A 107,710-nucleotide genomic window follows, 5' to 3' on the forward strand; every position below is an offset into this window, starting at 1 on the left:
TTAATTAAACTCTATCACTTAACATTGAAAATATTTACTAAGTAAGTGCTGTTCTGTATGTTATGCATAATCGTCTGTTCTGATTTTAGTCAATAAAAATACCAGTTCATGACAGTGGATTCACACATGACTTGGACTTGACTGCATGATGTATGCTTAGAAAATTTTAGAGACTTAAAAAAGACCACTGAAAAACTGAACAATAGGAACATTTATTTCAGGAAAGAAATTACAAAGTCTCCAAGTAGCAATAAACCATCAGATCACAGTAAATACGTCAGTAATCTGATTAATGCTCAAGTACAGTTTAGATACAGGGCTATGTTTTATTAAACTGGATTTGTTTATTCAGATTATTTTGCTGAGGGATATACGTGACAAGGATAAATCTAAATCGGATAGACCTGTGCATTTTATACCTTAAGCTGCACAACAGAAACCCTTTCAGGCTGTAGTTTGGTGTCTATATGTACATGACATTGACAGCTGGTTGTGGAAAAAGAAAACGTGAACCACAAGACAGAGACACGAGGGAATAAGTTAGTATTTGAGGAAGTTCAAACCAGTACCATATATAATATCAGTACAAAGCCAGTGACTCCCAGGGGAAAAGACATGAGGTAGGCATGTACTGATATTAAAAAAATAATTTAGTTTTACAAAAGTCTATAATGTATAGAACTATACATTAACATTACCATTATGGGATTTGTCTTCAAGGACAAATGCAAATATGAAGCCTTAGAAATAAGCTGCCTTCTTAGTTGGACAGAGCTTAACTTAAAGCCACGAGCAGTGCCAAAAGATGTCACCTATCCAGACAGCCCCCACCTTTGAGGTGTTGAAAATCATAATGAATCGTATAATCAATGATAGGCATGCACCAATCATAAAGCATAATACAAAAGAAGCGAGTGTTACTACGTGAAATTCAACCAACTAGGCAAAACAATCTCAGGAATAATGTGTAGCTGGACAAAAAGAGAGATTTGATAAGTAAAAATTGTGCAATACCTTATATAGGTAATGACATGTTTCACCAATCTGCCTTTCTTCTGATCTGGCTTTTAAGGCTAAATATCATTAAGCCATTTCATCTGGAAACTTCCCCTGGGTACAATTTGACTGCTTTCATGTATTTCGCCAAACAATGATTAAACATTCATAATTACTGACTGTTCCTCATTGACGAAGGCTCTGCATGTGTGTGCAGACTGTAGACTTGTGTGTGCCCTCAAAGACACATTTCCAGTGTATTTAAAAGGGCACCTGGTGCTCAAAAAAAAAAAAAAAAAAAGGTTTTAGATTATGTGAGTCAGCTAGAATTAATATTAATTACAAACATTACCAACATGACAAAATTTCTCCCAGGTTAGTATATTATATATGCAAAAGTTTGTGCACACATGCAGACATGAGCGTCTCCCCTATACCTGAGCCTTTCCCAATTTGTTGCCAGTACACAAGGACAGAATTATATAGGATGTCTTTGTATGCTGTAGCATTACAGTTTCCTGTTGCTGACAATAAGAGGCCCTAACATGTTCCAGCAGGACATTAAGAAATGGCAAGTCTGGCAAGTGTGGAGTGGAAGAACTCCAGTGACCTGCACAGAGCCCTGAACTCTACTCTACTCTCACTGAACACATTTGGAATAAACTGGAATGCTGATATGCCCCAAGCGTCCTCATCCAGTATCAGTGTCTGACCCTTATAAATGCTCTTGTGGATAAATAGATAGATAGATAGATACACCAAAGGAACCAAATGGAAAGGGATGTTCAAAAAAGTCAGGTGTCCAGAAACTTTTGACCGTATAGTGCATAGGAAGGCCAGCTAGTGTCTGCATTAAAAAAAAGATTCATGAAGATACTTTTAGAAATCATGACCTTGCACATTTCCATCTTTGGCCTGTCATTATTTGTACATTCGAATCCTGTCATTGCCACACCCATCTATGGCCAGGAGCTAAGCAAGTGAAACTAACCAGTAATACCAGTGAAATCAGTGATGTCATGTCTTGGAGAAGAGCGCAGATAGCAATTTCTTGTGTGTGTGCGATGCCGCTGTGTGCAGCAGGTCAAAAATAATAATATTGGGTGTTCTACATGCACATTACTATTTTAAGTATTATAGTAATTTCAGCTCGATTTGTCCAGCCACTCATTCTAACCTGAGAAATTCATCCCAAATGATCTCTCTGTGACTATGAAACTAACATATAAAACAATACTGAATAAATGCAAATGGTCATTAAATATGAACTATTTTTTTTGGCATGACCCCAATCTACCCCCCCCTGAAATAATGGAAAAACAAGCATATGTGCTTTAGCCCTTTGCTCATGAAACAAAACAGAAATGTGACAGAAAACAGCAGCTGGTTTATCTTAGTGGGATCAAGACAAGGCTCCAGCAAGTTAATAAATTAAACAAGGTTAATAGTGTTAACATATCTGGCAGAGGTTAGAAGGAGTTGGACATGTATGTAATCGCCTTGACTCTCATCTTGTTTTTCCTCTTTCATCAGTAGTGGAGGACCAGTGTTATTGCCTAGCAGTAATAAAAACACCCTTTTACAGTGCAACATTTAATCCACATCACAGATTAGTGTCACTACCTTTATAATCATCATAATCCAAAACCTTCTAAATCTCATAGTGTGTGACATCAAGACAAATGAATATCAAAGCCAAAAGAAATGAAACTTTTTGTTCGTTAATGACATTTACATTGTCTATTTGTGTCCAGTTGTTCATTAGTGCAGCAAATTGCATCAGAGTTGAAAGTGGTGGAAGAAGCTCATGTGTGCGGGAGTGTGTTTACACATACAAAACTTCCTCAAACACAGAACAAGAGGGGAATAGGTCGATTTCACGATGAACAGTGTGGTGGAAATGCAGAATGCTGTTATTGTACAGGACATTACGATTACAGAACGGACCGACGTATTATCGTATTATGCACCAAAAAAAAAAAAGTCCACAGAAATGTTTGCCATCTAAGTCCTCTTTAAATTGGAAAGCTGATTTTGGGAGGAAAAATGCTTAAACAGCTTAACCAGCAGTATTAACCAATCCCCCCCCACACACACACGCACGCACGCACGCCTGACAGCCCCCACCCCTGCCAACTTCTACCTAAAAAGTATGGAGCTTTTTGTTCTTAAATAAGCACTGGCCTACGGTTTAAAAGTGTAATCAGTATATGAAGACTACTTTCACATTTGTAAACGTTTGTTTTGTGGGTTTTTTTTTTTCCATCCTTCCCAGAGACCCTCAGCTGCAGCGCTTCATGTGTTCCAGGACATACTCAGGGAAGTGCAAGCTGCACACCTGCAAGCCATCCAGTTTGCAAGGCATTCTGGGATACTCGTCCTCCTTCCACTTGTTCTCCTCAGGATCAAAGGTGAGTATAGAGTCGCTGTAATGGCCGTTGTAGCACAATCCACCCAGCACCATGATCTGTTTGTCTAGCACTGCCACGCCATGCCCACTTCGCCCAATGGGCATAGAAGCGAGGATGGTCCATTCGTCCGTTTCTGGATTGTACACTTCCGTTGAAGGGCAGCCTTGGGATTCGAAAGACGCCCTCAGGATTACACAAACCCCTCCGAACACGTAAAGTTTCCCATTGTGGGAGATCATCTTGTGGAAACAGCGTGCATAGTTCATCTTAGATTTGTTCTCCCAGCAGTTGGTAAGAATGGGATTGCGGCGTGTGCGGTGTTCAGATGCTCCCTCGCGCTCGGGATCAAACACACACACCTGTTTGGAGGTGGAGGATGACGTGATACCACCGGTGATATAGAGTTTTCCATTCAACACCGTGCCCTCATGGCCATATTTGTTCACTGGATATGGATCCACAAACTCCCACTTATCCTCTGCAATGTCATAGCGCTCTGTGGAGTAAAACGTCTCGTCCCGTGTCCGTCCTGCCACAGCGTAGATGAACTTTCCGATCACACCGACAGCAAATTCCGACCGAGGGACCGACATGTCTGCCATCCTGAGCCAGGAATTCTGCCTTGGATCATAGCGGTAAACCTTGGATGATGCGTGAAACTCTCCATCTGGCCCTAGCTCTTCACCACCCAACAGGAAAGCAAAATTGTTAACAATTGCCAAGCAATCAGGCCGAAGTGGAACCTGCGGACCTTCCAGCTCCCACCAAACCTTGGGCCGATGAAGCAGGAGGATCTTGCTGTTCACCATGCTGTGGCCGATCATCCCTCTGAAGACAGCCGTTTGAGGCCGAACAGACCGGATCCGGTTGGACTTTGTTTCGGCTAGCGGCTGCTCGTTCACCGAGTGAAAGTAGTTGAGTGCCTGGTCCACTTCCTGCCTCAGCTGACGGGAGTAACGATAGAACTCGGAGGTCTTCACCTAAGGAATAGAAGCAAGTCATTAAGACACTTATGACATCCAATCAAATCCATTAACAAAGCCTTTTTTAAAAAAAATTGAATTAATTAGCCAAAACCTAGATAACACACCCTACAAATCTGCCTTCTCAGTCTGCAGAGTGTAAACCGCTGTATTTTAAAAAAAAAAAAAAAAAAAAAAAGTGTCCCCTTCATTTAGGGGTAGTACATTTTTGATAGGTCTGATAAATCTAGGCATCATACATTTAGGTTCCTTAGGTTTTAAAGTGCATAAAACTAAATCTCTGAAAATGAGAGCATTGTGTTATAGAACATTGTGGTATTTTTGCAGAACTTGGTCATTTTCTCAGGACTGCACAGTCTAATGTAATTTATATAACAACTAAAAACAATTTACAATTATGAGTTTGTTTTCAACACAATGCTGATATTAGAAGTTGTATAAGGTTCATGATACACAATATTACTCCAATAAGTAAAAAAATCAAGCCTTATGTGACATATCAGTGGTATGACTGTAGCAGATTGATATTTATCAACACTTTTATAGCATAAAACATACCAGTGGATCCCATAACAATGTAGCATTTTAGGTCAATATTTATCCGAATACTGATCTACAGCCACTTTAAAAGAAATCACTAATACCTTTTCAAATACTTGTGTTGGTGTCATGAGGCCGAAGCGCAGGTTCTGCACCACAGCATCCGTGTGTCTCCAGCGCCGGCGGTCATGTCTCAGCCAGGCCTGGACAGCCTCATACAGCTCGATCTCCGGGAACCGACACAACCTCTCACTACTCAGGCACACCACCAGCTTCTCCAAGCTTAGGTAGGACAAGAAGTCAGGCCTGGCCATCAGAGGCACAAAGTTCTCCAGCAGGAAGGCGTCCAGCCGCTCCTGCACTCCCTCCACTGCCACACTGAAATCATCCAGCAGCCTCATGACCTCGGCACAGTTTTCCAGGCAAATTTTGGCCAAAAGGAAAGAACAGCAGAACTCTACAGCCTCGGTGAGCTGCACATACATGGCCGCCTGCAGAATCTCCTGCACTGTCGGCATGCTGAGTTCCAATGAGCCATAATACATGAAGCGAAGGACGTGGCCGAAGCCAGCCGCTGTCAGCCCCTTCATGTGGATCTTGTCCTGGTCTCGCTCGCGCATGTCTGCCGTAAACATGACCCGGAAGTAGTCACTCTGTGTGGCCAACAGGGCTTTGTGGGCCTGGAAGTGATGTTCTTCTATCAGGAGGGTCACATCCAGCAAGAGGCGTTCCTCGTACAAGGCTCGGAAGCCTGAGGACACGCTCCCATCATGCACCTGTGACAGGTACACCTCAACGTCCCCAGCCATTAAGCACCTGTAAGGAGAGACAGAATACCATTTTCAGAATCCAAATTACCTGAACCGCAAATGTCTTCATAAAGAGCTCCCTTTTCACTGATGGACTGAAGGTAAAAGGGGGGATACAAGCAAGTACGCAACTACAAAGTACAAAGCAACACAGTGCAAGTCATATTATGAAAATAAGCCAATGACATGACAAGGGAAAAAAAAATACATATCTTACAGTCATCTACAGTATTTTAAAAAAATCCCAAATTTTTTGTATTAGTTTATGTGATTTTGCAAACACAAAAAAACCTGACAGATGCTAAAGAAGCTTCTGGAAGGACTTCAAGAACATTCACACCTCAGCAGTTTGGGTTGTGATGCTGAGAGCCAACTCTGCTGTTCCACACTTTCCTCTTTCCTTACACACACATACACACACACATACACATTGCACACTCACCTCTGATTGGCCACGGGCATGTCACTGGGGGGTGTCCGAGCCAATCAGAGGACAGTGGCCCTTTGTGTCCGTAGGAAAAAAAACCTCTTTTCTGAGGGATTCACCTAAATGACAAGTCAACAAATATTTATCTATATGAAAACAAACGTCCTAGTCAGTAAGTTCATGTGAGACATTCATAGTACATTTGCCAAAATATTGTTTGTCCTTTTGTATATACAGACATTCAGAGACACACAATGTGAGGACATTTCTGGAAGTAGTACTACTAATAGATAGGCCATTCAGATGCCCATTAGATAAGCATGGCCAGTAAAACTATGGTTGTGTCCCAAATGCTTGTATTTAAGGGCGAATTTCTGATTAGTATCCATCAGGAAAGCAAAACATGAAAGATCTGGAAAGTTAGAACACACAAACTTTGCATTAATGATTCAGTAGCTAGCTAATTCCAAGGTTATTCATGGGCTAGCTCCATCATCTGGGTTAAACATAATTATTCCTTGTTTAATGATGTTTGCAACACATTATGTAAGATGCTACTTCTTAAATTAAACATGCCCTGAAAGTGTATCACAAACATAAAGAATAGCATCCAATTCTACCCCAATCTTCTAACAGATAATCATTTCCATTCATAATCCAATTATTTAAAATATGAATAATATTATGATGATAATAATAATAATAATAATAATAATAATAAGAAACAAATAAGAGACAAGTAGATAAAAGTAGTTTTTTGTCATTGTGCAAGTACCTTTTGGAGGCGTCCGGGCCGGTTGGCGGCTTCGCTGTCAGTGTGCTGAGAGGACGCTCACATTTCCTTTGCTTGTGTTTCCCCTGTTCTAATGTGTGAAAAACAGGGATTTTACTGCAGTGACAACACAAACACTCCTACACATTTCACACAGATCAAAAACACTTTAGTAGTGTAAAAATAATGACATAATTATGAGGGAAAAAAACAACACCACCATGGCGCATTCACATGTCATCAGAACACTCGAGTTGGAAGCCGAGATCAGACACCTTAAAACGCTTGCTATTCAGATACCACACTGTTCCGACCCAACATAAGGTCTAGAATTTCCGTACACGGATACGATCTTGCACGGTTCCTTCTTGGAAAAGGCGATGCCAAAACAGGTAGAACTTTCCCTCTGATTAGACTACTGTCAGATCTGATGTGGTGTTGAATGCTGACTGAACTTCAACTGAGCTTTATACGGTGTTAATGCACCTGTTTTAACAGCATTATTTCTAGGATCTAACTGATTAGAAGCTAATTCACATGGACTTGCACAGCAGACAAGCGACATAATCGAAGCCTAATTAATCAACACATTAAAACACGTTTTTACGTTTCCTCACGCAGTAAAGTTGCGATTTATTAACACAATATTTTAATGAGCAGCTTAGGTCATTATCACAACATTCAAAGTTTGAAACATGTGATGGCAAATGCGCAGCAAATAGGCGAAATCTGTTTAGGAAAGTAGGGAAAAAGTGAACCCTCTGCAGAATAAAAGTACATCATGAAGTTTAATCTCTCGATCTTCGCCCTCTTTCTTTCCTCACGTAGAATCACTTTGCTACGTTGAAGACGGTCATGAAGACTACGATCTGGTGTAAAGTACGTCGAAAGTGTACTGCGGTGAGGTGAGAGCATGGAAACTAAACCGCTCCAGAGCAGAGGTCACTGTGTTGATGTGACAGGAGGGACTCTCGTGTTGTGTGTTTAATGCAGGCGAAGGATTTATAGTTCCACACTCCATTACTCTTTAAAGAACAGATCGAGTGACCTGCACTGAACAACACATCTATCCAGGTGATTTAAGAAAAGCCGCAAATACTGAGCCAATCATCAATTAATGAATCGAGAGAGAGAGAGAGAGAGATACTGAGAGAGATACAGAGAGAGACTGTCGTTGACTGTTACACTGTAACCACAGCAGGTAAATGGTATTAGCAGCGCTGTTAATCAGTGTTACAGTTACAGAGCTAAACCGCTTTAGTTGCTACGACATGCTTCGCAATGACGTCATTTTTATCCCAACTACAGAGAGCACGAGCGGTGGTAGTATTATCCTTCATTCGTTAGAGGTGTAAATACCTCGGCGATGCGACTCCACACAACCCCGCTTCGACCACGGAGCCCGGGATCCTTCTGACATGGAGGGCCGGTGATTAATTTGTTTTAGAGATCAGAAAGACCGGACGTAGAAAAACCATGATCGGTGGTGACATCTCGTCCGTACGCGACCCTGCGTGGCAACAGACCAACGTTACTTAGACGGAATTACAACATTATGATTGCCTACAGCCTTTCCAGCCATTCTAGAGGCCATATTATTGTCTGCACTGACGTCATTTCCTGTAGAGGATCCGGGCGACCGGATGTGGAGGTGTTGGAGAGCAGAATAGAATGCCTTCCTTGCAGGGAGAGATTTTAAAGATCGTGGAAAGCGCCGGCGGAGCGTCATGATTATTAATTGCGCAGTGCGAATGACCAACATGTGATTGGCTACGGAAAGACTGCGGCAACCGCTCAGGCTTTAGTTGACTGAAACAAAAGACCTATGTCACCTATAAATTAGTCCACAGCGCGAATTCTCGAATCTGATTGGTCAGAAGTTGTTGATTAATTCCCATAACAGCCGGTCTTGGCAGTAGTTCCGGCTGCAAGGCAAATCACCGATTTATATCACTGCGCTCATTCTAAGAGGTCCCTGTTTCTATTGTAAAAATGATTTACAGCCATAGACGAGTCACTGGGTGCATTTTCACTTCCTATTTTTATTATTTTATTTATTTATTTTTTTAAATAAAATTTAAGAAGAACTTTTTTTTGTCATTGTGCAAGATTATTAAACCCGAAAATGATTATTATTGTTAAGTCAAGAAGCTTTTATTGTTATTTCAACCACATATAGCTGACGCAGTACATAGTGGAATAAAAACAATGTTTCTCCAGGACCCTGGTGCTACATAAACAACATACAACATATAATTACAAACAGAACAACAACACAGAGCTAGGACAGAAGTTTGTCTTAGGTACATAAAATGCAACGTGTGCAACTAGGTGCAAACAGTGCAAAGACAAGACAGTGCTGAAACAGGAAGTACAAAAAACAACACAAGACAGAAAAACATGTGCGATGAAACAAAATGGAATGATGTGCAAACTTGAGAAACTGTAAAACCAGGTATCTAATATTTATAGCGGCATGACAATTTGGATTGTGCAAAAATGCAGTAGCAGCACTGCAGTATTTAAGTACTTGGGACATGAACCCAAAGAGTTAAAATATATAGAGAGCATGCTAATCATATGATCGTGTTATTCCTTCAGGAGAAAGACTATATTGGTGTGCTATTTCTCTCCAAAAAAATTACACCCCAGGTGCTGACATATGGCTCATTATGGCTCAGCAGTAGCTACTACTGCTCATAATGGTTTAAGCTGTTCAGAAGGTATAAAGTCAAACAGAGGGGGGGGGGACCTTTTTTTTGCATAGTGTGTACACTGCTTCCAGCTGTCTATTCTATACATACTGGCATGGGTTATTCTTGTTTCTATAGTTTTGGGTCAATCAAAGAACAGTGTTCTCTCTCTGTATGTAACTCTACAGGTAAACCACACCACAGTTTATAGAAGAAGAAAAAAAAATTATGGGGATTTAAAAAAAACAAAAAACTATTAAAAAAGCCATATGGTTTACATCAGCTACATTTTGTTTTTGTTGGGGGTCAATTAGAATAAAAAAGAAAGCAAAGTGCCATGTTGCCAAGTAAGCAAACACGTTGATGCTAAAACTGATCGACTCGCTCATGCTGTTCATTTATCGCTGATCATGCGTAAGGTTTATCAGAGAACCTAAGAAACTAACAACATGAAAATATTCCGTTCTTTTCATCAGTTTTTCACTCACTTCTGTCGCCATTTATGCATGACATTTTTTAAACTGAACTTTCAAAATCGGTTCAGGAATAAAGGGAATTTTGTTATTTTTAGACGGATGAATGAATGCTCAGTTCCCCTCACCCACTTTATTTGTATTTATTTCTATAATGCGTTTTCAACAATAATGTTTTTTTCCAACCATTGAAATGCTGTGACATAGAATTGGCTGAGTAAATAAACTACAACTTTTTTTTAATCATTATTATTATTTTTTTTTATTATTTCTTTCTTTCTTTATTATTATTATTTTTTTAATTGTACACATGTGCATTTCTATCCATGTAAATTTTGCTTGTATTTATTGTTTTATACATTCTGTATTTAGTTCAGCGTCTATGTAAAAGATTTAATGCAAACGATTGCCTAGCTTGTCTAAAAGACTACAGTTTATATTGTGACTAGCTAAAGAAGTTATGTTTATTGTTGGTCCTGTAATGTTCATATATTAATTAATCATAATAATAATAATAAAAATAAAAATAAACTACAACACCTATGACGTCTATTGCACGCGACGGACCCCACTATCTGTCGGCAACAGCTTCATCGCGTTTGAAAAAGATTATACAGGTAAATTATTGCCTCGTGGAAATCGCTCTGTATTGAATAGTCCGGGTAATAAAACAAATATTGCGTGATTTGAAACTATTTAAAGCTAGTATAAACGTTATTTCTGTCATTTTTCGGGAAACACATGTTTCCTCCGGAGATTTTCCTTCTCCATATTGCATCATTCATGCCTGTGTGCCGGTATTTTTAGTTAGTGTTCATTAGATGTTTGTCAGTATTTCTGAATTCGCTGTACGTTTAGAAAGCTCCCACTTTTTTGTCTGGTTAAAATTTGACGTCTTCGTTATTTCATAAAATGATCTTTTTTTGTTATGTAAAATAATCAGGCGGTGTGTGGACACATTTCCATTTTCTTTTCCTTCAAGATGGCGGGTGATGAGTCCGGTGTAACGCTGGGGCAGCCTCATTTGGCTAAACAAGACCTCAGTACATTAGTAAGTCCTTATATTTTATCTGTCAATGTTGTAACAAATATTTTCTGAGTTTATACTCTGTCTCTTTTGCCGAGTGAAAGTGTGTTTTGTGATGGCTGAGTGCAGTCTTGATGTTGCTAGCTTGCTTCCATAGTTCTACACCACCACATGACTGACTAGACATTAAAAACTGATTTTACGAACGAAAATGAAACGAAAAGACCAAAAGGAGAATCAAAAAGTCCGTGTAGTCAACGATTTTACCCCAGATCTGCCCTTTTCTTCAATAATGATTGCATTATAGAATGCCTGTGGTGATTGTGTATTGTAATGTGTGCCTGAATGCTCGCCCTTATTGTCTGTAGAAGAATAAAAAGACCTTAGAAGATAAAGAATTTTCAACCAGGTTTTCATACTAATCACAGACAGCGTTTATGATTTCTGTGGCATCCCAGTTTTACTTCCCATCACTCCAGATAATCCCAGTTGGATGACATATTTTATATCATTTTTCATATATTGTTACATCAACAGTTTCCTGAGATGTTATGATCATCAGTGTGGGTCTGGCTTACCAAAAGGTTTTGTATGCACAAAACAGGACAGTCCAAAATGATGTTTGATCTACCGTTTAATAATGATATTTGCATTACCATATTTATTTGGGAAACTGATGAGAAGGAATCTGCAAGGTCATGTTTTTGATATTACTGAGCACCAGACTCCATAAGTAAAATGTTCATTCTCTCTCTCTCTCCACAGGATGTGCGCACATTGACCCCACTCTCACCAGAGATCATCAGCCGGCAAGCTACAATCAACATAGGTGGGTTCACTGGGTCTGAAACATGCCAGATGCTCCCTTGATTTGATTTCTACCACTGTCTTACTTTTTAGCCCAAACCGATTTCACATCCTGTCAAAGTCTTGCTTTTACTGATATGCAACGGATCACAGCAAACAAAAACACGTATGTAGATGTGTAAAGACACTGGTGGACTTTCAGTATGGGGTTTTCAGTATCTGGTAAAGATGAGACATGTAATTGCATTGCCCAATATATTTTTCTGACCTTGTGGTTCATTATCAGCACTTAATAAGACTGATGAATTGATATTTAATTAAAGGGGTTTAGACCAGTCTTTAAGAGCCCATAAAGCAAGCAGGGTTTTTTTTTTTTTTTTTTAAATCCTTGGACATGCTTAAACACAAATGGCTTCTCTTAAGATTTTAAAGCAACCGCCAAACAAAATGTTTTCATCCCGGGTGGACAAATGAAACGTAAAAGCTCCAGTGCTGTGCTGCTTAGTCCCATGCTTTAGTTACCAGGAATCATAACTGACAAAGACTGACTAAGAAGTTGAAACTGATGAGTGTATAAATTACAGGAGGGGGTGTGACCTAGTTATAGTCTTATAAATTACTTCTAATGCACTGCATCGTGTTTTTTGCGACCAAATGTTTGACTGTTGAAATTCTGTAGGAATTACCTATTGTTTATTTTCCTTCTCTGATTCATGAGCTCTACTGGGCAGCTACAAAATAAAAGTAAAACTTATGTTCTGAATGAATTCTGCCTCTTCTGGGATCCCAAGCCACAGATTTGTTCATCTCTGATTATATTATGCTTCTTTAAAGTGTTTATAGATCATTTCCTCAGTCTACGGTCACTGTTGTCAGTTATGGTAATGCTGCCATTCTGCAAGTAAGCATTGCTGTTTTCTCTGCAGGAACTATTGGCCATGTGGCTCATGGAAAGTCAACAGTGGTGAAGGCAATTTCCGGCGTCCACACTGTCCGATTCAAGAACGAGCTGGAGAGAAACATCACTATCAAGTTGGGATATGCCAATGCTAAGGTGAGGGGGCGAAAGAACCTTTTCATATGAAGCTCCAGTCTGATTCAGAGTGATGAGATTGAACAAGATTACACCAACAGGCTTAACACGCAGGTTGCATAAAGCCACTTCAAATCTCTGTTCATAAGTGAGCTCATTGTTGCAGTGTATGGACTGATGAATAGCATCAGCTGCAAAGCACACAATACCTCGCTGACTAGTTCGGTCTACACAATATATATGGCTCGTTTAGCCCACTTGTGTATGAAAATAGGTTAGAAATGATTTACCCTCACTCTTTGACCATGTTTAGACCGGCAGTGGCTTTGCACCTGGCCTTGTTCACAGCTGAGTGTTCCTGTTTTGACCGGCGCTGTATGACTGCAAAAATGTTACCATAGAGAACATGCGTAAAACCACCCATTTGACCCGACTAAGATTCTATCTTGCATAATTTGACCACAGACGCCTACATGCATTGTAGATAAAAAACAAAAATTCCCAGCAGATGATTTGCAGCAATTTGCACCAAAAAGAGAGTTTTACCTCACTGTATTCTCACTCACATTAGTAGTTGCCACGTTGCATTACTCTCCTCTGATTTAAGTTAAACCCTCAAACATTTTTATGCTTCACATGCCCTGCCCACTTCCTCATAGCACTAAATGTAAAGTAACTGTACATACATTTTCGTTTAAAAAAAAAAAAAAATAGGTTTACCCAAATATGCATGCATTACTTGCAATGGTCACATGATGGCAGATTTCTGCTGGGATCTCCAAGAAACTATTCTCAAACTAACATTCTTCCTTACTGAAAGAACTTCCTTCCATAGGAGTTTCCTGGAAAAATCGTACAGGCATTATGATGATGCCGCTTAAAGCGACGACACTTTTATTTCAGCTTCTCAGTAGATTCTAGTGTGTCCAGTGAAATTTCTGATAATTTGATAAATTGTTAGATTTCAACTATAATCAGTGTTTCCCTGATTAGGAAAGACATGCTTGTTTTGTTTCTTCTACTTGGTCATATTTTTCCCAGAAAGTTCTACAGCATTTTTTTTGTTTGTTTGTTTGTTTTTATGAAGTGTGGTAGACCTAATTTAATAAATAATAATAATATAATTAAACACCTTCATTGTTTAGACTGTGCTTTTTTTCCATTTTAAATTTGTATATAGGTACAGATATTTGGGCCACTAAACTGATACAGATACAGTGTATAATGCTATTCCTTCTATAATATTTCCCATGAATATTTCCCCTATATTTTCGATGAGCTTTTTATCATATTTTACTTCACGTTTTCATAAATATACATCTGTTGTAGTAGGAAGCTTCTCTGAGGAGATAATAGTTTAACAGAGGTCTTTACCCATCTGTCAGGTGTATAAACTGGACGACCCAAGCTGCCCGAGACCCGAGTGTTACAGGTCGTGTGGCAGCAGCACTCCCGATGAGTTCCCTACAGACATTCCTGGCACAAAAGGCAACTTCAAACTAGTCAGGTAAATTATCTGCTGTATTAGTAACATCGATAATCATCAAGTAAATGGTAAAGACATACTTACACATATTTAAATCTCACTGCATAAGTATGTAGAAAAGGGAATTCAGGGATGTCATGCTCATTTTTTTTTTTCCCCCTATCATCCTCTAAGACATGTGTCCTTTGTCGATTGCCCGGGTCACGACATTTTGATGGCCACTATGCTGAACGGTGCCGCTGTGATGGACGCTGCGCTCCTTCTGATCGGTGGGTGTTTGCTCCTGATTTCTGCAATTCCAACGAAGTGTCTTTATATGATACTTTATTTATTAGCATAACCCGTGCAAACTAACAATCCTCTTCTGCCGTTTTAGCCGGTAACGAGTCGTGCCCTCAGCCTCAGACTTCCGAACATCTGGCCGCTATCGAGATCATGAAGCTGAAGCACATCCTGATCCTGCAGAATAAAATCGACCTGGTGAAAGAGAGTCAAGCCAAAGAGCAGTATGAGCAGATCCTGGCTTTCGTGCAGGGTGAGCTTGTTGGAAATATAAATAATGCAATCCTTAATTTGATGTTGATTCTTCTACTAGTTTTTGTATACTGAAGGTCTTAGGAAAATGGAACATTTAATAAATGTTCATTACACGGTAATATTATCTGTGTTGGAAAGGCATTTCTTCAGTAATCATGTAATTAGTTCTCTAGTCATGTAACTGTTTGTCTATGAATTCCCTGTGTGCTTCCAACACATGTAAAAAAAAAACAAACAAAAAAAACACAGAAGTAGCCAAGGTGCACACAAACTATAAAGAAACACAAAGGGGATCCACTCATTTTTAAAATTCTAATTATTATTCAAAATCAGACTTCACAGCCTTTACATATTTTGCATAGTAGCGGTAAATACAGCGACTCGCAGCGACAAAACATGCTGAGATCATCGATTTTCAAAGAGAGCTGATGAACTTTAAGCGACATGAGCAACAGCATGTTTAGGCAATTAAGAAGAAGAAGAACTGAGAGCAAGAAGCGTTTATCGCCACACCTACATTACAGCACAGTGGAATTCTTTTCTTTGCATATCCCAGCTGAGGAAGTTGGGGTCAGAGCGCAGGGGCAGCTATGATGCAGCGCCCCTGGAGCAGAGAGGGTTAAGGGCCGTGCTCAATTGCCCAACAGTGGAGCTTGGTGGTGCTGGGGCTTTAACCCTGATCCTCTGATCAGCAACCCAGACCCTTAACCACTTGAGCTACCACTGCCCCAATTAGATATAGGTGTGTCCAGCAATGCACTAATGTTGAGACATTTATGCAAATATGGGGTGACCTGGTGCAGCAACTACCAATGAGTGTGAGGACAGTAGAGCGTACAAGACGACTAACATTACACAAGGATTTCAGTTAATTATATTTCTAAGGGATGTCACACAAAATATTTGACTGAAAGTGTAAAATCAAATAAATGAATAAAGAACAAATCATTTTAAGGGTATAGATGATTAAAAAGTGATTAAAAATGCTGCTTTCTATTCACAGCTGTGCTGAAACAGTGTAGTGAAGAGTGTCTCGTGTGTGCATGCCTACCCCCAACAAAAACGTTGACGAGCATACTGCATTTTATGCACTGTTGAAATAACTACATGGAAAACGTTCGCCCAGGAATACACATTGGCTACGTCTAGAATATGAGGTTTAGAGGAGTAGTATAGCCTCAAATGGAAACTAACCATTTTCCAGCCGGTGGCAAACGACGTCTAACGCACGTAATGCCACACCGGAGTACGGTGAAAGATGTCAACAAACCTCACAGGACGTGGGCTAATTTAAGACATTTGTAAGACGTCTAAGCCGACGACACTCTGGCGGACATCTTTTGTCAGCACCTGGTAGCTCCGCCCCTTTTTCCACTACGTAAGCAAAGCTGCAACTGCTGAGTGCATCATCCAGGTACTCGACGTGTAGAATCAGCATCGTAAATCTTAAACTTTTGTAACCTTTTTTTCCTTTTACTAATCTAACAAATTTTACTCAATTCCTGTATGCATATTCAGTTGACTGTGATGTACATTGGATAGTAGTACATCAACGGTTAAGCTGTTGGCTACTGATCCTAAAATCATGAGTGTAAATCCCAGCGCTGCTAAACTACCGCTACTGAACACTTTAGTAAGACCCTTAACCCTCAACTGCTCAACACTATAAATGAGAAAAATGTAAACATACTTTTTTTTTTTTTTTTTTTTACAGGCACAGTCGCAGAAGGCGCTCCCATCATCCCGATCTCGGCTCAGCTGAAGTACAACATCGAGGTGGTGTGTGAATACATCGTAAAGAAGATCCCCGTGCCTATCCGAGACTTCACCTCTGAGCCTAGGCTTATCGGTAAACGCTGGTTCTTGGCAGCAGTTTGATTTTAAGTCACAATTTCATGAAGAGCTTTTTAAATGGAGCTGTTTTCTGTTGACCTTCCTCTTTCCTGGCAGTAATTAGATCATTCGACGTGAATAAACCTGGCTGTGAGGTGGACGATCTGAAAGGAGGTGTAGCTGGAGGCAGTATCCTGAAAGGAGTGCTAAAGGTCAGATGAAACTAATTTTAATACATTTCTAACAGCTTTTTATTACCGTTTGTGACCATATGATTATGGTTTTGTATTACCTTTATAATATAAAACCTTATTATGACCTTATAATTATGTTTTTGAGGAGTTAAGTTACTAAAACTACTGAATCCTTCTGTTCAATTGACTCCTCTCTCTGACTATCCAGTGAAAATTATTATACAATTATCTGTAGATGCATACATCAGATTTGTCCTGTAAATCCTTAGAATACCAGTCATCCTTATAACTTTCCTTTGAAGATAGCTGCGACTCCTTAAAATATTCTGACAGTATTGTACATGCCAGATTCTGTGATTGTGATAAGAACTTATTTATTAAATGTTAAGTGAATTTTTTTAAAAATAAAAAACGTCATCTGGATTTTTTTTTTGTTTGTTTGTTTAAACACGCTCCAGGTCTCCAAGAAGCACCTTTAAAACTCCGATCCTGTGCATAACTTGAGCCGTTGTAATTAAGACAGCTTTATATTTATGCTTCATATGCTTTCTCTATTCTCAGGTGGGACAGGAGATCGAAGTCAGACCCGGGATCGTTTCTAAGGACCATGAAGGGAAGCTCATGTGCAAACCAATTTTCTCCAAGATCGTCTCGCTGTTCGCGGAGCACAATGACCTCCAATATGCTGCACCTGGTGGCCTTATTGGTGTGTGTGTGTGTGTGTGTGTGTGTGTGTGTGTGTGTGAGAGAGAGCGAGAATCCATTTGGCGGCTCATATAGTAATGAATTCTAATAAGTATCTAGAAAAATCTATCGTTTATACCATAAAACTACTGTTAACTTGCCATGTCATTTCCATGAAGGTTTAAATAGCAAAATGTCATTGAAAATGTAAATTAGTAATAAATCCTTCAGTTATTTCATCATTTAAGCAAGCATTTCTTTAAGACACTGTAGTACCTTCCCTAAACAAATGGAAGAATAATTTTTTAAGAGCCTTTTATGATTTTGTATTTTACTTTTACTTTGGTTTTGCTTCATTACATCATTGAAGTAAAATAGTTTATTTTTTACTCTCCTTATAGAATATCTGAATGTATGATAAAGTACCCAGGAGAAATAAAACCCTGATAATTGTGGCCCTACTATTTTGCCTTTCCACCAACACAAATACAGCAGGTTCAGCCACCAGAAATATAACTTTTTGTTCATTCACACGTTCAAGTGATCTGATTCTTAAAACACTTTTATATAGTAGTCTTCATGTGTCAGTGTAGAGAAAATACTGAATTTGGAGTTGTCTGTGATCTCCACAATTGAGCTGGCAGCAGTGCTGTTTTTCTGTATTGGGCATTTTTTATTTCATCTTTGACTGCTTTGTAAGTGTCAGGAAACTGTGATATTTATATATTTATAAACACATGAAAGTCAGACATGTAGTACACATGCCCAGCGGGCCGTATTCTTCTTTAAATTGCTTTTGTGTTTCATTGTGTATTTGGGAAAACTCTGAACCTAGTGTGTTCCTAACGTGAGGATTAGGCATGGTTTATTTTATTTTGCAGCCATTTTCTTGGCCACTTACATTCATGCATTATGTTTGTGATGCAGGTGTCGGCACAAAAATTGACCCGACGCTATGCAGAGCGGACCGTATGGTCGGTCAGGTCCTAGGTGCTGTTGGAGCACTGCCTGAGATTTTCACCGAGCTCGAGATCTCCTACTTCTTGTTGAGGAGGCTGCTGGGTGTCCGTACTGAGGGTGACAAGAAAGCCGCAAAGGTAAATGTCTAATTTACGTAGAAATTGATTGGGAGTGTGATTACATTGAATCTAATGCAGATTATAGAGTGTTTGCATAGATGGGTATCATTTAAATAAAACCCAAAAGATCAAACAAATAAATCATTAATGAGTGTAGTGGTCACAGATGCTGATGAGCTATCGTCATAAGATCTGAAAACACTCCTGTAAAGGCGATGATACTAATTGTCGACTGTTTTGATTTGCGCCACAGGTCCAGAAGCTTTCGAAAAACGAGGTGTTGATGGTGAACATCGGCTCACTGTCAACGGGAGGCCGCGTGAGTGCAGTGAAAGCCGATTTGGCCAAAATTGTGCTCACTAACCCTGTCTGCACAGAGGTGGGCGAGAAGATCGCTCTGAGTCGCCGAGTGGAGAAACACTGGCGGTAAGCAAATCATAAACACTTCTTGTATAGAGTTGTTAAGAAGTTAAGCCTGTGTTTTGATGACTGTTTATATCTAAACTTTATTCACTCTTCTTTCTCTTTCTAAGTCTAATCGGCTGGGGTCAAATCAGGAGAGGAGTGACCATCCCGCCCACAGTGGATGATGATTGAGGATTTTACAGTTGGAATAAGAGGATAGTGTTGTCACACCATACGGCATAAATATCAAACCCTTTTCACAACAGTGCCGAGGTCGGAGCCGCACAGACGTCAGCATCTCGGCACCCGTATTTTAAAATGTTGCGCCGATCCCAACGGCAGGACTGATTTCATTTACACTGCGATATATGGGAAGAAAGCTGTATTTCCTGGGTTTGCTGAAGAAAAAAAATTGTCAACATATTTCAGTGATTACTAATAAAAAACACTTTGGATCAAAACTGTGGCAGGTTTTGTGGATCCAGTCGGGTGCTACTGTAACAGTCCCCGTACATAACATTTGCATTCATGTCATTTGTGATATGATGACTGGTGTGTGACCTCACATGTCTAGTGTTTTATATACACACAAAGTCAGACACTGAGATTTTCTTAAGTTGAGGTATGATCGAAAGATGGCAATTGATGTACTGAAGCAAAACAAAAACCTAAAATGGAGTACATCTAACTTCTATGCAGGAAATCTAATATAAAATGGGTAATGCATAAATAAGTTTACATTTAGGTGAAGTAACCACGAACTGAAAATAACTGTCCTGTATTAACTACCATCTTATATAGAATAGTTTTCTTCTCCCTTTACATGTCCACTACGTCCAGCTTAAAACAATGGCTTCTACATCCAATGTAGTGTAATCTACACCTTTACAAGAGTTTAGCGGATGCAGCCTAGCTTACCTTAACGCTTCAATATACTGAAATGGCTAACTAGCTAATGTTTGCTAGCAATTCATTTCGTAGCAGGCTATTTTATTTTATTTTTTTAAATAAAAAAAATGTTCATATATGAACGACGTGTAAAATGTATACTGCTACCTAAAGTCGGTGAAGCAAAAATAACGTGATAATATGATAATACTAGTCAACCAAGTTTACCCATTGGTTATATAAACAAGCTAGCTGTCAAGATAGCCCGCTAACCTAGTTACTGTCTACGACTATGAGCTGCCGTAGTTCAAGAATCTAAATACTTACCACTATTTATTTTCCCTTAAGTCATCGTTAGATAGCTCTAGCTCACTTTAAAGTTTTAACTTTAACCGATTGAAGAGTTTTGGCTAGCTAGCAATATATGCCTTGTATTTGTGTGTATTAGTGTGTATGTGTGTTGGGTGAGACTCCCGCTTTGCTTACGCACCCTAACTATACCCTTTTCCCCCTTGAATTCATTCTGTCCTCGTACTTTAAAATGAAACTGTTTATAAAGTGGAAATGTGTGAGAAATAATGCAGGGATATTTGACCAAAAGGCATAATATTGTTAGTTTCACTTCAATCCATTTACAGTAGTTTTTTACATCCGGATTTGGATGCAAGTCTACCTTTTGGCCTTTTGTTCAAGAAGGTTCGGCCCCTCCCTCTCAGGGCCTCGACGCCATACATTATTTCTGTATTTGATTATAAATATATTTATTATGGATATGTATTGTCTGGCATGATATTTGGGGGGAAAGTGCAACGATAATATGCGCTATGTCAATAATAAATGCTATGGCGTTAGCCCCTGACGGCGGTGTGAGTGCTGAGTTCGGCCCCGCCCTCCCAGCGCCGCACTGGCCCGCCCTGCTCACACAAACTCCCCGCCTGAGCTCTGCCCGAGTCTGGGGAAAGCGTACGGCCTGGAGGCGGTGTGTGAAAAAGGTAGGCCGCTGCACAACCATATACGCTAAACACTTCCATCAGCCGCTAAGCACTCAATAGCACGGGGATTGTATGGGTTTCTATGGGTGGAAAAACTTTCGCATTTTCTCTTGTTTTACCAGTTTATAGGATTAGGAGCGGTTATGACAGCTAGGCCTTCGTTAGCATCAAGTTAAAGGCCTCCGGAGGCCTCATCTAGGCCGCTAGTGCAAGCACACAACCTAAATTCAAAAATTATTGAAGGACTTCGTTGTAGTTTATAAACAGACCACGAATAAGCGTTGCAGCCTTGTATTATGGCTTTAAAATACGTTTTTATGCACGTTTATTGATCATTTTGATTAATCCAATATGGCGGTAGGCATAAAGGTGGGCGTGTTTATCTTCCAAACCTACGAGTTTTTTTCCCCTCACCCGTATTCCGGTAAATCCCGCCTTCTGCACCATGATTGGCTTGTAGTATTCCTGACTCTGGATTATTATTGGTTGGTAGTTTATAGCCACCAAGATGCCGCTTGTGAGATTGATTTACTAACCAATCGTTGCGCAAAATACCGGATTTGTCGGAATATGGGTATGGAAAACATTAAACTAGCGGCTGCAAGGCGCGCCATTTACTCTGTTGTCAATGCGTCACTGCCAGGCCACGCCCCATGTTTTTAATCATCGTGAGGATTCTGTATAGTCTATAAAAGGGAAATATTTCTCTTTCTTTTTCTTCCTTTTTTTTGCTCAGCTAATTTCCTACAAGTTTGAATTGAGTTGATTTTATCATTTATAATAAATTGACGGGGACTTAATTTGGTCCTGTGTGAAGTCATTTATCAATTTCTCAAAGTAATCCAATAAGCCATTAGTGTAACATGGCTATAATGAATAAGACAAATAGTGATTTCTTTGGTTACTCCTTATGTTTTTCAGAGAGTAATTGTCATGTGTAGTCACTGAAAAGACTTTAAGAAGATTCATTTATTGTAGATGAAACTTTTTGACTTTACTCTGGTGTTATGTTATGGCAGAAGTTAAAAATTATGCCGATGACCAAGAGGGTCGATGGATGAAGATGTGACGACCCTCTCTCCCCATTCCCACCAGCCCAATATCATCTTCCATGGGTCAGGTAAATGGAGAATACTGTGTATGTCTGAAGAAAAAAGCCTGTTGCACACCTTTTCTACCTCTGTGCTGTTAAAATGGTATACTGCTTTTTAGATAGCGGATATTTATATGACAGCAGCTAACTACATTCCCCTAATCCAAAAGTTAATGAGGGAACAGTAATGTTTGTGCAATAAATAGATTTTTAGCGTGCATGTATGTGTCTGTGTGTGCGTATGTTTTAGGTGGGGATGGTGAAGCCGAGGAGGTAGCAGTGGAGCTACATGAGACGGTACTGGTTTCTGGAGTGGAGGATGATGGCATAACGGTGCATGGTTTTTCCCCTGATGAGTTGGTTATCCAGGATGCCATGGGAGACGTGGTGGCTGAGTATGTACAGGACAATGATGAGGAGGAGGATGAGGAAGGCCTAAGCACCATTGCCGTGGGGACATGTGTGATGTCACCTGGGATAGCTCTGGAGGATGTGCTAAGTTCCTCTCAGGTGCAGGAGGACCCAGACGCGTGTGAAAACTACCTCATGATTTCCTGTGAGTGTTCACGTTTCATTAACTTTGGATTATTGAATGTATATGTTGCTATTTTGATGCTATAAGCCTTTATCATTTGTTATCAAACCTAAAGAAGCCAGTGATACATGTGAAGAAAGTGGTTACTGTTATCCCTCAATTACCTCTGTTCTTTATTTTTCCCAGTGGAAGAACCTGGGAAGATTGTGTCAGATGATGATGTTAAAGTTACGACCGAGGGCACTTTAGAGGAGCAGGACGACAGGGAAAAGGAGGACGATGATGGTCAAGAGGTCATCAAGGTTTATATCCTGAAGGCTGACTCAGGAGATGACGACCTGGGTGAGACAGGCTTTAGTCCACTCTAGGGATGGCTGTAATTGTGAATCCAAGCACTAGTCCTTATTACATGCCACGGTTTTCATTCAGTCACCCCAGGCACCTTTGTCATTTCTGCTGCTTATGTATTCTGCAGGTGGCACTGTGGACATTGGAGATGCTGATATTGAGGTGGACGAAAGTGTGGAGTTGATGGATCCATCTGCACTCAGTGATAAAATGGTCCTCATGCCTGTGGGAGAAGCCGGTCAGAATCAGGAAGACATTAGTGAGTCCTGCCATGCTGACTTTTGTTTTTATGTCCAGTTCCTTTTTGAAAATACTGGAACAGCAAGTCAAATTTGTTGGTTTTTGCTACATCATAAAGGTATATGGATTTTAGATAAAATGTTTTCCTGATATATACATCTAGCTGTGTTAAACAGCTTAGAATGTGGCAGCTTTAGTCTCAGACCAGTCAATTTTTATGTTGGCAAAAATATAGGAACAGGCCAAGATCAAGTCTTAAAGTAAACGTTGTTCTTTCAGCTGCTCCTTGTTGGGGGTTGCCACAGCAGACAATCTGGTCTGCATATTTTCATTTGGCACAGGTTTTACGCCGGATACACTTCCTGCATCAAACCTCCCATTGTATTCGGGCATTGAACCGGCACTGAGAGTTGACTCCTGCCTGGGAATCAAACCCAGGCCATGACAATGAGAGCTTGGGATCCTAGACAGACTTAAAGTAAATAATACTTTGTATTTGGTTGCATATCCCTGTCTTGCAATAACTGAATCGAAGCCAGTCTTCCAACCAATCCCCCCACCTTTCTGTTTTTACAGAAACATAATGCTTCTGTAGAATCCTGAATTCATTCTGCTGCATCCATTATGAGTTACTTCATGAGTTATGCAAGCTCAAGCCATGATGCTACCTCCACCGTGCTTGACTGATGAGCCTGTATGCTTTAGATCGTGGACAGATCTTTTCTACCTCCACACTTTGGCCCTTTCATCGCTTTGGTAGAGGTTAATTTTGGTTCCAGAACCTTTGTGGCTCATCTCTGTATTTCTCGGCAAATGCTTCTCTTACTGCTGATGAGTGATTTGTGTCTTGTGGTTTGGACAGTGGACTATGATACTTCAACCCCTGCCCTGTGGGTGGGAGGGTGTTGTTGATCTCATTTGTTGTTTTGGGGTTTTTCTTGACCGCTTTCACAACGTTTCGGTCATCAGCTGGTGTTTTTCTTGGCCAACCTGTTTGATGTTGTTAGTACACCTGTGGCTTCTTTCTTTCTCAGTACATTTCATATTGTTATATTGGCTGTGTCCAATGCCTGAGCTGTGTTTCTGATGGATTTTCTCTTCTTTTTTTTTTCAGCTTCAGTATGGTTTGCTTTACTCCCATAGAGAGTTCTCTGGCTTACCTTTCGGTTCATCTGATTTTCCTTTTGGTCTTCACAGGTGAAACCCAGAATACAAACCAAGAGTAGATATTCAGAGCTATTTATTGTTTACACACAACAACTGTCTGTCACATTTTAATATTTTTGATTTCTTAATTAAATGTTCAGGTGTGTCAGGGGACACGAATGCTGAAATTCTGATCTATAATCTCATAGGTCTTTTAATCTCAAAGCCAAATGTCTTCAGTGTATAGGAAAAACCAAAGAATTGGCCTTGCTGTTCCAATTTTTTCGGAGGAGACTGTAGCGCCTGTTCTGGGTTGTGGGGGAAACTGATATGTGAACACGCGTTTTTTTCTTCACAGATGTGGCTAAGATAACTGATGAAGTGTACATGGAAGTGGTGGTGGGAGGTGAGGAGCCCGCCAATCACCAGCGGCCATTTGATAACACCTCGCTTAGCAAGGACTTCATGCCTGTAGCTTGGGCAGCTGCTTATAGTAAGTTTTAGAGTATAGACAAGAGCAACACGGATACAAAAACCACACGGTGCATTTGTATAGCTCTTGTGAATTCTTGCTTTAGTTTTTGCAAACATAAAGTGCACTTGGAGATTTAGTGATTTAAGTCGCTTGTTGCTAGAAAACTGGGCTATGGACACTATGTATGATTTTTGTTTTTTACAGAAATAAAAGAATCGAAATACTACTGTTGATAAAAAACTAAGAAAAGATTCAGTGCTACTAAAATGACACTGTAAATGCAATGTAGAAACATTGTTTATTTTTAAAAGAAAACACACATTTGTTAATTTTTGCCTTATATATTCCCTTAGATCATGGCATGATGTCACTTAAATCGTTTCTGACTGAAATATTTCATGTGGAAACCTATTCTCAGGTGGGCAGGAGGCTGAGAGCTGTGAGAACAGGAATGGAGCAGCCAGCGCAGTGTTACACGTCGAAGAGTCTGACAATATGGAGAAAATCAACCACCAGCGAATCAAAAGCAAGAACAAGAAACACACAGAGACGCGTCACATCCAGACAGGTACTGCAAAATTGATTCGGACGTGTTCAGGAGTTTCTGTGCCATCCGCAGCAACATCTTCGACCTCAAATCGGCCGTATTTGGAGCAGAACTCAGTCAGACGAGGTGTATCTATGCTTATCGGAGCTAAGACCCCAACGTTATTGGGAGAGGAAGATCTAGTGTAGCTTAAATGAGATGAGAGTTATCACAATATGTTGGCAAACTAACCAAAAATGCAGCTGTGCTTTAGTATTGATTTAGGTATCTCGCAAGAATAAAATTTCAAACACTCTGCCACTGTTGTCTCTAGATGATGCACTCCAACATGACACTGGCCAGTGGCAACACGCTGAAAGTTGAAACTTCTCTTTTTCGGCTTGAATGTGCAAAAGTTTCTTTGGGCAGTCTGTTTGACTCCCGTATGAGGGACAAGTGTCATTTCCTGTGTGAAGCTATTTACTCTGGTTGTATTGTTTTGAGATTGTGAACTCCATTCCAACCCTAAACTGCTTTCTCTTTGTATTTTCCTCCTCAGCAATTATCATTGGTCCATATGGACAGCCTCTCACAGTGTATCCGTGCATGCTGTGTGGAAAGAAATTTAAATCGCGAGGTTTCCTGAAGCGTCACACCAAGAACCATCATCAGGATGTCATAAGCAAGAAGAAGTACCAGTGTACAGACTGTGAATTCACCACCAACAAGAAAGTCAGTCTCCACAACCACATGGAGAGCCACAAACTGAGCAGCAAGAGCGCACCGTTCGAGTGTGAAACGTGCGGCAATGAGTTCCACCAGCAGGCGGCACTTATCTCTCACCGGCTCCAGCACCATTACAGAGAGCCGAAGCTGCAGATTCCGCCGCCCGCTACAAAAATGCACAGCTGCAAGTTCTGCGAATATGAAACGGCCGAGCAGGGACTTCTTAACCGGCACTTACTGGCCGTACACAGCAAAAACTTCCCTCACATCTGTGTGGAGTGCGGGAAGGGCTTCCGGCACCCTTCTGAGCTCAAGAAGCACATGAGAACTCACACTGGGGAAAAGCCGTACTCGTGCCTGTACTGCAGCTACAAATCGGCCGACTCGTCCAACCTGAAGACGCACGTGAAGACGAAGCACAGCAAAGAGACGCCGCACAAGTGCGAGCGCTGCTTCCAGACCTTCGCCGATCCCGAGGAGCTCCAGCAGCACACGCTCGCGCACGAGGAGGAAGCCAAGAGCCACCAGTGCATGCACTGCGAGCATCGCAGCTCCAACTCCAGTGACCTAAAGCGCCATGTCATTTCCGTTCACACTAAAGAATATCCACATAAGTGCGACACGTGTGGAAAAGGCTTCCACCGGCCCTCTGAGCTCAAAAAGCACTCAGCCGCTCACAAGGCCAAAAAACTGCACCAGTGTCGCCACTGCAGCTTCAGGATCGCAGATCCGTTCGTGCTCAGCCGCCACATCCTGTCTAGCCACACCAAAGAAACGCAACAGCAAACGCCATTCTCGGACAAAAAAGGCCTGAAGAAGGCATTTGTTCTGAGTGCTCACGGAGGGAAAAAGGTTTTGGCCAAAGTGCACAGGGAGCGCAGGGTGTATCAGTGTCAGTATTGCGATTACAGCACAGGAGACGCCTCTGGCTTTAAGAGACACGTCATCTCCATCCACACCAAGGATTACCCACATCGCTGCGATTTCTGCTCCAAGGGCTTCCGCAGACCATCTGAGAAAAACCAGCACATCGCACGCCATCACAAAGACATGATGGCATCTGTGTGATGTTAGACATCCTGACTGGAGTGTACGGGGTGTGCGATATGGCAGGGAGAAAAGAGGCATCATAATTTTTAGTTTCACAGAAAATTTTTTTGCCTAACAGCATAACTGTAAAATTGAGTTGAACTTTTTTTAAATTTAAAATTGAAGTGTTTATGAAGTGACGCTATTTACCAAGAAGAATAAAAGGAAAAAATTAGTTATATATATAGATTTTAACATCCAATGAACGACTTGTTACTGCGAGTAACGTTGCACTTTGTTAAGTATTGCTCATGATATTGATGCCATATCGTCACATCGCACACCCCTAGCAGAGTCCTCTGTTTTAGCGGCTTCTTGTTTAGTCACGTTGATCATGCTAACACCAAGAACATGTGTAGTGTAGAGATAGTGCCCTAACATTGTCCCTGTGTTCCATTTTTTTTTTTTTTTAACGTTCCTTTTTCTAATCATTATAATTCCGCCACCTCGTTCTGTAGGAGTGGGCGGTGACACTAGGTATATGGTAATATTCACAACAGCGTATTAGAAGCAGGTAATGGAATACAGATATCTGCTAATACTGCAGTGTATGTGTGTGTGTGCTTACCACAGGAGAGAATTTCAACATTTCCCAGTACTGAAAAAAGGTCAGATTATGAGGGAAGGAAGGAAGGAAGGAATGGTGTAAAATATCTCCCCTGTCAATCATATTAATGCCAGCCAATCACAGCAGAAAAAGTCTTTTTCTAAACGTTTAGTAATGAAATTTATCAACTTTCATTGAATTCTAGGAAGCTTGCTGTTCTTTAGTCAGTACGTGGAAATGTGCAGATGATCTTTTGCGGTTTTGTTGAACACACATACACTACAGATGAGGTGGCGATTATGCCCTCAATCCAGAGGGATTCACATTTCCATCAAACGCTTATGAAGTAAACCGATTTATGGAATTGCCTTGTATAACATAATCAACCTTTGAGACGTTTAAGCGTTTGTGCTAAACGTTGCACTGTATTCAGTTCACACTGCCGACAGAAAGAGGTCCTGAAACAAACTTGATGGGGAAAGTTTGATTTGATGATTATGTTCCTGGACTAATTTTTTTTTTTTTGTTGTTCTTGTTTTAAAGGCACATTCTTGCTATTTTAAAACCCTCACAATTGAGCTTTCTGTTAAATTATAAAGAGGGGTTTCTTGCACAAAGTCAAATTAAGAGACTGACTGCTCTGATGTTAAAATCAAGCTATAGTAGCTTTGTTTATGCTATAAGTATGATAATTAAAACCAGAGTACCGTTCAATCACAAGCAGCCCTGAGCTCTTCCCGTATTAAAATGTCTCCATTTCAGGAAACGGTCTACATGTAGCAACAATTTTTAAGCTAGCAGTCAGGATGCACCAGTTTCATCTCATATTAATAAGTCAGACCTCTTCCATCTTGGCAACATATTTTGCATGACATTTCTTAAGTCAGGGAACTTTTACGTAGTCAGAATAACAGCCACAGCACTGATCAGATCAGAGTCGTCTTTCAGGACGATATTATAATGAGCCTGGCGATGGTTTTTATGCCATCCTACCTGCAGATGCACATGCAAGGCGACATTACACCCACCATGCTAGCAAAAATTCTTTGGTCATATAATGCAATAACACCGACTTCATCTCAGATACAGAAAATCTACTAAAAACGAGGAGTTATCTTAGAAGCTAGGCACCATATATTCTAATTTGTCTGTATTTATTTAGTCCATTAATATTGAAATCATGACTGTGTTTAAATTTGGCAGTTTTTAGATGCGTGTGTGTGAATGTGTGGGGGGCTGGGTGGGGCTTGGGTTTGAATGAAATATTAGTTGTTAAACCATTAATGGATGACTAAAGCCACCTACACGGAAGATCTAAAGTATTTATATCACAATAAATTTATCACAGCTCACAAGATTATCATGACATATCAGTGTGACATGTCTTAACTAAGGACCCTTAGCAGACACCTGTCCTTCTTATTCTACCAATTCTATCTAGGCTGCTTGCATCTGAAATAGATTTTAAGTACAGAATAATCATGTTAAGGGGACTGACCAGGGCCTTTTGTCTATAAACGTGTAGAGGAATGATGCACATGATTCTCACAAAATCTAATGTATAACTTTGAATAGGTATATCCCGAAAGACCTTGTGTACATATATAACTTTTGTAAATACAGAATTATTAAAAAAAAATAGACTATTTTGTGTCTGACTATTTTGTGTTTGACGTTCACGAAGTCTGAGTTCTAGTTCGAGTTAGTTTTAGTAGAAGGTAAACGCAACTGAGTCACCTCACTCACATAAACTATATGGCCAAAAGTATTCGGACATAACATTTGGATCATAACCTTGTAACGTTCAATTTTTCAGTTCAGTTTATTTGTATAGTTACTATTTTGTTTCTTTCATTTCATTGTCTGTACCGCTTATCCGATCTGTGCTCGGGTCACGGGGAGCCTGTGCGTCACACAGGATCTCGGGCGTCATTGGGCATCAAGGCAGGATACACCATGGACAGAGTGCCAACCCATCACAGGGCACACACACACACACACACATTCACTACAGGCAATTTAGAGACTCCAATCAGCCTAGTAGCATGTCTTTGGACTGTGGGAGGAAACCCACCAAGCATGGGGAGAACATGCAAACTCCACACACACAGTGAGCGGGCGTGAGACTCCAACCCAGGACACTGGAGGTGTGAGGTGAACGTGCGAACCACTAAGCCATTAAGTTACTATTTTGTCCCTATCTCTAATGAGCAAGCCTGTGGCAATGGTGCCAAGGAAAAACTCCCTGAGATGATATGAGGAAGAAACCTTGAGAGGAACCAGGCTCAGAAGGGAACCTCATCCTCATTTGGGTGACACTGGACAGCAAACGATGCAAATGCAAACAATTTCCCCTCTACAACAGCAACCAAGAGCCCCCCGAGGAACCACCAGGCCAGTGCAGCCTCCGAGCTCATCACAGACTTAACACTAATTCCTTGCTGTCACAAGCTGACAGATGCAACGGCAGTTCAGTGACGGGGTGATAGTCTCAAAGTGGTTCTATCCACAGCAGTCCCCTGGGTCACAGGCTGTCAACGCAGATATATCCAAAGCAGCAGTGAGCACCACCAAACGACGAGACTCCAACCAGGGGTAGAGCGTCTGGATGGATGAGGCATGTCCAGAGTAGTCACACTAACATTCCAACAAACTGTTGGCACAGAGGAGGAAGCACGCAGTAGTGGCTCAATTGGTTAAGGCTCTGAGTTGTTGACCGGGGTTCAAGCCCCACTGTCGGGCAGTTGAGCAATGCCCTTAACCCTCTCTGCTCCAGGGGCGCTGTATCATAGCTGCCCATGTACTCTGACCCCAACTTCCACAGCTGGGATATGCGAAGAAAAGCATTCCACTGTGCTGTAATTTATGTGTGGGAATAATAAAGACTTCCTGCCCTTCAATTTTTCTTCTTCTCATGGGCACAAGAATAAGCGCAAATTCACACTAGTTAAAAGCCTTCCCAGAAGAGCAGAGGCTGTTTTAACAACAATTGGCAGACCAACTCTGTGTTAATTCACATAGTGTTGGAATGGGATGTTCAGTGGTCAGTTGTTTTTTAGTCATATAGTGTAACAGAAATATCACATTAACTATTTTAACCTGAATTTTGCATGTCCAGAAATACAGTCATGTTTTAAACATAAAAGACATACAATTACATAGCTGATTGAAATGATCTCAGGTTACCTCTTATCAAATTTATAACCTCGGCATTGCCATTTAATCAAACTTTGAAGAAAATTGTTTTATTCATTTTATCCACAAAATCTTCCTGTGTTAAAACCCTCCCCGCAAAAAACAACAACAACAAATGACAGAAATTCTGAGTTTGACCATCTTTATTATTTCTATCATACATCTGAGCTTGTTTCTTGTGCTCAGGGTTATAATGAAGCGGTCATCCACAGACGTCTCCTGCTCAGGTCATTACTGAAAGAGAGAAAATAAGAGAATAATTATTTCCAAGTAGAACTGCTGTTTCCTAGTGGAACTATTACATACTCTCAATGACTGTTCTTCATCTCTAGTCCGTATACATAATATTCTATTCTATATTCTATATTCTAGTCATTATTACATGTATGTATATTCAGTATACTTATATATAATCTCCCAGCAAACCACGGATCTTCAATAAAAGAAAAAAAGAGAATTGGACTGTCTTTATGAGGACGTTAAATAATGTATTGTACTGTGTTGATATCCAACACACAGACAAATTCAATTCAGTTCAATTCAATTAAATTTTATTTGTATAGCGCTTTTAATAATATTAACCATTGTCTCTGTTTAAAATGTATATTTATCCCCGATGAGTAAACCTGAGGCATGGATGGCAAGAAAAAACTCCCTGAGATGAAATGAGGAAGAAACCTTGAGAGGAAACAGACTCAAAAGGGAAACCATCCTTATCTGGGTGACACCAGAGAGAGTGATAATAAATAATGTCCGTTCTACAACTGTATACAGTCAAGTGGAATCGTGTAACCAGGAGCTTTTGAGCAACTTATAAATCAGTGTATTTTCTGATTTTAACAGCAGATAAGAAGCAAGTGTTATAGTCTCCAAGTGATTTTATCCACAGCAGATTCAGCAAACAGCAAATTCAATAGAATAGAACATCTAACACCAGAACATTTTCTACACTTCATAGACTAAACAGACTTAGTGGTGGGGCATTTGTCGTGTGCCAGTGTCTACAGGGACTCTACTTCACATGCTCTGCAGCTGTCCAATTCTAAACGCTTTATTAAAATGCTATCGAAATAATCTCAAAAATTTCAGACTCATAGTGACTTTGATCCTAACATTTGGATATTGTCATCAGCTCACTTTACATGACTCATCATGAGAAGTATACTATATTGCCAAAAGTTTTGGGACATCTGCTTTCACATGCACATGAATGTAATATGGAGTTGCCTTGCCTTTTGCAGCTATAACAGCTCTTCTGGGAGAGCTTTCCACAAGGTTTATGGAAGAATTTTTGACCAGTCCTCTAGAAGCGCATTTGTGAGGTCAGGCACTGATGTTGGTCGAGAAGGCCTGGCTTGCAGTCTCTGCTATAATTCATCCCAAAGGTGTTCTATCTGGTTGAGGTCAGGAGGTGCAGTTCCTCCACACCAAACTCGCTAATCCATGTTTTTATGAACCTTGCTTTGTGCACTGGGGTGCAGTCATGTTGGAACAGGAAGGGGTCATCCCCAAACTGTTCCCACAAAGTTGGGAGCATGAAATTGTCCAAAATGTCTTGGTAGGCTGAAGCATTAAGAGTTCCTTCCACTGGAACTAAGGGGCCAAGCCCAACCCCTGAATTCAATGATCAGGAGGGGTGTCCCAAAACTTTTGGTAATAGTCGATACACTGGATCAGTGAAGATGTATCCTATAATACTCCTGAGAAAATATTGTACTATTTTAACTTTGTATCTGGTCTCCTTTTCTTGACCTCTTCACTTACCACTGTTTGACCTTAATCACTGACCGATTTATGTATTCAGTTGATTACTTCTTGATTTGAATATTCTCATCTACTTTATATCATTCATTGTATATCATGTATTTCCAACGTTAGCCATGCCAAACAATTCTGAGTGATGTGTATTATAGGAATGGTAATGACAGAAAAAGATCCCTCTTACCAAGTGTGTGCTCCTTGTCTGCAGACTGACAAAACCCTGAAAATGACAGTGAGTGAAAATAAAATTATTCAAGTCACTGAAAAGATTTCGTATTCAGACAGAAAATACACTTACCGTAAGTAGGAAACTGGAAAATAACATCCAAGCCCAGATTTTGTTTATTTGCCATATCCTCAAATTTATCCACAATGTCTTCGGCGATCACTGGAGAGCGTCCTTTAGCACACAGGACGTTTCATTAAGATCTTACATGCCACATACTGCACCATTATACACTATTGTGCTCCACTTGTAAGTTTACTTTTGTAGTGAGGTTAAAAAAAGGCTATTTATGTAAGAATGGCTTTGCGATGTACCGTAGAGTTTAAATGTGAGCTTCTTCTCCCTCTTGTAGAGTAAAATGGCATAAGATTTGTAGTCTGTGTCTACAATGAGGATCTCAGTGTTCTTCACTGGCATTTTTGCTGTAGTAAGGATGCACAGAAAACACTAAACTTCATATAAATCCATTTCTGTTACAGAGTATGATATAAAATGACACATATAGCTGTAAAATTTGGGGAAGAGTAAATTTCTTCCCTATAAAGAACTTTAGATTAGAATATATATACATATATATATATATAATATATATATATATATTGCTGAAATGTTTGGGACGCCTTTACATGCACTTGGATGAAATATGAAGTTGGCCCGCCCTTTGCAGCTATAACAGCTTCACCTCTTCTAGGAAGGCTCTCCACAAGGTTTAGGAGTGTATTTGTGGGAATTTTTGACCATTCCACTAGAAGCGCATTTGTGAGGTCAGACACTGGTGTTGGATGAGAAGGCCTGGCTCACAGTCTCTATTCTAATTCATCCCAAAGGTGTTCTATCAGGTTGTACAGTTGTACATACAGTTGTACATACAGTTGTGTACATACAGTTATGTACATACAGTATCGTAGAAGCCTAGGTAAGATGTTTGGGGGAAAGACTTTTTTGGTATATAAGGAATTGAGATTGAATCTTGAAGTTATAACAACTATGTATGCAAATACACAAGCTTCAGTAATGTTTAATCTTCTCCATTTTTGTGGCTGCTTGCATGTTTATTAAGGAGAAAAATACTTCACACACATTACCTCTCAGTAGGAAGTTGCCCGCACTCTTTGTGGTCTCATAGTGCTGTTTAATCTCCCAACACTGAAAATTGCTAACAAAGAAAGGAAAGAACTTATATTCTGCTTTTCACATTAAAATTATGTTGTACTCAGATTTGGACTTTAAAATGCAAAACACACGTCAGTCCTTAAATTACAATGAACAGATTAAGCAGTGTTAGATGAGTCGGTTCTTGCTGAAAAGACAGACGTGAGACATTTCAGAGTTCACTTCATTTCAGAGGGTTATTAAATAAAGATTCCTGACTATAAAGATTCCTGTTAATGCTAATCCAATAACATTGACAGCAGCTCTGTAGTTCCAACAATGATTAAAATCCCATTTTTTATATGAATAAACTCCTTCTACTTTGTTTCTATAGTAAGAAATCATTCACAGTGGTTTGTAAAATGTCCATGCTTCATGGAAAAATGGACATGTCTAAAAAAAAATGACTAAAGTTCATCATTAAGAAAGACTTAAGGAGACACTTGTTTAACATTTATAGAAGGAGGCTCCAGTGTCCACACTTTGTGACAGTCAATATATTTTCCATCATCAGCTTGTCTCCCGGATAGAGACAGGAAACAGGAGGGAACAACTGTTTATAGCTGCTATAGCTGATGCTTATAAATGCTTATAAATACTACAAACCGCTGAGATTTAAGAGAAATAAAACATCTGGGGACATTCCTGTAATAGGAAAATGATGAAGTGATATAGTCGCACTACCCTGGTATACCACCCCATAATTGATAGTGATATATCAACATTCCCTACAATGTTTTTCTTACATTTCTTACAAAACAATAAATAGCTTTTACAACATAATGAACACGTCAGATATTATTAGAATTGTCAGTATTAGTAGAATTTTCCACATTCTGGATCCATTCTAGACATGTTGAACTTCAGTCAGATAGTGAACTGTTGAGCATTATGAGATTGTAACGACTGAAATATTGATCAAGTCCCCCCCATGTTTGGTTACTGGTGCTAGGTCAAGCTTATGAACTCATGGTGATGCAGTCACTGGGGTAAGGAGATACTACATGTAATGCAAGGAGATCAGGCAGGTTTCAAGTAGAAGCCCACAGTAAAGCCTTTAGTATGCCTTAGAAATATAGACAATATTAATACTGTATATTTCAACACTGGGTAACTAACATGTAGCTATGGCTTGTGAAGTTTCTGCAGAGCTATTGTGGTTAAGGATTGTGAAATCGCTCCCCAAATAGCCTGTGAGCTCAGGCAACTGTCTGTGTGGTTTCCTATGGGTTCTCTGGTTTCCTCCTACCCACTAAAAACATTCCAATACGCATAGTGGCTGTTTTAAATTACACATGTGTGTGTGCATTGTGTCCTGCCATGTACAGTGTCATCCTTAGTGTATTGCATGGTGTCACACCCAGTGTTCCTGGAATTAGACCCAGACCAGGATGCAATTCTGACCAGGATAAAGCAGTTTCTAAAGAGTTATATATTCCTGCTTGGAATATATGTTCTCTCAGTTCTCAGTTTTCTCAGTCTACTTTATTTTCATTTGTCAGTCAATATTGAGGCTATATATATTGAGGACTGTCCAGCCCTTTTTTGCCTATGTTTGCCTATGTTTCTCTCTCTGTCTGTGTACCTGCTTACATGTCTCCCTAAGTGGAGAAACTGCAATGACTAGAGCGGTAAGAAAGATAAGATGAGACTTGAAATAGATCAGTTTATGTCACGCACTGGACCTTGCACACAGCCAGGAATTTAGTCGCCTACAATGTTGATAAAACTTATTAACTATCAAGTGCTACTAATTCCTATAGTAATATTGAAACTTCAGCTAACCCCTGATATTTACAGCGATTTGTTTGTTGAAATTCCACACACACCAGCATGAACACTCTTAAATGGCTTCACATATTTTATACAATTCAATAAAACTTAAAAAACAAAATGATAGTAATTTAATTTCTAACAAAATGTGTACAATTGGCATCTTCATATTTTTGAGGCTCAAAGTTAGACATGGGGAAAAAATGAGTAAAGCTAACCCATAATATCACATCAAATTTTTATCAAGCTTTTCACTGAGAAATACGAACTATACAAGAGAAAATGAATCATCTTTTCCCTACATATTGTCTTTAGGAGAGTACAGCTATGATGGTGCTATGATAGTACTATATTTGTATATTTATGTTCAGTTTCTGCAAGTTAAAAATAATTTTTGCAAGTTTAATAATCAGAAAAGAGTAAAAAAAAACTCAGATACTTCAACACTGCCTCTGGTTTTCGTAATCCAAAAAGATGAATTAACATAATATTTCACAAAATTGGGTAAATGTCATATCTACCTGTAACACTGCTTTCTAACTGCTCGAGCACAAAATATCCATTAACAGTGTATTGTATATAAGGAATAAATCAAAACGAAGCATGCTGTTATAGGAAAATAATCAATGGCGGTGGTGTAATGATTTTTTTCCCATAATATTTCAATAATGTTCTAATAATGTGTTTTACTTCTCCTATATGCCACAGCAATTAGCCAATGATAACAATTAATAATTAGTTAATCAACGAACATCAATCAGATTATTTGTTTACAGTCATGGCTAATGTAAAAAACTAACTAAGGAATTAAGTTAGTTCCTGTTTCACTTAAGTTACAGCAGATGTAGAAAAAGTCCCTCAGCCTCAATTTTGTCTCTGCTTTTCAGCCTCTTAAAGTTGAAAAAGCTTGCCATGTTGCTAAGTATAAAGGCTTTCACAAACCTTACTGCTTTAATTCTGACCTAAACACAGTGCTGATAGTGGAGACTCCTTCCAAAAATGTAAAATGAACATATCCACATAGAGAACTTATCACTTATCACAAACAAATCTGTTCACACCCCTAAACTAATACTTTTTTATTTTATTACACCACTCTGCTGGCTGAGTGCTGGCATGGCAAGTGGTATATCAACCAGATACAGACCAGGTCTGGAAGTGATGGCACTGTATATATGATGGCATGCCAGATGTGGCCCGGTTATGGTTTGGTTTATGTGGCCCAGGTCTGTCCATGCCAGATGTGGCCCAGTGCTGGCCTTGTGCCAGCCCATACATGGCCCACCTCTGGCAAACCACATATGGGCCACCAAAGGGCCATCATTCTTTGTAGTATGTGGGCCAAGTGTTAGTGCATTGTGTGGGTCAGATCTGGGCCAGACCTATTTTGCTAGCCATTTTAGGTAAGAGTCTATCAGCATAGCACATGAAAATATTACCCCACTGTTTCTAGAAACATTCTAGCTCCATCAAATTATATATAACTTCACCATATCAAAAATTACACGTTTTTAAATCTGTTTATGTGGAGAGTTCAATATAGTCAATTACTAGGGAACTAATAACATATTATAACAAGGACATTATTAGGACAATAATAATAATAATAATAATTATTATTATTATTATTATTATTAAACCCGTACTCACAGTTTGGTGAAGGTGCTCACTTTGATTGGGTCTTTGGGTGAGGCGGGTGCAGTCAGAGTCATGATGGTGCCTTCCACCTTGTAGCCATGCTCTAAAAGGTACTTACATCTTGACGCTACACTAAGCAGGTACCACTTTCCACTTATCTGGGACAGAAAATCTATTTAATGAAATCGATATTTGATATAGTGTAGACTAGATGAATGCAGTATCTACAAAAATATCATGCAGCCAAAAACATTTTAAAGCCTGCAGTCTTCACCATACCTGCACACACACACACACATATATTCACAAGTAACAGAGAAAGCAGAGGTTTCAAACTATTTGAAACAATGCTACAGGAAGTGAAATGGCAGATTTTGTAAATGGTACCTGATTGATATCAAAGTTCTGAACTGAAGCGATCTCCTCAACAGGATTTTTATCTGGTTTTGGTTTTGGTTTTGGCTTGTATCGGGTTCGTCTTCCATTCACCGGTCCCCAAACACTAAAACCCAACAGCAACAACACCAGAGACAAATACACATACACACGCACCATACCTGCACCCAAATTCACCTTTTCATTTATAGCAAAATAAAGACTGTTTTTCTCTCTATTTCTGCACTACAAGCACTGCGAGGCACTTCTGTAGTTGGTTTTCCTGTTTGCTGTTGCATGTGTGTGTTTGTGTGTTTCTCAACTTAGATGAGCAGCAGTGACACACAGCAAACAAAACAATGAGTTTATCATTAACATGGCTTTACTGGAAAAAGACAGCCCACAAACCCCTAAAACCCCTATCTCATTATACCGCTACACAGTTATAAATGAGTTACGATAGACCTGCACCCATTATTAGCATTTTTAATACATATCTTGCAATGGCGTCAAGTTCATGACCTCTAATAATGCTTGTGGAACTTTGTGACTACATTCCACTATTATTTTAAAGTATTAATACTTTAAATGACAGTTTTTAAATACATAAATCCTTACTACGTTAAGTACTCTTAATTACAAATGGCAAAGGTCGCTATACGCCAATAGAATAAGCTCTTGTACATTTTTAGTTACATGTCTGTTTAGCAGCCGATCAAGTTCAATAGAAAACACTATTTCGAAGAATCGTGACAATTCTTCTTCAGCCATTACCTTCTTATGAGTTGTTAAAGTTATAGCTATCAGTATGTCTTTGAATATGGATCCGCCCCAAGACGATGAACAGCCCGGGCTCTACCTCAGTAAAATGTTTCAGTTTGCCAGATAAAGCAAACTGAAATGCCATATAATATGAAAAAGCACTCTGGTATGTAGGAGAGATGTTTTTCAGTTGATGAGGTACTTCTCTAATTTTCTGTTGCAGCTGTCGCATGACAATACCTTGAAGAACGGATTTCATCAAGTTGCATTGTTAGGCAGCAGAAATATTCAAGCTGTCCATTTATATCGATCGAACCAGGACACAGAAGAGACAAACAGCCTGTTAATAATTTACCGAAAATAAGCATCATGTGAGCCACTTCCCCCCCACACTCCCACTATACACTAAACCTCATCCTCACATGTAACAAGCAAGTTGAGGTAAGTTAACCAAGTTTTTTGATACCCAACATCAGTTATTTGTAATTGGCGAGGCATTATCTGGGGTTAATGCTTTTGTTTTGCGCTATAGGGATTGGTTTCAAATCCACTGTGTCCATGACCACAATGAAGGGACGATTTCATCATCCTCCATGCATATTTGTGTACAGTGAGAGAGAACTGGAGAACCTCACAGAAATATACAGTGAATATTTAAAAATCTACACACCCCTGTTAAAAAGGCAGGTTTTTCTGAGGTAAAACTTTTTTTCCCACCCTGGAGGTGAAATGGCCACTTATACAAGTTAAGTGAAAAGCAATCAGAAACTTCCTTAGGTAAAAACACTTAGTTGCATAAGTGTGCACACCCCTAAACTAATACTTTTATTTTACCACTCAGTCTTTTTGCATAAGAATCTATCAGCATGGCATGTCTTGACTTAAAAGGGTCTTTCTTGCAAAAATATTCTACGACAATCAAATTATAAGAACATCCCCTGTCCACAGCCTGCTTCAGGTCACCTCACAGATTTTTAGTTGGATTTAGGTCAAGGCTCTGGCTAAGTCTATAATGAACTTTTCCTTAAGCTAATTCTTTGTTGATTTAGATGTATGCTGGGTCACTGTCTTGCTGAAAGGTTAAACTCCTTTTCTTCTTCAGCTTACTAGCAGACACCTGAAGGATTTGCAATAAAATCAACCGGTATTTATAACTATTCATGATTCCCTCCACTTTAATAAAAGCCCTAGTTCTAGATGAAGAAAATAGCCCTAATGCTGCCATCACCGTGCTGCATCATGGGTATGTTGTTTGTTTTTTCCCCACCAAACATACCTTTTGGAATTATTGAATTATTATACCTTTTGGAATTGGTCTTAGACCATAACACATTTTGCCGCATGGTTTTGGGTGATTTAATTGAACGTGAATGTTTTTTTTGAGAAAGTGCTTCAGTCTAGCGGACTTACCCCATAGCCAAACATGAGGGATTTGAGAGATTGTTGGTACATGCTGAAAGTAATGAGTACATGTCATAGGTTTCGTGGCAGCCTCCCTGGTGTGTTTTTGTCTTTTCCTTTCATAAATTTTAGAGGAATGTCCTGTTCTCTGTGACGTCACTGTGGTGCTCCATTTTCAGTTGCTGATGATGGCTCCATTTTCATTTGCTGATCTCCCCTGATTGGTATCTATCATCAAGTGATACCATACCATGCATGTGTTGTAAGCTCTTTGTAAACCATGGCTTCAGCAGTATGATGAAAGCAAGAAAATCCTACAGAAACAGCTGTAAACTATCTTTATTTGGAGTTAATCTGGATAATCTAATTGATAGCAGTTGTATGATAATTACTTGTGAACGTGATTGGTTCATTCTGAACACAGCCGTATCTCCAATTAAACCCCCATACAGAGAATAACCCGACCTTAGAACTGTACTGGGGAACTGTGGGAAACTGTGGAGCAATGCTACCCACTGTGCCACACCCAGTAATTATACTATGTTCCAAAAAACCCCACAATGTGTCATAGTGTTTCAGTGTTTGCTTTCCTAGTGGTTTATAGAGTTGAGCCAATCAGACCGCAACATTCAGCATCCTTAAGCTTGTGGACAAAAAAACCCTCAGAGACACTGTAGGCTGCACGCCGTAAAATCTACATACATTTTTCAAGGAAGATGGATAATGTGTTGCTTTCTTAAGCCAAACAATTAATTGCAACATTCAATTTTTCCTCAGAGTTTAATGTAATGTTGTTTTACAATTCGTAGGTGACTCAGGACCCTGTGGAATCGCAGCCCATTAAGTACAGTTAATGGAGCAGAACAAAAAGAGTAAAATTGTAAACATAAGTCTAACCTTGACCTCTTTCTCTGCTATATACATCATTTTCTAGTCCATCAACAGCAGCCACACTGGAAAGTTGTGACAAAATGGATGTGACATGTCTAGCAACCCCTAATGATGTCCATTTTTCCTGCATAAAGAGATGCCAGGGTCTTTTAGCCAAAAAGAAAGTGTAGGAAAGACATGTTCTGATTGATTTATGACTAAATGTAGTAGAGGAGATCTTGAACATTCCTATGAACATCCGTTCTTTAAATTACTGACAGACCCACTAAGGTTTAAAAATGCACTAAACAAGCAGAAAAGGACAAAATGAAACCAAACTAAAGCACACATTCATTCAAAGATATCAGCATAGAGGTGACACCCAGTCCTCTCCACGATTCATTCAGAGTCTGTTTGAACACTTGCAGCTGGAATATCTGGATAGGAAATGAGAAATGTGTTTGTCTATGAGATTGAATTAGTTCTCTCTGGGCTTGAAGTTCAGTGCTGCGCTGTTTATGCAGAATCTCTGGCCTGTTGGCTCCGGACCGTCACTGAACACATGGCCGAGATGAGCATCACACTGCCGAAATAAAAACGACAGCATTGTTCAGCTATTCGATGAAGAAAATTGTGAAAATATTGTTTAATGGATGACACAACAGGTAGCAATAATCATTTTGTTCAGTTCAGTCTGTGCCAAAACTCAGCAGTACTATAAGATAACCACTTGCAGTCACACTAGTCTAACTGAAGCACAACATTATCATATCATGTATCCCTGAAAAGCTTATTTCCTCTTATAGATGTCCATTTATGTGTTAATATAATATAGTATATGCAAATCAATTTCCTTTATAAACCTTATAGTATGGAAGACTTGAATTTGTCAATACTTACTTATTCTCATGAAGTCTTATTTGTATAACTAAATGCAACATTTTGAAAAATATATCTTGTTAATCAGAAAAAAGTGGGACGTTAATCAAAGGGGCAAGGTACCAAGAAACAATACCATTTTCAACTCTTTTATCAAACAATATTGCCATATAATTGTCATGCAATAATTATATAAATATCAATAAATGAATAAATAGTGGTGGTGGTGGTTACTATATAATTATATAAGTATCTGTGTGAAATTCTTACGACAGTCTTGTCTTAGTATTTTCAAATCAACTCCAAGCAATTAGTTAACTGATCAACTAATGTTAATTAGTTAATGTTTATGCCTTTCTTATTGTCATGCAAGGTGTATTAAAGTCCCTGTTTCAGTCCCTTGCCTGTTTGCAGATGACTTCTGTCCCCGGGCTTCCTAACGAGTTATCTGGTCTGCGGATAATGTTGGCCTGACTCTCATCTTTCTCCCACGTCCCATGAGCCTCAAAGAAAGACGGCCATCCTGTTCCAGAGTCGTATTTTGATTCAGAGCTGTGAGAGATGGTGGGAGGGGGGGGGGGGACTTATCATTTCAGAAAGATTTGCTCTCAGTTGTAACTGAGACATACACTAATAGTTGGTTCTTTGCCAAGCATAAAAAAAAAACCATTATCAGTATTTGTCAGTTGAAAAATGGCTTCTGTGATTAGGGAATCATCCCGTTAACTAGATATGCTGATTTAGTGTCTTACTAGTCTTTTATAGGGTCAAAGAAGTATTAGGAACAATCGCAGAGTTAACATCAGAATCTAGTATGTGCTTTTTTAAACTCTAGAGGAAATTATCAGGATGGAGCTAAGGTGGGAACAATGGGAAGGATCATGATTCATCAGGGAAACACTATTTTCTGATGCAAAGTAGAATCAGTTTTTTTCTGGACTGTTCTTATTATGTAAACAATTCTCACTTGTGTTACCTGAAGAGTGGTATATCGCAGCACACACAGTGATACATGCCCACATCACTATGGTTCAGATAGATTCCACTGAACGGCTGGGAGACAAACAAAAATAATCAGAATAATGGCTGATAACTGACTAAAGTTTAACAGGTTAATAACTGTGTGCAATGTTCATGCTGCTTGTTACACCTAAAATGGCTCCTGTATGACAGACACACACTTACCACCTCGGTGCCTTTCTCTCTAGTGACTACATACTGTTCTGGAGTTAGTTTCTTCTTCCAGTCCACACAATCATCATAACGTGTCAGAGAAAGAAGATCTGCAAAGGAAAGTAAAGCACTAATATTTGATATTTTTTTTGACTAAGTGCAGTATATGTCATGCTGAATTTGTAGAATTGCAACTAATGATTGTGCCACATAAATATCTAGATATTATTTCAAATAAACTTGTGTTTAATATTAGATTGATTATCTAGTGGTGGGAAATAAAGGTCTATGCATTTAAGGAAAAGTAATCAGCGAAATAAACTGATTAATTTATAGAAAGGTAAAATGCTTGAACCATAAAAATCAAAAATCTGAAAATGGTCACCAATACTCATCAACAAGTCCAGATTAAATATAGGAAAGATCCTATATCCCAGTCCTACATGCCCCATCCCCCTTTTCTGGTAAACCAGGGTTACATATCCTAAATTTGTGAACTAAGTATCTTTAAGTCACTTTTATATTTGAAGACACATCACTTGCCTGTTCAACACAAACTCAGATTTTCTAGGGTTAGGGTTATTCCACTTATTATTCCACTTATTTTCACATAAACAAACAGCAAAACCACAAAGGCACTTTGACTGTCTGCAGAATTATTTTTAAAGATCATATTTATCATATACATATTATTTTCCAAAAAATCACATTTTTATCAAATTTTGTATGTCTCTAACTTAATATAAACAATGTCCTGTATCCTATAAAAAGGAGGAATAATACTTGGACCTGCTTCTGGTCAATCTAGAGACCTCTAGAATAACTGCAATATAACTAACTGAAGTGGCAAGAAAGTAAAGAAGTATTTAAGTGGAGAGTCAATCTATAGTGTATTGGACTGAAAGACAGACCAACTTGCTCAGAATCAGAGCTTCTTTTAAAATCATTTTTTGGCTTCTGACACAATAATACTTTTTTTCAGGGTAAACATTAGATTATTAATTAATTATAAGTTCATTTATTATTAAATGAGAGCTAGGAATTGTTTACTGCAGCTCCTAAAGTTTATACCATGCATGACCACAGTGTTTACAGTATTTTCCCTTGTGAAAGGAACTTTGTACTTCAGATAATCATAGATATGTTCTATCATAGATCATGCATCCTGCTCTGAGGGTCAATGAGGACATTTTCAGGATATGAGGACATGGACAGTCACACCATCGCAAATTTAGAAGTAGTTCAGTTCAAATTTAGATAAAAATGATATTTTAGGCTTGCGTTGCAAAATATTACGATTAACATAAAGCTCACTTTTTTTACTTACCTGTTGCCGTGCCTAATGGTCGGGTCAACACAGACCGGCCCTTAGACAAAACTGATTGTGTGGACGCTCCATTGTAAAGCACAGAAGAAAGTCGCACCAGGAGACGTGCCATGTTTCCATGCAGAGACCCAAGCTGAATTAATGCACAGCGAATGAACGTAGTGGGACTTCTTCACTGTTATTTGACCTACATTCCCTCCCTCATTCAACAACCAATGGTCAAAACCTTGTTTATAGCTGATAATGCTTGTAGGTCAGAGTTGATGTAAACTTACAGTGGTTTGCAGCTATGCTATAACCAAACTAACTTGGCCAAGACTAGCCGCTTACATTAATAATTAACGCCATGTGACTTTGATTTTATCTTTATTCATGTTTAGTTTTATTGATGCCTGATTGTAAAACTAGATAACCTAAATCACCTGAAACTTCCCATTCATGTGAATTGACATGTTTAAACTGATCTATTGACAGTGTCACACATTATGAAATTATGATAAATACACACCGTTAGACAACATATTTTCTTGTTGTTGTTTAATAATTACTGCACACATTACAAATACTTTCTTTTTTGAATTATTTGGCTTGCCAACTTTTGGGTTAACCTGTAAGCGTTTTGTCACCAACTGTGCTACCAAGCATCACAAGTTAATCACAGTAGCTTGCTAATGTTAGTAACTGAGATGATTACGGCTCTGTAACTTTTGTTCAAGCAACACAGATAGACTTAGCCAAATACTCTAAACCACCAAGTTCTTGCAAGTGAAAACTGTAATACAAGATCAGAATATCCCAGATCGATTGGAACATTTTGTTGAAGTTAAAGCCATGTCTCGAGATCAAAAAGCTCCATGAGGCTGGCCTGGTAAAAACAACTGAACTACTTTGGGATGAATCGGAAACTCTTAAGAGATATACCCAGCTTGTAAAGATGTGGGATGTCCTTCAGGAGGCATACACTATATGGCCAAAAGTTTACGGACATAACACTGATATGTTTTAAATATCTAATTCCAGGCACCTCCCCTTGCTCCACGCTTCTGGGAAGCTTTCCACTAGATTGTGGAGCATGGCTTTGTGGATTTCACTCATTCAGACCGAAAAGCATTAGTGAGATCAGATACTGATATATTTAATTCAATTATTTCAGCATCAGAATGAAATATCAGTGAATTATTAAAATATAGCATAGGTCAGTTGGAGAATGAATTGTTGATTGAACAGGATTAGATGAATGTAGCATAGAGCAGAGATGGCTATCGTAAAAGTTGTAAACTTTGAACTAATGTGTTTTTATCAGATTGTCTGGTACTGTACAGCAGCAGGTGTGCCACACTTCATCAGGGTTCCAGGTTTGTGCATGAGATCTATGATGTAAGTCTGAAGATGAGGGTAAAATCCAGTAGCTCTTGTGGTGGTGGAAGGGAGCAGAACTTCATTCCAGGCACGATTGTAGTGTCCTCTGACCAGACTGCAGCTCAAGCCAATTCTGTCTGCTAAAACCTGTAGTCCAGAGTGTTTTAATGAACTATAAGTAGTGATACTATTGGCTATAATTAACAAGCTTTTCTTTGCCATTGTAAATTTACTTTGCTCTGTCAGATTCTGCATCTGAATGTTAAGCTAAGCAAATGAACTCTTTGGTAATTGCTCTCATTACTAATTGTCTTGTCACTGCAAACCTCATTTAAACCCATGAACTTCATTTCCTAAAATCCTCAGCACCATAGACAAACCCCAATGCCAGTCACATGACTCCTATCTCCATTCACATCTACATTGATAACTAATCTTGTTAAAAATCACACTGATCCTGGACACTCAAACATTCGTCATGAGGTCACTCCTGCTTTCAACCAGTGTTTTTTTTTTTTTTTTTTTACACCTTAGTATCTGTCACTCGTCTGGCCTTGACTCAGTTCTATGTAAGTTTGAGTTTGAGAGTCTAGTGGGTTCTGTTTGCTGTTTAGTGCCTGTTTTCAGTTTTGAGTTTGCATTGCCCTTTTGGATTGCTCGACTTTATAAAAATTGAAACCTACATTGGTGTGATCTGGGAAGAACCTCACCTAATCAATCCCTATAGCAGACAGGTCATAATTTTCTATTTTCAAAAAATTTATAATTAAATGCAGTAGTGAAATTCTTACACGGTTAGTGCTATTACTATGATGAAAGTGGGCAAAGCTAAAAAAATAATTTCTGGTGATCATAAATAAGTAAAATAAGTATTGAACACATCACCATTTTTTCAGTAAATATATTTTTAAAGGTGCTACTGACATGAAAGTTTCACCAGATGTGGGTAACAACCCCTGCAATCCAGACATGCAAAGAAATCAAACCATCGATTAAAACTGTTAAAATTATATTTACTGAAAAAAATGTCCAATACTTATTTTACCTGCTGTATATGTAAATGTTTTATATAGTTGCATTGTTATAAAATTTAAAGACATAATGAATAGATTGTTAAGGGACAGAGGACTGGATCAATACCTTAAAGAGTAAGGCTCTGTGGTAGTAGGTTCCCATTTTGATCTTGCCAATGGGAATGATGTTTGACTGCATCTCAACCTTCAGCTCACTCAGGTGAAGCTCCCAAAGAAAATCATGCTGTTTCTCGATATCTACCGGCCCACCCATTGCATCACACACCAACCTAAGAGGAACATTTACCACACGTCTTATGAATATTAACTGCATATGAATTAAATTCCAACCATGTGAAAACTTTCTATTCTTCAATTCCTAGGAATCTTTAAACTTACTTAGCCAGGGTACTGTACATTTCCACCTCATCATTTAAGGGCAGAACAGATTTGAAGGACTCTTTGATCAGATTGTTCAACTGGGCATCATATGGCAGTGTCCATGGCTTCTCTACTACAGCTTCCTGCTGGGGTTTACGCTCATCCTCGTTTTTCTCATTCTCATCCTCCTGCCACCCTTTGGCTTTTGATTTACTGATAAAAAAGAAAGAATGTGAGTAGTATGTTCGCATTTGATAACTGAATGAAACAAAGAGCCACTAGGAAGCTCCAGATTGTAAATGGCAGATTTTGTGCGTGTTAGTTACTGTGTGCAGTATGTAGCAGCAGTGATGGAGCCGTTATTTTCTTGTGAGACTGGAAGTACATTACTGACACCAATCAGGAGCAAAATGGTATTAAGGTTATGGGTTATTAAAATTCACAGCTATTTCTCTGGACCATGTTCCTGTGGACAGTGCTCAAATGATGTGAACTACTTTTTTGTGCAAGCATTTAATACGGTGTAGTTAGTTAGGTACACAGCTCATAGTACACAGTGTACTTTACTTTCTCGCTATTCAAAATATACAACAGGGTGTGTGTAAATACACTGAGAAGCTGAGGAGGAGCAAAACCTCAAGTATGCTAACGTGCGAGCTTAAACAAAGAGACAAACACTTGCAGTTACACACCTAGTTGTTCTGACACTCCCTTTGCTGCTCATTACAGACGAGATGTGAGCTTCTGTAGGACTCTCCTGCTTCACCTTCTCGTGTGGATCAGCAATTATCCTGAGAAAAAGCACAAAAACCGAGCCTATAAAGTTATAAACGTAATTCTATGTGATTGTTACTTGTAATAATTGTATTACAAAAAAGCACACGGCCACCATGGCACCTGAACAGTGGTGTAAATGTCCTGCTTATTTGGGTAATAAACCTAAAACATGGTTTTTAATTAGATCATCAACAGATGTTTAAATCTACTTCTACATGTATTGCAAACACAATACTACACATAAATTATTAAACAAATTAACTAAGCAAAAAAAAAGAGCATAGATCCATACTTTATGGTGTCTGTTATCATGAAACACAACTTTGAGGTTATAATTGTGCTAGCAGGGCTTTCAAAGATACAAAAAAAATACAATATAAGATTTCATTTTTGGCACACACACACACACAAGATTCTTTGTTTTAAAGAGTTTTATGGCATTTTCTGGATTCTTTTTGAAGTATTGCTTTTTGTTGGAGTCGATATTTCACTGAAACATCTGTAACACATTAGCAGCAGGGATGCTCTAAGGCTCCTTTTCTTCCCCCAAATGCCTTTAAAGGAAAAACTAAAAATAGATAGTGTGAGCATGTGTTGCCCAAATAAAGTAGAAATTACCCAAAATGACAGAAGACCAAACCTGAAGTTCAGATTAACATGTTTGGTATTTAGAGAAAACACAGCATGAAGCCGACCTGAAATGTCTTTATAGACTTAAAATGGCTGAAAAAAAACTTTAAATTGTGAATGCAGCTGCTTATCTATGTGTGATTGTTTGCTTCATATCAAGTTTTATTATGCTGTTGATAAGACCGTGATACATTTTATGGCCAAAGCTTTGTGGACACTGGACCATCTTTTCGACGTCCCACTCCAGATTGCATTTATAGTAACCTCTCTTCAGGGAATCTGTGGGGATTTGCTAATTCAGCATTATTGAGGTCAGGCACTGATGTCAGCAAAGAGGCCTGGGACACATTCTAGTTCATCTCACAGATGTTCAGTAGGCTTGAAATCAGGGCTCTGTGCATGCTACACAAGGTCTTCCATTTCAACCCTGGCTTTTCATTGAGCTCGCTTTGTGCACAGAGGCATTGTCAAGCTGGAGAAGGTTTGGGCCTCTTTGTTCCAGTTAAGGGAAACTGTAATGCTAGACATTGTAGACTACTGTGCGCTTCAAAATTTTCAAAATCTATCTATCTATTAAATAGTAGCCTTACATCTGTCAGAAACTATGACTATGGTATATTTATGCTTTACAGTAGTGAAACTGCTTTGGTCAGACAACCAAGATTTATTAGCCTAAAATGTCATCTACAACTTTACTGTCATTGGACGAAAATTATGGCAGCATTAAATTACTTATAGCTATAATTAATGCTTTCAGACATCTTGCATTTGTAAACTACTATATGTACTAGCAATGCAAGTAACCCACTGTATATGGAAAAATATATTGCCAAGGCATAACTTCTGGTCTTGACATACTCAGCTGGGGGGTTTCCATTAACTGCTATGGTGGCTCGATGCTGGTTGATAACCTGCTTTGCTATATCTTCAAGATCAGGAACCCTCTGACCATCTTTGGTCTATGTGGGGAAATAGAACAGACAGGCATGATGCTGATTACTGCTGCAAAGTTAACACCTGAGATCTTTACTGTAAATATCTGACTTGATTACTCAGGGAAGATTCATTGAATCTGGTTGATTCTTTATTTACCTGTCCTGGATCATAGAATCCGTCAGTAGTGATATCAGTGGGGAAGAGACGTCCTGTAAGGCTGTATTTTACCGAGAGGTTACTATCCAAGAGCCTTTGCAGGGCTAGCTCACTGAACTTATTCTTGCGGCTCATGGAGCAGTTGATCTCCTGGAGGATTTCCAAAGCCCTGCAGTATCAAGCCACGGGCAGTTAAAGGATAAAAAAAGGGAAGAAATAAGACATATTGTAGTAAAGGGTAAAGTAAAAGCTGACATAATTTGCAATAATAATTTTAAGGCAAGATAAAGAGTGCTGAGCTAGATTTTTTATGAATAGTTGAGCTTTACTGCCCTCTGCTGGCTTTTCAAAAACATTACAAATAAAACACAGCCTGCCAAACCCTCCTCTTTCCTGGCAAGTTGCTTCCCTGTGCAGTTGCCAATATTGTCTATGCCTGAGAATGTCACTGCATTTACTTGTTGAAAAATGTAATTTGAGTTGTGTCAGCAACATTAGTTATACACTGCATTGTGCATTGTGTTTTTGTGGTTAATTGTGGCCTAACAGCTGCTTTCATACAAATAGAAAACCCCTGCCACCTGCTTATATATATTTTTTATATTAATGTGATTAATGAATATTGAATATGATCTCACCCTAATCTGCACATTTCTGTGGCTGTTGGCTCATCATTAGCACACACCGACACTGCCCAGCATGCATTTCTGCGAATATCATCATCCTTTGATGTTAGCAGGTTAACCAGTTGGGGCAGACCTCCAACATTTTTTAACTATAACAAAATAAAAATAAATTATAAAAAAAATCCTGCAGTACATACAACTCTCATGTGATATCAGGTCTAATCCTGGTGACAGGAATGTGCGCAAAGGTGGAAGGGTGAATGAGTAATTAAAAAAGAAAAAAACCTTTTTTAGGTATACATGTTATCTAATGTGTATCATTATTTTATATGAATGGATGCTTGTTCATATTTGTATACTACGTTTGTTGTTCTGTGAATTTTCTGCATGGTCTTGTCCCAGATTTCCATTAGAGAGATAATAAAGGATTTGATTGCTTATCATGCTTGTCTTTTTCAATCATTTTGTTAAAAAATCTAATTTGTCATTTGGACCTGAACAGAGTGTGTGTTACAAAAGATCATGCAAGAAAAAGATTTATATTAAAAATATGCATTTCTCGTGTCTCTCTTGTAATTCATTCAGACAAAGCAAAAAACTTCATCAATAATTTCAGTAACTAACAGTATATTCAACTGTTAGAAACTGCATGTCAGCCATTAGGCTACTAAAATGTTCTGTATAGTGATAATGTGTCAATAGAGGCATACCTCAGTCCTTCCCTCTGCATCACAAGCGAGTGCAGCTACAGCCTGAGTGGCGTTGGTGAGTGTGGGTTTATCAGTGGAGTGGAGGGGTTTCAGTAGTGCCTGCATGGCTCCGTGGGAGATTATGCTACAGCGGAGCGCTTCCTGTGAAGCCATGCTGTTCAGAACAGCTGTTGCATGTACTACTGCTGGAGGAGAGCCATTCTGTAGGAGCTGGACAAGAAGCTTGTCTCCTTCTGCTTCATAAACAGCACTGAGAGCAGACAAGAAATGCAGCATTATTATACCTCAGTATTAAAACACTGCAGTCTAATCTTCCTAAAACCCTTTAGTGGGTCCAGGAAGAAAACCCACATGGAACTGTGGGTTTGTCTAATGTCTGTTAGTCACTGGAAAGTTTAGAGAGAAAAAAACTTTATGGGTCCAAAAAAAAAAAAAAACCCTAATATGTTACTGTACACATTTAAATAAAAGCTTTATATGTTAATAGTAGGATAAAAATAAATCTGCACTGAAATTTATTTTACAGTCTAAGGGATTGTGGAGTTTCTCATAAATTGAAACAATAGGTCAATAGGTAGATTTTTTACTCTTTAGCCCTTAGTTCTGTGTCATGTCTTATGTAGGTCTGGAGGAACGTTGTTTCATTTCCCCGTGTACTGCATCAGTTCTATATGGTCCCAATGAAAATGAAAGCCTCTTGACCTGACTGTAGTTGTCAGAAAGATCGTCATGCAGTGCACATCCTAGCAAGCATCAATCACAACCGAAAATGTGTCAAGAGGACTGTTTTTTTTTTTTTTACTTCTCACAGGAAGTGTGTGTATTTGACGCCTCTGTGACATGAGTCATTACTTCACAACATTACTTTCGTAATGTAAAACTAACTGTGTGTTTTGCCTGACAATCCAAGCAGAAGGCCCCATTCAATGACAGGTCTTTTCCACTTGATAATTCAACATGAGTGCAAACTCATACATTCCAGCTGCAGATGTTTATGAATTTGCAGTAGAGAGCTCTTACCGACAACATGTAGTGTTTCTGAACATTCACTCACTATGCATTCAGCCGGTTTCCGTAGGTAAGGCTTGATAAGGCTTCTGCTGCAACCTCTTTTACCTCATTACCCTCACTGTTCAGCAGCTGCACAAGAAGTCTGATCCCATCTGAAACACACACTCAAGGTTTGCTTCATGGCAGTCAACACAACTGCTGGTTACAAATATGAGAACAGACTGCCACTGATAGCTACACTACTACTAAAAGGAATTGCCTCCCAAAACAATTAGACAGCGTTTTAAGTCATAGCTCAATATTTCTTGCAAATCAGTACTTATTTTTGACGAAAACGTCTATAGAATATATCTTATAGAATATATATAGATACATATAGAATATATCTTAGCTTATCCACTACATTTGGGGAATTAGTGAAACTATAAATAAATAAAAGAAAATCTAAATGAATTATGTGAATGATAATGTGAATTATTGTGAATAATACCAAACTGTCTGAAAGTGTCACTGCTGCTCTGGTTCTTGCTCATGGCTGACACTGCCTGGCACGCAGCAGTACGTATGCTGTCATTCTCCTCTGCAAGCAATTCAGTGATGGCCCTTTCAATGTTTTGCTCATGTAGGATCTTTCGATTTTCACCTAGATGATGCAGCACAGCATTTTGATGCAACACTGATAAGGCAACAGGAAGGTAAATGTTCACCAGCAATTTACAGAGAAATCAGAAGTGTCTGCAAAGGTGTTGGGTGATGTGGCAGAAGTATTTCTGAACACATTTCCCAACTCATCTGAGGGTTCTCTTCATTGACTTTACAACTCATCTTGGATTAGCCCTCAAGTACTGTATAAAGTGCAGCTGGTTTGATATAGTAATACAAGTGTTAGTGTTTGTGCTTGCATACTACTCTGTGCTGCTCTGCTGATAGCTTTAACCGCAGTAGCCTGGATATCATGAGCAGTGGGTGTAGTGAGAAATTGCAGCAACTTCTCCAGGCCTCCATTCTCCTGAATCAGCTGCATGGACTCAGTATCCTCCATGCAGTTTGAGATGACTTTCAGAGCTTCCACGTGGAGGTCACTAAACTCCTGCCAGGATTGACAAGGTGATTTATAACATCAGCAAAATAAGAAAAAAAAACCCAACCCAGTCTTTCTTACAGGTCATAGCCATTTTTGTGGTAATATATAAGAAAAGCAATTACACTATTGACATTTGTGGTAGAATGATATGTCAAAAATACTCTATTACTGTACAGGTCAATATTATAGTTTTCAATATATCACAGAATCTGTCTACAGCTTCAGTTTTTCAATGAGAATATTAAATGCCATATTGCACAGCTGTGTGAGAGGGTTCAGTTATTTGGTGAAGGAAACTTCCAGTTTATAAATAATAAAAATAAAATAAAATAAATTTAATTTAATTTAATTACATGTATCCCATAGAAATTTCAGTTAACTTGAATGGAACAGGAAAAAAAAACTAGGAAAATAAGTTTACTTCCTAAACATATATGTACAGTGTATATATGTGTACAGTGTACAGTGTATATATGTGTACAGTATGTGCACATAATATGCTATATTGCCAAAAGTTTTGGGACATCTGCCTTTCCATGCAAAATGAATGTAATATGGAATTGGTCTGCCCTTTGCAGCTATAACAGCTTCAACTCTTCTGGGAAGGTTTTCCACAAGGTTTAGGAGTGGGTTTATCTGAATTTTTTGACCATTGATTCTAGAAGCGCATTTGTGAGGTCAGGCACTGGTGTTGGACGAGAAGGCCTGGCTCACAGTCTCCACTCTAATTCATCCTAAAAGTGTCCTAACGGGTTGTGCAGACCAATCCACACCGAACTCTCTCATCCATGTCTTTATGGACCTTGCTTGGTGCACCGGTGGAACAGGAAGGGGCCATCCCCAAACTGCTAACACAAAGTTGGGAGCATGAAACTGTCCAAAATGTCTTGGTATGCTGAAGTATTAAGAGTTCCTTTCACTAGAACTAATCAGCCAAGCCCAACCCCTGAAAAACAACACCTTTGCTACCTTTGCATTAACAGATCATAGCTATGGTTAAATATATCTGCTTTTCACTAAAGCACTGCATTCTATCCAAAATCACATCAGGACCTGTGTCACCTGATGTTGCACGTATTACAAATGATGCAACACATTCAAGACACAGTAGCTGCAAATAGGCACTCCTATTTTAAATACAGCAACACAAGCTGTGATTATTTTTAAGTACATCATGATTTATGGTTCACGAGCTCACTTTGTTTGTGAGAAACTCCAGGAGTCGAGCAAATCCATGCTGTTCTCTGAATGCTGTGCGACTGTCTCTGTCTTTGCTGGTGCTCTCCAGAGTGCGCAGAGCAAACTGCTGAATGATGGGGAATTCAGAGCTTAGCAGCTCCAGTAGCGGTGGGAGTCCGTTCAATTTATGCACTGCAACCCGACTAGAAAATTCCTAAGGATGCAGAAAACTATTAATTGTTACACATTATAAACATTAATTATACATATAGATATGGATTTTTTAAATTAACATTATATTTTATTTATTTAACATAAATGAATTTAACTCCTTACTGAGAATTTTCATCAAAAGGATGTTGGTCTATGAATGGTTGTGCAAAAACCCTCATATATGATAGAGAAAGGAGAAATATCTTGAAAAGTTCTGCCACCTGTTGTACATTTTGGCAGACGTGGCAAGCAAACTGATTTCCTGCCTTTGCTTACTATTTTTAAAGTCAACATGTGAATAAAATTGCCTATATAATAAATAGTTTCTCTCTCTCTTTCTCTCAATCACATATTAGAACAAGTGCATTAATTTAGTATTACAGCTAGAAATACTGGCCTTGCCGTGCAATTAAACAAATGTAATAACTAATGACAGAATAGAGAATTCCACAATGGTCTAACTACATAATGATGTAAGAGTATAATATGCATATTATAGAGAATAAACATCTCACATAAATTAATGTAAATTATTTCACCATAAATGGGCCATATCGCAGATAGAGCTGGATTCAGTTAGATCTCGCAAATGGGTCAGGGTTAGGGTTAGATTTAAACCAGTTTACCTGTCCATGTATTACAGCGACTGGAACATCATAATTATTTTAAAAATTGCACCGAAATGATACTAATCTCTCTGCTGTACCTGAACAAGATTGTAGATGCATTCAACAGAATTTTTCTTTACATCTGGATCAGGGCTGGACAGTAGATGAAGCAGAGGTTCCAGTCCATCATTATGGAAAATCTGAACCTTACATGTCATGTCCACAGACAGATGTGCCAAAAGCAGAGTGGCAAATTCATGGATAACAACGTCTTCTGGAGTTGATAAATAAGACAGATTTTAGACAGACAGACAGACAGACAGAAAGATAGATAGATAGATAGATAGATAGATAGATAGATAGATAGATAGATAGATAGATAGATAGATAGATAGATAGATAGATAGATAGACAGATAGGAATAAATACAGATAGATAGACATAGAGACAGACAGATAGACAACATACACAACAGAATATAACAGTACCTTCTGGTGCCAGTTTGGTGATGATAGATGGAATAATATTTTGTCTCTTGACCAATCTTTTGACATCATCTGTTTAAATGCATAAAAATCAAACAACGGCCATCGTTACATTATATTATCTTTTTTGTTGGTGTTCAGGTTATTAGTTAATATACACACACTCAGAGCCATTTCTGAACTGACTTACTGTCCGAAACCATGACTCCCAGAGCCGTGAAAGCGTTTCTGCAAACAATTTTACTGTCATGTGTTATAAGGCATGTGAGGGGTTCCACTGCCCCCAAAGCCATCAGAGAGCTCTTGTTCTCATCACCTAGAGCAAACACCAGCAACCCCACAAACAAACACACACACACATAAAGGCCAACACAGAACAGAACAATTTCAGGGAAAGATATTGTAAATGTATGACACTTGCAGACCTTTCTCTGCAAACCTATAAATGGCTTCAAGGGCTTTGACAAGCACTTCTTCCTCAGGAGACTGTAGCATGAGAATCACTGTCGCAGCATTCTTGCTCTCAATAGGCAGAGGTTCAAACTGAATTGATTACAAATAAATATGGTTAAAACATCAACTATTACAATTATTCCAGACAACAATAATAATTTGATAGATAGATAGATAGATAGATAGATAGATAGATAGATAGATAGATAGATAGATAGATAGATAGATAGATAGATAGATAGATAGATAGATAGATAGACAGTAAAATATAGCTCACTGCATGTTTGGGTTGTGGTTCAGCTTCTTTCTTTATTTTTTTCCCCATTCTGTCCTAAAGGCACTGGGTTTTAATGCACCTGGTTCAAGATAATACACAGTGTTTTAACCAGTTGGAATATTTCTTGAACCACCTGGAATTAACTGCATTGAATGACCAATGACAACTCTGTTACCAAATAAATACAGTCTTAGAAGACCAAATTCAAAATATCAAAATATGTTCATTACCTGCAGGAAGTAAGTTAGCTAACAGTTGTCCTTTAGGTCTGTTTGCTTGTATTTATTGCATGGTCGCTAGGAAACGGCGCGCGCATCAGGCTGTAGATGGCACTGTGGTGCCTTTCTGCTATAAGACTATATATGATATAGTATTATCATCTTTATTATTATTATTAACTAATAACATAATAACATTATTAACATTATACAACATTATACAACATTATTAACTACTATTAGATATTATTTTATTTGGAATGTGTTGATGTTGCACCTTTACTGATTATTGTGGGCTTGATTTAATGTGAGTGTTGATTATCCGGTTTATTTGGTTTATTATTTAAACAACCAATTAAAACAAGTGTTACAAATACTGTTTACTTACTGATGTATTAATCTGTGTAATTAAAGTACGTTGTTTGTTACACTAGGTAATGTAGGGGAAGTTGGGGAAGTTAGGTAGATAGACTACAAGTTACATATTGATAAAAAACTATCCAGACTAGACTAGTGTTTACAGATGCATATAAGCAGCATAGTCCTGCTGCGTGTATGCCATTTTATTTCTATTATATTTACATTAAGAACTATTTGGGGCTTCTATCAAAAATCTACACCGCTCAATAAAAATTCAATCCCTGCAAGCCCAAGTTTCTCCACCTGTCCACCATTGTTAACTTGGTTTTGACCTTATTGCATTACTGAGTGAAATCCCAGATTGCAGCTGTTCCTGCCACTTCAATGGGCTTTTTCCTCAGCTGTGCCTAGACCTCACATATAGGCATGTTTTGTTTTCAGGTTTTCCATTGTTTTATATCACATTCATTTAACTGCCTTTTTTCACAGAACAAACACAGTAACTTAAGAGCTCTTTAAACCACAATATATGACTTTTGTTCAACACAGGAAGTTAGAACACACAAAGGTCAGCCAAAAATTTAGCTTATGAAGTAGTTTTCCTTCTCTGAGGTTTATGTTTGTTTAACAGACACTTTTTATCCAAAGCAAGTTACAAAACATGGATACAGGCTGAGCATATTAGTGAAAAGTTGAGTGTGGCTCAGGGAGATTTTTCTCTCTTTTTGTCTCCATCAAAGGACTTTATCAGATAATCTAACTATAGATTAATTTTATCCATTAAGATATATTATTATTATTATTAAATAATGTATTACTATAATATATAATAAACAAAAATACTTATAACATGGGGGTATGTTATAAATACCCTCTAATAACCTATATGATGTGTTTTGCCTTTATAACTGCATATAACCTCGCTCATATCCTCAGAATTGCTTGGAATGTCTCACTAATACACTTGCAGTGCTGCAGAGTAGATTGGTGTCTGTGTATTAAGAACACCTACCAGGGCAGAGGGATTTGCAGCTTCTCTGTTACATAACAATCTGCTTCTTGTTAACTTCAAGAGAGAGAAAAAAAGAGAGTCTGTTGTGGGAACAACTTATAGCTGCCATAACATAAGTGATAACAGAAGCTTCTCAGAATGAGCGAAGCAGAATTTATACATATACCCATGCATACAATACAAACACAAGATCATCATTGTTTGTGGCTGTTATTACAAATGTCTGCTAATGTTATTCTGCAGCTTGAAATAGTTTTGCTTTTATTCTGTTGTTCTGATGCTGTACACCTAATAACTGATGATTCTTTGTACCTTGTTAATTGTCAAAATACGTTGAATGAACCTTGTTCTTGTACAGTGATGCCCATATATCATATCTATCAGGTGTTGTTTTTCAGGGGTTGGGCTTGGCCCCTTAGTTCCAGTGAAAGGAAACTAAGGGGCCAAACCCCTCAGTGCACAAATCAAGGTCCATAAAGGCATGGAAGAGCGAGTTGGGTGTGGCAGAACTTGACTGGTCTACACAGAGTCCTGACCTCAAACTGATCACCTTTGGGATGAGACTGCAAGCCAGGTCTTCTCATCCAACATCACTGCCTGACCTTACAAATGTGCTTCTAGTGGAATGGTCAGTAATTCTCATAAACACACTCCTAAACCTTGTGGAAAGCCTTCAGAAGAGTAGCTTCAAAGTGTAGGCCAACTCCATATTAAATTCATGTGTATGTAAAGGCAGACATCCCAGTTTTGGATTGGCTCAGATTCTCCGCTTTAATTCATCCCAAAGGTGTTCTGTCTGGTTGAGGTGCAGGCCAGTCAAGTTCCTTCACACCAAACTCGCTCATCCATGTCTTTATGGACCATGCTTTTTGTGCACTGTTGTGCAGTCATGTTGGAACAGGAAGAGGCCATCCCAAAACGGTTCCCACAAATTTAAGAGCTTGAAATTGTCCAAAATGTCTTGGTATGCTGAAGCATTAACAGTTCCTTTCACTGGAACAAAGGGGCCAAGCCCAACCCCTGAAAAACAACACCTGAATTCAATGATTTGGAGAGGTGTCCCAAAACTTTTGGCAATATAGTGTATGTTGTTTTAGTTAAATGGGTAAAATGTACGTTTCTTTAATAAAAAAAAAACACAGTTGTAATTGTCGGCATATTGCTGTTGTATACGAGGAATAAAGCTTTTCTTGACGTCCTGCTGATGGAATATAACTGTTGATTATTTTCCTGTAACTGCACGCGCCATCGTGTCTTATTCTTAACTATAGTCTGCTGACAGATGGCAGCGTTTTATAAATATATTTCTACATCGTGCAGGAAAATTAGGTTTTATGGTCACAAAAGAAAATTATCCAAGGGATCCCTAATCCGTTTTGTGTATAATTGTAATGTTATCCTCCTTACAGGATGGTGAATTGATAGAGATGTATCATATTGGAACTGAAAGTCGGGTCGGGACAATCTGGAGATCATAAGCCAACATCTTTATAAAAAAAAAAAAAACCATGAATGAATACTTAACCATAAAGATACCAGAACATCATTCAGTAATTTTTCAGAGGCCCCAATTTCATGTCTGAAACGCCTTTTGCCGCAACGTATCGTAGAAAGTGTGTCAATCTTGGGGAACCTCTTTCGGCCTCCTCCCACCACAAGCTGTGGCTAAAACCCAAATTGTGCTGTATTGGATATAATATGCACTAGATCGGCTGTAGATGTCACTATATAATACCGTTAGTAGTGCACATATACAGTGAGCACAGCGCGGTTTGGGATTCGGCCTGTCAGTGGGCAGAGCAGAGCTGTGCCGGAAACGTTAGCTAACTGTTCAGTTACACGAACAGATTTTTTTTAGCTGCATAACGTCAGATAAATTTTAGGACGCGATTTTTAGGAAATTATTTTTAACCTGCCGTTTGGACTGGATAGACAATCGCCAACGAGAACGCGTTGAGAATAATTTCAGCTGTCGGCTACTTGCTAGCCAGCTTGGCACCCAGTTAGCTTGTCAGCGCTGACTCTTCCTCGGTTATGCTAAGCTACGTGCTAAGAGGATAGCGCCGTCTCGACCGAGTTGCACCACCGTGGCTACCTAACAGCGTTTTAAATGAAAAAGTGCACGCTTCATTTTTGCGTGGCTGCACGTCCTTCTAGCGATATCCTGGGTTTAACTCGTCTTGCGTGAAATTTGCTTGGTTAAGTTTAATTTAATGTAGAAGCTTAGTAGCTAGCCAGGCAGCTAGCTAAACTGTCTCGCTAGTAAGTAGTTATTGGCCCACAGCTGGAGCACGCTTATTGGAAATATAGCTCGCGACTTGTTCGTTATAGCTACCAAGCAGAGTTGACCATAAAAGCGGAATCCAGTATATTATATCGATGAATTACAGTCTCTGCAGCTTACAATTAGGTGTGAAGAGCTGAGATTATCCGAGGTGGTGAGCTGGGTTGGACAGCTATGCCAAGTGCCAATTAACTGAGAGACAGTTAGAAACTCTGAGGCGTTGGTGAAAAAAAAGGACTGGGTGTGAGGTTTAATTTCTTGCTGCACAAAGTGACATGGCTACAGCCAGTAGCATCGCTGCATCGCTGGCAAGTAAAACGAAAACGAAGAAAAAACATTTCGTGGCTCAGAAAGTCAAGCTGTTTCGAGCCAGCGACCCTCTGCTTAGTGTGCTCATGTGGGGAGTCAACCACTCGGTAAGTACCAGAGATGTGTGCTTAATCATCAGGTATTTTCCTGTAATGGATTAATGAGTTGTGGATGTATAATAAAGTTGCTAAGTAGAAGGTGTTGTGGTTGTGATGCTTCCTGTTTTGGACAGTTGATGCTGTTGCGTCGTTCCATGCAACAGGGATACGGTATTTGTTGTGTATGCTGAATGATGCATTAGAGGTGTAACGGTTTGAAATTTCCACGGTATGATAACCTTGTCTAAAATATCGCGGTTTCACGCTGTTATCGTATTAATCACACACACAGAAGATGGTATTGGAGTGTCTTCCCACATCAAATTACAAATAATCCCCTAATTGTTCATCTTTCTGAGGAAAAAAAAAGGAACAGTGTTTTACAAGGAACAATCTCTTATCACATTTTTTTTACTCTATGCTGAGGCAAAGCTGAGCACAAAGGAAAGGAATATCAAGAAAGTGTGACTTTGTTTTTGTTTACTCCTGGTCAGCAATGCCATGTTTTTCTGTGTCTTGACTTGTGTGAGCAGAGGTTGTGATGTAACATGCTTACAACAGGAGCAGATTAAACAGGCTAAAGAGGTTTCTCAATGCAGTCCGTGTCTCCTTAGCGGAAAACGGAGGTTATAGTATGATTTAGGGAACCTGAGCGAGGAGGTTTCACGTTTAGGGAGGCACTAGAGGGATGAGAACCCCATGAAGTAATGAACTTTGATCAGGTTACAATAATGAAAGGGTAAATAATAATAGACGAATGCATTTTAATCTATATTTTGTAAATGCCGGTGCCGTGGTCTTCGGCTGTCCAACATTAGTTTCTTTAGACGGTGCAAGTATTTATTTTTTTTTTTTGCGCCCCAGCAACACGTTCTAGGTGCAGTTTTGATCTGCTGTTCTATTTTCATCCACAGATTAGTTACAAACTAATCAGTATTTTTAGCAAAGAGACCATGAGTAAGTAAGCGTTTGGTTTCCTGTTGAGCCATTTTGGTGCATCATGATAAATGTGGTTTGTAAGCATTATTTAATAAAATAGAGCTGATTAGCATAGTCTCATGCAGCGTACGCTGTTTCACATCTGTTTATCGTAAAAGAAACTTCATCAGTGCCACTGATGTTTGATTTTTTGTCGATCTGCTTTCATTACTGTGTGTGTGTGTTTAAGATCACCTGTGTGAAAGTTGATGTCTATTTCCTTGGCATAGGGGCAGCTGAATTAATGATGAAAAATAATAGTGCTGAGTTTGTAAATAGGTTTTGTTATGTATATCTAAGCTGTTTTATGATTGATCCCACAAACAGTATTCCACAGGGACTAAGAAATTGATAGTTATTTGTTTGTAAATGTAACAAATCATCATTTCCAGATTTGTAAATGCAATAAAAGGAAAATAACATGTCTATAACAAGTTTATAACGCATCACAGGGCTTTCAAAAGAGCGCTTATAATTCTCATTTGTAAATCATTATTCAGCAGTCAACACTACAGATAGATAATATTAAAGTTGCCTTGACTTCAAATGTAGAGTACTGTAAACGCTAGCCATAAAAGCCCTTATATTGTGTCACGTAAAGCGTAGTGCACTATATATATGGAGTAGCAAGGCACGTTGGATTCAGACATAGACTATATTGGCAAAAGTTTTGGGACACCCCTTCAAATCATTGAATTCCGGGCTTGGCCCCTTAGTTCCAGTGAAAGGAACTCTTAATGCTTCAGCACACCAAGACATTTTGGACAATTTCATGCTCTTTGTGGGAACAGTTTGGGGATGAGCGCTTCCTGTTCCAACATGACTGCGCACCAGTGCACAAATCAAGGTCCATAAAGACATGGATGAGCGAGTTTGGTGTGGAGGAACTTGACTGACCTGCACAACCTGATAGAACACCTTTGGGATGAATATGAGAGTGGAGACCAGGCCAAAACTGGGATGTCTCCCTTTACATGCACATGACTGTAATATGAAGTTGACCTGCCCTTTGCAGCTATAACAGCTTCAACTCTTCTGGGAAGGTTTCCACAAGGTTCAGCGGTGTGTTCATGGGAATTTTTGACCATTGCTCTAGAAGTGCATTTGTGAGGTCAGACACTGATGTTGGACAAGAAGGCCTGGCTCACAGTCTCTGTTCTAATTCATCCCAAATGTGTTCTGTCAGGTTGAGGTCAGGACTCTGTGCAGGCCAGTCAAGTTCCTCCACACCAAACTCACTCATCCATGTCTTTATGGATCTTGCTTTGTGCACTGGTGCGCAGTCATGTTGGAACAGGAAGGGGCCATCCCCAAACTGTTCCCCCTGAAATTGTCCAAGATGTCTTGGTATGCCGAAGCTTTAAGAGTTCCTTCCACTGGAACTAAGGGGCCAAGCCAACCCCTGAAAAACAACACTTAAATTCAGTGATTTGGAGGGGTGTCCCAGAACTTTTGACAATGTAGTGTAGCTTTTTTTTTTTTTTTTTTTTTTCCATTTATTGGTCTCAAAGTTAGCTATATTGTTATAGTATATGTCACTTTAAATACTTTAAAGCTGTTGATCTCATTTTACCACAATATCTAGTATAGTGTGTCCATCAGAGTGGATTTTACTATGTGAATACTACTTGCACTATTGTAACAGTATTTAATAGGTTCTTAAAGGGGATGAGGTATTTATTTTGAGGTACAATCAACACCAGAATATTCACCACCCTTGTTAGAGATGGGTTCACAAACTTTATGAATGTTTGTGTTTAATCACCTACTAAATTCAAGTTATATGTAATACTTAAAATCTTTAATCACACTGAAAATATGAGTGCACAAGTCCATATGAGTTCTGACAAGTTCACTGAGCATTCATGTCCTCTTTTGCATTGTAGTTCCAAGCATAAGTGAGTAAGCATTCGGTTTCCTGGAAGGGCATTTTGGTGCATCGTGATAAATGCAGACTGATGGCTTTATTTCTTACCAAAGTGGTGATGAGTAGGGGTTTCCTGTGAGTCATTTAGCACTGGTGATTTGTGTTAGATGGCTCAATGTATAGCCATTGTTTAAGTTTAATATTTTTAAAGTGCACTATATACCGTACGTATTTGTGTATGTGCTTTTTAAAAGGTTTTCTGCTATAAATATTTTTGAATCCTTTTGATATGAATGGGTTCTTCAAGCATCCTAAAGGGTCCTTCAAGCAAAATAAAGTACTTAATAATTAGGCAACTCTGTGAATATATACCATTGTTCATACTTATTAGCATTTACAATTTATTCAACTGCCAGATGCTTATTCCTCCTCTCCGCATCTGATTTTGTTAATAAGAGGGCACTGAATTGTTAGAGTGCTTGTTTATGGATTAAAATAAAACCCTTCATTTTTATACAGCATTTCTGTCTTTTTTGGACAGAACTGAGCTGCACTATAGTTTAGCATTGATGTTACTGGATGTCTTGCAAAGTGGGAGTTTAAGAATTTGGAGAGTTAAATGCCTTATGGAGTAAAGCACAAAGCTTTATTTATCTCTTGAAGACGGCATCGTTTAACACACATTTTTCCACGCTTTCTCGGCATGGATGCTGTAGCTGTTTTCTTGCACCCTCGATGACACTGTGGTGAAAGCATTTTAGTGATCCTGTAGTGCTCTTTCATCGCTTACCTTCTTTAACCCTGATGAATTATACATGCAGTTGTGTGCACTTAGTTGCTATGGGTAAAAACGTCAGACAAATGGGGAAATGTAAATAAATACACGAAGAGGATCAAGCCTGCTGAATTTTGATTATGATTATGCATTATGACACTCCTGTGTTAACATTTTGGTCATTTTGAACATCTTGTGGCTGCAGAGTTTCGCTTCACATCTATTCCTAGCTATTGCTGTTACTACAAGGTTTGCTGAGAAAGCTTAAGACCTTATAGTTTGCTGTGTATAAATAGATAGATGTAGACAAAAGCATAGAAACTATTCTGTGAAGTAACTGCAGACATCAGCCCCAGTAATTATTGGGTCAGAATGAATTTGATGTGAAATTGCAGTTGACTGGTGAGTGATGAGGAAAAGCGCTGAGAATTTTGAAGGTCTAGTGCAGGGGATGAGGGAATAAATAAAATAGAGTTAGTCTTAATTAAGTCATATTTGTGTCATATCCATAATGCAAAATATCTGTTAACATATACATAGATCAGGCATAACATTATGACCACTTGCCTAATATTGTGTTGGTCCCCCTTTTGCTGCCAAAACAGCCCTGACCCATCATGCACTGTGTATTCTGACACCTTTCTATCAGAACCAGCATTAACTTCTTCAGCAATTTCATCAACAGTAGCTCGTCTGTTAGATCGGCTCACATGGGCCAGCCTTCGCTCCCCACGTGTATCAGTGAGCTTTGGCCGCCCATGACCCTGTCACCGGTTCACCACTGTTCCGTCCTTGGACCACTTTTGATAGATACTGACCACTGCAGAGGGAACACCGCACAAGAGCTGCAGTTTTGGAAATGCTCTGATCCAGTCGTCTAGCCATCACAATTAGGCCCTTGTCAAACTCGCTCAAATCCTTAAGCTTGCCCATTTTTCCTGCTTCTAACACATCAACTTTGAGGACAAAATGTTCACTTGCTGCCTAATATATCCCACCCACTAACAGGTGCCATGATGAGGAGATCATCAGTGTTATTCACTTCACCTGTCACTGCTCATAATGTTATGCCTGATCGGTGTATACTATTTTCATATAGACAAAGAACGCTAAATCTTCTAGATCTTGATTTGTGGAGAAAAAAAAATTCCATAGGCTCATTATTATATAACTTTTAATTGATTAGAGAAGGTTAGCATAGGGACAGTCTTACCTGATATTGCCGATTCCCCAAGCACTGCACTTCTGTACACACACTGAAAACTTTGCTCTATGATTTCCTCACAGTTGTCCAGCACAGTTCACAAGTTTGTTTGTTTGTTTTTTTTTGTTTTTTTTACATTGCTGGGGAGACCCTAGTCTGAGTGATTTTTGTTTATCTTAGTTATAATTAAATAGAAGTTAGTGATATATATTTCTTTAATCCACTGTTAGTAAATGCTAACTTATATACAGATCTTTGTTATTGTTGTTATCATTTAAAATGAAGCTTTCTGAATTTTGTAGTTAAAATGCATCTTTGAAACTAAAAAACATTTTTTTTTGAAGGTATAGGAAGACCAGCCTAAATACAAAAGGAAGAGATGTTGTTGTTGCTCCCCCGTAATCTGTTTTTCTTCTTCGTTCCCATGATTCCCAGACAGTCTCTTCCGGCATGAGGGATGCCCCGTGTGTCTGGATTGCATAAGTAGCTTCTAGAAATAGCCAGCTTTGTGCAAAATAGTCAAGTTTGGATTAGCCTGTATTGCAAATCAGTCAGATGTTTTGGCCGACATTTCAATGTGTACTACAGAAGTATAGTGTAAGTATGGAACTTCCAAAAGTGTTTAACTTCTCTTTAAAAAAAAAAATAAAAAATAAAAAAAATTAACATATAAAAAAAAAAAAAAAATAATGAAATGTGTGTGTGTGTGTGTATATATATATATATATATATATATTAGCCATGACAAAATAGACTGCCAGTAAACAGATCCCTCAATTAAGTAGTAAATTTGGTTCCATAATAAGAGGTTGTTTAATTATTGGTTTGCTTATTGGTGGAGCTGAAGAGTAGGATATTAACTTCTTGTAGCCTGCTATTTGTGTCATTGTGCACTAGGCAGGTGAATGCTTCCAAACTGCGGCTGCCAAGAAACTCTTCATCTAATATCTATCTGAAGTTTCTGATATCAAACTCAAACGCTGATGACACAACTTATTATATGGATCACTGATCAGTAGATGTTTAGCTTACCAAAAACATGCAGTGTATAACAAAAAGCCTTGTCCTTGTTGTTCCAATACTTTTGGAAGGGAGTGGGCCAAAATATTACTTCTGCAGAAATGGCATGTTATGATATTTGCACCATGATTTATGATTACTATACACGTGCGACAGATTCTTTTTCTTCTGTTGTGTTTCCGACCATCGAATTAGCTTATTGCCCTCATATGTTTACATGTTAGTATTACTTTGATGTTGCTTTAAAAAGGAATAAGATATTGATTATATCCAGTTTGGTATCGCTAAGAAAACACAAGGCATAATTTTACTGCTTTTTATTTTAGTAACGATGATGTTTGCTAGACTTCTGGCTGCTCAGCTTATTCATTTATGCTAAAATAATGAAACAGTGGTTGTAACTTTAAGGAAACCAGACACAAGCAGGAACAGAAAGTCAGGCTGGTTTAGACTGCTGATCTCAGACAAGCCATTTCAGACCAGTGCAGGGAATTTACTGAAGCTGATCATTTAGAAAGTTATCTTATTGCATAAAACTGAAAAAAAACTGTAATTCAATTTGTTGCTTGCAAAATCTAGAGACACCTATACATCTGTTCCTTAATGCAGCCAATCATGTGGCAGAAGAGCAGTACAATAGATACCGGTCATTAACTTCAGCTAATGTTCACATCAACCAGTAGAATAGAAAAAAATATATGTATCAATGAACACACCATTTTTTTTTTTTTTGTATAAATGCATGATTTGATTTATTTATTTATTTTGAGGTGAACATTTAACTGAAGGATGATTTGTATGTACATGAGTTTATGAATTGTGCTCCTGCCACGTTATTGGCTGTTACTGATTACATAATCACACTGTTGGATTATCATTCATAATGCACAACTCCGTTCTGTCATAAATGATGCTGTACATGTGATTTATTTTTCACTCTGCAAGCTATATTGAAGTTATTCTACATATACAACACAAAAGCCTGTGGCAAGACTACATTTAGGCAAAAGACTAAACAAAAGCTGTTAAATTATTTCAGTGCAAGTATCGCATAACATCCAACATCTGAATTTACAGTAAAAATGGCTTACCTCTTGCTTTTTTTTGATGGACGATGGCAGACAAAGAATAGTCTTATACATGACCTTTGGGCTTTACTTGTTGGCCTCCTCCCAGAAAAGGAAAAGTCCATTAGGTTACACAAACACATGCTATGTTTAGCTAGGTCCCTTTGAACATTAAGCTGACTCATTATCCATTGAATGGTGAAGGTATTGATGATAAAAACAATCTGATATGTGTGGAGCAGTCATTCAGCCATTTATTTTGGGATTTAAAGTTCATTAATGACAAAGCAAATACCACTTATGAATAGACGCCATCAAACATCAGCCTGTTATTTATGTAATTATAGCCTGGGGCGAAGTGAATAGAAATCATTTATTGGGTCAAGTTTTTTATGAGGGTTTTTTGTTGAACATCAAATGCATATTTAGTCTTCTTAAGTGAACTACAATGTAAATATTTATTGTTGAGAGCAAGAGAGCGTGGGAGAGAATAAAGGCTGTTTCATCCAGACTCCATCCAGATCCACTCGTAGCCACTGATACTCAAGTAGAGGGTGTTTAAATTAATGGCTGTCTGCCTAAAATTTCTGAAGGCCAACATGGTGCTTAATTAACAGGTCATTACAAATCTTAAAATAACATTGAGATCTACAGACCTCTCTCTCTCTCTCTCTCTTTCTCTCTCTCTCTCTCGCTCTCGCTCTCTCTCTGCTTCTGCAGATGTGGTGCATAAATAAACAATAAGATAATAAGATGCAACCAAACAGAAATAGGATCTATAAAAGGAACAAAACTCCATAGACAATTTGAAGGTTTCTAAGCAAAGGTTTGAAAACCTAACCCCATTTTGACATGACAAGAAGCCCCATGCTTGGTGATGAGCCAGCCTTTCCTATCACCCAAAACCCATATCCTTTCTGTCAGGCATGGTGAAGGAACTCTCCCTCAAGCCTGATTATATATGATGGTGAAAGAACTCTCCCTCAATTTGACCTTCTAGACTGATTATATACATTCACTGCATTTTATTCATGATGACATAGATGAGTAAAAACGTGTGCCATTTTATTCTGAAGCCATGTCTTCTGAGTGAGGACATCTTGCACACCAAAAAATAAAGCTGATTGGACACAATCTTCCTGTATCTGGCACCTTGAGTAAATTTGTCCAGCAAGCTCACCGAATTTGTAAGAAGAATGTTCGGACAATCCAGGTTTGGCACAAACGGGGCATTTCATCGTGACTGTGATCCAAGTTCACTTTTGATCCCTCACTTTTTGTGTGCTTCTTTAAGCAGATTTATTTCGTCCAATATGTTGCATCAGTTCCAAGAGACATGTTGATAAATGCCCATTGTTAAAATGTAATTAGTGAAGTTAAAGTGTACATTTATTTCTGAAGATTCAAACAGGATCGCCTCTGCGATCTTTTAATAAAATCCGTCTGGGTGAAGATTTTGTAACACCGTGCAGCTTAAACAGGAATACTGTTAAAAATTTAAAGGATAAATGACCTTCCTTAGTAAACTTTTAAAGCTCTACTTTACATTTTAGCCCATATCTTGCTCCTATATATATATATATATATATATATATATATATATATATATATATATATATATATATATATATATATATATATATATATGCGCACCCTGTGTGTTTGGCTTCCTGTACAGATGAGATCAAGAGCAGGAAGACCTGACTCTGCTGCCATGGAGACATACAGGAAGTGGTCGTATGAAACTTGGCGTGTGAGATATGTGTAGAGAGATAAATGCTGAGTTTGCACTACGTTGCTGAAATGAAGTGGAACATAGCTGCAGGCCAGTTAACTCGAGATCCCCTGATAGTAAAATTCTCTATCAATACTGATATGATAATTTGAATAAGCGACTCCTCTGATGGCACACTTTCACTTTACCGAATAATTTCAGAAACTCTTACATGTTTGTTTTCTCACCAGTGGTTTAACTTGATGCGTTTGTCTCAAATTTAGATGGACTTCACTATATTTAGGGATTTTCTTAGCCACTCATTCCTAATGTGTACCTGATCGTAAGTATTATAAATCTCAATAGATGGAATTCATTTTAATGCATTTTACGTGTTGAAGGAAATTCTTACTTTGCCTCAACCCTGCATGTTGTACAAGCTGCAGTTAATATTCCTCACTCCCATACTGCTTCCTGTGATATTAATGACTTAAATCTGATTATCTGAACTGTTGTCTTGTCATAGATTCTTGACTAATTGGTAGGGTGCTCTTTACCCAAGCCTATTAAAGACCAGACTACCTAATGATAGTTACACACTTTGCCAAAGCTGTCATCCCGCATCTTTTTATTCATTTTTTGCTGTGCCCATTTCAATCCCAGCCATCTGTACCATAACCAACAGAGATCAGTGCTTTCATTTTATGATTTAATACTTCCTGCACTTTAATTGCAGTCCAATAACGATACCTAAATTGTATTATAACTAGACGTAATAATGAAACAATCTGCTGAACACAAGCTCAGCTGAAGTGAGGGAGAAAATCTCATTAAGAGCTTCACAACATGTCAAGGAAATGCTGGAGGTGGTAAAGAGCAAAACCAGGTTTAATTAGATTTTCAGAAAATAGAACTCTGACATTGGTGTTGATGCCCTACAATGCATTAAGTTCACACAGGTCTTATTCTTAGTGTCTGCTTAGCATTATGACCTACAAATAGACACTTCTTGGAAAACATTGGCCTGTTCTATGACTTGCCCACCTAAATCTAGCTTTGTAGGGCGACCAAACTGTGCATTAATACTTTCCAGTGACACATGAGAGCTGCATTGCCTTACACAGGCATACACAGGAATTAGTCATGGGTCCTGAGTCCATTGTTATTGTAAACCCTTTAAAGTATTCTCCATTCTGGAGGAGGCCACCAAAGTGGACACTGTTGAATTTTGAACAGTGTGCTTTTGAAATGCTGTATAATATGCCATCATCCTAAGTATCGCTGATTCACTATAGTATTGCCTGTGGCTTTGAGGGGAGAAAAAAGAAGAGTCCGATATATCAGGTGACCCATAAGATATCCATAACGTGTCCTGTACACACACAAAACAAAAAAAAAAGGAAGCCGATTAGGTCGGCTGTGTGAAAAGGAAATACCTTGTGCGATTTTTCATCGTAATGCTGCAGACACCCCATTTCTGACGGATCTTAAAATCCAAAGTCCAGCTTGAGTCCAGCTTCCTGATGCTGTCAGCAATCACCCCAAGTCTACTGGACAGATGGTGAGATTACTTCTGATAGGTTTATTTTTTTTCTAAACAGCAACATTTCAAATAACATCAGATTCAGGTATTTATCAAGTCAACCCTGAGCTGAGGATTCAGGTATTTAGATTAGAGGAAATAAATAATTAGAAATAATAATAATAATAATACATTTTTCTGATTTAGTAATATCTGCAACGTGATGCCTTTCTTAATGAAGGTTCTTTACTGTTTCACTAAGCCGACTAAGTAGAATGTAACAGATCCACTGAGTCATAGAATTTTTCGCACCAGTACTGAGTTTCTCTGTCAGAGTTATACACGGTTTTATAGCCCGGAGCACTGTGGTCTCATTGCGGAAGATTTATTGCGGAACGTTGGTTGTAGTTCCACAGGGAATACATTTTTTTTATAGTAAAATGGTGCATTGTTTAAACGGAGACATCGCCTTCTGTCTATGTGGAATCATCACTCACACTGCCATTGTGCCTGTCACTTCACAGACACGTGTGTGTGTGTGTGTGTGTGTGTGTGTGTGTGTGTGAGAGAGAGAGAGAGAGAGAGAGAGAGAGAGAGAGATTGATTTCAGGACTCCAGTTCTTGATTTGTAAATTGTCCTCTGATAAAGCCCGAGCTGACAGATAGAGTAATATTATGGCTCTGATAGTCATGAGCAGGCTACAGGCTTTAACAATACTGCACTTGTTGGAGGATCTAGCTCTTTTTTTAGTACCATTGTCATACATGTTAAACTTTAGATAAATGACGAAATGCCCATTTCTAGAAGCAAATGAGCCCAGAAGTGTTGTTATGTTTGATTTAGTTTTGTTTTTACTCACTTGACTCTTTAGTGTACGAGACAAAAATGGACAGGTTTTACCTCTCCAAGGTCAAGCGGTAATTTCTACACTACTTCTAAGGGGTACACTACTAAACCACAATTTATGCTACCTAAATAAAAGTATAGCTCAGTCTCAACAATGTAATGAAAGTGATTGCCTTGGTAATTGTGTTCTTTAAATGTCACTGTAAATATGAGCAAAAGTTTGTAGACACCTGACCAGCACACCCATGTCAGGGCTTTGTGCTTTTTGAATTCCAGTTTTATTCCACACTTTGCTGCTATAATAACCATAGGTCAGGTACTGATACTGAACACAGAGCCCTGGGGTGCAGTCAGTATTAACAAACCCTGTCTTCATTCCTCATTTTGTGCACTGGGACGTTGTCATGCTGGAACAGGGTATAAAGACAATGCTGTACAAGTGTCTGCTTTAAACTTTGTGGCATTGTGACCCACATATGGATGTGATGCTCATGGGTCATCAAACCTTTGGCCATATAGTGAAGGTATCAGCTTGCTAACTGGCTCACTTTCCACTTGGATAGATGGGTAGCAGATGGGTACAGAACAGGAGCTGGTATTAATGTATTATTATTTAACATTTCTCTCTGTCCACATTTTTGGTATGTGGAAAAATGTGTTTGTATATGAAAATCTAAATGGAAAAAGGTTGTTATGGCATGACGTCTATTAACATTGTGTATTACTATTCATTTATGATAAAAGCTTGGTAAAGTTGATCAATACGCTATTATTTAAAGTGTTTCTGTTGTCTTTTTGCCTTCTTAGATAAATGAGTTGAGTCACGTTCAAATCCCCATCATGCTGATGCCTGATGACTTCAAGGCCTATTCGAAGATCAAGGTGGACAACCACTTGTTTAACAAGTGAGTTAAATTGACTGCTCTTATTTTCAGCTCTGATTTAGAAAAACTATTATTATGATATTACATACACTTAATCTAATAATGTATTTTTATTGGGTTTTTTAAAATTTATTTTTCCTTTCAGGGAGAATATGCCAAGCCACTTTAAATTCAAGGAATATTGCCCTCTTGTTTTCCGTAATTTGAGAGAAAGGTTTGGCATTGATGACCAGGACTTCCAGGTATGTGCATAATCTCGTTATGAAGTTAGGCATGGGGTCTTTGATGATAAGTAATCATTACCCAGATACACCTTTCTGAGTACATCATGGTTATCATCAGTACATCTCAGCCTCAGACACTGAAGGTCAAGCCACAGAGTGAGCATCTACTCTGGCCACAAACAACAGAATATTGAAGTTATACTTCTGTGTACCAGTTTCCTGTGGAAACATGTACTTTTAAGCACCAGAGCCCCTTCAGCATTTTACTGCAACATAGTCACTGAACCGGAAAAGGTCCCAAATCCTTTCTTTAACAGTTATTAAAGTTTTCTTTTAAGCAGTTAGTAGTGAGCAACTGAGATAAACAGGCTACAGGAAAAGGACTGCAGTTGCTCTTCTGCCATGTTACTCAAATTTCCTCTGTCCATGTTAGTAGATGGTTTATGGCCATGTTTTTCATGTGTGAAATGAATTAAATCTAGACCTTTTTCTTATAGAATATTCACATATACTTCAAAAACATAAAAAATAGAGAAGGAAAAAGGTGCCTGAACTAAACAGCACAAAAGTTTAACCTTATTTTTTTTACTAAACAGTAGGAAGTAGATCAAAGTCCTTGGTAAAGTCTGACTTGGTGGCCATCTTGGCAACACTCCTCAGCAGTTATTTTTATCTGTAAGACCAGGCTCTTGTCTACTTGAATGATTAGAGACCCGAATACCAGAAATTGCTCAAAAAGATGATGTTTTGCAGACAGATTAGCAAAAAGCTTTGGACTTGATAAGTTTCAAAAAGGCCCTATTTTTATCCATGTTGTTCCAGCTATATGTGTACCTGACAAAAAAATTAAAACAAGAAAAACAAAGCTAAAGTAAAAATCTGCTCGTGTATCAGCGTAATAATCTAATAAACCAGCCATTTGCCCATTTTTAATGTGGCATGTGATATAATCCTGTGTAATATAGCTGTCATATTGGGTGTCACATTCTGCCCCATTCATATTTCAAGCTGTGGGCTGTTCATATAAATCTCGGTGGATTCAGTCCTTCTTGAGGAAAAACCCATGATTAATGAGTTGCAATTTAGTCATTAACCCCTCAATCCGTTGTCGTAAAGTGGACCATTTATTCCACATGATGACTGCGTAATTTCAGGGCGATCCTTTTACATCCCAGCCACCCACACACATCCAGTGCTCTTAATATCATTTCCTGTGTGGCTGTTACTCCCACATGAAAGAAAACATTGTTCTTATTGGTGAACAGTGTTAATTATGGTGCTTTAGACAAAGGAGGAGGGTTTTTGTTTTTCCATAAAGAAAAAAATTAAATGACGTGGTAATGTAGATAGCCTGTGCTTTGGCTACTTTAGAATATGCTTCAGATTTTTCCTTTATAAGGCTAAACTGAAAGACAGTTGCATAACCACCTCTGGTTGTTTCACATTCACTTCCTCAACTCATCACATGCTCTCACTAAAGTCTGACCCTCTGTTTTCATTCTAAGAGAAAACACGACTGATTTTAAGTCTAGTGTGAATTTTTCTGCCTTTTCCTCTTTTATTACACCTTAATTAGTTCTTTGAGGATGTAATAATTAGCCAATGAGCTGAATAAAGTGTGTTAAATATGGAAATGTGCAGTGCTTTGGGCAAGTGTTAAAGCTGACTTGTTTGTTTCCATGTGTTTGTGTGTAGAACTCTCTGACCCGGAGCGCACCCCTTGTTAGTGAGGCTCAGGGCCGTAGCGGTGCCCGCTTTCACACGTCCTATGACAAGAGATACGTCATCAAGACCATCAGCAGTGAGGACGTAGCCGAAATGCACAACATCCTTAAAAAGTATCACCAGGTATACACTCATACACACGGCACATGCACACTGAAAGTCCTTAATGCTGTATGCTTTAATGGTGTGTTACTGTAACCGAGATGATTTTTTTGATTGTTGGATACACGCACATTAGAGACCCACGTTTAGACCAGCTTGCCAAAAGACTGCAGCTTGTTCACGTTCAGAGATTTTATAAATCTACTGATGGTTCCTAAAGCCAAACTAGCCTGTGTGGGGGCGACAGATCTTTCAGCTCCATGGCCTCCAGGCTCTGTAACTCATTTCCTCAATCACACACTTTTCTTCTGTTCTCTTTCAAGAACCAAGTAAAATTAAAAAAAAAAAAACTGTTTTTCTTAGCACTATCACTTCTCATGTTCCTTGCTCTGCTTGCTCCTTATTTCTCGTTTTACATGAACTATAAAGTGTCCCTGACTATGAAAAGGTGCTGTGTAAGTAGAAATGTATTGTTAAGTGTTTCACTGTATGCATTAGTCATATCGATTATGCTTTTTCATTACCTGTCTTGTAGTTTATTGTGGAATGTCACGGTACCACCCTGCTGCCACAGTTTCTTGGCATGTACCGCATTACCGTAGATGGAGATGAAACCTATATGATTGTCACACGCAACGTCTTCAGCCATCGCCTGTCTGTCTATAAGAAATATGACTTGAAGGTATGTGAAGTGAGGTGAAGAGTGATGACTTTTGAAAGTATTATTTTCAGATGACTAAACTATGAACTGACGAGATGATTTTTTTTCTTTTTAAGGGATCTACTGTTGCTAGGGAGGCAAGTGACAAGGAGAAGGTAATGTTTCTGTTAAAGCACATGTGCAGTTCATATCCAGTACTTTTAAAGGAATATGACTTTTTATATTAATTTGCAGTTTATTACTTGTTTCTGTTTTTGTTATTCATTTAGTGTTACTCATTTTCCTTGTTGTTATACTGGGGCAGTGTTACCAGCAAAGCTTTCAGCAATAAATATGTTTTTTTATGATAAAGCAAGTAAGCAACACAGATTGTTTCTAATTTTAGGTTTGAACTGATTTGTGAAACGTTAGGTTAAGATGTATTGTCTTGACATTTAACTAATGGGAAAAGAAAAGTTTTCTATTTTGGTCACGGTTCTGTATATTTTTTTCCCCCACATCTTTGCTCATTCAGAATGATCCGGAGCTAAAATATATGTTTATTTCTAAGTTTGCTCATGAAGGTTTATGTAAAGGTGATTTTGTAATTTTTTGTTTTGCGCCATTTTTAAGCTGTATGTGGGGTTTTTTTTTCATGCTCTGTTAGTCATTATGAAATAGCAAATGAGGAAACAAATTGCCTTCTGGTGCAAGCCTTTCCATAGTATGGTCAAGGTGACTTAGCTGTTTGGCAATGAGCTACTTTTCTCAAAATGTTCAGTTTTACGTTATGAGTAAGTATGTTTCGCTAAAGACCTTGACTTCTTTGTCTTATGTAGATAGGTCTGTGATGGTCATCTGTAGATACTATATTGTGACTATTCCCAGCATTACATCGAGGTTTAGATTGTAGGCAGCATCTTGCTTTAAAAAATGTGTTTGTAATTAATCACACACTGAAAATATAGGAAATGTAACCTTTAATTGAAGTTAGACTTGTGGAGTATATTTAAGAAAATTCCAAGCTCTTATCAAGACTATTTTCAACAAAATCATCACCCTAAAAATGTAATAATATGTTACCTTTTAACTTAAATTTCATCTGAGTGTTTATGAACTCACCCAGCAGTCATGCAGAACTTCCTGTTTTACTGGGGTGTAAATATAAAGTGGCACAGACCAGATTCCCTTAGTTTGACTTGTGTATTCGCTAATTATACCCGTGTTGATGAATGACTGTGTTGACATTTATATATCAGGCAATTGCTATAAAAATAGCTACATGCTTGAAAACCCCCTTATCCACTGGTAGTGCTGTAATTAAGATGTTTAAAACAATGTGGCTGCAGTGAACCTGGCTAGAAGAAGATGCAAGTGTACTGTATATACTCCCCATATAAGGTGGATGGATAGAGATACAAATAATTTAATTAAAAGTGATCACAGATTTGGAGAAGATTGTTGCATTAAGGCTCTGAATTGTCTCTTCCAATTAGATACCACCTCCATGATAACAGAATATTTGTTGGAAGACATGCCAGAAGAAATAATTTGTCAGCTAATTGTTCTTCAGCTAAGCGTCTAGAGTTTGCTGAATGCTACTGGAGCTGGGTTCTGTGTCAGAAGAGACAGACATAAAGGAAACATAGAGTTTTTTGGCAACAAACAAGTTGGCTTTGCTATACAAGGAAGGGTGATTATATGGAAAAGAACCTAATCCCCTCTGTTAAGCATGCTGGATGATCTATTATAGTCTTGGATTTTTTTCACCTAAAGACCATGAGGCTTTTTGTCGCACACTTTAAGGATTTCATGAAGCACTGTGATTTAAAATAAATCACACAGACAGATTGCTGCCTCTGCCTCTGCCCAGAAACTACATCTGGGATGTCATCTGATTTTCTAGCAGGACATTGATGTTTGTTGGACAAGATGCGAGCGCTGTTTTGTTGGGAAAGGGAGGTTTGCACGGGAGTACTACATACAAGGGTGCCAATAATTCCAGTGCATGTCAACAGCATGTGCTTTCCGGTTTAATTTATTACAGTTTTAATTCATCACATCACTGCGATCCCTAAAAACCAGTGGGACATTCTGGGGGAAAAACCGTGGTGAAACTAAATGCGTGTAAGCCTACTGTTAGTTATTTCGCCATAAATAATTTTTAAACCTTTAAATTAAATGTTCATTCCTGTGTAATATTTGTCTGGGCTCCAGGACATTCAGTCCTAAAGACAGTTTATTTTAGAATGAACATAGAATAAGCTGTGATACTCTAGTCGTATTTTAATGTTAAGAATTTCTTCTTTTCTATTCTGGCACAGATATTTACTAGTTGGCTGCTTCTGCCATTTCACACTTACATGCACTGCCACCTTTCGAACAGATTAAATTTGTAAATGTGAATAGCAAGGGCTACTATTTTTAAATTAAACTTGTCCCATTTAGCAGCAGTCGTTGTCACAAAGCAGCATTATGGAAATCCAAGTCTAGAGTGCTCATGAGTGAGCCCAACGTGACTGGAAGAAAACTTGCGAGGAGAAGAGACTCAAAATTAAGATTTACAGCAAGGAATACAATTAACGGTTTAATCCAGTACACTGACTTATTCATAGCCTTTAAATTCTGCAGTACCATGCAGAATTATTGGCACCCTCTACGAAAATAAAGAGCTATTATACACAATTCATACAAATCTACAACATAGTGCTTTCACCCTTATTTAGTGGATAGTTTTGTGCTGCCAACCCTGCAGAGTCTCTTCTTGTAAAGGTTCGAGTAGTGGGATCATGGTCTACATATTTTATATTCTTAGAATTGTGTGTGTGGACTCTTCACTTTATATCACAAGTTTTCAGTAGGGTTCAAATACAGAGACATGAGACGGAGAGTCTACTGATTTGCGCAGACACATTTAGGCAAATGCTTTTATCCAAACCGAGTTACAGTTGAGCTGAGCAGATTTAAGTTGAAGATCTTCCTCTAGGACCCATCGGTGACAGCTTAGCAGTGCTCACAAGCTTTCAATCAAAAGCCCAGCACTTTAACCACTGAGCTATGATAGCCCTACAGGGAACTGTGTCTTGTGTTTGGTGGCAGTTCCTTTTGTTACCATAGAAACCTTTGACAGTAGGTTAAATTTAGTGCTAGAAAGGGTTCTTCAGGTTGCCCCTATGTGGAACTCTTAAAGGTTCAGAGCAACACGCACTGTAGAGCAGAAAAGTAACATAGGGACACACACAAGTCCATACAATAGACCTGATAAATACACAAGGTATGGGAATGTGTAAGCAGCAGAATATGGCTGGTGAAAAGCTCAAATAACATGGAGTACAACAAAGTATACAGATATACTTTGTTATACTTTTTAACAGTACTATAAAAGTGGTCACAGTCAACTCAAAACCACATACACACCATGGCTAAACTACAACTAGCCAAGTTTGAACCAAGGTTACTAATGTGCTAGCTTGAATTGGCTGCATCAGCAACATCTGTTTCAGGTCATGTAGACTTCCTTCATATATACTTTTCATGAAAGTAGAAGGACAAAGGGTGAGGTACACATGTAAGTCGTTAACAGTTTATTGTTACTCGTTAACCCCTACAGGTTTGTTTCTCAGAGTAAATATGTAAATCTTTCCATGGGCTCCTGTGGTTATTGAAGGTAGAGCAAAGTTTTAAACCCAGCTCTCAGTTCTAGGAGTCAGCTTGTTGTGCAATGAACAGGTTGCTAGTGGTCAGAGGTAACATAAGGAGACCAGACATCTATTTTAATCCTGTTATTCTCCCACACACACTGCATCTAATCCCTGTTGTATCCCTGGGCTGTCATAGGGTTGTGCAAGGTCTTCACTGATGCCAAACTGGCTATTCAAGACAAACACACACTCTCCCGTACAAAGTGTGTACTAATACATTACAAACTGATTACTTCACAATTCTTTAGCACTTAATTATCTTTTTAATTATCATGTTCTCTCTTAATAGCACATAGAAGGCAGTATACATGGAATACATAGTCAGTTCAGTGTTTGATAGAAATTTGGACTTTGATGTGGAATTTTTTCAGTGATAATGATGTCATGGAGCAACAACGACTTGTTTTATTAAGTATACCAGCTAATCAGGGCTTTGCTTAAACAGTAAAGTCATCACTTAGAATTTTAAGTACTTATAATTTAATTTTATATCATTTCATAAACCTGATTTCACACACAGGAGCAGACTTACAGTATACTGACCGAGGGCCCAGAGTAGAGCAACTGGCTGTTTTGCCCTTGTTAAGAGATTGCAAGTTCAAATCCCATCAATGCCACAGCTGTCCGAGAGAGCTTAAACCCACCTTATAAATGATCTCTCTCTCTCTCTCTCTCTCTCTCTCTCTCTCCCCCCTTTCTAACACACACACACACATGCTCATAGTGCCCAGTGTTTGGGTGTATTTTTTTTGTTTATTGAGATTATATATATTATATATTATAAATGTTTTATACATATGGGTGCTTTATGTGTAACCCAGAGGAATGAGTGCCATTGTCATTACACCAAGAATCTCATTGATTAAAAGGTGCCTTGTGTCTTGCCTTCCTGAGCTAGATTTAGTCATGGAATTGTCTGTTTAGCACTCTCTTAGGCTACATGTGGAGGATTAGCGTGATGGCTCGCATTGAAGTTGATGTTTCTTCTATAAGAAGCTGCACTGTGTTAAATCCAGGCACTATATAGCTGATAACACTGATTTTCTGATTGGATTATTCTGCTGTTTATACTGCTCTACCTATTGCACTGTGGTATATTATCAAAATTAAACATTCAGCTATTTTATCACTGTAATTGACATCTGACACAAGCTCATTCTTTTATATAAGAGGCAGATATTATTTCTGCATTTCCAAACCTACTTTGTCTAATTTCGTATCCTTCTGTGATCAGGAAGTAAATGGTTCACTTCTCAATACATAAACTTCCCTTAAATGTTTTTGAATAGGAAGTTCTGCAGCAGGTCTGTCTTTTATAACTCTACAGCTCCCTCTAGGGAGGTACTGTGTAACATGTATAAAGCGTGTTCTGCACATGGTACATAAAGGGTTGGTTATGTGGATGTTTTAATGATTGTAATGCTGTTTTATATGTTCTATGTAGAGATTTACAAATGGTTTTGACAAATGTACTGTTAAGGAGAATTATTAGTAATTGTTTGCTGTGATTTGAACATATTTTTGCTCACTTCATAATGCCATGTGTTTCATTCCAGTAGCGTCTTCATTGCTATTTTATACAAAAGTAGAAAAGTGAGCAGATGTGATGAACCTTTCTTCGGTTAGTGTATGTTTGCACATTAAATGTTCTGTTTTTTTTTTGGTTTAAGGCGAAGGAGCTGCCTACCTACAAGGATAACGACTTCATCAACGATGGACAGAAAATATACATTGATGAGGAAAATAAAAAGATATTTCTTGAGAAGCTGAGGAAGGATGTCGAGGTAAATGCAATATTTGTTGTTGTTTTTTTTCCTTTTGGTACCCTTTACATGCACACTTCTGTAATTGTAATTTAATGTAATTTCTCTTAGACCACATTTTCTCGACTTTATATTTGATTCTTGATTATTTATCTTGGTATGTGTAGTTCCTGGCACTGCTGAAGCTGATGGATTACAGCCTTTTGGTGGGGATCCATGATGTGGAGCGAGCGGAACAAGAGGAAGTGGAAAGTGAGGACAATGAAGGAGATGATGAAGGAGAGAGTGATGGAGGGATTGTTGGAACACCTCCAGACAGCCCAAGCAACACTCTGGACAGCACGAAACCCCTTTCACCAGGAGACTTTGACCCTACTATTGATGTCTACGCAATAAAAAGCCACGACAGTGAGTGGTGACATTCTGTTATTGTGTTAAAAGTACTTCCATCCCTCCTTTTTACACACCCTTTTTTTATGTATGTATATATATATATGTATATATATATATATATATATATATATATATATTCTTAGCTTTTTATTTGCTTTTAATGGTTATTAATCAGGTTCTGATTATTGCTTTGCTGAAAAACTGCATCCAGGAAATAGTTTCAGATTGAATTGTACCCTAAAGACATGAACTAGTTACATGTTCTATGTTATCTTATACAACAGTTAGTATCAGTAATCTAATTAGATTGATCGAATGTTGTTTCAACAGTGTCTATAGAACATTGCACTGCATGGGTCACTCCACTCATGTGTATCGTAAATACTTCACTTCCTAGTTCAAAACTGTTACTACAGTAGTGTTAACAGCATCATCGGTGGACATGGCAAACGATGCTTTTATATAAAGTTCAACTGTATGACCGTTATACTCCAAATATTGGCCAGTGACTGCAATTATGAGGTAGATATACCTAATAGGTTGGCCACTGGTGTATGTTAAGAATTATCTTTGGCACATTTGGCAGCATTGAACAGTGCATCTGTACAAAGAAACAAATGAGCAATAGCAGAACTAACAGTGCAGAGCCTGTATATTAAGGAACCGACTAAATAACTTCCTCTTGACATATTCAGCTCAGATTACTTTCCTGAAATTTTAATCGGTTCTGGTATTTTGTTGATTGTTTTTAAGACTCTCCTCGGAAAGAAGTCTACTTCATGGCTGTAATCGACATATTGCAACATTATGATGCCAAGAAGAAAGCAGCTCATGCAGCCAAAACAGTCAAGCATGGAGTGAGTGCTTATTTTATTATTCACTATTGTGTGCTCCATTGATAAGTGGTTAATATAGGAAAGCATAATAGGCACATTTCCACTGCAGGATCCCAGAAACATTTTCAGGAACACATGATCATTAGGCATGGTTCCTCTGAAGGAACTAGGGCTGATTTTAATCCCTGTGCCATAATTCCAGAGACAATAGAATGTAAAATGATTGACAGTTGTGTGGGTGTGTTGAATTTACCAACAATAACTTTTACACCCCCTGTATGCCCTGCTACCTTTTCCACATGGGGAAGTGTTGAATGTTTTTGAGTAAAATTAAATCATTCAGTGTGTTTCTTTAGTCAAGTATATCAGTTAATTATATTTATTAAGGGTGGTAGTTCATATATTTGGCCCTAAATGGTCAGAAATGGCACTTTGTCAACCGCAAACAAGAAAACATTAACAAACCATGTTAAAACGCTGTTTGCTTTCCTGTTTTTGTCACCGCAGGGTCAAGCTCATCACAGTAGAAACCAGAGTACGTGTGTATATATATAGTACATGTTGTACAGTAACCACAAAGTGCTTGGGGGAAAACGCTCATCTCTTTTAGTTAAGCTCTAGAAACAATACTGTATGTAAGAGTTTTTTTTCCCTAGAATGAGAAAGGAAGTGCGGAGAAGCTGAGAAGGTTCCATAACCTTGATGCAGTGCATCTCAAATATTCTTTATTTGTTTGTTGTTGCATGAAATTAAAATTGTTCTCTGGTTAAAATATTAAGCATCTAATCACTTCTGTAATGTTTCCGTTTCTGTTTGTCTAGGCTGGAGCAGAGATCTCTACTGTCAACCCGGAGCAGTACTCTAAGAGATTCTACGATTTCATTACCACCATTCTGCCCTAAACTGGAGCAAAACCCACAGGGGTCAAAGAGGGACGCTGATGGAGGAGTGCCCAACGTACTCACCTACCCTTACAGCAGCTACAACCACCATTCGTTTACATTTTTTATTTGTTTTTTTGCTGTTTTGTGGGACCATAAGTGTGATGAAACAGTAACAAGTATAAATCTTTGTGGGAGCTATGGAATTATTATTATTATTTTTTTTTTTTTCCTTTCCTGATGCATGTCCCTCATGGCATTTTTAATTCATATGCGTTATTTTGCCTTCATTTTAAGTGAAAAGGGGGAGACAAAGAGGGAGAGAGCGCAAATGTGATGGTGTATGTGGCTCAGTGAATGGACATATACATGTAGAATGAAGTCATTCAGAATGGAGGCTGAGAAGGAAAGGAGCTTTCAACTGCTGTAGAATTCACAAAAAAAAAAAAAAAAAGGAAATGTGAAGCTATCCCATGCAAAATTCACCCCCAGTTCATCAGATATGCTTTTACATGCTTTTTACACGCTTGACCAGAAACCACATTGCATCAGTTTGCCCCTTGCTCTTCTTCCCCGGTTAAACCTTACCTCTTTTTCCACCTTTCTGTTTCTGTCCTACTCATATACTTTCTTTAACCCGAATCTTCCCTGTTCCCGTCTACTGTTTGTGTAGTTTTCTAGTTAAAAGCTGCAGCACTTGGAGATGAACATACTTTCCTCATATTAACACGTTTCTTCATGTTAATTCTCTGAAATCATGGCTCTCCTCCTCTGAACAGACTGACTGCAAAGAAAACGCTCCTGAGCTCCATTCACATTCACGAAGGAATGCACCTTCTGACGCTTGCATGTTCCTACAGTGTTTCACACGAGTGTGTGTTGGTGTTTTATTTTCTTTTTTTTTAATTATTTTTGTGTGTGCGTGTTGTTTATATGGCCTGTAATAGAGTTGAGATGATTTGTCTATAATTTTGCATCATGAAAAGGCATCCTAATGAACTGAACAGAAGCAACAGCATTGGTGGCAATCACTTCAGTCTGTAAAATCTGTTACGGGAATGATCTTTCATTTGCCATCAGCACCTTAAACTGTTGCACTTTTTTTTTTTTTTGGTTGAAACTAGGATCTTTTGGTCTGTTACATACTGCAACAATAGCACTATGAGGCACTATTGAATGCAGCCCGTGGATTTATGTCGTCACAAGTATGCTTGTTCTAGGCAGAAAACCCATAGTTTACCTCTTGCGTCATTTTAACAAATACACACTCATTGCTGTAATGTTAGCTACAGTGTTCATTGGGGGAGTTTGAAAGAAGGAGGGTGGGGGTCCTGTGTGTAGGCTAGTGTGAAATTTCTTTTGCCAGTTTTGTAAACTTTGTTTTACACTGGCAGTCAAGTCAACAGTGTATTGTATATTTTGCACAGAAATGAACTAGAAATTGAATCCCTTTTGGCTTGGTAGAGTGGTATTTTGGGGGGGGGATGCCACGCCTGTATAAAATGGTCTCATAACTGATTCGCAGTCGAATTCGAGTCGACTCTTAAGAAAAGGTTATGAATTGTGATTTTTTTTTTTTTACTCCATTCATTACAAAGCCCTGCGAAATTGCTCATTTTCAACGAATTTTGCATGAAATTGGTATTATCGCTATCGATATGTTGAAACACCTACAAAACTTCTGACTCTTTAGAATCAGCATTTTCCTATCTGTTGGTTCAGTGTAATTAGTTTGAATTAAATGCACAGGTTTTTTAAATTTTTTTTTTTTATTATTATTATTTGCATTTTTAATTTGTACACGGAAATTGTCCGCATTTTTAAAACAGCACATCCCTATCGAGTGAAGTGTTCTGATAAATGAAGAATGTTACTGTTTTGATTTGTGCAGTACTGTAAAGTTTTGTTTTTTGTTTTTTGTTTTTTTAAATAATGCATGTCGCATTTGTTGTTGTTTTTTTCCCCACCCCCTGTTCAGCCGTGTGTAAACGCCATCCCTCTTCTAAAAGAAGAAAAAACAAACAAGCAAACAAACAACAACAACAACAAAAAAAAAGATTTCTGATGGTCTTCTACCTGCTTTATACTGTGTCAGCAATGTATACACTGTGCAAGAGTCGTGCCTTTTTACTCCAAATTACTTAATTTTGTATTATTAATCTTTTTTTCTTCTTCTTTTTTTTTTTTTTTCAAAAGTGAAAAAAATATTTTCTAATATCTGTGTGGTTGACAAAAAAAAAAAAATCCCCAGGCTTTTATTTTATTTTATTTTATTTTATTTTATTTTATTTGTTGTTACCTGTTTGGCTGTGTATGGGAATAACATTTAAACCATTAACACCTTTGAGTTCCAGCAGTGAAAAATAGCCCTGTGAAAGCTATGTGGGACTTCTGTCATAATGTTTATTATTATTATTAATTTTTTTTTTTTTTTTATCAATTTAACCTCAGTATTATCATTAATCCGAACTTTTTTTGCTTTTTTTATGTTTTCTTTTTTATTATTATTATTTGTTTTGACCAATTTGCGCAGTGGTTCTATTATATATATTTTTTCTTTTAAGTGTTCATTTTTGGGAACAGGAGAAAGAGAGGGGGGGGGAATTATGACTCTCCTTTCAGCCGTCGTGGTCTTCGCATTTGCAAAGAAGAAGAAGAAGAAGAAAAATACATTTGCTTGAATACTTGTGGTTTTGACACGCTGCAGCGCTCACCGGAAACCCGCTTCATCTCTCGCGCCTTTGGCCTTCAGATTTGCCAAAAAAAAAAAAAAAAAAATCAGCACTCAGACTCTCCGCACAGGTTCTTGGTGTCATGTAGAAAACTTCTTCCCAGAAGATTATGGAAGTTGTATTGTGCTATTATCAGTTAATGTCTCTCTTTTTTTTAGGCTGTATTAAACGCGACGAAACGTGTCCTCTTTAACTCCGCAACTAGTTAATGGGAAGAGAGAGAGAGAGAGAGAGAGAGAGAGAGAGCCCCCTCCGTAAGCCTGGAAGATGTAAATGGTTGATGATAAATGTTTGAAAAGGGTTTTTAACAGAATTGGATGGGGGGGGGTATTCAGAGTTTATGATATTAACCGATATAATACACTCCATTTCAGAAGCATCGCTCAAAACCAATAAAGCACTTTGCAAATCCTTGTGCGGTTTTCTTTTAATGCGGAGTTCCTTACATTTTATACAACTGAGAGTTACGAACCTGCTTGGTGGACTTGGGATTCGAACCATCAACCTTCTGATTAGTAGTCCAACGCCTTAACCACTAAACTATATAAGATCGATTAGTCTCTGTTAAAAAAAATGTCCGCTGCAATTTGTGCGACATTTTTTTTTAAATCAGAGATAAGAGTGCCAAAGTATAATTTTCCCCCCTTGGGTGGTACTATCAAGGGGTACATTTTTGTATCTTTAGTAGGCCTATGTAGCCATTATATAGAAAGAAACATGTGATGGAGAGAATTAAAGATGTGCTTTTAATGGTTCCATCGGAGTGATAAAGAAGAGTATCTTGATATCCATACATAGAGAATCTAAGATAAGACTGGAGTGACAACACAGATGCATCCCTTTATGAGCAGGACCGTGCAATGAAATGAAAAAAAAAAAGCATTTACATGCTTTTTTATTATACTGATTATTTTACGTTTAATATCAGGCTGTAGAAGGCCTTGTGATTTGCTGTAGCTGTCATTATCAGTTCAATGGTTTGGGATTATTCTCGTGAGTAAATAAATCTGTTTCTCCTGAGGAAATGATGATGCAGATATCAGGAGGATGCTTGAAATCTGCCTATAAATTGAACCATCGACTGCTCTTATATCCAGGTGTCTTGAAATTGTGTACATTTTTAGACAAACAAGTCCTCATTTCCACGGGAAACTAACTAAATAAACAAACAAACAAATAAATAAATTAGCTCGCGCGCTGACAGACCGGCGTTTTGCACGTATTTTCTCCCTTACATTATAAATTCACTGATGGTTTACTACATAAATAATACCGTTTTATCTTCCTTAAAATATGGCACATACTCAAATAAATAAAAAAATAATTTAAAAAAAATCATATGTAAATTTTCTTCTTGCACCTGTCCTATAGGCCAAGGTGAATATACCTGGTCATGTGCAATTCTGCCACACGAGGCTCTTTTGTTATTGTATGAACGTAGATATAAAATTTGGGGAAGATATATAATAAATATTGTTTTGTTTAACATTTTATTTCAAACAGTGAGTTACAGTGAGTTGGACCCACATCTTCGCGTTTTCTACTGGATTCTTGAGCAAATAATAGTAAATAACAGATACATGCAATTTCACCGATTGCATTAAACAAACAAAAACATCACTCTGCTGTCATCTTTCACAAGAAGAAAAAATTTGAAGTATAAATCTGAGAAATCGATGCCTTACAGCTGATGAGGCCCGTTTCTGCGATGTGAATTTTATCTATTCTGTTCCACCTTAAGCGCCTCAGCCCCTCCTCCCTTTAGACGGAAGTTGCTCTATTTTCTTTCACCGATAGGGGGCGACAAATGAGCACAAAATGGCCTGCTGGCTCCGTGCCACAATAAACCCCAGTCTTTAAACCCGGAGACCTGTCCGTAATTGTCGCGTGTTCGTATAAAAATATAGCGAGATATAAAGGCGAATCTAGAGTCTTCAATGTCTCACTTGTGTCCTTAAACAAATGAAACCTTCTGTATATTTGCTTGAAGGCACGAAAAACAATTTCTGTGCACGCTTGCGGTTTTTTAGTGTAATGGCTGCTCTGTTCGATTTCGGAAATTGGAGCGTGTTACACCGTTAACCCCTTGTTCAGATTGGATTTTTATATATAAATATAACACATGAGATAGATTAGGTTTTAAAAGGTTCAGGTTAAAAACGTGTATTTTTGTATATTAACAGCGTGTAGATGAATCTATCAAGCCTATTGTTTGTCCAACACAAGTGTGTTTCGGGCTTCAGGAACGGATGATGTGTTTCTCCTGCTCTTCATCCTGTTATAGTGATATCAGTTAGAAATAATAATATACTCTAATACACATTCGTGGGTATTTTTTTCACTCCCAAAACTGGACCCTGACTCCAGAACCGAACCGATGTTTAATTTCAGCGCGTGAAAAACAAAAGTCTTGTATGGAGAAGGAAATTAAAGGCTCGAAGTCGGCACCATCATTTTTCGCCCTTTAATTGCGATTATGACGTCATCTCTATGATTTACCGAGCACACTCGAAATATATTTGCCATAGAAGTGATAGAAATAATATATAACCGCCGCCAGTTTACGTATTCCTACCTGTTTATGTTTTTGTTTTTGTTATTTGTTGTCGTGCTGAATGGTTTTGATGCGTTTTGCATTCACCTGGTTGCCGTGTTTGGTTAAAATGAACTCATTGTAGCTAAGCAGAGAGCTTTCCATATGCAATAACAGACTATATTTACCTCTAACGTAATTATTTTTATTTTAATTATTTAAAAAAAAAAAACTAGGTAGAAAAGAAAAAATAAAATGATCATGTCAGACTTTTTTTTCAGCAGTTTTTTTTCCAACAGCCTTAGTTCGTTCTCTACTTAGAAACTTATTATGAATGTTTTTTGAAAAACTTATTTATTTATTTACTTATTTATTTATTTACTTATTTACTTATTTATTTATTTATGTTCAGTTCAGTTGGTGTCAAAAAAAATTCCCATTGTACATTTTTACACTGGTACAAAAAGGTAAAAAAAAAAACTATTCAGGGTAAGTTCAGTGAAAATGAAAGGTATATATATATCCTACATCACCTTTTTTGTACTCCTTTTTTTTGTTCAGAGCTATAGATTATATAACACACTGATTAGAAACCTCTTAACGTCCCTTAAAGCGGAGAGATCGATTTCAGTACCTTACTGTTGACACGATTATCACATTTAAAGGAAGTTTATCATAATCCATTATACTGCGAATTTACTCCCAAATGCTGTTAACACGATAAAAGAAAAAAAATAACATGCTGGTCGCATGGTTAGAATTGGAAAAGAAAAGAAAAGAAAAGAACAGAAAAGAAATGGAAAGAAAAGAAAAAATAAACAAAAAGTCTCATATTTTAATATAATATTTAAATATTAGGCTCATTATTTACGTGTACATTGTTTGGCTATTTAAAACTCTGTTTTTTATACTTGAACACATGAAGTTAATAATATTTAAATGACTACTTTGAGGTTGGATTAAAACCTTTCAATTTAAGTATAATAACTATATCAAAAATAATATCACTATATCATGTACAACACAGCAAAGTCCCATACACCTCATGCATCGTCCATGGAGTCCACGGTGAGATTCACTGCTGTAAAGAAACGAAGAAATCCTCTCATTTAAACGGCATTAAATACCAAGATCATTATTATTCATCATTTAATTCTTATGAAAACTGAGAAAAAATAATTACTTACCGCGTTTACACTCCTATTACCCAGTCTTCCTTAATTTATGTTAAGTGAAGAATTCCGAGAATATGATTACGGATGTAAATTAAAGGGGGAAATTGGATTGAAGACTAGGTTCTGGGGTCCGAAAACTACGGGGTTTTGTTTATTCTAAAGCTTTTACAATTACACGAGGTGTCTGGTGTTTTCTATCTTCATCGGAAAAGCTGAAAAAGAAGCAAAAAAAAAAACGTGTGTGTAAATTAGTGAAGACGTTCTCAAAGTGAGCTCCAATGACCCCTAGGGGGATCTATATATAAAACTAATTTTAGAAACGTTAAAGTAATTATATTTATTATTAAGCTCATATTAGTACATTTGGTTAGTTGAACTGAATGGATTTTACCCAAAACTCTAAACAGTATAAGGTGCATAAAGGTGAATAAAAGCTATAAAAAATAAATAAATAAATAAATAAATAAATAAAAAATTAGTCAAACTATTATTTTATAATATGTTTATGAAGTAAATCTCTACTGTTTGATGAATTTGTATTACAGTTAAAGCCGTGTAAACATTTTAGTGAGAAACACTGCTAAAATTTTAACTACAAGGCTTAAACTGCGACACATCCATTTATGCTGTTAGGTGTGTAGATATACTTTCTGTTTTGCATCGTGTTCATTCACCAGTTCTGTTTATTCTTTATTTATTGCAAATAAAGACGACCTGAAAGAAATTGTAATTTTCCTGGTGGCTTTTTGATCACATTTATGGGCTGTGAGGTCAAAATGAGTAAGACATAATTAAGCTACAGTATTGTCGGTGTTTAAATTTAATGTCTGTAATATTATAACAGGTCTACACATGCTTTCCCCCCCAAGTATTTATTCAGGCTGCTTTTAAACAAAACCGTCACTAAGCTGTTGCGCCATTTTTGTTTTGCATACTGACTCGTGGAGTTATGTTGGATTTCTTTCGTAACATGATAATAGCCTAATAAATGGCTTACTAATAATAAATGACCTACTGGTTTCACTCATCACTTGTTTCCAATATATAAATAATAAATATATAAAGAACAATCTTTAGTAATTAAAAGAAATAATATCGTATTCCCAGTTGGAAACACACACACACACACACACACACACATCAACTCATTTCATTTTGTTAAAGTTTGCTATCTGATGTGTTATATTTTAAAACTTACTAAAACGTGATTTTATTTTCCTCTATAGACGACTGAATCCTAACTAAATCGTTACGGTTTGTCAGTTCAGTTGGCTGCTGGACTAATGTATTAATATATTGTTGCAGTACCTATATGTGAAATGTTTTAATTGGTTTTAACACGTTTGGCATGCGTTGTTTTCTGTTTGAGGAGTCAATTTGACTTCAGGATGCTGCTCATTCCCACCAAAGACCTTCTGTGCCCTGAGGTTCAATAGCAGCCGTGTGTGTGTGTGTGTGTGTCAATCAAACTGAACCGATTCAGATATGGCATTGTTTAGAGCTGAGTCAGTCTCTTTTCCCTTCTCTCCCTAAACAAAGCCTTCAGTACAGAATAGGTGTCTTTATACTGAGAGAAAATAGCAATTACCAGGACTGAATAATTAGATGATGCTCATTGTATGAGGAACTTTCAATTTTTTTTTTATGATGTATGATATAAACTTTGGATAAAAAGTAATAGTTTTCTCTGAAAAGCACTTTATATGAAGAGACTAAGCAATTTACATCATGCTGTCTTCTAAATGAGACTTATCTTAAGATAAAATAAGATAAGATAGAACTTTATTAATCCCGAAGGAAATTCTTTATTAATCCCAAAGAAATTTAATACAAAAAGCAAAAATCTTGCATTTGTGATTTTTGAGGTAAATGCCTGAATTTAAAATCCTAAATCATTTTGATTGACAAAAAAAAAACACAAATTAAATTAAATAAAAAAAATATATAATATTGATAAAAATAAAAATATAATGACAAAACAGCACGATTATTATTATTATTATTATTATTATTATTATTATTATTATTATTATTATTATTATTATTATTATTATTATTAAGGCAGGCTGTACAGGCTGTAACAGGCATATGATCTAGTTACACTTTTATTTCACCTTGTTACTATGAACAAAATGGAAAATGGGCTGAACGTGTATAATATGATGTTTATCATTTTAATATACTTCTTTGTAAAAAAAAACTTATAGAATATTTTATATATTTTGTAGACTTGTGCATATTTTATATAAATATGGGGGGGGGGGGTAACTGCCCAATATTAGACAACAACCTAAATAAAATGAACAGAAAACGTCAAAATGCTCTGAATGTAACTGAAAGTATGTTTATAAAACAGTTTTTTTTGTTGTTGTTTTTTCCAATTTGGCATGGAAGAAAAATGATTGACTCTAAAACTTCTTGAGATCGACATTTATATGCGTTTAAAGGGGAAAAGCACATGTCTGTCTCGTTTGGAAATAGCTGCCTAGTCTAATGACAGATATTCTTTTTTGTTGTTAAAAGTTTTTTCTTTGAGGCACGGTTTAGAGTAGTTTTATCGCTGTAAGCTAATGGTCTAGGGATTTGTGTGCATTTCTCACCGTATTTGCGTAATTGTCACTGATAATACTGAAGAAACAATGTTGTGTTTACTGTTGTGTCCATGTTCCCTGTTTTATTTTACAATTGGTTCTCACAAATAACAACAGTGATGAAACGACGACATCTGCAGACGTCTGAGTTTGAATAATAGGTTGCGTATCTATTAGGCCGATTTTATTTTATTGTTATATTTTTTTATCATAAGGTTGCAGCATTGTGTCATTCGAGCTAACTGACCCTTTTTTGGCCCTCGGCTTAACCACCCCCACCAAACGACATACACCTTTAAACCTACACCCACAACACACACACACACACATTGCTTCCTAATCAGCACTTCAATCCAGCTGAAGAGTTTTGTAGTGATGCTGAAATACACTAACATCGGCGAGATAAGAACTGAGAGTTTAATTAAGCACACACACACTGCTCCACAATTTCAAGCGAATAGTTTGCTAGTAATGCATAAAAAATGACCGAGCCATCAAAACATGCCTCCAAGGAGTCAAATGGGTTAGATATTATAGTTTATTTATCTTTGGTGCTTTATTAGACCTATCAGGAATTGATCAGCTGTATATTTGCTAATTAATGCATTGCTTGCTTCTAGTACGTATAAGACATGATGCACGTTATTTTGTATTGAACAATTATTTATGTTCTTATGTTCTTTGTTTGGGGCCTTTAAAGCACGCACGCACGCACACACACACACACACACACACACACACACATATATATTTATGCACGTATCATCGTCATCATTATTCATATTATTACTATATTTTAAGGTATGACCTCAATGCTACATGGCCGTCTCAACCACCTCCACCTTCATTTTATTAAAATGTATTTTCGCTCTATCCTCTCATTAAGGTTCATTCATGGGATTTTCCTTGATTCATGCCACGACTGTTACTGTGTTAAAAGCATGTTAACAAGGGGACTCCAGACTGCCTGGTCCCTCCCCCACTCATACACACTTCACAATAAACAATTTCCATGCACATTCGAGCTTTTTTTTTTTTAGACTTTTTTTTTTAACTCAAAAAAGTCCCAGCAATCAAATACACACGTAAATATCACGACATTCTTAGTTTAGAAATAAAATGAACGGTCCCAAATACAATGTACGCCCAAATACATTTTAATGAAAATTTCATCATTCAGAAAAGAAAGGAAAGTGCTTCGAAATCCACATTTTCAAGTTTTTTTTTCGATTTGAGTGCATGTTATCCTACACAACAAAGATATATGAAAAAACAGGAAAATCACAAAAATAAATATGCGTTTTATAAACAACCAGTGGCTTCAAAGTTTAAAAAATGTACTTGTCAAAACCTGACCTCAAGTATTGTACAAAAAGTACGTAGACAGAAAGATGATATCGACAATATGTCCATGTCTAGGCCTTTATGTGGTTTAAGCTACATGGAGTCACGCTCTCTTTTTGCATTATGAAACCTAAAACATTACGTTATTTATCTTGCCTGCATTACATTCTGCTTTGAATTTTGGTGAAACTGAAATTCACAGTGCACTTTGACACGGACTTTCATTCTTTGCCAAAGGCCGAACAAGTAACCGTACAGACTGAATTAGAGTAATCAAAAATAGTTTCTTTTAAAAAAGGGTAAAGGCGTCTTATCGCATTTGCAATTCTTATCGCAATTTGCAATGAATAGGACTTCATTAGCCTAACAAACCTACTGAAATGCAGCACCCAATGGCCTATTACAGCGCACTTAGTGTGTGTGTGTGTGTGTGTGTGTGTGTGTTCTCAGCACGTTGTTATACCTAGAGTTGTTGGCACTGTATGTTTCTATTTTGTTAAGAAACTCAGAATGCATGATTAAAATCAGATGGCCATTCGCATTTTGGCTGCTTGCAATCCTTTGTGTGTTGCACTTCCCAAGCCTGCTTTAGTGAGCAAACTCTACTTTGCTGCTCAAGGTAAACACGTATGCTAAAATACTTCACAGTACATTCACAAGCATTTCTACGGGCAGAAGAGCACCAAGTTCACACTTGAGTTTTGCACTTGAGAAATTCTTTGATAATCAGACGGTTTAGCTTCTCTAGTGGCTCAAGGCAGTTCATTTGAATTCTTGCATCGTGAACAATAAGTATAAATAATTATGTTGGCTAGTTGCATTAACTTCCTTTTCACATTATTATGTTTGCATGAACACCACGCTGTTTTTTTTAAAGCTGTGTTTGTTAAAAACCGAATTTGCCACAAAAAAACAAAACAAATACAAACAAATACAACACATTTTTGCTAAACCAAGCAAAACAGCACCCAATAACTAGGCAAACTGGGCCTAATTAAATTAAATACTTGGCCTAATTAAAATGTCACAAATAAGTTACGTTGCGACCTAATTCATGTCCATGTCCAGATTTAAAGAATTCTGATTTTACAAATATATATATTACCAGCCTATTATGGAGCATTACAGCATTGTAACAATGCATAGTCAAATCTGTGCTTCAGCTCCTACCATAGACTATCAATGCCTTAATCACATCGATTTGGAGTTTTTCCCTCTTCATAACTTCGTGCAAATCCGAACAGCTCCTGATTGTCAATCGTCCAGGGCCTTTCTGTTATTGTTGTAGTGTGTGTATGTGTGTGTTGGGGGGACGGGGCAGGATGGGACGGGGGTCTGGACCAACTGGGCTTCAGCCCTTGAATAAATATGTCAACTCGGTCCAACGTAGATACCAACAATGAGTTTACAATGAGTACTGATAATGGGAAGGTTTTGGAAAATATTTGGGGTATGCACCTATAGCAAAAAAAAAAAAAAAAAAGTGAGAGATGATTTTAATAGTCAAAGCCATGCTTTCCTGTCAAAATGTATAGGTCTATTCCAAAATGGCATTCGTATGTAGTCTGAAATTCCAACAGGTCGTAGTAAAAAATCCACAAGATGTTCTTTGTCATTGTTAATGAAAATATGAAAAACATCCACAGTGTTCTATAAAGCAGGATGAAAAAAATGCTGGCTTTCTGTAGCACGTGATGAAGAAGTAGGCCTCCTGCATGCTCACCAAAACCAAAAAAGCCATTCATAATAATTATCAGTGTAAGACTTGTCCTCTCAAAAATTGGCTTATGTGGTTGTTTTCCTGAATCTCTGGTTTAGGTGAGGAGGTATAACAGAAGTGCCGAGCTGCCATGTCCACACCGGATGAGAAGGATGAGGCACCTGGTTAGTCCTGAAAGAGGTTAAAGAGTAAGCAGGACTCAAATCTCCATCGCTACCGATGATCAGAGACGGAGGGCATGGAAAATTCGCCATGAAGTTAAAAGTTGTTTTCAAAGAGGATGCATGTTGGGCAGTTCGTTTGCTCACACATTTGCCAGCAGGTCTAGGACTCCTGTCCACCTTCGCGTTTGTCTTTACTATATTTTCCGTCTTTTTTCCACAAACTGGAGTCCGGTAGCTTTTCCTGACCCTTGCACCGTTTTTGTAATCCCCTTGAGTGTTTAAAGTGCTGTTTGGTTCCTGTTTAGAAGGAGGGGGAAATGTTTGTCTGCCATCTTTACCACGATCTGTTTCTGCAGTATCAGCACTGACACACAAACCGCCTGCATCATTTTCTTCGTATTTGTCTTTGCATTGGTGACCATGATCTTGGGTTGCATATTCATACTCATCAAAAGTGTCCTCCACTTTAATTTTCACGTGGTTTGGTTTCGTATCTCCTGTAGTGTCTAAGTTTGTGATTGCGGTGAATTCCTCAGTCTCAGTCTTTACTGTTTTGAGAGGTGATGGTTGCTTGAGGCAGCTAACTGTTTTTGCATCTTTTTTGGAATTTGCACCTTCCGAAAAATTGCTATCATGGGCCGCTGAAACGCCAGTGTCTTTGTCTTGATTGCAGAGTGGCAATGTGGCTTGATATCCTGATGCTCTTTGTTGGGGAAACACCTTTCCATCTGCACAGGATGTAAAACTTACATATTTATTTCTACCACTTATAAGCTCGGTTGTCTTTGGCTCGTTTGAAAAGTCCACCGTTTGAGGAGCCACGACGCTTTTCAGGCCTGAGAAACTATTCTCTACCGTGCACAATTTTTTCCCACAGTCCCAATCATCAGATTCCCTGCGTCTGTGCTTCCAGTTGGTAATGTCCAAAGTCGTTTTTTTTCTCCCTTTCTCACAGTCCAAAGCTGCAGAACTTCCATGCACACCTCCATGTTTGGGCTGAAAATTAGACCTGTAATGGAAAGTAGGCTGCAAAACCAGAGGTGCCTTTGCATTAAGGCTCGTGAAGCGCGCGCGCCTGAATCTGATGCTCTGCACCGAAACCCGACTGGACACGGAGCTTGAATCGGACTGAGACGAGCTTTCTCCATCAGTGCTCTCTTCAGAAGAACCGGAAAAAGAGTCTTCCTCCTCGTCGTCCGTGGTTCCAGAGTTGGTGGAGCTACTTGTGCCACTGCTGGTGGACAAACTTGAGCCAAAGTCCGAGTCGTTGGCGGAGCTACACTCGGTGTCGCTACTGCAGCTCTCCTGAAAATGCCGGGACTCCAAATAGAGCTCACGATTCGAGTGAAAATGGCTCAAAGATCCGTTAGATAGGCATGCTTTTGGTTTGCAGCACTTAGGAACGAGCAAGACCTGCCGGTAATGTCGTTTTCTGCCCCCGAAGTGTCTCTCGCACCTCCTTTTCCTTTTGTAAAGCAGCTCCGAGTCGGACGGAGCCGAAATGGCGGACACAGCCGGCTTTCGCTTCACCACCTCGCCGCTTCGAAAAAACGAGCGTTTCTCATTAAACTCCACACATTTTCCAGGTATTTGCACAGTTTCATAGTTTCTGAAGGCTCTACATGCAGTCGGTGTTACGGGTTGAAAGTTCTGGTAAATGGATTTGCTGTAAATTTGAGGTAGATTAGACGGGAGCTCCGGTCTGACAGCTTTGTTTCGAAGAGCCAGAGTCGGCGACACTCCGCGAAAACTCAGCCAAAGTTTCTTTTTCCAAAAGCCGTTCCTGCTGTCGGGGGAATGTTCTTCATCTCGCATATGTTCCTCTGCTTTTGTCTTCGTTCTTCTTTTGTTAGATTTCAGCACGCGCTCGGTTTTGCAGGAGAAATAGAGAGCCTCCACGTCCTCTCTGGAGATCAGAGTGCATTTGGCTGCATGGAAAGCCACCGAGTTTATTGCTTTGAGCTTTCGCAGCTCCTCCAGATCACAGTGATGCTTTTTCACGTTCAGGTGATCCATCCGTTTGTGCACGGTAGTCCGCGGGATGTTTTTTAAAAGGTCGGTAAAGACCTGGGAGAGGGCAAACATCTGCTTGCCTTTAATGACCAGATACCCGAGCTTTACACCCTGCATTTCCTCGAAGCCAAACTCCAAGTCTCCCATTTTCCTTATTGTGTTGTTAAGAATCCCAACATTGATGCTCCTCTGCTACTGCAGTTGCTTTATCACAAGGCATCACTGCTGATCAGCTCAACGTGGACCACGAATATGTCCACACTGAGGAAAAAAGTTTGAAATAGCGAAGAAAAATCTAAAAATAGAAAAGGAATAGTCCTGAAATAATTTAAAACAGTAGGTCCATTCAGTTAGGCGCAACATGATGGATATGTGAGATGTTGCATGCAGCTCTTATATACCTGCAGTCCCTTCAGCTCTCTCCTTCTCCATGAACAGAAGAGGGAAGGTGAAACGGATAAAGAGAGAGAGAGAGAGAGAGAGAGAGAGAGAGGCGAATAAAAGCCCCCAAAATGCAACTGCTGTTCCCTGTGCTGGTTTAAGCCACAAATAAACTGACAGCGGGAAGTGAGCAAGTTGGGAGACACCTTCATCAATTAAAGCCTCCCAAAGTCGACGCTGATTGGACGATTCTGACAGGTGATGCAATAAAAATGGATAATTCCACCACGCGCACCCCCCTCTGCGTAATTACCATACTTGTACTGTAAAGCAGTCTACAACCGGGGCGGTATTATTATTATTATTATTATTATTATTATTATTATTATTATTATGTATTTACATAAGCACGCATTCTACTGTTAATGATAACACCAAATAAATTTTTACGCATAAAATATAAAATACATTACAGTTATGTTTATAATGCACATTTACATTTGCTTATTTTGTAAATAGTCGTTTGCAAATAGCGGGTTAAGATGATATACAACACAAAGCTGTTGAAAGCCTGTCCGCTGTTACCAGGTTATAAATGCTGTTTGGACGTCGACACGTTGTTTGTTATATTAAATTTTAGAAGGAGAATGTATAAAGTTGCACTGGTTGAGATCGTTAACCTTTTTTAGGGGGCGGCGCTTTGTGAGCAAATGCGTTCTCTCTATATATGGTGTGTGTGTGTGTGTGTGTGTGAGAGAGAGAGAGAGAGAGAGAGAGGGGGCGAGAGAGAGAGAGAGAACATGTCCATGTTGTCCAGAACCAAAATCTAAATATCTATATGAAGTGTAAGCAAGTAGTAAGGGATTCTTTTGAAAGAGAGATAGAATGTCCAGACGTGAAGGCAATATTGATATAAGAGTGCTGTGCAGGAAGTGATTCGATAGTTCGGCTTTCTTTAGGTTATGGTCTATAATGACGATTAGTGTAAAAACTTCAAATACATTTAGGGTCCAGTTTCAGCTTGGAGTGAGAAAGTCATTACTACTATTTCGATCAAAGGAAAAAGAACACGAGAAGGCTGTGTGTGTGTGTGTGTGTGTGTGTGGATGAGTGACAGTGAGAGAAAATTTTCATATACGTTTCACTAATGTTTTCATATATCGAGTCTCCTCTTCATTTCCTGTAGTCTGTGTGTGTGTGTGTGTGTGTGTGTGTATTCGCGAACCATTCCCGTTTTCTTCCTTGTGAAGTGACATATGAGAGAGAGAGAGATAGAGAGAGAGAGAGAGAGAGAGAGAGAGATCAATAACTCCATGCTGCGTTCTGCCATCAGTCAAAACATTGTGTATAGGACTGGCCAAACGTCTGTGTCTTATTCAGTATTAAAAGCAAGTCTGTTCATTCATTCATGCATTCATTCATTCATCCATCCATCCATCCATCCATCCATCCATCCATCCATCCATCCATCCATCCATCCATCCATTCATTCATTATGCTGGACAACTAATGATAACTTGTTCATTAACATGAGTGATTTCAACTGTTTTATGCAAATAATGTAACGCATTTTTAAAGCCTTAAAAAGCAAACCTTTTTTTTAAAAAGAAAGAAAGAAAGAAAAATCTGCTCCTTGTCTACTTAGATATTATAGGCTAAAGCGTTTATTATTATTATTATTATTATTATTAGTAGTAGTAGTAGTAGTAGTAGTAGTAGTAGTAGTAGTAGCATTGGAAATCATTTTCATCAGCAGTAGATCGATTTATTGGCTTAATATCCGCGAGCTGCATTATACTCAACTCAATTCACCTACTATTAATATTATTAATGAAAAACGCTACACATTCACAGCATATTAAGTACCCAGCACCTTTGTTCTGAGTTACACAGGGTCCTATATGAGGGGAAAAAATTCACAGCGACCCTCAATGTTGCCTTTTTTTTATAGATCGAGGGTCTTTTAAATATCCTTTATAAGATATTTTAGAAAATATCTAAGCACACGTGACTACTATAAATGCTGTAATGTAAGCAACGGTTGGCTGTACAGATGTGTACACAAACCATTAGGCTTGTACTCATGAACAGCAAATCAGAGTTTCTTTATACCTTGAATGAATTCAAAGGGAAAAATCAGAGGTCAAAGGTCATAGAAGAGTCTAGGCCTTAAAACCACAACGCGGTATAAAACAGACTACCAGTATTTCAGTGCTTTGTTTAACAGTGCAATGTTTAGCACTACCATCCAAAAGTAGTCAAATATATCTGCCCCTTGTTAGTTTGATAATACATTACCAGTCTATTTCATACAAATGAAGTAAGAAAACCATTGACCACGCCCTTTACCGTAACCCTTAACTTAAAAAAAAAGAAAAAGTCGAAATTTGCTAAATGTACAATCGTGAGATCTGCATGGGTTTTATTTGCGTGTAGGAATAATAAATAAAATAATTGTATTTATTTATTTATTTATTTTTATTGTTTTTAAATTCGTGTTTAAATTCGAGGACTTGCCTTTCACTAATTTTAAAATATTGTATATATATATATATATATATATATATATATATATATATATATATATATATATATATATATATATTCCCCTACAGGCTCAAATAATTTTGTAGAGGCAGTGTTAGGCAAGCAAAAAAACTCATTCTAAATTTCAGAGTTCAGAGTTCCTTAGCTGTGACATGAATGATAAACGAAGGTTGATCTTCTCTTCCCTGTGTGTGTGTGTGTGTGTGTGTGTGTGTGTGAGCGAGAGAGAGAGTTCGCTGAACTGGTGTCAAACACTTCTAATACAATTAACACCCAAAAAGACATACATATGACTGCACCTTAAAAGAAAAAAAGCAGAGTCAACAAATACAAAAAATTGGGGCGCAATGCAGCTGCATGAGTGTAACTGAACAGGAAGCCTATTACTGGTGGGCGCTGGGACACACAGATAAGGTTTTCATTCAAAGCCTCTTTACATCTCGAAGGCTTTGTAAGTAGTGACGTCACACTCAAAATACTCATAAAACAATAGGTTATTAAGCGTGCTGGGCAAAATGTCACGTCGTTTATGGACTTATGATTCGCTTTGACCCAGATGCAGCACACAGCTTTATTAAATAAGCAACAGAAAATAAACTTGTTCTACTTCCGAGGAAAATGCAAGCTATTTTCCTTTTGCAGTATTTTTTTTTTTTCATTTTCTGGTGCCTCTTTTGTCAGAAGAGGTTTGTGTTCATGTAAGCATTTATTTGTTGCTAACAGGAATATGAGCGATGAATTTGGTGGTTGATTGGAAATGATTTAAACTGCTCGGCCGGTGAATTGAAAAGCCATCTACAGCAGTGTAATCACAGAAATCTAAATGTACTACACTCACTTTTTCCATTCAAGAGCACTGCGAGCGATTTAGCCTCAAATACACAGTACCACATGGAGGCTAAAAACGTGTGTTATTTGTGTTGTTTGCGCCCAGGTCTGTGAGCCGCGTTTAGTTCAAATGTTCACTCATTAAAGCTAGTTATTAATGTATAATAATTTCCCTTGAATTACTAAGAAGGAAGTTAAATTTACTGCTTGGACTCTCGTCTTTAGTCTGGTTGCAGGGAAATGAGACACGGAGAACCTACACGCATACGCGAGCGCGCGGGCGCACGCACACACACACACACACACACACCCGAAGTGGGGGGTCCGCAATGCTCTCCACCGCAGCTCGAGAGGAAAAACACGGCGCTTTTTTCTGGCAAATGCAAAAAAGAGAGAAAAGCGCTGTCCTCGTATTGAACACTGTTCATGATTTGATATGTTCAGAGGTGAGAGCGCATTTTCCCAAAGAACTAGTAAGCATGAAGTTTAATGGAGAATATTGTGAGATTAGATGGATTTCGGAGGTAAGATCCCACAACAGAACGGAGAACAAAGGAAAAGCAGACATTTTTCCATGTCTGGTTTCTTCCAGACTTATCCCTTTCCCTCAAATATAGTTAACATCCAACATACACTCGCTTCAATTTTATCCCAAAATACTGTGAGCGTTTCAATTTTTGAACCACGAAATTCAAAACATGATTGATGAAAAACGGGTTAGATTAGTTATTTTAGGATACTACTTGCTGAGTGGTGAAGCCACTGAAACTTTAAAAGTCTTATAGCACACACACACACACACACACAGAACACACACAATCTATGACAACAATAGATCCATCATGTTTTTACACAATAAGTGATTTGTGTTTATATAAATGTCATCATATCCCAAATGGAATTGTAAATTCATGGGGAAAAACACATACTTGTGTATCCTTACTATACATTTATCTGTAGACAGGATACACATCTGGGTTAATAAAGCAAGGCGAACTTCACATGTGTAGCGCGGAAGGTAGCTCAATAATACATTTGAGTGTATTTAGACACTGCAATAAAAATAAACATACGTTTTATAACATTACATCACTCATAGGCTCATAGGAGTTAAATACGCGTTTCGCATATAAAATGGTAAAGCTTGTATAAGTTAGGCCTATAACAGGATAGCGCGTTCCTGTGCAGCTTTCTCCTCTTCCCTTTTCTATATTTTGCCCATTAATAATTGTATACAATATTATATACGTATTTATAATGTATCAACAATTCTCTGCAGTTTCCTTTTCCCAGGATCAAGCTTGGACATTGATTATTTGCAACTTGAAGCCTCCTTGAGTGTAGTGTGTGTATGAGAGAGAGAGTGAGAGAAAGAGAGAGAGAGAGAGAGAGAGAGAGAGAGACAGACAGAAAGACAGACAGACTAAAAGAAAAAGAGACGGTTGGGGGTGGGCGGCCGTAACCTTTCACCCTGCCGTGTCGTGTGTTACTTCTATTGTGTATATGTGTGCATGCAAGCGCGCGAGCGCCCTACGTTACCCACAAGTCTTTGCGTAAAAGCAGAGCTCGTGCCATAGGCAAATTCCCCCTTTAACCCCTCCCTGTGCGCCTCGGAGACCCTCTGTGGTGCTTCCCGAATTCTGCAGCTAAGAGGGAAAAAACACCCAACACGTAATGCACCGGTTTTTGTGTCTCCTAACCCCATAGTGTGATTTAATGATCAGCTGGATTTCCACTGCATAAAAACACAGGGGTGAGAAAACAGGTGGGTTTAACTCTAACATTTGCCATAAAGACAGATGCAAAAAAAAGAAGTAATTATTCTTACTGTTAATAAAATAGGCATTTTCCCCTGGTCTATTAATTTATGAGTGGTTTGGAACAAAATAACATTTCACTTTGTGAATATAGGCCTACACACACACACACACACACACAGAGTAGAATATGTACCCTGTGTTGTTAACAACAACAACAATAATAATAGTAATAATAATAATAATAATAATAATAATAATAAAATTAATAATAATAATTTCTCTAAATTAGAGAAACAGAACATAAGAAAACCACTGACCAAAAGTAAAAATTCATTGGTCCATGGTTTTCATTTTACTTGTATAAGGTTAGGTAATGTCGCCATGGATAACATTAGGTTGATTGAACCATAAAATACAAATTTGTCCTAAAAATCCTAAAATCATTTTTTTGTGATATCCAAAAAAAAAAAAAAAAAAACTGGCATATTATAAAATAAACAGCTGGGTAGGGTACTTTGAACACTGTAGCAAAAATAAATAAGGCTGTTTTGATATTATTATTATTATTATTATTATTATTATTATTATTATTGTTATAATAATAAATTGTATAAAATCTAAAAGATTTTCAGGAAGTATTATAAAGGGCCATGAAGTGAATTATGAGGATATATGTAATCAAAACAAATAGTGTGGCACATAGAAATGTTGTTAATATGCTAATAATATTTGTTAATATAATATAATATAAACATCATACTGTCGTGTGCGTTTGGTAATTCTCTGAAAACGAGACTAATCTGTTGAAAGACAGAGATCATGCAAGTAGACTACAATATATTTGAGCTATACTTTTACTTTTAAGCTAACAGCAAACCAATTATAAAAACAATAGACACGTGACCCTCTTTACGCATGATTAGGACTCCTGTTGATAACAGATGGGAGGGGAATATGAGTATAAAAATAAGATACCATAAAAATATTTATTTTTTTACACCAGTTAGAACATAACCTAATGTTTTCCCTGAACAAAGTCTCGTGTCAGCTTTCGAAATGGGAATAAACGCAAGGTTAGAATTGTTGCATCGTTGCAAATTTCCTAAGCCTCGGACCGAGCATTGAAATAAAACATGAGATCCCGCCGAGAATTGAATCTTCCCGATGATTGGTTATTCAAAGAAACTCGACCAATCAGAGACGGAGATACTACAACGAAAACAAAAGAGGCGGTATGTCAACAAAGCGGTGGCTCTACGGCTGGAACTGCGGGGGAAGCAGCGATGTGTATAGCAACACTTTTTGCTTTATAAATAAAAATCGAAAACTATAGACAATAACACAGGATAAGAGACTACGGACTACCGGACCATAGTTTATATGAACAAGACTTTTTCACCCAGGAAAAGGACCTTGAAGAGTATGTAAGCAACAATTTTTTAGTTTTAATACCATTTCTGTAGGCTACACTAGACTGTAATTCTAGGCAACAAATTTCACTGATCAACTCTTTCTAGTTGTGTTATATTAATATTTGGGAAACTTTTTATCTCTAGGATTGGAACATGTATGTATATATATATGTATAATGTTAATAAAAGTGAGCATTGTAGTAGGGCTGATTAATTCAGGTAAGGAGCCATTCCCCTCTGAGGACACTAAGAAATGCCAGTATACCACTCCTACACAAGCTGGTCATCACCTCCTCATCAACTGCCACAAGTTCTTCCACCAGTTCATCTTTTGGATAACCAAGTCTTCGGGATTTCAACCAAAGTGACCTCTCGGGCCACAGCTCATCCCAGCATCGCTATTATCCCTCGGTTTGTTTTTAGTAGTTATGTCAGAAAGAAGAAAGCAATTTTATATCTGTTGTATTCTAGATAGGGTTGAAAAAAAGAAGCAGGGACCTAAGCAGATTGCAACTCCTGAAAACAAATTTCTCGAAACCCACTCCCTTCTTCTGGAACCTGCATTTTTTGACCCTCAAGAGGACGCCGAAAACATGGCGATTTATACAATTCAAAATCCAAATCAAATGACTCTACACACATGTGTAATTACAATGCTGTTAGTTTTTCCACCCCATAATAGAAGTGGAGAGTTTATACTGGAATCTATATATACAAATATACGTATTGAAGCAACACCGGCTAAATTGGGCTACTAGTTAATTGTTAGATTATCAGATTCAGCTAGCAGATATGAATGGAAATTCTTTGTGTGTGACAGAAGAATTTTATTTAAACTGAAGCCAGTTGACTGGATAATTCATTGCTGGGTGAAGATTACAAGAAGAATATGATATTCTGAAGAGTGCATGTGCTGTGTTTCATAATGCGCATGGAAACATTAGGTGACTTCCTGCTGCGTAATGCAAAAATGCTTTAACAGGAGATATTGGGTGTTATTCTATCATATAAACTCTTCAAGTAGAACATAAAGCCTGGGACCTACAGGCTTTCTATAATTTCTCCTCTAGTTGCCCAGCCAGCAGGAAACATCAACAGATACTACAAACAGGTGGTAAGTATGTATGCTGTGCAGTAAGTTATATGAGGATGATTACTGTATACTGCACAAAGTGCCATGAGGCATTGTGCGTGATGCCAAATAGCAACTTCTTTAAGCTTTTTCACATACGTGGATACCACCAAAGGGTCCTAGTTTTGTTCAATAGGTTGGGTTTTTGTCTGTGATTTTGCATGTGCTTCATATTTAAAACAAAACCAGGTGCCTGGTTTTCTCTCACCTGCAAAAGAAAAAGAAAGAAAAATTGCCCTAGATGTGAATGTGTGTGTGAACATGTGTGTGCATGGTGGCATGTAATGGACTGGCCTCCATTACTGACATGACATATCTAAATTGTCTCTAGTATGTGAACGGGTGTTTTCCCCTGTGATGGCTTGTCCAGTGTGTCATGGATGGGAGTATTCTCTCTCTGTTTTGATGCACAGTCAGTTCGACACTCACCACTCTCGCAATTAATCACTGTTTGTGACGATGTCTCTGATGTTAGCTGCTCTAATGGCTTTGATATTAAATAGCTCAACATTCTTTCCAAGCCAAATGTACAGATTGTAAAAGCCTATAAGGTTATACATTACTCCTACTTATGATTTGATCCAAAACTGGATAGAAATGCTGGATGCTTCTAAAAAGTTTGAGGGGTTGCTTGGATTTGCACCAGCTCTAACATCAGGACTATATTGGAAAGGGTCAAAAGTAAACTTGGAGAAATGTTATTGTTATTAGCTTCTCAAGTAGTGTAAAGAAATTTGCTGAGGAAATATGTTGAAACATGAGGAAACAAGTCGAGTGTAGAAAACCTCCTCATATGCTGGTGTGTGTGTTGGTCTATTCGTGTACACAGAATAAAGACTGACTCTCTGTCAACTATGTACCCACACCACCTGACTCTTCTCTGCTCTCAAGAAACAATTTACAACACTAGGTTGCCAAGAGTAGTACACGCCTGTATCATTTTGCACAGGTACCACATGTGGAAGGTAGGTATACGAATGTAGATCAGTACAGGAGTGAAGAAGTACAATATGGATGTTTAAAAATTTCAGAAATGGCTTTTTATGAATGGTTTGTATTTAAATGATTTAGATTTCTTTAAATCGGTTTGATTTTTGATGCTAAAATGATAGGATCGTAGTCCTGCTTAAACATTTTGTATTTTAATGTATTTAGGGACTATTTGAACTGCCGTGTAATGCATGTAAAGCTGTTTCTTGCATTAAACATGAAGTATATTCAGTCATTTTTTGATTTTTTTTTATTTTGTCCAAGATCACATCTGCCAAGTCCAGAATGCATAATAGCTTTGTGCTCACAATAAAGACCAAAGCTAGGACTGAAAATACTTAGCAATAAAAAGGATTTCTGTGAAACATTTTTGTTGACAATTTACCAGGGTCCAGAATGTGATTATGTGTAACTCACCTCATGTCTGTTTGGGTTTTCTCTGGGTTTTCTAGTTTTGTTCCTACTTCCAAAAAATATTTCTGTAAGTGGATTGGCTTTATGTATGCCTGAATGTTTGTACATGGTGCTGTGTGATGGACTGGCATCGTATCCTGCCTTCAACTGAACTCTGAATCCACTGTGATGCTGACCAGGATTAAATGGTTACTGAAGATGAATAAATAAATCACACCATAATCAGATATTGTATTATATAGGTATTAGATAAGACAGATGCTGTTTTATTCCAAATTAAAAAACACACACACAATCATACACAGTACAACATGCAGTGCAATGCTTCTTCGACTGTATGTGTCAACAAAATAGAATAAAAATAGAATAAATTATCAATTATCAAATTAACAATAAATTGGAACTATACAGGTAGGAAAGGGGAAAATATATACTACATATAAAATGATATGAATGCAGATCAGTGGGAGAAACAAAATGACTAATATGAATAAAGTGCAATTTTAGTGCAGGTATACAATACATGCTGTGAAAATCTGGTTGAGGTAGTGGGTGTGGTACAGAGTAAGTCAAGTAAAGTCCACCTTGTACACCGATCAGGCATAACAGTATGATATGTTAGTGCCTAATATTGTGTTGGTTCCCCTTTTGCTGTCAAAACACAAACTGTGATGCACTGTGTATTCTGACACCTTTTTTTTTTATCAGAACCAGCATTCATTTTTCCAGCAATTTGAGCAACAGTAGCTTGTCTGTTAGATCGGATCACACGGGCCGGCCTTCTCTCCCCACGTGCACCACCGCTCATGACCCTGTCACCGGTTCACCACTGTTCCTTCCTTGGACCACTTTTGATAGATACTGACCACTGCAGACCAGGAACACCCCACAAGAGCTGCAGTTTTGGAGATGCTCTGATCCAGTCGCCTATCCATCACAATTTGGGCCTTGTCAGACTTTCTCAAATCGTTACTCTTGTCCATTTGCCCTGCTTCTAACACATCAACTTTGAGGACAAAATGTTCCCTTGCTGCCTAATATATCCCACCCACTAACAGGAGCCATGATGAGGAGATAATCAGTATTATTCACTTCACCTCTCAGTGGTCACAATGTTATGCCTGATCGGTGTTGTTCATATTGTAGGCCTGAATCTCTTGAATTAAATCTTCATTTACTAAAGACACTGTAATGCCCATAAAAAAAATGAAGAATACAACCAGCGCCTAAAGGGTGAGATTAAGCATCTGATTGCAGTCACGTCATTAAATTAAACACAACACAAACCATTTCCCACTGTGGTGGAAGACGTATAGCTGATATTTG

General features: G+C 38.1%; 8 protein-coding genes across 11 annotated transcripts; 3 read left to right on the top strand and 5 right to left on the bottom strand.

The window, feature by feature from the left end:
• Positions 1-3,238: 3,238 nt before the first annotated feature.
• klhl15 (kelch-like family member 15) lies at positions 3,239-8,611 on the bottom strand. 2 transcript variants are annotated; one of them, XM_058376397.1, is made up of 5 exons: positions 8,298-8,348; positions 6,942-7,029; positions 6,182-6,285; positions 5,035-5,746; positions 3,239-4,387 (listed from the first exon to the last, which is right to left on the bottom strand). In XM_058376397.1, exons 3-5 carry the CDS (start codon positions 6,199-6,201, stop codon positions 3,278-3,280), a joined length of 1,842 nt encoding a protein of 613 aa, XP_058232380.1. In that variant the 5' UTR covers positions 6,202-6,285; positions 6,942-7,029; positions 8,298-8,348; the 3' UTR covers positions 3,239-3,277. The 2 variants fall into 2 exon arrangements, with proteins under 2 accessions (XP_058232380.1, XP_058232379.1); XM_058376396.1 differs by lacking the exon at positions 6,182-6,285 and having other exon boundaries at positions 8,298-8,611.
• A 2,040-nt stretch (positions 8,612-10,651) lies between these two features.
• eif2s3 (eukaryotic translation initiation factor 2, subunit 3 gamma) lies at positions 10,652-19,650 on the top strand. The gene is made up of 13 exons (XM_058376649.1): positions 10,652-10,721; positions 11,087-11,155; positions 11,897-11,960; positions 12,865-12,992; positions 14,357-14,478; positions 14,632-14,726; positions 14,834-14,992; positions 16,709-16,843; positions 16,945-17,039; positions 17,583-17,727; positions 18,633-18,802; positions 19,038-19,210; positions 19,318-19,650. The coding sequence occupies exons 2-13, from the start codon at positions 11,087-11,089 to the stop codon at positions 19,379-19,381; spliced, it is 1,419 nt and encodes a 472-aa protein (XP_058232632.1). The 5' UTR covers positions 10,652-10,721; the 3' UTR covers positions 19,382-19,650.
• A 1,284-nt stretch (positions 19,651-20,934) lies between these two features.
• On the top strand, positions 20,935-30,694 carry zfx (zinc finger protein X-linked). The gene is made up of 8 exons (XM_058376648.1): positions 20,935-21,069; positions 22,089-22,189; positions 22,413-22,718; positions 22,884-23,039; positions 23,173-23,304; positions 24,790-24,924; positions 25,325-25,474; positions 25,992-30,694. Exons 2-8 carry the CDS (start codon positions 22,123-22,125, stop codon positions 27,224-27,226), a joined length of 2,181 nt encoding a protein of 726 aa, XP_058232631.1. The 5' UTR covers positions 20,935-21,069; positions 22,089-22,122; the 3' UTR covers positions 27,227-30,694.
• Positions 30,695-31,114: 420 nt separating this feature from the next.
• On the bottom strand, positions 31,115-38,235 carry c8g (complement component 8, gamma polypeptide). Its single transcript, XM_058376651.1, has 7 exons — positions 37,927-38,235; positions 37,552-37,697; positions 34,062-34,132; positions 33,291-33,398; positions 33,049-33,150; positions 32,935-32,970; positions 31,115-31,223 (listed from the first exon to the last, which is right to left on the bottom strand). Exons 1-7 carry the CDS (start codon positions 38,092-38,094, stop codon positions 31,213-31,215), a joined length of 642 nt encoding a protein of 213 aa, XP_058232634.1. The 5' UTR covers positions 38,095-38,235; the 3' UTR covers positions 31,115-31,212.
• Positions 38,236-40,838: 2,603 nt separating this feature from the next.
• msrb2 (methionine sulfoxide reductase B2) lies at positions 40,839-44,528 on the bottom strand. The gene is made up of 5 exons (XM_058376652.1): positions 44,327-44,528; positions 43,012-43,109; positions 42,803-42,879; positions 42,231-42,378; positions 40,839-41,530 (listed from the first exon to the last, which is right to left on the bottom strand). The coding sequence occupies exons 1-5, from the start codon at positions 44,436-44,438 to the stop codon at positions 41,426-41,428; spliced, it is 540 nt and encodes a 179-aa protein (XP_058232635.1). The 5' UTR covers positions 44,439-44,528; the 3' UTR covers positions 40,839-41,425.
• Positions 44,529-44,672: 144 nt separating this feature from the next.
• armc3 (armadillo repeat containing 3) lies at positions 44,673-65,699 on the bottom strand. Of its 3 annotated transcripts, none has more exons than XM_058376645.1 (20): positions 65,339-65,699; positions 57,815-57,868; positions 56,455-56,580; positions 56,225-56,303; positions 55,920-56,037; positions 55,685-55,810; positions 55,498-55,566; positions 55,108-55,283; positions 54,208-54,402; positions 52,832-53,015; positions 52,416-52,568; positions 51,969-52,077; positions 50,915-51,164; positions 50,217-50,353; positions 49,579-49,747; positions 49,345-49,445; positions 47,772-47,870; positions 47,098-47,292; positions 46,826-46,988; positions 44,673-45,832 (listed from the first exon to the last, which is right to left on the bottom strand). In XM_058376645.1, the coding sequence occupies exons 4-20, from the start codon at positions 56,270-56,272 to the stop codon at positions 45,626-45,628; spliced, it is 2,499 nt and encodes an 832-aa protein (XP_058232628.1). In that variant the 5' UTR covers positions 56,273-56,303; positions 56,455-56,580; positions 57,815-57,868; positions 65,339-65,699; the 3' UTR covers positions 44,673-45,625. The 3 variants fall into 3 exon arrangements, with proteins under 3 accessions (XP_058232628.1, XP_058232627.1, XP_058232629.1); XM_058376644.1 differs by lacking the exon at positions 65,339-65,699 and adding an exon at positions 60,219-60,331; XM_058376646.1 differs by lacking the exons at positions 56,455-56,580; positions 65,339-65,699 and adding an exon at positions 60,219-60,331.
• Positions 60,373-86,679, top strand: pip4k2aa (phosphatidylinositol-5-phosphate 4-kinase, type II, alpha a). Its single transcript, XM_058376650.1, has 10 exons — positions 60,373-60,514; positions 72,307-72,404; positions 72,529-72,625; positions 74,303-74,455; positions 74,970-75,116; positions 75,212-75,250; positions 80,446-80,559; positions 80,706-80,946; positions 81,685-81,788; positions 82,589-86,679. Exons 1-10 carry the CDS (start codon positions 60,374-60,376, stop codon positions 82,667-82,669), a joined length of 1,215 nt encoding a protein of 404 aa, XP_058232633.1. The 5' UTR covers position 60,373; the 3' UTR covers positions 82,670-86,679.
• A 2,443-nt stretch (positions 86,680-89,122) lies between these two features.
• On the bottom strand, positions 89,123-97,496 carry skida1 (SKI/DACH domain containing 1). The gene is made up of 2 exons (XM_058376647.1): positions 94,194-97,496; positions 89,123-89,300 (listed from the first exon to the last, which is right to left on the bottom strand). The coding sequence occupies exon 1, from the start codon at positions 97,065-97,067 to the stop codon at positions 94,809-94,811; it is 2,259 nt and encodes a 752-aa protein (XP_058232630.1). The 5' UTR covers positions 97,068-97,496; the 3' UTR covers positions 89,123-89,300; positions 94,194-94,808.
• Positions 97,497-107,710: the final 10,214 nt, after the last annotated feature.

Source organism: Hemibagrus wyckioides, linkage group LG23, assembly GCF_019097595.1.
Source record: "Hemibagrus wyckioides isolate EC202008001 linkage group LG23, SWU_Hwy_1.0, whole genome shotgun sequence".
NCBI classification, from domain to species: domain Eukaryota; kingdom Metazoa; phylum Chordata; class Actinopteri; order Siluriformes; family Bagridae; genus Hemibagrus; species Hemibagrus wyckioides.

Excerpts from the sequence above, each read along its gene's own strand:
- klhl15 (XM_058376396.1), bottom strand. The coding sequence starts at position 8,358 with ATGTCAGAAGGATCCCGGGCTCCGTGGTCGAAGCGGGGTTGTGTGGAG. Across the intron at positions 7,030-8,297 it reads TGTGGAGTCGCATCGCCGAG|AACAGGGGAAACACAAGCAA; the intron begins GTATTTACACCT and ends TTCACACATTAG. Across the intron at positions 5,747-6,941 it reads GGCCCGGACGCCTCCAAAAG|GTGCTTAATGGCTGGGGACG; the intron begins GTACTTGCACAA and ends CTCTCCTTACAG.
- eif2s3 (XM_058376649.1), top strand. The coding sequence starts at position 11,087 with ATGGCGGGTGATGAGTCCGGTGTAACGCTGGGGCAGCCTCATTTGGCT. Across the intron at positions 12,993-14,356 it reads TGGGATATGCCAATGCTAAG|GTGTATAAACTGGACGACCC; the intron begins GTGAGGGGGCGA and ends CCCATCTGTCAG. Across the intron at positions 17,040-17,582 it reads TCCTGAAAGGAGTGCTAAAG|GTGGGACAGGAGATCGAAGT; the intron begins GTCAGATGAAAC and ends CTCTATTCTCAG.
- zfx (XM_058376648.1), top strand. The coding sequence starts at position 22,123 with ATGGATGAAGATGTGACGACCCTCTCTCCCCATTCCCACCAGCCCAAT. Across the intron at positions 22,719-22,883 it reads AAACTACCTCATGATTTCCT|TGGAAGAACCTGGGAAGATT; the intron begins GTGAGTGTTCAC and ends TATTTTTCCCAG. Across the intron at positions 23,305-24,789 it reads TCAGAATCAGGAAGACATTA|ATGTGGCTAAGATAACTGAT; the intron begins GTGAGTCCTGCC and ends TTTTCTTCACAG.
- c8g (XM_058376651.1), bottom strand. The coding sequence starts at position 38,094 with ATGGTGCGTGTGTATGTGTATTTGTCTCTGGTGTTGTTGCTGTTGGGT. Across the intron at positions 34,133-37,551 it reads GTGAGCACCTTCACCAAACT|CAATTTTCAGTGTTGGGAGA; the intron begins GTGAGTACGGGT and ends TTTCTTTGTTAG. Across the intron at positions 32,971-33,048 it reads TTTCCAGTTTCCTACTTACG|GGTTTTGTCAGTCTGCAGAC; the intron begins GTAAGTGTATTT and ends TGTCATTTTCAG.
- msrb2 (XM_058376652.1), bottom strand. The coding sequence starts at position 44,438 with ATGGCACGTCTCCTGGTGCGACTTTCTTCTGTGCTTTACAATGGAGCG. Across the intron at positions 43,110-44,326 it reads ACCATTAGGCACGGCAACAG|ATCTTCTTTCTCTGACACGT; the intron begins GTAAGTAAAAAA and ends TTTCCTTTGCAG. Across the intron at positions 42,379-42,802 it reads TGCGATATACCACTCTTCAG|CTCTGAATCAAAATACGACT; the intron begins GTAACACAAGTG and ends CATCTCTCACAG.
- armc3 (XM_058376645.1), bottom strand. The coding sequence starts at position 56,272 with ATGGGGAAAAAAATAAAGAAAGAAGCTGAACCACAACCCAAACATGCA. Across the intron at positions 47,293-47,771 it reads GGGAGTGTCAGAACAACTAG|TAAATCAAAAGCCAAAGGGT; the intron begins GTGTGTAACTGC and ends CTTTTTTATCAG. Across the intron at positions 46,989-47,097 it reads ATGTACAGTACCCTGGCTAA|GTTGGTGTGTGATGCAATGG; the intron begins GTAAGTTTAAAG and ends TGTTCCTCTTAG.
- pip4k2aa (XM_058376650.1), top strand. The coding sequence starts at position 60,374 with ATGGCTACAGCCAGTAGCATCGCTGCATCGCTGGCAAGTAAAACGAAA. Across the intron at positions 75,117-75,211 it reads ATAAGAAATATGACTTGAAG|GGATCTACTGTTGCTAGGGA; the intron begins GTATGTGAAGTG and ends TTTCTTTTTAAG. Across the intron at positions 80,947-81,684 it reads CGCAATAAAAAGCCACGACA|ACTCTCCTCGGAAAGAAGTC; the intron begins GTGAGTGGTGAC and ends ATTGTTTTTAAG.
- skida1 (XM_058376647.1), bottom strand. The coding sequence starts at position 97,067 with ATGGGAGACTTGGAGTTTGGCTTCGAGGAAATGCAGGGTGTAAAGCTC.